General features: G+C 51.7%; 1 protein-coding gene across 2 annotated transcripts; it reads left to right on the top strand.

Annotated features, from left to right (window-relative positions):
* Positions 1-36,057: 36,057 nt before the first annotated feature.
* MGAT5B (alpha-1,6-mannosylglycoprotein 6-beta-N-acetylglucosaminyltransferase B) lies at positions 36,058-102,605 on the top strand. Of its 2 annotated transcripts, XM_059907431.1 has the most exons (18): positions 36,058-36,125; positions 39,955-40,067; positions 48,894-49,041; positions 60,416-60,531; positions 61,064-61,137; positions 62,154-62,324; positions 63,187-63,351; positions 64,061-64,230; positions 80,315-80,446; positions 81,838-81,971; positions 86,308-86,438; positions 86,907-86,912; positions 94,403-94,558; positions 95,610-95,756; positions 95,944-96,060; positions 101,159-101,233; positions 101,622-101,878; positions 102,407-102,605. In XM_059907431.1, the coding sequence occupies exons 1-18, from the start codon at positions 36,058-36,060 to the stop codon at positions 102,603-102,605; spliced, it is 2,379 nt and encodes a 792-aa protein (XP_059763414.1). The 2 variants fall into 2 exon arrangements, with proteins under 2 accessions (XP_059763414.1, XP_059763415.1); XM_059907432.1 differs by lacking the exon at positions 86,907-86,912.
* Positions 102,606-142,095: the final 39,490 nt, after the last annotated feature.

Consider the following 142,095-nt stretch of genomic DNA (forward strand, 5'->3'; position numbering starts at 1 on the left):
TTAAAAAAAAAGAAAAGATTTAGTTATGTAAGCATGGTTGATCAAATCACTGGCATTAGTGATTGATTCAATTTCCAGTTCCTCACCCCTCCCGGAGCGGGGGCTGAAGTTCTAACTGTCTAATTACATGCTTGGTTCCTCTGGCAACCAGCCCCCATCCTGAAGCTATTTAGGGGCCCCAAGAATCACCTCATTAGCATAAACTCAGGTAGGGTCCAAAGGGACTCATTAAGAATAAAGACACTCCTAGCACTCAGGAAATTCCAAGGATTTTAGGAGCTCTGTGCCAGGAATCCAGGACAAAGACCAGGTGTGTGTATATATATTATTATACCGCAGTAATGCATCATATTAATAGAATAAAGGACAAAGCTATATGATCACTCACGTCGCAGAAAAGGCCCCTGACAAAATCCAACACCATTCATGATTGTAAAGAAACAGAATTCCCTGGTGGCCCAGTGGTTAGGACTCTGTACTTTCACTGCAGGGGCCTTGGGTTCGGTCCCTGGTGGGGGAACTAAGATCCCGCAAGCCGAGTGGTAAGGCCAAAAAAAAAAAAGAAAACAAACAAACAAAAATATAAACACCTCTCATTAAAGTAGGAACAGAGAACTTCTTCAACGTAACAGGAGCATCTATGGAAAAGCCCACAGCTAACGTGCTTAGTGGTGAAAAAATGAATGTTCTTTCCCTCAGATCAGGAGCAAAAGAAAGGCAAAACGTACACTTCAGCCACTTCTGTAGTAAGACAAAAAAAAAAGTCATCCAGATTGATAAAAAATAAAACTGTCAATCACAGATGACATGATCTTGGATGTAAATAATCCCAAGAATACACACACAAACCTACTAGAACTAACAGGTTAAGCAAAGTGGCAAGACACAAGCTCAACATACAGAAATCAGTTGTATTTCTATATACTAGTACTGAGCAATCTGCAAATAAAATTAATACAATTCCATTCACAATAGCACCAAAAGGAATAAAATATTTAGTAATAGATTTAACCAAAAAATGCAATTTTTGTTTGCTGGAAACTTTATAAAGCGTTGCTGAGAGAAATTAAAGTTCTAAATAAATGGAGGGAAGTTCCATGGTCATGGGTTGGAAGACTCAGTATTGTCAAGATGGCAATTCTCACCTCACTGATTATAAAATCAATGCAATCTCTATCAAAATCCCAGCTGGATTTTTTTGTGTATGGGGAAATCGACAAGTTGACTTTAAAATCTATAGGGAAATACAAAGGACCTGGAATTGGCAAAACAATTTTGAAAAAGAAAAAGCTGGAGGTACTTTCACTTTTTTATTTCAAACTTACTGTGATGAAACAGTCATCAAGACGGAGACTGTTGGCATGAGGCTAGATCAATGGAAAGTAATTGAGAGTCCAGAAATCCTTACATTTTTATGGTCATCAGATTTTTGACAAAGGTACCAAGACAGTTCAATAGTCTTTTCAACAAGTGGTGCTGGGACAATTGGATATCCATGTGCAAAAGAAATGAACTTAGATACTTTAAGATACTTCTCACGATTGCCTCGGATAGATTGCTCTGCACAAGTACTCATCTGTCCTTTTGGTTAGAATATTTATGGGAAATGGGATTCAGGGCACCAAGAGAAGATCTGTTTCAAAGAGCACAGTGGGGAGTGAATGAACACGGGTATCTATTGATGCAATTCGTGCTGGGCCATTAAGTATTTATCTCAGTATGCAGATCGGATTTGTTTTCAAGATCTTGGGTCTCTCCTGCCTTTGTTGATATCTTCAGGCTTATTTTCCTTTCTTCGGCCAGGCCTGTAAGCATGCATCAATTCCTGATCTAAACCAAGAGTAACCTGGGGAAAACTTGGGCGTCAAGTCTGACTCAGGTCGACACTGGCAATGAAGGGATACTTAGGCAGTGCTCACATTTACAGAGCGAGCATCACACACCCACAGGACGGGGTCAAGCAGGACTTGGTTTTAACTAGGTCAGATCTGAGGGATGTACATTGACACAGTGTTTCATCCTTGCTGAAGCTCAAGGTGCCTCACCCCAACTGCAAGGAGCAAATCTTATTCCTGTTACCATGTGTGGATGCAAATACTCAACCGTCAAGAGCCAGTCAGCAAAATTGCAGTTAGGACTCAGGCCAGCTCTGTCAAGTTCAGGTGTGGGCTATATCCTTTCCCTCGAATTCTCTGTGGGTAGGCCCTGAAGCCGTTTCTGTTGCCTGTGCTTTTTTGTGTGTTTGTTTTTGTTTTTTTGGCCGCGCCTCAAGGCTTGTGGGGTCTTAGTTCTCCAGCCAGGGATTGAACCCGGGCCCGCTACAGTGGAATTGTGGAGTTTTAACCCCTGGACCGCCAGGGAGTTCCCACTGCCTGTGCTTTTGAATGAAAATAATTCTCCTGCAGCCTTACCTCTAGAATAAGACTTCACATTTATATAACCTGATTTTGCAGAGCCCTTGCAAGGACTTCTTTTATTTATTTAGCTATTAAAATTTTTTTAAAAATTGAGGTATACTTGATTCACAATGTTGTGTTAGTTTCTGCTGTATAGCAAAGTGATTCAGTTATACATATGTATACATTCTTTTTTATATTCTTCTCCATTTTTTATCACAGGATATTGAATATAGTTCCCTGTGCTATACAGCAGGAACTTGTTGTTTATTCATCCTATGTATAATAGTTTGCATCTGCTAATCCTAAAGTCCCAATCCATCCCTCCCCCACCCCACCCTCCTTGGCAACCACAAGTCTGTTCTTTATGTCTGTGAGTCTGTTTCTCTTTTGATGATAAGTTCATTTATATCATTTTTTTAGATTCCACCTATAAGTGATATATTTGTCTTTCTCCGTCTGACTTCACTTAGTATGATAATCTCTAAGTCCATCAAGTACTTCTTAATGGAGACTCCCAAGAACTCAGTACAGAAGTTAGGAGAGAGGGGTCAACATCCCCATATTGTGGCTTACAACTGAGCTCAGAACTGGCCTCCCAGGAGGGCAGGGAGGTGGCATGGCCAGCTCAGAACAGGCTTCTTACAACTGCACTTGACCCCACTGCCTCTCAACAGAGCCTTTGCCCAGTTGCTCACTAAATTCTAGTTGTGTTAGGGGAACCATTGCCCTGGCCAGGTACCATAGTAACCACTTGCATGAGTTATCTTTAAAAGGAGGTCCTGGTAAGGAACACGGAACTAACAAGCTACCACCAACCAGAAGAATTCAGGAAAGGTCAGAAGGAGAGAGGAGACTCCAGTCCATATGTCCTACCAACCTCCCAGAATCCTTCTCGCTAGAATCCATCTTGGCTGAGAGATGCACGTGCCACCAGGAAGGACCTTGAGTCAGACTATGGGCCAAGCAGGATGATTGGCCAGAGACAACCCGGAAACTAACCCCATTACCATAAAACCCGAGACTGCGAGCCACGTGGCAGAGCAGTTCTCCTGGGTTCCCTTACCCTCCTGCTCTTCGCCTGGGCGCCCCTTCCCAATAAAGTCTCTTGCTTTGTCAGCACGTGTGTCTCCTCGCACAATTCATTTCCGAGCGTTAGACAAGAACCCACTCTCGGTCCCTGGAAGGGGTCCCTCTTCCTGCAACAGTTGGATTAACTAGAATTCTACAAACTGAATTAAGAGCATATGGCATCTTTTTTCTTTGATCCAGTCTAAGAGAATTTAGTTAGTGCATCGGAGCAGCTTGTGGAAGCATTGCTTAATCAGGACATGGGGAATAATATGTCCCATTGTGCAGCCTGGGTTTATTGAAGTTCCAGTAGTGTTTGGGATATTTATTACCAGGTCAGGAGAGTGGGTTAGGAAGATCTCAGAAGCCTCTAGGAGGGAGTAAATTGTTTAAATATCCCATGTGCCTCTGAAATTGAAGCACAGGGCTGAGATGCTAAGTGGGTAAAGTGGGCCTGCGGGTCCCAGCTCTTGCTGACTGTCTCCTTTGTCTCTCTCTCCAATATTATGCTCCTCCGTGCAGATTTCTCACCACTTGTCTCTCTGTGTTATTGGAAACGGCAAGGTATCCACAGTAAAGCCAATTTAAACCCAGTAGAGTCTGCAAGCATTAACACTTATGCTCGAAAATGGGGAAAATGATAGAGCCTGCTGCAGGAAGGTCTCATCGCACTGTTTACCAGTGTCACTGGGGGTGAAGAGATGAAAAATGGCCTGGGGGGGGTGGCAGAGTGAATTTCATTCCATGCAAAGAAAAATGAGATTAAAAATATTTCAAGGCAATAAAGTACCTTCAAGTGCCTGCACTGGGCAAATAAACCAGAGTCACAGGTATTGGGAAAAATCACAGAATGGAATAGGGTCTGTGCAATGTGGAGGACTTCAGTGACCGGCCATTTGTGAGGTGGGAGTCATAGGGATTCACTGTCTTCCAGGTGGGGGAGGGGGGAGTGCCTCCGAGTCCCCGGGGGCCTCAGCCCTGTCGCCATGGTTTCCAGTCTCCTGGGTGATCTGAAAGCATGTCTCTTTTATTCTGCCTATTTCCCTCTTTTGCGGCCCAGCTTGCTCTCGACCTTACCCTTTTTTAGATTTCTAGAGTGGGTTTCTTAGCCCTGACCCCTTTGACATTTGGGCCCAGTCATTTCTCTCGTGGGGTGTCCTGTGCATGACACAATGTTGAGCTTCCGTGGCCTCTATCCCCAGGGTGCCCGCAGCACTCCCCTCCTCCAGTTCTGCCAACCAAAAATATCTCCAGGACTTCCCTGGCGGTCCAGTGGTTAAGACCCCCGAGCTTCCACTGCAGGGGGTGAAGGTTCGATCCCTGGTCAGGGAACTAAGATACCCCATGCCATCCCGTGCGGCGCAGCCAAAACAAACAAACAAAACAAACAACAAAACAAATCTCCAGACATTGCCAAATGTCCCCGAGGGGGCAAAATCATCCCCACCCACTCCTGTAGAGAATCTCTATCCTAGGAGGTGGCAAAAATTAGCTGAGTCTGAAGACTTCTGAGGCATTGAAAGGGACTGCCTTGCTCAGAATGGGTCAAATTGACCTCTTGGAGTAAAATCATCTCCATATAAATGACCACTTAATGGTGTGGTTGTTGCGGTAGACAGAAGAATGGCCACTCAAAGATGTCCCCATCCTAATCCCCCGAATTTGTGAAAATGTGACCTCGCACAGCAAAAGGGATTCTGCAGCTGTAATGAAGTTAAGGGTCTTGAGATGGGAGATTTTACCCCATGCTCTGTGTGGCTTCCGTGTAATCACAGGGTCCTTGCGAGCGGGAGGCAGGAGGGTCAGAGACAGGGAAGGAGAGGTGATGTCAGAAGCAGAGGTGGGAGAGAGATTGAAGACGCTGGCCTTGAAGGTGCAGGAAGGGGCCACGAGCCAAGACATGCCTCTAGAAACTGGAAAAGGCAAGGAAATGGACTCTCCCCAGAGCCTCCAGAAGGAACGCAGCCCTGTTACTGACTCGGGTCCTTGGACTCTTTAATGAATAGAAACTGATAAGAAACCTGACAAGGAATTCAGGCAAAGCTTTACGGGGGGACTTGTGCTGCAGCACGAGGGAGTGAAAACAAGTAACAGGTGCCCTTGCGTGCTCCTGAGGGTGGGTGAGCTGGTCCCTTAAATGGGGTGAGGGCAGGGGTGGATCGGTGGGTGGGCTGGAGGGGGGCTCAGGTGGCCTGTCCGTCCCCTTGGTGGTGCCGTGTGCAGGGATCACGCACAGGAGCCTGCTTTTGCACCCGGCACCTCAGAAATGGCAGTGGGTTTGTGGCCTTTTTGTATCTTATTGTTCCTAATTGCCCCAACTGCACATGCACTGCAGTTGTTTTTAGCCCCTTGTAGTTTCTTTGTATTCTGTTGTTGCGGAGACGTTTGTTCAGGTGTAAGCAATGCAGCCAAGGGTCTCGGGGTCCCAGCCTGTCTCAGCCCTGTTGACACGCGGTGAGACCTGTTTTGGACTTCTGACCTCCAGAGCTGTAAAATAATAAATGTATGGTGTTTGAAGGGACTAAGAAACGAACGCAGTGGGCATTGGTTGTTTTTCCTCAGCTAGACAAGTCTCCAGAGAAAGGGAGCAGCGCCCTGTTTCCTGCACTCCCACAGCACAGTGCTTTTTGCTGGTGAGGGGAGTTGGAAGCAGTGTCTTCCATAAACTTTGAGATGAGGTTAAGTCCTCCTCTTTCCTGCAGGGGCTCACGAGAGCTGATGGCCTGGGCATCGAGGCAACCCCTAACCCATCAGCGGGGATGATCGCCTGCTGGAAGTCAAGCTGGGAAGTAGTGCAGACCCGGCCTGGACCCGGGAAGTCCGTCTTGAACCCTCATCTCTCCGTGGCACCTCAGTCACGCACATCCATCAGCCAGCGTCCCACTGGGAGCCCTGCGGACTTTTCTTCTGGAGAGTTGGCACCCGGGGTGTGTCTGTGAAATGCAGGTTGAACAGTGCAAATTTGGGGGTCTTTTTCCCATTTACCGTGGGGAGTCGGGTTGTGCAAAAACTGACTGATTTCATAAATTCATTGTTTCACTTAGAAATTTTTTTTTAAAGATTTTTTAATAGACCTAATTTTGTAGAACAGTTTTAGTTGAGAGCAAAATTGAGTGCAAAGTACAGAGATTTCCCGTATACCCTCTGCCTCTTCACACGTACAACCTTCCTCACCATCAGCATCCCCACCAGAGTGGGACATTTGTTACAATTAATGAACCGACGCTGATACATCATTATCCCCCAAAGTCCACGGTTTACATCAGGGTTCACTCTTGGTGGTGTACCTTCTATGGATTCGGACAAATGTACAGTGGCGTGTGTCCACCACTATAGTAACACACAGAGCAGTTTTGCGGTTTTCCTTTTAATGCAGATTGCAGACCATGGGAAATACTTTGCATGTCAGGATCAGCTTGCTCAGTAGATGCTCGGTGTAATTCCTATGTAGCTTCACTGGGCACTTATAACTTTGGCCAGTTATCTGTTAAACGTATATTGTTTGTTATGAGGAAGAGCAGGTGAGAGAGTGCTGCCAGGTCAGTGTAAACTCCTCCCAACTGCATGGAAAATGTTTAAGTCATGCTTGCTTACTGAGATACATTCAGCAAATACCAAGCCCCCACTACCATACATTAGGGAGCAAAAGCCACAGAGCTTGGTCCTCCTACAGTTTCCAGCCTACACAGGGTTGTTTAGGGAGCTTGGCAAATCTGTTAACTACAGATGAGGAATAAGACAGGATTTGCCCAGATAATACAACAGAACTTTCTTAGGAAGGGATGGAGTTGGCTTATAGGTCCTAGCAGGCCCTACAACAAGCCAGTCCAGGCAAAGCTTCAGATGCCAGACCACGGGGTAAATGACCCCTCCCAAGCTTCCTTCTGTCCCTCCTGGGATTTTTGCTCACTCCTGTGGGTGGGTGAGGAAGTTGACAAATGAGAAACCCAGGCTCTGGTCCCTGCTGTGGGTCTTTCGGTTGGCCATGGGCTCTCTCAAATTGAGTTTGCTCATCTGAAAAGAAAGGTTTGGACACGATGGCCTCTGGGATTTCTATTAGCCAGGACAGACTGATTCTCACGTGGATGGGGGCCCTGCTAGACCAGGTCCACCTCTGTTTGTTTCCATGTCCTGGTCAGTCAGATACCACCAATCCTTAGCTAGAGCTTCAGATGAATTCCAAATGCTTGGGCAGAAGTTTCAGCCACGGCCCTGTGGTCCTCTAGTCCTGCACTGCTTGCCAGATCAGCAAGTTCCAGGTGGAATGCATCTCTTTCTAGCTAGGGGGTGAGTAGGAATTACTGTGCTGGTTTTGGAGTCTTGCAGGAAAGAAACGTCCAGGAAATCGGGCTGTGTCCTCTTGTGCCCTGCAGAGGGCGTCCTGCTCTTGCAGTTGGCCTGCGTGCATCCTGTAGGTAGTTGCCTCCTTTTCGTGTGGCTGAGGCCCAGGGCTGGGGTGGAAGAGGAATGGAACTGACATAGTAACTTCCGATGCAATTTAAACTTGGACTCGGGCCCTCAAACGAAGCTTCTGCTGCACTGTTCTGACTTCCACACTTGTGCCTTTCTCCTCTGGCTGATGTGGAGACATCTGTCCTTGTCCCGTGGCCTGTGGCCTACATCCTGATGTTCCTATTTAAACCCCCGAGTTCATAAATTGTCCCTATCTTTCATTTCCTCTTTGAAAGGCACTGAGAACTCAATTTGTGGAAAATGAGGTCCACTCCTCCTGGACCTTGTATGTTACGTTTTTAGGCAAAACCACTTTACAGATATTACTCTTTTGAAAGCAGTTTTGCCTAAAAACATAACATACAAGGTCCAGGAGGAGTGATTCATTTGGTTCCTGTTGCCCTCGGCCTAAGAAGAAAACACAAACAGGAAAACTGTGAAGTAACAGTTAAAACCCGTGTATAAATTCATTTCTAACCAAGCTCTAGAATTCCTAGAAAGTACAGTAGAGGGACTTCCCTGGCGGTCCAGTGGTTAAGACTCTGCGCTTCCACTGCAGGGGGCATGGGTTCGATCCCTGGTGGGGGAACTAAGATCCCGCATGCCATGTGGCATGGCCAAAAAAAAAAGAAAAAAAAAGAAAGTACAGTAGAATATATATATATATATATAATATATATATATGTATAGCCTTAGAGCTATTTAATACCACTGCAGGTTGCCATGACGAGGGTAGGGGCCGAATGGTGGCACAGAGGAGGGGCCCTAACCTGTTGTCATGGGACTTCCTTACTGTGGAGCAGTTACAGCTGTGGGGGAGAGGAGGGCGGACACAGTGCTGTTTTCCCAGCCCTCTGTGCTCTCTGTGGTCCCCTGTGCCTTCCTCCGTGAGCACAGTATGGAACTCTTAGGCTGGCTCCAGGGGTCATTTGTCCCTCCCTCCCACATCCAGGGGACAACTGTCATAGCATCCCTCAACACTTGCTGTCAGAAACACACAGCTGCTGTCTAACATCCGCTGCCCTTACCGGGACTTAGATGAATTTCCCTGTTTATTTTTCCGGATGAGCTAGTTACCCTCCTGTAGTGGGTTAAATAGTGTCCCCACCAAAAGATATGCCTGTCCATATCCTAACCCCTGGGGGCTGTGAATGTGATCTTACCTGGAAATAGAGTCTTTGCAGATGTGATTAAGGTGAGGATCTCGAGATCATCCTGGATTTGGGATAGGCCCTGAATCCGCTGGCTGGTGTCCTGATAAGAGAAAGGAGAGGGGGAATGGAGACCCACAGAAGGAAAGGTGATGGGAAGACGGAGGCGGAGACTGGAGTGATACAGCTGCAAACCAAGGACACCAAGGAGCGCAAGAAACTCCCAGAAACTAGGAGGCAGGCCTGGGAGAGCTCCTCCCTCAGAGGCTCCGAAGGAACCAACTCTGCCGATACCTTGGTTTCAGACTTCCAGCCTCCAGAACTGGGAGAGAAGAAATTTCTGTCGTTTTAGACCCCGTGGTTTGGGGTAACTCGTTATGGCGGCCCCAGGAGATTAATACACCTCCTCCCCAAGCCCTGACCATTTCAACAAGGGTGTATGATGGCTGCCTCTTATTTTTAAAATAATTAATTAATTAATTAATTAGGTTGTGCTGGGTCTTTAGTTGTGGCAGGCGGGCTCCTTAGTTGCGGCTGCCTCTCATTTTTGATTCTCAGTTAAACCATCCCGTGTTTTTGAATAATTTACATTTCAGGACTTCTCTCTTCTGGGCCCCTCTGCCTTGGGCCATGGTAAACCTCATGGGTACAAAGTCTCCTCCCTGACTTCAGCCGGCTTTCCCATCAGGTTCGCTCTGCTGACCACCAGTGGGGCCGACTGGGTGCCTTTTCTCTCACCTTCACCTGGGCGGGCTGCTTATGTTCTGAGGCCCAGTGGCGTATGTCATTAGCTGAAAAGAGTCTCAGAAGGCTAATGATGTTTTCTCCTGCTTTGTCCTCTCTTCTCTGTTGATTTCCTGAAAATAGACTACCTTTTTTTTTTTAAATTTATTTATTTTATTTATTTTTATTTTTGGCTGCGTTGGGTCTTCGTTGCTGCACGTGGGCTTTTCTCTAGTTGCGGCGAGTGGGGGCTACTCTTCATTGCAGTGCACGGGCTTCTCATTGCGGTGGCTTCTCTTGTTGAGGAGCACGGGCTCTAGGTGCACGGGCTTCAGTAGTTGTGGCATGCGGGTTCAGTAGTTGTGGCTCGCGGGCTCTAGAGCGCAGGCTCAGTAGTTGTGGTGCACGGGCTTAGTTGCTCCGCGGCATGTGGGATCTTCCCGGACCAGGGCTCGAACCCGTGTGCCCTGCATTGGCAGGTGGATTCTTAACCACTGCACCACCAGGGAAGTCCCTGTGAGTCTGTCTCTTTTTTGTTATATTCACTAGTTTGTTGTATTTTTAGATTCCATATATAAGTGAGATCATACAGTATTTGTCTTTCTCTGTCTGACTTATTTCATTTACCATAATACCCTCCAAGTCCATCCACGTTGTTGCAAATGGCAAAATTTCTTTCCCCTTTGTGGCTGCGTCGTATTCCATTGTGTGTAGGTATAAAACGACAGATGTTTATCTGCTCACTGCTCTGGAAGGCAGACATCAAAACCGAGGTGTCAGCAGAGCGTGCGCCCTCCGAAGACTCTAGGGAAAGGTCCTTCCTCACCTCCCCCAGCTTCTGGGGGCTCCAGGTGTTTCTTGGCTTGTGGCCACATCACTCAATCTCTGCCTCCCAAATCTCCCTCTGCCTTTCTCTCTCTCTTTCTCTTTTTTTTTTTTTTTTTTGGCTGCACTGCAGGCTGGCGGGATCTTAGTTCCCTGACCAGGGATTGAACCCACACCCTTGGCAGTGAAAGCACGGAGTCCTAACCACTGCACCGCCAGGGAGTCCCCCTGCCTTTCCCTTATAAGCCCAGTTGTCATTGGATTTAAGCCCAACCTGATAATTCAGGATAATCTTATCATGAGACCCTTGATTTAATGACATCTGTAGAGAGTCTTTTTCCAAATAAGGTCACTCGCACAGGTTCCGGGAAGTGGACAAATATTTTGGGGGGCCACCGTTTGGAGAGTGAGTGTGCTTTGGGGTGCAGCTGCAGCTGTGTTTCTGAGCCGTCTTTCCCCCCCAGGACTCTCTGAAAGGTGGACTGTCTGACGGCCTCTCTCTCACATCTGCAGGCTCTCCCTCCACCCCCAGCATATTTTCCTCACCTTGTAAACCGCTCCCAGTCTTGAACACAAAACAAACTGAAGACCCTTTTTCTCAAGACCACCGTCCCTGGAACTCCATTCATCCCATTTTCCTCAGCTCCCAGACGGCCCATAAAGACAGTCCATGTTCCAGGTCTCACACTGTGGGCCTCCCGCCAGGCTCTGCACGTTCTGAATCTGGGCCTGTCTCCGGAGGGGCTCCTGTGACCATGACCGTGGCTGCTGGATGGAGCCCCTGGAATCCTCCATCTCTTTACCACGTTTCCTGGGTTGGAGCCTTACCCTCCCACTGGCTCTGTAACAGCTCCCAACTGGAGACACGTGGGCCAACCAGGGGTCTGTGCCAGTGGAGAGTGGGTCTCAGCTCGACCCCTCACTAGCTGCCTGTTGATTTTGAGCAAGGCACCTCTGCTCTGGGCCTCGGGGGCTTAGCTGGCCGTGGAGGCCATCGGATGGTGGAGGTTGAACAGGACCAATCGGCAGGCGCGCGGTGACTTCCATGGCTAGGGGCTCCTCCAGGGGAAGGTGAGCAGGACTTCCCTTCTCCCCCAACTCTGCTCTGAGGGTGAGACAGCGGGGTGGGGAATGAGGCCCAGGGTTTCTGAAGCCCCGGGACCTCTTGCTCAGCACAGCCTTGTCCTTTCAGTATGGCTGAGGTTTCTTCCTGGGAATCTCCGTCAGCAACCTGGAAGGGCCCGGCTGGCAAGCGCTGGGGAACGAGGCCCCACACCTGCTGTTTCCTGGCTGGAGGGAGGGCGCAGCTCTGCTGATGAAATTCTACGTGGGTTAATTAAAACGGGGGAAAGCATTTCATTGTTGGATCTTGTTACGGAGGTACCAGAGCCTCTTTTTTGGTGGTGGTGGGGGAACATGCTCCAAACCTAGGTTTTTTTTTTTTCTTTTGGCCAGACTGCGCGGCTTTCGGGATCTTAGTTCCCTGCCAGGGATCGAACCCGGGCCCCGGACATTGGAAGCTCAGAGTCCTAACCACTGGACCACCAGGGAAGTCCCAGCCTGGGAGTTTATGGTGGGGGAGAAGCCAGTTGCCTCAAAGGCTTTGATTGGCTTCATCTCAGGAAGACTCTGGGATACTCCCTATCTCACCAGAGGTGTGGTGTTAATCCTTAACGCCAGAAGGGAAGTGCCTTCATGGGGGAAGTCTGCAGGGGGACGCTTTAGAAAGATCCCCCCGTGCACCGTGGACAGCCTCACATTCCTTTCTTTTTTTTTTTTCCAAAGACGAGGGTCGTCCTCCAGGGCAGCTTCCGCCAGAGAGAGCAAGAAAGGAGCAGGCAAGACAGAAGCCACAGAATTCGTGTAACCTAATCTTGGACATCCCATCACTTTTGTGTTTTCTACTTGTTAGAAGCAGGTCCTTCGGTCCAGCCCACACTCCAGCAAAGAAGATTCCACAGGGACACAGAGGTGAGGCTCATGGGGCCATCGTGGAGTCTGCCTACCAGTTCACTGCCTGTGGGAACGAATATGTGTCAGGCGAGTGTGATTTTGGTTCCGTGGGAGCTACGAACACCCACAGATTTATAGGTCAGGAGCATCCTCTTTCTGGCTATCTGGAAGAGACAGGCCCACTCGGTGGCCCATTAATTTATTTGACTTTATCATATTGTACACTTTGCAAACCACTTTGCTTCTGTCTGTGATAGAGCATCCAGTTAAAATCCACAAATTACAGATCTGTGTAAGAGCAGGTAGCTGCATGTATAAGAAAATGCCAGGGACTTCCCTGGTGGTCCAGTGGTTAAGACTCTGAGCTCACAATGCAAGGGGCCCGGGTTCAATCCCTATTCGGGGAAGTAGATCCCACATGCTGCAACTAAGACCCGGTGCAGACAAATAAATAAGTAAATAAATATTAAAGAAAAGAAAAAGAAAATGCCAGCTCTCAAATGTCAGCGTGAAAAGTTGTTTGTCAACAGTTGTAGGTTTGCAGATTGGGGCTCTGCCTGAAAAATGGGCAGGGTGAGACTTCATCCTCTAGGGGAGCTTGGCCAGACCCACGTTAATGCAGCCACAGGATCGTGCTTACCCTGGAGAAATCAAGGTCCTAGACAGCGGTTTCTCTCCATTGCCACTTCTGGTAGAAATGACTCGGCAAGGCTCAGCTCTGGCTAGAGGGGACCACCCCACCGAATGGGCCAGGCCAGCTCCTTAGGCCACTAGGCAGAGAACGGGGGGAGGATGAGCAGGAATCAGGACACTCTCTTCCCTTTCCTGAACAAGGACATATTTTAAAGCAGCTTAGAATCCTAGGAAATTACAGGGCATGTGGTCCCATTCCATTCAACTAAAGGGGGCCCTGGAATGACTACTTTTGATCGGGACCTTCGGCCAGGTCCTACTTCTGCTTCTTTATCTCTTCCTCCTCCCATGATCTACTGCCCTTTGTGGGGAGCCCCACTCCACCTGGCTCTTCCGGGCGTGTGATGTATTAGAAAGTGCATGGATGTGGGACAGGACAGACCCTTCAGGATCCTGGCCTCACGACTTCCCAGCTGTCAGACCTCAGTTTTCCCGTCTATAAAATGGGGATAATACCACCTACTTCGTACGGCGGGATGAGGATTAAATCATCTATGCGAGAGGTTGGCAGAATTACAGACATATCACAGTCACGTGAAGTACTGGGCTCCTCCTCTCTCCTCCCATCCCCCACGACAGAACAAGAAAACCAGAGCTTGTCTTCTGATATAGAATGCTGACTGTTTATGTGGGCTTGCTGTGGAGGGGCGTTCCTTCTGTGCGGCAAGTGTGGGGAGTGGAAGAATGTGTGTGTGTTGGCGAGGTTGGGAGGGTAGCTCACGGGGATGGAAAGGACAGAGTGCTGCTCTGGTTCGCGTTTCATCCCAGGAGTGTCTCCTTGCGAGTGATGACGGTAGGGATACAGGGCATTGATGGAGCCCCCTCCCTGGTGGCGACCCCAAGCAGCCGCCCTGGTCCCTTGCGGGGGGACAGTGGCGAAGGAGCCTTACGAGTGTTACGGACTGAACATCCCTGTCCCCAAACTCACAGGTTGAAGCCCCAGCCCCCAGTGTGATGATAATGGGAGAGGGGACCTTTGGGAGGTAATTAGCGTTAGATGAAGTCACGTAGATGGAGTCCCCATGACGGGGTTGGTGCTCTTACAGGCAGAGACATCAGAGCTCGCTCTCTCTCTCCACCATGTGAAGACACAGCAAGAAGGCGGCTGTCTACAAGCCAGGAAGGGAGCTCTCACCAGACCCCGACCATGCTGGCACCCTGATCTTGGACTTCCAGCCTCCAGGTCTGCGAGAATATAAATTTCTGCTGTTGAAGCCCCCAAGTCTATGGCGTTTTGTTATGGCAGCTGAAGAGAGAGCCTTCCAAACTGCCCTTCTGGAAGCTTCTGCCTTGCCCGGTGGCAACTCAGTGTAGTTACAAGATGTCATCTGTTGGAGGCTGGGACCCTTGGATGGATGAGAATGCATCCTTCTTAGCAAGAGGTTGCTTGTCGTTCAGCAGAGGTCGGGGGTGAAGGACAGTATCTGATTGGGTCTCGTTCAGCAGAGGTCGGGGGTGAAGGACAGTATCTGATTGGGTCATAGTCCTTGACATTTGGTGGCCTCCCATGATTGAGAGAAGGGCACAAAGGTCGATTCTGAGCCAGGGCGAGGCTAAATAGGAGTCTTTGGGCAGCGACTGGATTATGTTCTTCCAACAGCCAGCTGCAAGTTCTGTTCCTGCAGAGAACTTGAGAGCCTCTTGGGGGCTCAGTCAGGGAGGACAGCCACCCATCTTGGATCGAAGAGAAGTCCTCCCCAGCCTGGGGGGCTGCCCTCATCACTGATCCCTGTGGCTTCAGCAAGGACCCCGAGAGAGTGGTCTCTCTGCCCAGCCCCTGTCATCCCAGGGCCTCAGCCTGCTGAGCCCTGGGGGACATCGCTCCCCACTCCCACACGGCCACATCAGCTCTGCACCTCCCCCAGAGATGTTCCCTTTGTTGCTAAATTTATTTTTGCCTTGTCTGTGCCCAATTATGCTTATTTTCTTCCATCGCTTGCCTCTGAGCAGGGGCGGAGAAGGGAACAAAAAAGGGAAACTGATTTGCTCTCATTGTGTCCATGGAATGCACATTTTCTTTGTGAGATTTAAACATCTGGGGGGTCTGAGCTTTGAAAGTTTGTCTTAAATGGTCTAATTGCTTGATCTCAATCCTGGCTTGGCGTCTTGAATTTGGCATTTCCTGGATTTGAATCTGGAGAGACAGTGGGGGGGGGGCGGGGCGGAGGGGGGGGTTGCCTAACTGATGGATATTTTTAGCACATCAAAGTTTGCTTTTCTGGGTCAATTCTGTCCTGGCTCATCACCACCTTCCAACCTGTGGTATCCAATCTTGTCACTTCCCATTGCCTCTAGGACCTGGTACGAGGCCACTCCAGTGCTGCTGAATTAACTACAGGATCAATGGGGCAAGCCTGACAGTGTCCCCAGGGAACCCAGGGGCGCCGCCCAGCCCTGTGCCCAGGGAAGGGGATGCACGTTTATCGAGCTCCTGTTTGTACCAGAGACTAGGGACCAGGGGCTTCATTTAAGTCACCCGTTCTCAAAGTGGGGTCCTCACAAAGCTCCAGGAATTTTTCTTTACACAAGCTGACCAAATGCAGAAACAGACATGAGACTCCAGCTGGCTTCGGTTAAGCCAGACCTTAAAGAGATCTGCACTATTGTAAAACGATGCCTTTCTTTGCACAGAAATTGTGTTGTTTTGGAAACTGGAGTTTTTTTCATTAAAAAATGTTGTTTATGCTAACATGTCATTGCTTTTTTTTTCTTGGACACACTGCATGGTTTGCAGGATCCTAGTTCCCTGACCAGGGATTGAACGCGAGTCCTCTGCAGTGAAAACACAGAGTCCCAACCACTGGACCACCAGGGAATTCCCTATTATTGCTTTTTTTTTTTTTTTTTTTTTTTGTTGCGCCTCCCCACATGCGGGGATCTTAGTTCCCTGACCAGGGATCGAACTTGCAGCCCCTGCACTGGAAACATGGAGTCTCTTTTTTTTTAATAAATTTATTTATTTTATTTATTTATTTTTTGGCTGTGTTGGGTCTTTGTTGCTGTGCGTGGGCTTTCTCTAATTGAGGTGAGCGGGGCTACTCTTCGTTGTGGTGTGCGGGCTTCTCATTGCGGTGACTTCTCTTGTTGCAGAGCACGGGCTCTAGGCGCGCAGGCTTCAGTAGTTGTGGCACGTGGGCTCAGTAGTTGCGGCTCGTGGGCTGTAGAGCACAGGCTCAGTAGTTGTGGTGCATGGGCTTAGTTACTCCACGGCATGTGAGATCTTCCTGGACCAGGGCTCGAACCTGTGTGCCGTGCCATGGCAGGCGGATTCTTAACCACTGAGCCACCAGGGAAGCCCCTGGAAGCACAGAGTCTTAACCACTGGACTGCCAGGAAAGTCCCCACCCTATTGCTATCTTTTAAGTGAGTTAATAGATTAAAATTGAGATTTCTCAGTTTTAATTTCTAATATTATAAATATTGATCAACCATGCATGTAAACAAAAGTTCTCTGGGATCTTCAGTAATTTTTAAGAGGGTAAAGGAATTCTGGGAAAAAAAAATTGGGAACTGCTGACGTAAGTAACATCATTTAATTCTCCAACCACTCTTAAGGGAAGCAGTATTATCCCCATTTCACAGATGGAGAAGTTAAGCCTCTGACAAGTTATTTACCCAAGGTTTCACAGTAAAGTGGCTGAATTAGGATTGCAAAAAAATACTTCATTAAAAACAATAGTTAATACATACTAACTGAAAAAAAAAAACTGGAAGATAAAAAAATTTAACCCATCATAAGTCTGCCGTTCAATATTTTGGAATATTTCCTTTGTCCCCAAACTTTTTTTATAAATAAATTTATTTATTTTTTTAAATTTATTTTTGGTTGTGTTGGGTCTTCATTGTGGTGTGCGGGCTTTCTCTAGTTGTGGCGAGTGGGGGGGCTACTTTTTGTTGATGTGTGCAGGCTTCTCATTGCAGTGGCTTCTCTTGTTGCGGAGCACGGGCTCTAGGTGCGCGGGCTTCAGTAGTTGTGGCACACAGGCTCTGTAGTTGTGGGTTGCAGGCTCTAGAGCGCAGGCTCAGTAGTTGTGGTACACCGGCTTAGTTGCTCCGCGACATGTGAGATCTTCCCGGACCAGGGATCGAACCCGTGTTCCCTGCATTGGCAGGCGAATTCTTAATCACTGCGCCACCGGGGAAGTCCCTGTCCCCAAACTTAATTTACATAATTTGGATCATTACCGTCTGTGTAGGATTTGAACCCAGAGGTGGGTCATAGCGACAAGCTGAGGTTGTGTCTCTTGGAGGCAGTGGTGGGCAGCTGCGGTGAGGAGGTGGCTTCTGCCTTTGTCTCCTCCTGTTTTGAGAGTGTTCAGGGAAATCCCTGGAAGTCCAGTGGTTAGGACTCAGTGCTTTCACTGTTGAGGGCCTGGGTTCAATCCCTGGTCGGGGAACTAAGATTCCCACAAGCCATGCAGCAAGGCCAAAACAAATTTAAAAATTAAAAATTAAAAATAAATAAATAAATAAATAAATAGATGACAGATAGATAGATAGATAGAGTGTCCAGGAATAGGTCCTATAGACTGTGTGTTACAGGCTGAATTGTGTCCCTTCAACCCCAGGGCCTCAGGCTGTGACTATGTTTGGAGACAGGGCCTTTAGGAGGTGATTAAGTTAAAACGAGGCCATTAGGATGGGCCCAGACCAGTGTGACTGTGCCCTCACAGGAAGGGGAAGTGTGGACACAGAGAGACGCCAGGGGTGCGTGTGCTCGGAGGAGACCCTGTGAGGACCCAGCAAGAAGGCAGCATGTGCAGCCAAGGAGAGAGGCCTCAGGAGAGACCAGACCCCCAACACCTTGACTTTGGACTTTCAGCCTTCAGAACTGTGAGGAAACCCATTTCTGTTGTTTAAGCCCACCGTCTGCGGTACTTTGTTGTGGCAGCCTGAGCAAACTAGCACACTGTGTCTTATCCTCTCTTTGGAAACAGGAGCACGAGTGGGGTGGGACCTTCAGACGACCCAGGCTGTTTCCCACAAGGGGGATCTGCAGGGTGAGGGGCACGAACCCACGAGAAGCAGCAGAGACTGGGCCTGTGAGCCCCTCCCAGGCCCGGCATCCTGGGGCTCCACTTGGCCTGCCTCAGGCTGGGGCTGCCACCTTCACCCCGAGCTCACGGGGTGGGGAAGCAGCTCAGACCCTTCCAGGCACAGACGTCTGCTTCCGTGGATCTGACCTGGCAGAAAGGACCCCGCTGGCCCGGACCCACCGAAGAAGAGCTCAGGCCTGGCCTTGGAGGTGGGCCAGCGCCAGTGAAACCTGTACCGAGAAGAAGAAGCAAGACAGCAAAGTGCCGCTCAGCACGCCATCCAGGGAGTGAGCCCAGAGGTGGCACAGGGTGCCCCCTCCCCTTGCTGACTCTGGGCCTGTGCTCCGTCCTCTGGGCTCCACGTCTCAGGGATACCCTGGAGAAGGCGCAGTCAGGCAGCTCCGTGAGTGGCCGCCGAGCATTACCAGTGGTGCCCAGGCCTGAAGGCCCTGCCCCTCCGCCTTAATGAGGACATGGACCTCAGCATCCTTCCCGCCTCCTGGTATCACCCTTGAGCTTGCTGCCAAATCTGGCTCCCTGTGCACCTGTGCCGAATAACAATACGGAGACGGAGAATTGGAAGAGAAGAAATAGAGAGGCTTTTTATTTCCTTTGCCAGGCAAAGGGAAGACACAGTAGGCTAACACCTCAAGAACTGTGCCCCCGCTCCTTGGGGAAATGGAGAAGATTTTATATGTGGGGCTCACAGTCTGGGGCATGTGATAAAGGATCAAAAGTAGTGAAGGTCTTGCATTTCTTTTCTTCTGTAGATTCATGGCCAAAGCTGGCATCAGGTGGCTCATCAGCCGGGTCTGGTGTTCCTGAAGTTATTGGCCCGTGACCTTCTTTCTGAATGATGAGTGCTACAAGGGATTGTAGGGGGAGAAGAAATGCCAGGTGCAAAGGGTAATTTGTATGGGGACAGAGAGTCATCAGCTTTGTGAAGGACACGTCTAGCTACAAGTGTTTGTTAGTAGTAACAACTAAAGAATAACCAAGATTGCTTAACTCTTTCAGGCCTGTTTATGTTGTTTCCTCAGCCTATTCATTGTTTCCTTACTTCTCCTGGCTATCAGGAGAGGAAAAAAACTCATTTCTATTTTTTTTTTTTTGGCTGCGTTGGGTCTTTGTTGCTGCGCAAGGTCTTTCTCTAGTTGCAGTGAGCGGGGGCTACTCTTCGTTGCCGTGCGCGGGCTTCTCATTGCGGTAGCTTCTCGTTGCGGAGCACGGGCTCTAGGCATGCGGGCTTCAGTAGCTGTGGCATACGGGCTTAGTTGCTCCGTGGCATGTGGGATCTTCCCGGACCAGGGCTGGAACCCATGTCCTCTGCATTGGCAGGCGGATTCTTAACCACTGCGCCACCAGGGAAGTCCGCCTATATTTTTTCTTTATCCTTCATCTGTCGATAGACACTTAGGTTGTTTCCATACCTTGGCTATTGCAAATAAGGCTGCAAGGGACGTGGAAGTACAGATAATTCCTCAAGATAGTGATTTCGTTTCCTTCATGTATATATCCAAAAGTGGGATTGCTGGATCATATGGTAATCACATGGAAATTTTTAATTTTTTAAGGAACCTCCATACTGTTTCCCATAGTGGCTGCACCTGCTTACATTCCCACCAACAGTGCACAAAATCTCTCTTTCTCCACATCCTCACCAACGCTATCTCTTGCCTTTTTGATGCTAGACATTCTAACAGGTATGAGGTGATATCTCATTGTGGGTTTGTTTTTCATTTCCCTGATGATTAGTGATGTTGAGCTTCTTTTCATGTACCTGTTGGCCATTTGTATGTCTTCTTTGGGAAAATGTCTATTTAGGTCCTTTGCCCATTTTTTTTTCCTTTGCCCATTTTTTTTTTAAATTAATAAATTAATTAATTTATTTTTGGCTGTGTTGGGTCTTTGTTTCTGTGCGAGGGCTTTCTCTAGTTGTGGCAAGCAGGGGCCACTCTTCATCGTGGTGTGCGGGCCTCTCACTATCGTGGCCTCTCTTGTTGTGGAGCACAGGCTCCAGACACACAGGCTCAGTAGTTGTGGCTCACGGGCCTAGTTGCTCCGCGGCATGTGGGATCTTCCCAGACCAGGGCTCGAACCCGTGTTCCCTGCATTGGCAGGCAGATTCTCAACCATTGAGCCACCAGGGAAGCCCTGCCCATTTTAAAATTGGGTTATTTGGGGGTTTTTTGCTATTTTAAAAAATATTTATTTATTTATTTAAGCTGTGCCGGGTCTTAGTTGCAGCACACAGGATCTTAGTTGCAGCACGTTGGATCTAGTTCCCTGACAAGGGACCAAACCCTGGCCCCCTGCATTGCGAGTGCAGAGTTTTAGCCACTGGACCACCAGGGAAGTCCCTTTTTTAGCTATTAAGTTGTATGCATTTCTTGTTATTTTTGGTTATTAACTCCTTATTGGATACAGGGTTTGCAAATATGTTCTCCCATCTCATAGGTTGCCTTTTCATGCTATTTTAAAAAATATTTATTTATTTATTTGATGGTTGATGGTTTCCTTTGCTGCGTAGAAGCTTTCTTTTTTCTTTACGTAGAAGCTTTTTAGATTAATGTCACCCCACTTTATTTTCTCTTTCGTCCCCTTGCAGCATGCCGTTTCTACGAGGTTGTCAGAATATCAATCAGTGTCCGGTCAGGGCAGGAGCAGCCAAGCTTGGCTCCTGTTCCCTTGAGCGTGGCTGTCCTGGATCATCTGTTCTGCGATGAGAGAAACAGGAGCAGCGCTGGTGTGGAGCTGATGGATGGCTTCCAACACCCTCAGGCCAAGGCGCTCGCTGGGACTCTGAGTCATGCTGTTGCCACCGCTCTGCTCTCTGTGTCCCAGTCATGCCTGCCGGCTGCTCTCATTGTTGGAGAACTTCTGAAGGTCACTGCCAAATCCTGATGCCCTAACTGCATTGTGGGTCAAGGTGAGAAGCAAGGTGAGTCTTCCCCTTGGACAGTGTACGGCCCAGTAGACACCCTCAGGAGGGATCGTGGGTGCCTAAATGTATTACAGGGAGGAAGGATGGGGGATGGATGTGGAGACAAGTCACCAGGAAGACCTCCTTTGGGACAGATTGGTATCTACAGCCCTGGAAAAGGGTGTGACATGAGCTGGGAAGGCCTGGAGAGGGTGGGTGTGGTCAGGGCCCCAGGGCCTGGAGCTGTCCAGTTTACTACGGGTGGGGAGCAGGATTTCTGCCCTGGGGCACCCCTATCCTAACCATTCTGGGTGGCCCATCACCAGCAGACTGTGTAGGCCGTGCCTGTCTCCTGGGATGTTGGGCAGTTCTCTGAGGGTTTGACTCCCTACAGCGCCTCTCCGGGATCCCATTCAGCACTGCAACCCTCACCCAGGCCAGCCCCTTCCCGTCTTCTGTGACTGTTATGCTGAAGGAGTTCTGAGTTTTCAGATTATTTGTAGCCAAGGTAACCCGTCAATATAGCACACACTGATTCCTGTTTTGAATGGAGACAGTTTTTATTGGATTTCCACTTAGTCCTCATGTTTCTCTTTGGTTCCCCTGTGTCTGGGGCTCCTGAGGCTGCCGCCACATTTGGTGATTCACTAGGACTCACAGGTCTCAGCACAGAGTTGTACCTACGACTAAGGTTTATTACAGCGAAAGGACACACAGTAGGATCACCAAGGGAAAAAGATGCAGGCGGAGTCAGGAGAAATCTGTGCACAGGCTTCTGAAGCCCATCCCCACTGCCTCCCATGAGGGGGCACGGAGCGTGCTCCTTCCTCAACAACGGAAATGCACTTACACATGTACTGTGTGTCTGCCCTGGGACGCCCATTGCAGACTCAGCTCCCAGGGTTTTCACTGGGCGCTTCTCACGGGGACATCTATGCTGAGCAACCTTCAGAGTTCCAGAGTCCTCTCAGCACGGCAGACCCTCATCATAAACCACATCGTTTGGACAAGCAGTGCAGGCACGGCCAACCTGCCTGATTAGCAAGGGAAGGGAGGGACGGTTCAAGCGCCACATGACCAGATGCCAGCTCTGAACCAACTTTTTTTTTAGAGTAAAATAAATGGGGTTTTTATTCACTCAAAGTTTTCTTTTTTTTAATTGAAGTATAGTTGATTTACAATGTTGTGTTAGTTTCAATCTATTCTTTTTCAGATTCTTTTCCATTATAGGTTGTCACAAGATACTGAATATAGTTCCTTGTGCTATACAGTAGGCCCTTGTTGGCTATGTATTTTAAAATTTTATTTATTTTATTTTTTGGCTGCACCGCACCACATGTGGGATCTTTTTTTTTTTTTAATTAATTAATTAATTAATTTTTGGCTGTGTTGGATCTTCGTTGCTGCACGCGGGCTTTCTCTAGTTGCGACGAGGGGGGTCTACTCTTCTTTGCAGTGCATGGGCTTCTCACTGCAGTGGCTTCTCCTGTTGCAGAGCACGGGCTCTAGGCGCGTGGGCTTCAGTAATTGTGGCTCGTGGGCTCCAGAGTGCAGGCTCAGTAGTTGTGGCCCACGGGCTTGGTTGCTCCGCGGCATGTGGGATCTTCCTGGACCAGGGCTCGAACCCGTGTCCCCTGCATTGGCAGGCGGATTCTTAACCACTGTGCCACCAAGGAAGCCCCCACATGTGGGATATTAGTACCCCTACCAGGGATTGAACCCATGCCCCCTGCACTGAAGGCTTGGAGTCTTAACCATTGGACTTCCAGGGAAGTAGCCAGTTATCTATTTTGTATATAGTAGTGTGTATATCTTCCTAAGCTCCTAATTTATCCCCGCCCCACCGCCCCACACCAGCACCAATTCCCCTTTGGTAACCATAAGTTTGTTTACTATGTCTGTGGATCTATTTCTATTTTTTATGTAAGTTCATTTGTATCATTTTTTTTAGGTTCTACATATATGTGATATCATATGATATTTGTTTTTCTCTGACTTACTTCACTTAGTATGATAATCTCTAGGTCCACCCATGTTTCCTCAAATGGCATTATTTTGTTCCTTTTTATGGCTGAGTAATATTGCATTGTATATATATACCACATCTTCTTTATCCATTCATCTGTTGATGGATACTTAGGTTGCTTCCATGTCTTGGCTATTGTAAATAGTGCCGCTGTGAACATTGGGGTGCATGTATCAGAACCAACTTTGCAAGCAAGCTGTTCTAGAGACAGTGGCCAGGACCTAGTCAGGCCCTCTCAGGTGGCTAACTTCTCCCTATGAACAAACAACTGTACCTCGGAATGGCTGTACTCTCAGCTCCTCTCCTCTGCCATCAGCTGTGACCCCAGTTTCCTGGCTCCCTGCCGTGGAATCTCCATTGTACATCAGATGTTGAATGGGCATTGCAGCTTCTGCTTTGAAAAGCACCCCCCCAACCCAATACACACTAGTTATTCTTCCATCTTCACTGCCGACTGTTAATTTAGAGCCATATTCAAACCATTTCTACCACACTGGATAGATTTTTCTAACTCATACCTCCATGAGGGGGTCTCAACTTTGATGGTTTGGCATCTTTCTTGAGGGAGGTTCTAACCTGTGAGAGAATGATCCCCTTCTGGCTGAATACCTCTTCCAGATGCTTTCCACGAACCTTCAGTGGACAGAGCCGGAAGTGCCTGTAGAGTTATCTATGACTGTGTGTTACAAACAGTGCACAAGATGGAAGGAGATGCAAGAAATTGGTACCCTAGATTGTCTCCATTGGAGTGGACAGGGTAGCTGGGGTGAGGGGAAGGGGGGAAGGGAAACAAGGCACTTTATATCCTTGGAGATCCTTTACAATTTTGTACCATATGCAAGGATTACTTTTTCATGCAAAATTTAACTGCAACGAAAAAGAGAAGGAGGAGAAGGAGAAGGAGAAGAAGGGGAAGGAGAAGGAGAAGAAAGACCACAGCAGCACTATTCACAAGAGCTGAAAGGTGGAAACAACCCAAATGTCCATCGACAGGTGAATGGATAAACACAGTGTGGTCCCTCCATATAGTGGGATATTATTCAGACATAAAAAGGAAGGAAATTCTGATACTATATGCTACAATATGGATGAACCTTGAAAACGTTATACTAAGTGAAAGAAGCCAGACACGAAAGACCACACAGATATTGTATGATTCCACTTGTATAAAATATCCAGACAAGGCAAATCCATAAAGACAGAAAGCAGATCAGTGATTCCCAAGGATGGGAGGGAGGGAAGAATAGGGAATAAGGCTTAGTGGATGTGGGGTTTCTTTTGGGGAGATAAAATGTTTTGGAGCAAGACAGAGATGGTGATTGCACAATGAACTGAATGTACGAAATGCCACTGAATTGTGTATTTGAAAATGGTTAATTTTGTATTATGTGAATTTCACTTTGATTAAAAAAAATAGAATATATGCCAGAAAGATTCTGCTCAGCAGGAAGGGCTCTGTCCATATACTGTGGGTTCTGGAGGGACAGGGTCCTGGGGCCCGGCTGAGTGCACGCTGTGTCCCGTGCCTCTCATTGCCTGTTCTGCATCTGGCTTTCCCGGGTGCCACAGGCGAAGTGGGAGTACGTGAACAGTACATCTCTACTGTGCAGGTTAAGCGTAATGATGCACCACATACAGACCCAGCTAGCAATCAACAAAAATGGCACTTAGGGGCAAACTCCGACCAGTACCCTGCAAATAACTGTGTTTTCAAAATGCACAAGGAAATGACAAAATCTGCTGTTAACCTCAGGCCTGCAGCATCTCCAGGCTGGGCAGCTGGCAGATGGAAAGCGCTAACGGAGGAGTCTGGTGAGTCCAGTCTACCACGAGCCCCTGGCTCTGCGCCTGCGTCCTTAGGAGACAGGAAGAAAGATCATGTTCATCTGCATCCGTGAGGCTGGAGGACCACACCGGGCCTGGTAGAGAAACCAACCATATTAGGACAGGGGCATCAGCACCCGGGGACAGAGCCTGCCAGCTGGGGTAAGGTTTCCTGCCATCAGGGTTTGGGTCCTAGCTGTTTGGGGAGAGACGGCACCAGGGCCTTGGGGCCTCCCTGGGAGATGGTAACACTCATCCCCTGAGGACTGACCAGAGGTGCCAGGCCCCGCACTGAGCCCCTGACCCGCATTGACTCTCGCCCCCTCTCCCCCAACCCCCCCGCGCCGGCCTCTCAGGACACCCTCTCACGTCGTGGAGGGGACCAGAGCTCAGCTGGGTGGGGGGCGTGCTCTGGTCCTCACAGCCGGCAAGTGGCAGCGCCAGGATCTGGACCCAGGGTTTGTTGACTCAGAATCTCAGCTTTACAAACGACATGATGCTGGGAGTTCAGGGTTAGGTCACGTGAGGATGGTGACCCCTCCCCCAACCATGTGCAGGTGGAATTTCCATACATTTCAAACATCCCACGTGAATCATCAAAAAGCCAGTGAAGGCCTTTTGGAAGAGAATGGTTCTGGGCCAGCAAGGGGTCTTGGGGAGCCAGATGTCAGAGGCTGTCAGAGGCCTGGGTAGCTCAGAATGGGGAGTTCGGGGTCAGCTCCGCTGTGTCTGGGTGGTAGCTACCTGTGTCAGCTCCATTCTTTCTTCAAGTCAAGAGCTGTCTTGAAGGACAAAACCGAAAAATTTCACCATCTGGGTTCGTTGAGCTCCCCCCTTTCCACCTGAGGGCAAGTCTAAGATTGGGCTGACCACACCTGTGGGACAGGTGCCGACAGGTGGGACTGAGTACAGCTCAGGAGCAGGGCAGGATTCTCTGAGACATCTGAGACATCTCATCGTGTTCCTGGAAAGTCACACAAAATACCTCTGACTTCCATGAAGTGAGAGAGTGGGACCAGGAGGGGGCGCACTTCTAGCCCCCCATCTCCCCACACCCCTCCACCCTCACCCTCTACACCCCACCCCACCCCGGGCCCCAGCCGCCCTGGGCAGAAGCAAGAAGGAATGGGCTGCGGGGATGGGGCCCCATGGAGAGGTGGCGGCCTGGCCTCACAGGGGGTGGGAAGGGGTGTGTGCCCTCTGGGGTCCTGTGAGAGATTTCATGCAGGGGTGACAAGTCCCTTTTCCCCAGTGTCACCTCACTGGGCCACAGCTTTCTCGGATACTCCAAACAAGACTCAATTCATTATCATCTTAAAAATGGATTTATTAAAAAAAAACCCTCAGCTCAGAGAACTGCTGGGATTTGGGATGACTGATGGCTTTATTAGCTTGCTTCAATTTTATATTTATGGAATTAAACCAGCAGCCAAGGGGCACTTAATTAAGATTCTTTCTCATCAGTTGGAGAAGAGAAGATGGCGGGGGACAGGGCTTGTGACCCATATTCTAGGAGGAAAGTTTTAAGTACTTGCAATAACATGCTGGAGACCCTCGGTGGGGGGGCTTGGTGGGTCACAGGCCGGGAACAAGGGTTGTCTTCACGCTGGGAATCCTGGGGCCTGGTCCCCGTCCTTCACTTCTTAAGCATTTGCCAGTCAGAGCAGCATTTATTTGGTGTCTGGTCCACAGCGCCCTCTGTGCTGTGTCTGCAGATACACAAGAGCACAGAGCAACCAGGGAGCTCGGGCTTGGAGACGGAATCTGGGTTCAAATCTCGGTTCTCCCCCTTACTAACTGTGTACTTGTGGGCAAGTTATTTCATTTATTAAAAATTGAGATATAATTCACATAAAATTCACCCATTTTTGAGTGTACAATTCAGTGGTTTAGTATATTCGTAAGACTGTGCAAATATCACCACTATCCAGTCATATATTTTCATCACCTCAGAAAGAAACCCCCTGCCCATAAGCAGCCACTCCCATTCCCCTCCCCCAAGCCCATAGTAATCATTAATCTACTTTCCGTCTCTATAGATTTGCCTGTTCTGTACTTTTCTTATAAATGGGATAATACAATATGTGACTGGCTTATTTTACTTAGCATAATGTTCTCAAGGTCCATCCATGTTGTAGTGTGTGAGAACTTCCTTCCTTTTCAAGGCTGAATAACGTTCCATTGTATGGATGGGCCACATTTTATTTTTTCCTTCTTCTGTTAGTGGACATTTGGGATGCTTCCACCTTTTGGCAGTTGTGAATAACACTGCTCTTGAGATCCTGCTTTCAATTCTTTGGGGTATATACCCAGAGGTGGAATTGCTGGATCATATGGTGATTCTATTTTAATTTTTTGAGGATCATTCCTTCTTAAGGCTGAATAAATAGCATTCCATCATAAGGACACACCACAGTTTATGCATTCATCCATCAATGAGCAACTTGGGGTTTTTACACTCCTTGGCTATTCTGAATCATGCTGGCAGTACACAAGCCATGTGTACTGGCTTGTGTCTGGCTGTGTGCTCTTGTTTCTCTTGGGAACAGACCTAGGAATGAAATTACTTCATCCTTTGAGTCTCAGTGTTTGTTCGTGAAATAGTAATTGTGACCTTGCAGGCTTAGTGTAAATTGATGAGACACGTACCTGGTGCAAGGTGGGTGCTCAAGAAATGGGAGCTAAAAATAACAATGATTTTATCTTTCTCTGTGCCTGAATCTAGTCCTTGAGGAGCTTATAATTTAGTAGGAAAATAAGACAGACAAAAATCAGCACTTACTATGTATCAGGCCCCGTGAGAAGTCCTTAGGTGCAATCCTCACTCTTTATTTATTTATTTAACCATTTAAAAAATTGAAGTATAGATAACTTACAGTGTTGTGTTAATTTCAAGTTTATAGCAAAGTGATTCAGTTATACATACACACATATTGGGTTGGCCAAAAGTTCATTCAGGTTTTCAGTAGGATTATATATATATATATATATTCTTTTTCAGATTCTTTTCCGTTATAGGTTATTACAAGATATTTGGTATATTTCCCTGTGCTATACAGTAGGTGCAATCCTTACTTTAGGGATGAGGAAACTGAGGGTCTGAGAGTAATTTGCCCGATTAAGGCAGGGATGGGGCGTTAGGATTGGAGCACAGGCCCCTCTAACTCCAGACTCCTGCAGTGAGTGAGGCAGTGGCTTGTAGGATCTTAGCTCCCCAACCAGGGATTGAACCCGGGCCATGGCAGGGAAAGAGCTGAGTCCTAACCACTGGACCACCAGGGAATTCCCAGAATGAGGCAGCTTCGATCTGGGGCTGAGAAGACCACCACCCCCTACCCTGCAGACATTGCTGCCCTTCAGGTGCACAGGTGAGCATGCAGGGTAGGGGCCAGGCCATGCCCTGGGAGCTATGTGTATATACACCCCAAAAAGCCAGGAATAGCTCGGGGAGGCTGACCTTGGCGGTGATACTCAGAGTGAATGGGGATTTGCACAAAGGAACCAGATTTGGTGACAGTGGAAAGTAGGGAAGGTTTGGGGCAAGAATTCTTTGGATGGTGTGGGAGTGAATACTTCATGAGAGGAGGGGGCCTGCGAAGTAGAAGTAGGGTGCAGAAGGCAAAGTGAGAAATGGCCCCAGCTGACCACCTGTCAGGCTGGGCTTGGAAACTGGGGTCCTTAGAACCAGCCCTTCTACTTTTCCCTGCCCAAACTTCTCTACTGGATGTAGCTTGTGTCAGATACTGTCCAGGACATTTGGGGCACATCGGTAAACAAGAGATAAAAATCCTTCTCCTAGCTGGGGGAGTGCATCTTCACCCTCCATCATCTGCCTCCTCCTCAAACCTCTCAAGGGACCTAGAAGGGATCATGGCTCTCCCACCACAAGCTGGGGCATGGGAGGCAGAGGCAGAGTGGGACTGATGAAGTGGGGAGGGACCGCTTTCCACACCTGCCGGGTGTTGGGAGGTCCTTGCCTCTCAGTAGGGGACGGTCCCACATGGGGTTGGATGCCAGGAGATCTTGCTAAAAAGGGACAGATTCCAAAGTGGTCTGAGACACAACCCAGCGAAACTTGAAATCCTGCATCACCCTTGCCTGAATGGAAACCAGAGAGGGGAGCCTTTGGGCAGTTGCTCTTTTGAGATGATCCAGGAGTATTTGGGGAGAAGAAGGGGGAAATCGAGGCAGCTGGGTGGCTTCCCATGTCCCCCAGCAGCTCTTGGAGGGAGGGAGCTTTCTTCCTGGGGGCTGAACTCTTTGGAGGACAGCTGCTCATGCCTGTCCCCCAGGACCCCTGGACCAGGGTTTTGAACACAATGTGTGACATAGGTTCTGAGGTCTGCTGGGCTTGAGATTGGAGGCTGGGTCTGCAGTGATCCCTTGAGCAAGATACTTCACCTCTATGAACCTCTGTTTCCTCATCTGTGAAGTGGAGATATGAGCTTCTGTGCGGGGAGCATCAACCTTTGCAGTGCCTGGCAGTGGTGGCTCTAAAAAACGGTTTGTCAGTTTTCTATTGCTGCTATAACAAATAACCACACACACGTAGTGACTTAAAACCACACAAATGTATCAATCATTTTGCTGTTCTGGAGACCAGGAGTCCAAAATGCATCTCATGGGGCTAAAGTCAAGGTGACAGCAGGGCTGTGTTCTTCCTGGAGGCTCTGGGGAGAATCAGCTTCCGGAGGCCACCTGCATTCCTTGGCTTGTGGCCTCTTTCTCCATCTTCAAAGTCAGAGGTGGCCGGTTGAGTCTTTTTCACGCTGCTTCCCTCTTCCATATTTAAGCACCCTTGTGATTACATTAGGCCAACCCAGATAATCCAGGATGATCTCCCTATTTTAAGGTCAGCCGATTTACAACCTTAATTCCACTTGCAGCCTTAATCTCCTTTTGCAATGTTACATAACATATTCGCAGATTATGGGGATTGGGACATGGTCATCTCTGGGAGACCATGATTCTGCTCACCCCAGATGGCTGCTCCCGTACTCCTGCAGTGACCTGTGATGCAACTGGAGAAACTGTCCAGAAAGAAAGGGGGTCTTTTAAAAAAATTTTTATTATTTATTAGTTCCCCGACCAGGGATCGAACCCGTGCCCCCTGCGACCAGGGAAGTCCTGGGGGTCATTTTTTTCAAGTTGCCCTGCTAAAGAAAATTTAAATAAAATAGCCATATAGCTGTGGTGACATATTTAGAATCCCTGAGTCATTTCTGGGCACCTGGTAAGTGCTCAATAAATGGAGTCTCAAGGTCATGTTAAATGAAGAGCTTGCCTTTGTCTCCAGCGCTGGGATGGGGTCCACTTGGGAGGGTCCCCTGTCTAGTCTGTCCTGGGCTTCCCTGCCCATCCACACACATGCACAGACACAGACACAGACATAGCAGCTAACTTCCCTGTAGAACAGGGAAGTACAATGGCTGTGTTCCCTGCTCTCACAAGCTGTGCGGCAGAATGGCCTTCTGTCATAAATAAAAATAAACCCCAGACGCTGCTTTTCAATCGGAGGATTAGCCTAACTGTGAAACAGAAAGCATGAAAGATGAATTGGAGCAATAGCTCTCCCCACTTCTCAGCTGCCCTGCCCGGCTCTAGGCTGCGTGCGGCTGCTTGTTCCCGCCCAGCGAGGTTGCTGATGATTTGTGCACAGTGTCAGTAAACGCTGTTATGACATTATTAATGCTCCGCTCTCCGACAAAGGACAATGGCCTATTGCCTCTTAATGTGCTGTCTGCTGCGGCAGTCGGAGCACATTAAATGGGGATTTCAAACACCGTAAACCACGTTTCTTCCTCTCCTCTTCCCACCCCAGGCCGCTGTGAGCTCCAGAAGCAACCTTGAAGCCTTGGGCAGGTGGGTGTGTACTCAAAGCTGTGATGCCCCAGGAGACTCCAGGGGGGCCCTCGAGGGGGCAGGGAGGTCCCCAGGGAGCCCCTAGAACCACTAGGAGTCTTGACCTTCCTGGGGGCAGCACTGTGTCTTTGCTGCGGGGAGGGGGACCTGGCCTCAGGGAAGCTGGACTTGCTGCGTGGGCAGGGCTGGTGGGCTCCCTGCTCTGCCCTTGGGTGGCATCTGCAGGAGGGCCCAGATGGCAGACCTCCAACGGATTTTATCGGTCTTGCAGTGTTCTAAAAATATTGAGTCTGCATTTTAAAATTCTGTGGCCACACGTGAGAAGCCCAGTTTTCTGACTCCCTTGAAATAACTGGGCCCAGAGTCACACAAAGCAATGGCGGCACGTCCCCTCAGGGACCTCCAGTCTTTGGCATTCTCTGATCACTCCAGCCCCTTTCTACCGGTCCCTGAAGTAGGTTGAACAGTGCCTGACCCCCCCAATTCATGTCCATCTGGAACCTGAGAACATAACCTTATTTGGAAACAAAGTCTTTGCAGATGTAATTAGTTAAGATGAGGTCATTCGGGATTAGTGTGAACCCGAATCCAATGACTGGGGTCCTTATAAGAAGAGGAGAGGACACAGAGAGACACACACAGAGAAGGTCACACGGAGACGGGGGCAGAGACTGGAGAGATGCAGTTACAGGCCGAGGATGCCAAGGAGTGCTGGGCCCCGCCCGAAGCCAGCAGAGGAGCATGTGACAGTCTCCCTCAGGGCTTCTAGAAGGAACTGACTCTACCAGCACCTTGATTTAGGACTTCTGGCTTCCAGACCTGTGAGAGAATAAATTTCTTTTTCTTTTTTTGCCACATTGCACGGCATGCCGAATCTTAGCTCCCCAACCAGTGATCGAACCCAGGCCCCCTGCAGTGGAAGCGCCACGTCCTAAACACTGGACCACCAGGGAAGTCCCGATAATACATTTCTATGGTTTGAAGTCCCCCCAGTCTGTGGTCGCTTGTGACAGCATCCCTAGGAGACTACTATAGCTCCCCTCCCTTCTTTGTATGGCCCACCAGCTAGGTATTTTGAGTACGACGCCCCTGAGCAGTAGTACATCACCCACTTTCCCCAAATTCCTTCCCTGGGGCCCTGCTCCCCTTTCGGACAGAGGCCCTCCCCTGCCTGGCCAGGGCCTCCTGCTGGTGCTGAGCTTCTCCTGACCCCTCTAGCCAGACCATCAGGTCATGCAGAGGGCAGTGGGAGAGAGCCAGGAAGTGCCCCATTTAGAGCACCCAGGCTGATGCAGGGTCTTCACCCGACCCCCACGTTGGGCTAGCTTGTGGTTCTGTTTATAGCCTCAAAAGAGAAAAACAGTAGAAAGGGGAGGGTTTGGGAATCTGGTGTGACCCGGCATCCTGGGTCCTTGAAAGTGCCCCCCAGCAGAAGTGGCCCCTATTCTCCTCTCATTTGTTTAGGGTCACTCTGCTTCTTATCTGAAGGCTGTGGGTACGTATCTAGAACGTCGGTGTTTCTCCAGTGGTTCTCCACCCTGGCCAGCTATGTGGGCATAACCTGTGGCATTAAAAAACAAATGTGACATTGTAAAGCAATTATACTCCAATAAAGATGTTAAAAAACAAAACAAAACAACCCCAAAAAACCCCCCAAATGTGCCAGGAATTCCCTGGCGGTCCAGTGGTTAGGACTCTGTGCTTTCACTGCCGAGGGCCCGGGTTCAATCCCTGGTCGGGGAACTAAGATTCTATAAGCCGCACAACATGGCCAAAAAAAAAATGCCCAGGGCCCATCTTAGGTACCGAATCAAAGTAAGGACTGCATTCTGCAGGTGATTCTGCTGTGAGTCAGGGCTGAGAACCACTGGCCTATAGGCCAGGGTCTTGGTTTGGGTTCCCCAGAAATAGATTCTGAGACAAGGGTCCAAGTGCCAGTAGTTTATTTGGGAGGTGGCCTCAGGAACATGGATGGAGGAGTGGGGGATGAGGCAGGGAAGGAAGGAAGCCAACATGGGGTACATGACAGAGCTCAGGGAACTCTGGGAACCGAGTATCCCACCTGAGGGAGAGGGAGCCCTTGAGGGCTGCTTCCAGGGCATGAACTCCCTGATACTTCTATCTTGCCCCTGCATGTTCGAGCATATTCTCACAGCCAGGAAAAAAGCCTCAGGCAGTGTTGCATGTATTCTCAGTGGCCTGCCTTCTGGCATGTAGAGGTGAATGCCCGGGGAGTAGGACGAGGCACCAGCAGCGGCTGCTACAGGTGGACGATAGCAAGAAAAATCATAACCACCTGCTGGGAGGGCTCCAAGGTGCCAGGCAATTCATGACCGGCAATTCACAAGTTCTCTCCTAATGTCTGCAGCACAGCGGAGAGCAAGCAGGGCCACATGCACTGAATTTCGCCCCAGACAAGAGGCTGACAAAGGGGAAATGGACTCTGAAAGGAAGAGGCAGCAGGGTGGTCTGGTTCAGTGTCTTCCACTGTCTGCCCCAAGCCTCCCTGCCTGGCTCGAGCCTGCAATGGGGTACCCTCTCCCACCTTCTGAAATCTGGCTTCCAGCCGAGAGAAGGCCGCCACACCAGACATGGCTGTGCCTTTGGGGAGGCTCCCATCTTCTCCCTTCCCTTTTGGCCTAAATGCCAACCAGGAGCAAATGTGACCCCCTGAACTTACGGGAGAGGTGCACACAACGGGAAGGGGCATTTCATGCCCGAGTGTAGATGTGGCTTTTGCCCTGACATCCAAGGCTTCAGTTACTGCCTGAGTGTGTAGCAGATGTAGGTGCCCAGGGACAAGTGGGACCCCAGCAGAGACCCCCCTGCCCTCAGAGATCTCCTTGGCCAGCCTGCCGTGATGCCCAAATTACCCATCACCATTTGTCACTCTTCGGCACGAAGGCCTGGTCAGCGTGTCCTTGTTCAATGTAAATTGGCTACTTAGCTGGAGTTAACATATTAATCCGCCAACACCCATTCACCATCGGTTTTCATATCAGCGGAGAGCAAGGCGATGAGGTAATGGAACATGGGGCAGGTGAATTTTGATGAGGAACGAGCAGGAAAAGCCGAACAAGAGTCACAGCTGGTGAGAAATGGCTCAGAAGGGGCTGGGAGGTGGGCTAGGCGGGCAGCAAAGGGGCTGGGGACCAGGGGCCTAGTTGGACCAGGCAAGGACCAGATGGACCAGAAGAAAGGTTTTGTCTTGTGGAAGGACCCTCAGCGTCATCCATGTCATTTTAATTAATTAATTAATTAATTAATTAATTAATTATTTTTGGCTCTGTTGGGTCTTCGTTTCTGTGCGAGGGTCTTCGCTAGTTGCAGTGAGCGGGGGGCCACTCTTCATCACGGTACGCGGGCCTCTCACTGTCGCGGCCTCTCTCGTTGCGGAGCACGGGCTCCAGACGCGCAGGCTCAGTAGTTGTGGCTCACAGGCTCAGTAGTTGTGGCTCACGGGCCCAGTTGCTCCGCGGCATGTGGGATCTTCCCAGACCAGGGCTCGAACCTATGTCCCCTGCATTGGCAGGCAGATTGTCAACCACTGCGCCACCAGGGAAGCCCCATCCATGTCATTTTACACGTGGCCTGAGGCCTTGGGCTCTTCCCAGCCTGGCCTTTCTGTCTGTGCCTGGCCAAGCTGGTCTGGCAAGTGCTCTTCCTGAATGAGCAGCACCCTCAGATCCAGGCCTGGCTCTGGGAGCTGCCCTGCCTCGGGGGCTCACAGGGGCCGCTGACCCCTCTCTGCAGTGGCAAACACCTCTCCAGAGTCAAGAAGTGGAGGGAGGGTGGGGTGGGGGTGAAGGGGGGATGTGCATGCTTTATAGAGTTGGAAGGAGCATTAGTGAACCTCGGGTCACTCTCATTTCATAGCAGAGAGACCGAGGCCCGGGAGTCCCCCTGACTCTCAGGCATCACCCACTGGTCAATGGAGGGTCTGAAACTAGAACCCAGACCCACAGAGCGCGTCACTGCTTCTGGGATCAGTGGAAGAGCCTCAGTGTCACAGGCCGAGTTTGAAATCAGAAAGCAAAGGGGAGCTGCTGCAGTTTCTGTTCAGAGAGGGCCAGAGGATGGGCGAAGGTTGCAAAGCGAAATCACTGTGGGTGTGAAGGGGCCATTGCAGAAGCCCACTGCGGCGGCAGAGGCAGCGGCGGCGACCGGAGGGAGGGCCCTGGCACCGGGCGGAAGGGGGGCTCTCCTCCCAGGGCCGACCTCCTCTGTGCTCTGCAGGAGCCGAAGCAGCCCTCGGCCCTCAGAGCTGGTGGCACCCGGGATGCTTCCGAAATCCAGCCCGGGGAAGTTGCACAGCTGGAGGGAGGCTCAAGGACCCCCGCTCTCCGCGCCGCCCGCCCACCGCTCCCGGCGCCCCGCCCCGGGCCGGGAGAGCGCGCTGCTGGGCCGCAGCCACGAGGTGGCGCCTGCGCGCCGAGGAAGCGCGGCGGCCGCTCCTGGGCCGCCCCAGCCGCTGCTTGGCCGCCTCCTCCGAGGAAACAATGCGGCGCCTCCGGGCGTAACGCGGCGCGGGGCCGGACGCCGGACACCCGAGCGCGGGCAGACGAGCGAGCGGGAGGCAGGGCGGGCGCGGGGCGCCCTTGCCCGGAGCCATGGGCGCGGCGCGGCGCGGGGCCCGGGAGCGGCGCGGCCCGGAGGCGCGGGGGGCCGGGGCGCGGGCCCGGGTCCGCCTCTAGCCGGCACCGAGGGCGCGGGCCGGGGGATGAGGGCGACCGCGGCGGGGAGCCCGTCTGCGCGCCGCGGCGCCGTCCCGCCCAGAGAGCGAGCCCGAGCAGGCAGACGCGCGGCCGGCGGTCTGGGGGCGCGCCGCCTCCCGGCCCCCAGAATGTGAAGCGGGGAGGGCGGAGACGCAGAGACTGCCCGGCCGGGCGCCCTCGCCGCCCTCCGGCAGCCGCGCCGCGCTCCCCTTCCCCTGCCCGCTGAGGCCGCGCCGACCCCGCGGGCCGCGGCCAGGGCAGCGAAGCCGCCGAGCCCCCGCGTCCCCCGCGTCGCTCGGACCCGGCTTCGGCCCGCAGCGGGTTCGTGGCCCGGACGTGGTAGGAGCAGGGCCCGGGACGGTGCGTCCGGCCTCGCCCGCGGCTCCTCGCCCAGACAAGTTTGAACAATGATCACAGTCAACCCCGATGGGAAGATAATGGTCAGAAGATGCCTGGTCACCCTGAGACCCTTTCGGTAAAGTTGTTTCCCAGTTGGCGCGGGGAGGTCTTTTTCTCCAAGGGGGCGTGGGTTGGGGTGGGCGAGGTCAGCCCCGGCGAGAGTGTCTGTCCCAAGGCTGCCTGTCCCGTTAGGAGAGGGGGCGGTTTGTGCTTCAACCCTTGGTGGTGGCTAGTGGGGCTGGGAGAGGGATGGAGTTGGGGTTCCGGTTCGGGTGGGGAGGGTGTGTAATTCTGGGACGGGTACCGAGTTTGGTCTAGGTTGGAGAGGACTCGGGGTGCGAAGGTGGGAATGGGGGCAGAAGTCACCTATGTTGTGGTCCTGGGCCCTGGAAGTCGCCCCAGCCAGGGTGCCCCTTCCCTGCCCCTCCGGTCCTTCCCCACCTCGCGGACGGCCCAACCCCCGCGGCAAAGTTAGCGCTCTGTGCGGGGCGGTACCCCCACCTGGCTGGCCAGTGGAGCCCTGAGTCGGCCCGCCCACCCCCTCTGCCTGTCCCACCCCCTCTGACCCCGCCTTCTGCGCGCACTCCTCTCCGCGGGGTGCGGGCCTCTGTCCAACGGGAGGGTCCCCGAGATTGCGGCAAGGACCCCCTCTGATGGGAATTCGATCCCCGATCGCGGGCCTCGGAGAGGCTGGGGCAGGGGCGGCGCTGTGGGGCGGAAGGGCGACGAGAGCGTGGAGGCGGGATGGAAGCGAAGACCGACCCCGCCACCCCAACCTCGGCGGTCAAGGCCAGGCAGGGCTACGGCCGTCGGGGTCTGCCTGAGCTCTGCTAGTCCCACCCCAGGGGCCTCCAGAGCCCGGCGGTTCCGGGGCAGCTCCCGCTCCTCCCAAGCGCCGTCGGAGCCGGGCCTGCAGCCGGGGTTGGGGAGGGGCGCTAAGCGATGGGTGCCCAGCGGAGTCAGGATGCCATCTCGCCCAGGGGCTGAGCGGCGGAGGGCGCCGAGGGGGCGGCGGGGCCCGGGGCGGGGGACGGGGGTGGGCCGCACTCGGGATGCGGCGACAGGTGGGGTCCGGGCTCGGGAGGGAGCCCGCGAAGGCAGGAGCTGTACAGGCAGAGGTGCCCGAAGTTTGGGGGGCGGGGGGAGCCAGATTTAAGGCCCTCCCCTCCAGACCTGAGGCGGAGACCCGGCCCCTCCCATGCCCCCCGCTGGTTTTCCTTCTGATGGAAAGACCGTGGCTCTCGTGGCTGCCGCCCCGCCATTGCCTCCAGCTATTGGATCCTCCTGCGCAGGGTGCAGAGTTGAGGAGACAACCTTTAGGACGGCAGGGGTCAAGCTGGACCACCAATGTCCAGAGGATTCGGGACGACCGTAGAGCTGGGGGTCCCCAGAATAGAGCCTTGGGCAGGTGATTGGGGGTGTCAGGAGCCCCCACGCCCTAAAGTTCCCATGGGAAGCAGGTGGGAAGCTAGCATCTCTGGAAAGGGCCTTGTTCCTCAGGGGAAATCCTCAAATCCCTAGCCAACCGAGACCGTCGTCAGCCCTGTCTCTCCCACCCAGTGTTGACCCCTCCCTCCAGGCGGTGGGAAGCCCAGCCTCTGACCCCAGCTTGGCTGGACATTTCCCGGCACAATTGGAGGTAGTGGCTGGCGCCAGCACCATGGACAGCACCAGCTCCCTAGCGCTCCTTCCTTTTGGGTCCTGCCCCTGTGGCTCTTTCACGCTCTTTTCAGAAAGCAGGATGTAGAGGTGGGGTTGCATAGGTTCCCCTCCCCACCCCCAGGTTATGTAACTTCCTCTCAGGGTATCCCTAGGCTTCCCAGAGACCCACAGCCACCAGTGAAGTCTTCAAGTCCCCTTCAGATTGGAGGGGGGGGTGTTTACGACCTCCAACCATATCAGCCCTACTCCCAGCTGCCGTTGTTAATCCTCAAGGGCAGCTGGGAGCCCTATTCCCGATGGTTTTCCCAGAGCCTCTGGCAGGGTCCTTATTCCATAATTGCTTCTGGAATGTTGCTTGAATGGATGCATGGGTGGATGAAACCATTTTAACTTGAATCTACTGTAAATGGCCCCAGGATTGGGTCTGGCAGACAGAGACGCAGATGAGGTGTTTGGGGCTTCAGGTTCTGGGCTAAAGGCCTAGATATCTTTCTCACAGCAGGTTTTTGGACCCTGGCAGCTCAGGTCCCCAGCTCTAAATACAAGTACCCCATAGCTGGGGAAGGGGAGAGGGAGTGGGGACGAGAAACTTGGAGAGACCCATCCTTGTCCTCAGGCTGGGGGGACAAACTGCTGATTTCCCCCAGGATCTTCCTGGATGTGTGACCACTCTCCCCCTACACTGTCCTTCTGGCTGCTAGCCTGAGACCAGCCTGACTTCATCTTGGGGATCCCAGGGCTAGAGTCCCACCCCCAGGCTTGGTGGAATTCAGTGAGGGGTCCCTGGGAGGTGAGGGAGCAGTGTTCCTTGTGCCATCTCCTGGGAGAAGCTCCCAGTGCCATCTCTGCTTTTGGGTTCTGCCCCCCTCTCTGATTTAATCTCTAACAGCTTCCTTTAAATATGGGTTGGGAATTTTGTTGTGCTTTTATTTTCTTCTACAATTATGTGTTTTCTTTAATGAATCAAATTTTAATTAAATACTGCTCTGCCAGTTTCAAATAATGAAGATTAAAATGCATAAACAAGTCTTGCATAGATACAAACAAATGTGGGGTTTGAGGATGGAGGTGGAGGTGGGAAGGCTGGAGGTCTCTGGCGTGATTTGGGGGGGCCCCCATGGTGAGCCTGGCTCCACCAGGGATGGGGTTCCTCACCCTGACCTGGGGGGGGCTCCCCTTTCAGCTCTGCCAGTTCATCAAGTCCTCGGGTAGATTCAGAATCCCAGAACAGCCGCCACCTCTGCTGCCCTAAGGCTATGCTGGCCCAGAATCTAGTACGGAAGCAGCAGGAGCCTGGGGCCAGACTTGAGGGTGGGTTCCCTGCTGTCCCCCTGGGGATACCTTAGTTCTTGGCACTTGGGATGTAATCAAAAACTAGGTGTTGAAGTATAAACAGTCGTGTTTTGGCCAACTCCCCTGACCACTGTGACGGCACACACTTGTATGACACCCCATGCACAGGTGTTGGCTCGCTCTGAGCCGTGGTGTAATCTACCGTGTGCCTGCCTGGTGAAGATGTGGATAGGGGGAGTCTGGACACAGAAGGCAGCCACAGGACCCTGCCCTTCTAGATCTTACCATCTGGTAGTGATGGGAGCCCTTCCCCCCCCCCCCCCCGCCCTGAACATGACAAGGATGTGTTCAAGCTGGTTGCTGCAGCAAGGCCTGTGTACACAAGTGCTGATCAGGGCCCAGGTGATTGATGGGCTCCAGGTGGGTTTTGTCTAGACCAATTACTTGCCCTCTGGCTGGCATCAGGTCCTGCTGTTTCCATCTATACCAGTTGTTCTCAAACTTGAGCGTGTATCAGGGTTACCTGGAGAGCTTGTTAAAATGCACTGCTTATCCCACCATCAGAGTGTGTGATTTCATAAACCTGGGACTAGGGCCCAAGAATGAGCATTTCTGATATGTCCAAGGTGATGCTGATGCCTCTGGTCTGGGGACCACACGCTGAGGACCTCTGCTGTCAATGAGCCAGCTTCCGTCTGGAGGCTAGAACTTGCCCAACCTTGTACCTTAAGGATGCCTCACTGTCCTGCATGGTTTTGCGTGTGGCCACTTCCTTGTAGTCCAGCTCTCTTTATCCTGTGTGATGGGAGACCTACTGGTCTGGGAGCTCAACCCCCTGGTCTTTTATTCCTCCATCCATCCATCCCTTCCTCATTCATTCGTAAGGAGCCCTTACAGGATAGGGGTGCATGTGCTGACCTAACCCTGACCTGCCCTATTGCTCTCCACAGGCTTTTTGTCCTGGGCATCGGCTTCTTCTCACTCTGCTTCCTGATGACGTCTCTGGGGGGCCAGTTCTCAGCCCGGCGCCCGGGGGACTCCCCCTTCACTGTCCGCACAGAAGGTATGTTGGTGGGGAAAGGGGAGTCAGAAAGGGGTGCAGGGGTTTGGGGGTCAGAGGAGAGGGAAGCCTTTGAACCTAACCCTGCAAGAGGCTTTCTGGGGCTGTGTCTTGGGCATCTGGCCACCTCGTTGATGGATGTGTGAATGGTGGGGGCCTTGCACACTGCTTTGGCTCTTGTCCTGGCTGTGGTAATCAGGCCTCTCAGGCAGGAAGGGCCTTTGAGCCAGGGTCTCCCAGGCATCAGAAGAGGCTGCCTGTGTTGCTTCTCTAGTGGGGTGGTTTGAGGTTTCTGGATATGACACCTGTCTCTCTGAGATACACATATTCTGTACCTTTGGCCCAGGCACAAGGGAGAGGGCAGGCCTGCCGTGGGCTCATGTGTCTTATCTCCAAGCTCTCTGGTCCTTCATTCTTGCCCACGTGATACTTACAAGGCAGTGGAATGGAGGTTCAGAGCATGGGCTGTGGGGACCAGATGGACCTGGTTTGTACCCTGGTTCATCATTTACTAGCTGTGTGCCATTGGCCACATCACTTAACTCACCTTCAGAGAAGGAAAGCAGTGACCATTTTCAGGGGTTGGATTAAATGGGCTCACGTGGCATGGGGTGTGATGGGGTGGTGGCCTGGGAGACCTCCTCCTGAAGGTGGGTCCCGCTCCCCCCTCATCCTACTCAAGGAAGAATGGAGAACAGTTCAGAACTGCTCAGTGTGTCATGGGGGTCTCCCAGTAACCGTGGGAAGGAGACACATAGTGGGGAAACTGGGGCAAAGGGGGTTTCTGGAACTGTTCAGGGGGCTGCTCTGTGGGCTTTCCCCTGCCCCTCTGGGGAAGTCTCCATTTGAAGTCCACCTTCTCAAACCCCCAGGCCTCATCCGGCTCCCCTCTTCCCAGCAACGGATAAACCCTCCAGTAGGATGTCTTGTCATCTAGGGTCGGTGCTCCGAGGGGCACTTACTCTGCCATCTGGTGTCTCCTTAGATTCATGCCTTTGGTTTAACACGCACTTCTTTAAATTTGCAACAGCTCCCAGCAGGAATTTCACATTTATTAGACGTTCTAGCCTGAACGTAAACGAATCTATCCCCTCTCTGACTCACAGAGATCCCTCGGTCTCTCGGAGCCTCCGTTTTCTCCTCTGGTAAACGGGGCTAACAACACCCTCTTCCCCAGGATTGTCATGAGGGGGTGTGAAGATAACGTATATGAAGGGTCTCGAGCAGCTTCTGGCAAATACTGTGAGCTCTGTAAACATTTACTGGATGTGGTGAGTCTGAGATGGGGGCATTGCCGGAAAGGATGTTTAGGGAAAAGAGGACCAAGGAGGTACCGGCGTCTCTACGTGGAAGACTCCTGAGGATGGGGTGGGGGGGGTGCGGCTGTGAAGGTGCACTTGAGGGGAAGCTTGGGGAGGTGCGGAGGGAGGTGGAGAGTGGGGGAGGGGGTATAGGGAGCGATACTCAGGCTACCTGGGTGCTACCCCTGGCAAGGGGGCGTGTCTGTCTGGGTGGGCTGCTGCAGGGGGCTTGGGCAAGCTGACCCTCCGCAAGGTCAGGGCCCCAGGAGGTGGGAATCAGGGACTGGGGGAGGAGGGGGGTATGGCTGGGCTCTGTTTCTTCTGCTCATCTGCCTGGGGGGGCGATGGGGGGGCCCATCCTGGCAGGGGGTGGTCCCAGTGCCCAGAGGACCGGGGGCTTGTGGGGGTCCTGCCATGCTCTGCGCTGTGCAATTTTGCCTGGCAGAGGGAGAAAGGGTCCAACTCCAATCTAGAGGTTGTGTCTAAGGGGTGGGCAGAGCCACAGAGGGCAGAGGACTTGCCCAGGGTCATGCAGTTAGACTAGAGGTGTGTGTGTGTGTGTGTGTGTGTGTGTGCACGCGCGCACGCGTGCACGTGGCTAAGCTTCCTGTCGGAGTATAGTATCCAGAAACTGAACCCATCCATGCACCAGCAACCTGGATCAAGAAACAGAGCGTGATCCATCCCCAGAAGTGCCCTCAGGCCTCCTTCCACTCACTACTTCCCCAAGGACTCCGGGACCCTGACTTCTAATAGCACAGAGGAATGTTGCCTGGTTCTCTGAATTTATGAGAATGGAATCCTATGGCAGGTGTTCCATTGCGTGCCCCCCTTTCTCTCGAGAGTACATTTGTGAGATTCATCCGTCTCGTGGTGTGTGGTTGCAGACGTTTGTTTTCACTGCTGCGCAGCATTCATTGTGCAGATACGTCACAATATATTTATCCACTCTGCCCCGGGGCGGACATTGGGCTGTTTCCAGTTTGGGGCGTTTGTGAATTGTGCTGCTGTGAACATTCCAGCACATGTCTGTGGTGGACACATGTGGGCGTTTCTGTTGGGTGCACCTTGGGGTGGAGTTGCCGGGTCTCCTGTGTGTTGTGACATTAGTTCTCAGACCAAGTGTTTTCAAGTCTTTTCACACCTCCCAGGCCCCTGTGCTGGAAGCTTCGTGCCCGGAATATGGAAGTCAAGGCCAGGAGGAGGAGCTAGACAAGGAGGGAGCCCTCTGAGAGCCCCTGGGAACTGACCCCAATTCGGTTCACATCCCAGGTCCCACTGTCCCCTCAATTTTTTCATGCCCTTAGATTAAGTTGATTTGCTTGGACAGACCCAAAGCAGAGACTTGGAAAAGCCCTAAGTTGACTCTGTGGGTTTAGAATCCTGATCCTGTAAGAGATGACCCCTCAAATGAGAACCCCACCCCGGACCTGGGGTGGCCCTGCAGACAACCTAGGAGGTGCCAGCATTTCTATCTCGGAGCCGCCCAGGGAAGGATGGGGTTGGAAGTGGGGGGCGGTTGTGAAGGGGTCTGGGGAGCGATACTGGAGGTCACAGTGGGGGTTGGATGTTGGATAATGTTTATTCTGGGGGGTCTGTGAAGCCCCAAGGCAGAACCAGGAGAAGGAAACCCACTAAGGGTTAGAAAAAAGATTTAGAAAGAAAAATCCTCCATTGGTCTATAAAACTGTCTGAGTACAAATAGGGAAATAACCTCTCCTCTCCTTGCCTGTCAAGCCTGTGAGGACGTGAAGGACATGGCTTGGAGGGGAGGGGCAGGGTGAAGGGTTTTCTCTAAAGAGCGGAGAGCCTTCCACAGCCTCTTTCGGACTGTGGTCTCCCTGGGGAGGCTCTGGTTTCCCCTGTGGGCCGGTTCCTATTTTGTGATAAAGTTCTCTAGTTTGGGGATAAAAATGTGACAGACATCTCATTGTATATTCTGCACACTCATCTTAAGATTCAGGAGAGCAGGAGACTGAGCAGAGAATCATAAGTGGGAGGACGGCTAACCTAAGTCCCTCTTGCTGCAGTTGGGCCCAGCTTGGGCCTTGGGGGAGGATTTTTTTTTTTTATATGCTCCCTCTCCAGTCCTCCCTCCCCACCCCAGTCCCTCCTCCTTGCCTCCTGCCTCTGCTTTCCTGCTCTTGTCCTAAGAGGAACTTGCTTCCCTCCTAATGAGAGGGGACTTGAACTTACGTCTGAGGCCTCTTTCCTGGGGTCCCCGCAGATCCCCCAGAGCCTGTATGGCTGTTCCTGGCTCTCTGTCTTGTCTTGAAGTAGAGGTCAGAGGCTGTCTCCGGGGAGAGGGCTGCAGGCCACAGGTCCTCGCTTCAGCGGCTTGTGTCTGCCCTGAGGCTCCCCCGTGCACTGGCCCTGCCGGGCGTCCCAGACCCTGGCCAGCCTTGGAACCTGGGGAAAATCAGAGACGTAGTTCCTTGCTCTGTGGTTGGCTCTGGCCCTGGATCTCGGTGCTCAGGGGGGCTTTTCTTCTCAGAGGCTGGCAGGGGATGGGTGAGCCAGGGCCTGGCCTTGTCTTCCACGCTGCCCAGAGCTCCCGTGGCCTCAGCTGGTTCCCGCGTTGGCCGTGTGCAGAGACAAGTGTGCGCTCCTCCAGCTGTGCAAACACCGAGTCCCAGCCCCCTCTCAAGTGCCGGGGAGGTCTCTTCTGTCTGGCAAGGTGGGGGCTCCTTCAGTTTCCAGGAACCAGTGGGAACGGGTGGCGGGTGGGGACAAGAAAGGGGACAAGGGCAGACGGGAGAGAGAAACAGAGAGCACGTCTGGGGATGGATTGGGGCCTCGGTGGGTGATAAAGCACCCCTGTCGATATATGTGAGGACCATTTGTATCTCTCAGCATCCCAGCTTTCCTTATTTATATGGAAATATGGAGGGAACCTGTGTGACTTCTGCGATGTGTCACTGGGGCCTCACGTTAAATACATTTCAGTTTAGCCGCCGCTGAGAGCGGTGCGGTGACTCAGGGCAAAAGCCACGTCAGGAGGCTGCTCTGCTGATGGTCCTGGCCGGCCGTGGCATCCGGAGAGCCATCATGCGGCTGAGCGGCTGGACTGGCTGTGTGTGGCCTGCTTCCCTCCCGGGACCCACGCCCTGCCTCGTCCAGGGCAGAAGATGTGCCTAGTGTCCTGGAGCTCCTCAGGAAGTGATGGGGGCGGGGGGTTGGTGGGGGGCCGTCTCCTGAGGTCTCAGGAGCTCCTGGAGTCCTGCACCATCTGCAGACAATGGGAGTGGCCCCCGAGCCCCAGGTGCTGGGAGGGTATCTTGTGGTCTTCGTCCAGTCTGATGGAGGTGGCCTTACAGACCCATCTGAGATCTGTCACCTTAGCCCCAGTCTATAAGCCCTCTGGTCTTCTGGGGTCCCTCTTTCTGTTGACTTTTTTTTTTTCTTTTTGGCCGCACCATGTGGCATGCAGGATCTTAATTCCCCGACCAGTGATCAAACCCGTGCCCCCTGCAGTGGAAGCTCGGAGTCCTAACCACTAGACTGCCAGGGAAGTCCCTCTGTTGACATTCTTAAAGAATTGGCTTCATCCCTTGTATGAAGGGCAATCCAGAACCCCCAGATATCTCCAAATACTCTAGGGGGCTTATGCTTCCCTGGTCACCTCTTGCTCTGATCCCCTGCTTCTATTGAATTATCCTACTGGATGTCTCCCCTCCTGCCTCCTCTGTGTCCCCTACATTGACCTAGTGGGAAGGACACCCCTTCCTTCCTAAACCGTCCACAGGGATGGGGGGATTTGGGGTGGGGGTTGGACCACTGCTCAGCAGAGCAAACAGATGACAATTCTCTCTTTTACCCCTGCCTTTCACAGCCCCCCCCCCCCCCACCGACGCGTCCCCACGGGTCATCCCTATGGCAGCGTAGCTTCCCCCATCCTGCTTAGCCCCTCTGGGTCGTTGTCCTGCCCCCTGCCCATGTCCGCAGGCCTTGTCCTCTCTCCTGGTCTCCCTAGACTGGGCTGGGAAACTCCAGTCTTCCTACCTGAATATGCAGCGTCATTTAGGTTTCTCTCTGTCTCATTGCTCCGGGCTTCTAGATGACGCTCTGGCCCACCCAGGGGTTTAGCAAAGCAAAACAGAGCTCTCTCCCTAAGGAGATTCTGACGGCTTTTATAGGAACACTTCTTTCCTTTTCTATTACCCTGATCTCTGGGGGCAATTAGGGGAAGAGCAGAAACCGGGGAGTCCCGGGCTGTAGACCCTTGGGGCTCAGTAAGTCAAACCCTCGCATTCTACCGGAGGGGACAGGGACGCTGAGGCCCAGAGAAGGAAAGTGACATGCCCCTTCCCCCATCTAGTGGGGGCAGAGCAGGTCTGGAGTCGAGGCTTCCTGACTCCCACTCCGGCCTCTCCTGGGCCACAGTGCTGCCCCCAGGCTCTGTCTGGCTCTTGGGGCCGATGTAGCTCTAGGCCAGATCTTGCAGTTACTGGCTCCATCAGCTATTTTGCAATTTTTGAAATAGGATGGGGGTGGGAGTGGGGGTGGGGTATGGTTGTCAGTGAGATCTTGGGAGGGGCATGGGCAGTGAGCTCAGAGGGGAAGAAGGGAGCTTGGGATGAGCCCGGAGAGAGCGCAGCCGTGTGTCAGGGCAGGTGCCAGGCCTGAGGCATCGTGGGAACGCAGCGCCGCCCCAGGAGCAGTGATGTGGCTCAGCACTGCTGGAGTGCTGTGTCTCAAGTTCCAGCTGCCGCCCAGGCTCTGTGGTCCAGCTGGGCCTGAGCGCATGGCTGGGGGGCCTCTCAGGCTCTGGCCTGAGGATGTTCCCAGCCATGGCCTCACTCTCCTTTTTTTCATCCTACTCCTTTGGGGAAGGGGCCACCCCAGCCTGAGCTACGAGCGATCAGGGCAGCCCAGTGAGGCTGGCCAGGCTGTGCACTGCACAACTCCAGGACATCCATCAGGTGACCCACAACACGAGCGGCTCCCCTGGGGCTGTGCAAAGTGCTGCCAGGCCAAATCATCTGATGGGCTCCTATTTTTCTAGCTGAAATGAAGGGAACTCCCCTCTTGTTTTACTCTGTGCTCCAAGCACTGGTTGAAAGCAAGGTATTGCGTTTGGATGACGGGCTTTGGGGGGTGTCCTCAGGATGAGAGTGATTTGAAAGAGTCAACTGTTGTCCCCAGCTCTGTGGAGTTGAAAGAGAGAAGGAGCTATTTATATCTTGCTTTTTGATTGACTAACGGATTGAGGCCATGAGTGAGTCGGGAGGGGCCGAGTGGTGGGAGAGACCTCAGTTTTGCTTCATTTAACACTATGGTGAAATTTCCTGATCCCAACTGAAAAATCCATCCAGTTTTCTGAGGGGAAAGTGGGAAGACCATTAGCTCTTTCAGCTACTCGGTTGGGAGGGGTTGGAGACAGTTTCTTTCCTTCCTTCCTTCTGATGCCCAGTTTCTCCAGTACCCAACCCCACCCTGTGTCTCTCCTCCGCTTCCTCTGCTCTCCCCACCCTTGGTCCCTACCCACCCCCCCACCCCCCATTCATGCCCATTCTTTTCTTCGGAGTCAGGGATCCAGGCTCTTTGAGGAACCTGCAACTCCTCCCTGCTCTGGATTCGATGCCTGGCTGGGTCCCCCGCCCGCTCCCCATGGCCTCCCATCTGACCTCAGGTGGGCTCAGCTGGCAGGGGAACCCAACCAGGAGGTGACTTGGTGTGAGAAAGCGGTGGCAGTCACTGGAACGGGCCTGGTGCCAGGGGATATGGGGGACAAGCAAAGCAGAAATGTCACAAGCAGCCCTGGTGACGTGCAGCCTCTCTAGGCCCCCCTCCTTGGCTCAGTCCCAAGCATAGAGCAGAGGAGACCGGCCCCCTCCTGCCCCCCTCCCCACTTCTCTCCCCCCCATCTCTGCCTCTGGCTCACAGTGGCCAGCCGTGGTCTCTCCTGCCCCGCTCCTGGCACCTTGACATTGGGTTGCAGACAGGGCCTGGTGTTATTGCCTTGGGTTTGGGACACTGAGGCTGAGAGCAGTATGGCGACTCCCTTGGCCATGTGGCCATGCAGGGGGTGCTGGCGGAGGCAGGTGGGAGGCCAGGTGTCCACTGTAGCCCCTCTCAGTCCGCTGGGCCCTGACCCTTTCCTTCCTGAGAAGCAGATGCTGTTGGTGTTCACGTCCTCAGCCCTCACGATTCCTGTCATGTGCTGGAGACGGCTCTGCCACCCCACGGCAGGTGGAAAGTACCAGAATATGGCCGTCCTTGGGAGCAGCCCTTAAGCAGTGACTGGCGGGAGGTGGTGTGCACATGCCTGGCCCCCTCGCCCCCCTGCGGAGAACTCTGAAGCCGGATCTACACCTGCTGGTTTCCCCAGGTTGATGACATGCCCTCTCTGGGCGGCCTCCCCGTCCCTGGGTCACCTCCCCACTTCCCTTCACCTCCCAAATAACGACTTGCCCTCAAACCCTTGTCTCAGGGTCTGATTCTGGGGAGCCCCACCCAAGGCACCCCCTGACACCCCCGCCCCTCCAGCAGGCTGGGGAGCCCCTGGGAGCATCTGTGTCCCCATGGATTCAGCTCATTTATTAAGAGTGGCTCAGAGCTTGGCCCCTGGGGTTTGCAGGCAGCCTGGTTGGGAATTGCAGTGCCTGGAACCGAGCACCTGTGGATGGTTTGGAGTAGCTGCTTAAAACTGTCACAAAATTTAATTAAAAAGGAAGGCAAGGGCTGCTCTCCCACACTGGCACGTGCGGTGCTAATGATCGGGAGTGATTAGAAAGGAAATTGTGGAAAATCTCGGGCTGGTTAATGGGATCTTGGTTGAAGCACCTCGTTTTCATTTAATTTTATTCTTCACAAGGTCTCCCGGCCCCTCAACCCTGGAGTTGATCTCTGGGAACCCAAAGACCCGGTTGAGAGTCAGGACAAATTCACAGTGGGTTTTCTAGAGTGGTGGCTGGGGGAGTGGGTGGGGACGGGAGGTGGCTGGGGCCCCGAACCCCTTGAACACAGGCTCACAGCCTGTGCATCCGAGCCACGTGAAGAGCAAGCAGAATGCAGGGTCCTGGGCCCCATGCCCGAGAGATCTGAATTGGCAGATCTAGACAGCGAGGGCCCAGGAGTCTGGACTTTATCAGCCTGGCCAGGAGATTCAGGTGCAGGTGGATGGTTGACCACACTTTTAGAAACCCTGTTTTACAGGTTCTGTCTGGAAGTTGCTGTTGGGGGGTTTTGGGGTTCCTGTCCCACTACTGGGCCTTCCCTGTCTTCTCACAGACCTGAGATTATGTCTAAAGCCAGATTTTGCTGGTGACAAAAACTGAGGCCCAGAGAGGTTAAAAGTTCATCCCAATGTCACACAGCTGGTAGGGAGCAGGGTGGGCCCAGGCCTCTCTGGATTCCTGTCCTGCAGGGGGGAGGGGTGGGGGGGGCTCACTATCCTGACCCCTCCCCTTCCCGAGAAGATGGGGGTGGGGCTGGGGTCTGAGCCACCCCGCCAGACACCAGGTGGTCTCAGATGGCCTCCGGACTGCTTGGGCCTTGCCTGACTGCACCCACACTCTTCCTGCAGTGATGGGTGGGCCGGAGTCCCGTGGTGTCCTCCGCAAGATGAGTGACCTGTTGGAGCTGATGGTGAAACGCATGGACACGCTGGCCAGACTGGAGAACAGCAGTGAGCTGCACCGGGCTGCCGGCGACAGGCACTTCCCTGTGGACAGGTGAGGGGGCCCCGGGAGGGAGAGGGGCACCCCACTGTGTGCTGGGCTGGGGATTTGGCCTCAAAATGCATTTTATACACACACACACCCAAAATGCATACTGTGTGGTTTTTATAAATCTTCCCTAAGTGGCTTCCCATTGTACATATGTTGCCCTTGCTTTTTTCACTCATGGTGGTGATTTTGAGCTCTGTCCATGTCGATGGGCATGTGTGGATATGCACTTGGTTGTGATGGCCATAGTGATCATCTGTCCTCCTCCCGTGGACATCGGCTGTCTTTTTTAAAATCTGTTTATTAATTTTTGACTGCATTGGGTCTTTGTTGCTGCGCGCAGGCTTTTTCTCTAGTTGCAGCGAGCAGGGGCTACTCTTTGTTGTGGTGCGAGGGCTTCTCATTGCAGTGGCTTCTCTTGTTGTGGAGCACGGGCTCTAGGCGTGTGGTCTCAGTAGTTGTGGCTCGTGGGCTCTAGAGCTCAGGCTCAGTAGTTATGGCGCACGGGCTTAGTTGCTCCGCGGCATGTGGGATCTTCCCGGACCAGGGCTCGAACCCATGTCCCCTGCATTGGCAGGCAGATTCTTAACCACTGCACCACCAGGGAAGCCCCGACATGGGCCATCTTTGCAAGAAGAATTTCCTGGTTTATTCATTCTAAATATTCCCCCACTGAGGCCAGAATGTGCAAAATTCCCCAAGGTTTTGTGCTGCAGCCCCACGTGCCTCTGTGCAGCCCCAGGAACCCAGGTGGTGCATCTTAAGTGTCGGGTTCTCCTGAATCCCAGAGAATGAGGGGGCGTGAAGTCAGGGCCGTCCCAGCTGGGAGTCCTGGCCCCCAGACTTGGATGTGGAGGGAGGAGGCTTGGACCCCACCCATCCCAGGGAGGCACTCTGCACCTGACCTTTTATATGTTGAGGTTCTTGATGAGATGGAATTACTCAGTGTGTTCTAACTGCTGAAAAATGAGTTTGAAACCCACACTTCTACACAATTTGGGAAAAGCTATACCTCGGCCAGTGTGATTTGCTAAAAGTGTTCTATTGCTGAAAAATATGTTTGAAATCCACACTTTTAGACAATTTATGGGAAAGCTATACCTCAGCCAGTGTGTGTGATGGAAAAGCCAAAGTTCCAGGTATTTCTGAAGTTCGGTGTTGGGCAAAATCAAAGAAAGTGATGGTGGTGAGTCCTGGTCATTGAGGGGCCCTGGCTGGGTGGATCCTGAAGCACAGCCCACCTCTTTGGTCTAGTGGGGGATCCTTTGCCCCATAGGCTGCCTGGGCTGGACTACTGGCCGTGGGTCCCAACTCAAACAGGCCTTGCTGATCGAATGTTCTGGATGCCCAGTCAGGTCAGCCGATGTCAGCCTCCCTGTCCTCATAATGGGCACCATTTACTGAAAGCTCACCTTACTGAGTTACCTCCGTGATCCTGTCAATCCCACAGCCACCTTAGGGGGGGCTTTAATCCCCGTTGCGTAGAGGAGGAAACTGAGGCACAGAGATGTTCATGAACCTGCTCAAAGTTGCACAGCTGCTGAGGAGCTGGGGCCCAGGTCAGATGGCCCCAGAGCCCCACCTTTCTAACCAGTGTGCTCTTAATGGCCTTTCATTAAATATGCGGCTACGTTGGGGTTCATTTTTATCCCTTTGCAAGACTTTTCATATCAATTAATTCACAGCTCAGGGGAAACAAATCCTTTGTTAGACCTTTGCTCTGACTTTTTTGTTTTGGAAAATGTAGGCACTAAAATTACAGTCCTGGAGCCTGGGATTAAATGCAGTTGTGGGTGTGAGGAGCCCACCTCAGTGCCTGGCTCCAGGTGGGAGCTCTTCACCCGCGGGAAGTCGGGGCCCCTGGGTGGGCTGTGCTGCTGTGTGCTGGGTCCCCGGTTAAATGCTCTCACCCTCCAGGGACTGAGCATCTGACAGAAGAAACTAAAGGGATCTGTCTGCTCATGAAATACGTCTTGGCACCTACTAAGCACCAGGCACTGCTCCCGGTGCTGGGGACACCGTGATGAGCCTTGTCCTCATTCCTGCGGGGAAGACAGACAGTAACTGAGAAGAAGAAAGAAATGAGATAAAGTCAGATACTGAGCCATGTTCTAAGGATGAGGCAGTGGGTGACTGGGAAAGGGGCTATTCAAACAGGGCGGTCTGGCAAGGCCCTTGGGGGTTGGTGATATTTGAGCTCAATTCTGCACGATGGGAAGGAGCCAGCCACGTGAGGAGCTGGGGGGCAGAGAATTTGAGGTAGAGAGAGCAGCAAGTGCAAAGGCCCTGGGGTAGGAGCAAGCTCGGTGTGTTGGAGGAAAGGAACCAGTGTGAAGGCCAACCTGGCGGAGCGTGGTGGGGTCTGGGAGGGGTCAGCTGTGGTAAGTAGCATTGGGACACTAGTCTTAGAGCTGCGGGGAGTCTCTGGATTAGCGGGGTGGGAAGAGGGGAAGCAGAGGGGTCAGTGGCAGAGACAGGAGACGGAGGCAAAGCTGCTGGGCTCCCCTGGACGCCCCCCCGCCCCCGGAGGCGTGAGACTGCTTCTTCTCCACGTGCACAGGGCGATTCTCTCCCATGCTGCTGTGTCCCCTCTGATTCAGCCCCTCGCCTCCCTCTCATCCTTTCCACTTTCCCGGCTGCCCCCAGCTGTGCTCCCACCTGTCTGGGCTGCGGATCCAGCCTCTGTCCACAGGTCTGTTCATCAGCATGAGGGCAGAGGTCGGGGCCTGCCTCCTTGGGCTGAGAGTGCTCCTGCCAGCATATTCAGTGTCTCTGGTTTCTTCCAGTCCTGGCCTTCCCTCCCTCCCATGCTCTGCCCTTCATCTCCACCCCCTCCAGCTCCATCCCAGGAAATAGCAACAATCTATCATGACCAGCAGAGCCCATCAAACCCCAAGGGCAGAGCCATAAATTTCAGGGACACTGTTGCTTCTGGTTTCAGGGCGAGAAGCAGTGGGTGTGTCCAGGGCACGCTGAGGCTGCTTGCTCCCACTTCCCATGTGCACAAACACCGGAGCCCCCTCCCCACCTTATCCCCCTCCGGGCTGTCAACATGGAGCTGGCAGGCGAGAATCCTGCAGACACGCACCCTGCTGTGTTTCTAGCAAACTCTTCAGTGACCTGCACTTGGATTTCTCACTTTACAATTATCTGTGGCTTAAAAAAGAACAACCTCCACTGCCCTCCTTCTGCCCTTTGGAAGCTTCTGGGCTGTGCCTCCCACTCATGGCTGGTTTATCCTCAGGGAAAACAAATTTGCCATTTTTAGCCTAGGAAAACAAAATTTGGGATTATTTGCAGATTTGTTGCAAATGGCATCATATTATGTATCCTAAAACCAAATAGTAGTGATCTCTGAATTTTCCATAAGGCTTCTCTGCAGCGGCAAATACGGCCAGGATTTGAGGCTGTCTGCATTCAAGCCAGTCCGTATTTGTTGAGTGCCTACTGTGTGCGGGGTCTGGGCTGGAGCGTCAGGAATGAGTGGAGAAGACCCAGGAGACAGAAGTCAGAGAGCTCTGTCCTCAAAGAGTGTCCGAGCCTCTTAGGGAGAGAGAGCCAGCACCCTGTCCCTGTGCAGAGGAGACGGCAGGAAGGAAGATACATCAGAATTCCTGTCTGTGGGTAAGGAGTTGAGGTTCTTTTCCCAATTTTTTTATAGCTTTATTTAAAAACTCAAAAACGCTTCTAGACATTCCTGACCATCTCTGTGCTGGCGGGGCCAGGTGCCGGGGAACGTAGCTTCCCTGGGGTTCTATGTGTGAGGGTGGGGAGACGTTACCGGTTAAGATGACTTTGGGCTCAGTTTTGAAAGATATGCCTCACTTCTCTCAGGCCCTGTGCTGGGCCCAGCCTCTGGATTTGCCCCTTCCTAACAGGACAGATCTGGGAGCGTGTCTGGCTCCTGGGTTGGGGAGAGGCCAGACTGGTGGGGGTGGGGGGTGGTTGTCGGCTGAGTGAGAAGGTCACTCCAGGGCAGACACCTATTAAATGTGACATAAGTGTGAAGGGTTAAACATCCCTAACAAAGACAGAGGTTCTCAACATCCAATTATATGCCATTTGTAAGACAGGCCTAAAAACAAATGACTCAGAAACTAAGAATAAAAGGAAATGTATCCAGGACACACAAACGGAAAGAAAGTTTAGATGGCAATGTTTATAGCAAACAAAGCAGAATTTGAGGCAGAGGAACATTCAACAGGACAAAGAATTCAGCCTCACTAATAATAAAAATCCCACCCTTAAGAAATGGTTTAACTTATCAAACTGACAAGTATGTTTTAATTATAAGACTTTTATCTTTGAGGGTGCAGCCAAATAGACACATGTACTTTGAAGAGACTTAAAAGTACTACTATTAAGAAGACAATAGGAAAAGGGCCAGTACAGTAGGGATATCAATGATGGAATAAAATGTAACCACTAAAAAATATGTTTTAAAAAATATTTACTGACTGGCAGTGTATTTATTCATACAGTCTAAGTAAAAGAGGCAAGATACAAGGCGTATGTAGCAGGATCTCAATGTGTCTTAAATAGAATAAACATATGAGATGTTGAAAAGGAAAATCCTCCAGGGGAAGTCTGGGCCCTGGGGTGTGAGTGGGGGCTCCGTCCCCCATAGTCCGGATTTGCCCCGCCCATAGGGTACCACTCCCTTCCCCAAGTGATGAAACCACATGCAGTCCAACTCCAGCTCTCTTCCTATCAATAGTGGGAAGACATCTATCTATCTATCTACATCTATCTATCTAATATAAATATATATGTGTACACGTGCGTGTATATATATTTCTTGGTGCAGGAGAGAAGGAGTCCTCCCTGCTCTTAACTTGGGGAGGGGCAGGCAGGTCCTTAGTCATCTCTTGGGAGCAGTCACAGCATCAGGACCTCTGATGGGAATGAGGAAGGGGCTGAAGCAGAGGAGGAGAGCAGTAAAAATGCAGGGAAGGCTGGACACCAGGCTGGGGGTTTCCTGTGTCCTGTGTGGTGTGCGTGAGAGGTAGACAGATAGACAGACAGACAGACAAACCCAGAAAGCACACATGTCCTGTCTGTGGTGCTTGTGTTTCTGGCTGTAGTGTTTGTGTCTTGGTACGTGTGTCTGCGGGCACCTGTGAGCGCGAGTCTCTGTGTTTTAAAAGGAAAGCGATCAGTTTCATAATAAAATAACAACTCCCAGCAAGCATGCTGGCTGGGTGCGCAGAAATCAATATCTCATTAATTGAATGCAACCCTCATAAATCACGGGAGGAACTCGAAATTAAACCTCCTTCCCGCGGCTTCCTGGAGAGTTCGCGCTCAGGGCCAGGGGACTGAGGGCTGGAATCAGCGATGGCCTCGTGGGGCTGGGAGGAGGGGGCCGAGCCTCAAGGGGGCCTTCTGGGGGCCTGGCCTGATGGGAGGTGATGCCTGGAGCTGGTGTCCTGGGGGGAGGTGGCCACTGGCTGCCAGCTGGAGCCAGAGCTCCCGGCTTGGCTCTGGCCCCTGGCACCTGGCCCTGGGTGGTGGAGGGAGCAGAGTCTCCTGAGGCCACTGGGTGGCCTGTGGTGTTGGTTGCTTCTTCAGGGGACCCTGGGCCAGTGCTCTGAGGCTGGCTGCACCTTGGAGGCCGGCTGGCTCCAGGAAGCCACTTACGCCCGAGCGGAGGGGCTGGTGGCCAGTCTGTCAGTGTGAGTGAGGGATGCTCAGGCAGGTGTTTGAGGCTTTAGAGAACCATGAATGCTTCGAATACCCCAGCGGGGCTCCCTGGGGCTGAGGAGTGGGGTGCGCGGGTGACCAGGGGCCTGTCTTGGCCTTCTTTTACCTTCCGAGTAAGAATTGATCATTTTGGTGGAATGCCTGGTACTTAGTATGTGTGCACAGAGGCCCAGGGCTCACAGTCTGAGCATGTTTAGTTACTTTGCAAATACAGTGGGAGGGAGCAGGGCTGGCACAGAGCACTGGTGTCTGAGTCTCCGCCCCGTCCCCAGCCTGCAGTGCAACCCTGGGAAATCATCTTACCTTCTCTGGGCCAGTTTCAGAGCTGACTGAAGTAGCAGTAATAATGATTAATGATGAGAATAATAAAAGCGGCTACCCCCTACTGGGTACATATTATGAACTTTGACCTTGGCCAGCGACCCAATGAGGAAGATCCTATTCAGGTCTGCATTAGACAGATCTGAGGGAACTGGGCTCAGACAGGAAAAGGACTGGCCCAGGTCTTAGGGCTGGAGGGGGCTGAGCCTGCCTGCCTTGTCTGCATTGCCCCCTGGTGCTGAGAGCAGGGCAACCACGTGGCTATCACATTGGTGGGGGAGGGGTGCGAGGTGGAATCTTCGCCCGGCTGAGAGGATGGCGGGACCCTTAGGGCTGGCGTGATAATGCAGAATGTCCCCAGCTTTTCTGCCCCTGCCTGGCACCTACAGATTACAGGTTGGGGCCAGAGAACCTCACTTCTCTTGCTGGGGTGCTCGTGGGGCCCCTCCCACAGTGGCTCAGGAAGAACCTTTTGCTATGGGAGGAAGTGCAAGGCCTGGGCCAAACCTGCCTCAGCCTGGAGCCCAGGTACCTACAGAGTCCCGGGCCTGGCGGGGGACAGCGCAAGGCTGATCCCCTGGGCAAACTTGGGTGGGACCGGGGGGGACACAGTTTAACCAATAGCAAAATAATATTTTATGACTGCATTGGCATAAAGATGCATATAGTAACATTACATATTAAAACCTTTTCTTTGACCTACAATTGTTTCCCGATGTTTAAAGAAATGGAAACACTTTCGCAGACCCCTAAAAGCACTATGGGCCCTGGTACTGAACTGCCTGGGCCTGATGGAGAAGCCACCCCTGCCACCACCCTGACCCCATGGTGACAACACTGTTAGCTGCAGACAGCTGCACACCATCTCCCCAATCCATCCCCCCTTTTTCTTTTCCACAGAAGCATTTCCCAAGTCATAGATGTGCTGCGGTGAGGTCTCGCGACATCTACTTTGATTGTCATTTTAAAAAAAGCTTCCCAGGGAGAGAAGCCTAATCCTATATTATTTGAAAATAGAAAGTGCTGTGCAAATGCTAAGTCCAGTATAATAATAGTGATGCCAAGTAATTCTGTTTTGAACAAGTTGAACTTGTTAAATCAGACAGATGCCATCTGCACTGTTTTAAAGCCGGGGCTGGTGATATGTTTTATGCAAAAAGTGCTTATCAGATGAAAATTGCTGAATCTCCCCAAAAGTAAATTGCTTTGCTCCGTAGTTAGACTTATGAGACTTCCTCTCAGGGATGGGGTGACCACTATAGGTAGGGAGTGAAAGCATCTCAAGCATTTATTGAGCACTTACTGTATGCTGAGCACTTGACAGTCAGCCTCATGTTTAATCCTTGCAATTAATCACTCTGTGAGGTTGAGATTATTCAGATTTTATATGAGCTAACCCTCATATAAAGGGTTATAAATCAGAGGGGTTCAGAGAGGTTAGATAACTTGCCCAAGGTCACACAGCTCTCCAGTGGAACCAGGATTTGAATCCAGGACCTCAGACTCTGGGGCCCTTTCTTGGTCCAATAAGTCTCCGAATAATGTGGAGAGTCATGGACCTAGAAGTGTGAGGAGTCAAGGGTTCCCCCGCCCCCCATTGCTCTTCATCTCCAATGAAAGCAGCAGCAGGATGGAGGCTGGACTTCTGCAAGAGGAGGATGGGTGGGAGATAAGACGTTCCTGACAGCAGGGTGGCAGGAGGACCTGGGCTCTTTTTCTGTAATGGATTAAAAACCATTTCCCCTCAATTCTGCAGATGGTGATTGTGTTTGTTTCCTAGGGCTGCCGTAAAAACTGACCACAAACCAGGCATCTTAAAACAACAGAGATTTATTTTCTCTCCATTCTGGAGGCTGTAAGTCCACAATCTAGGTATCAGTAGGGCCTCACTCCTTCTGAAGTCTCCGGGGGAGGATCCTTCCTTGCCTCTTCCAGCTTCTGGTGGCTTCACGTGTCCCTGGCTTGTAGACACGTCACTCCAGTCTCTGCTTCCATCGTCACGTGGCCTCCTTCTCCCTGGGTGTCTCCACACGGCCTTCTTATAAGGGCACCAGTAACTGAACTTAGGGCCACCCTCCTCCAGTGTGACCTCATCTTAACTAATTACCTCTGCAGTGACCCTGTTTCCAAATAAGGTCACATCCTGAGGTTCCAGGTAGATGTGAATTTTGGGGGGACACTATTCAACCCAGCACAGTGATGGAGCTCTGGGCATGTGGCCCGTGTGGGGCAGTACCAGGCTCCACTTATGAAAGTAAATCCCTGTTCTTGAAGGCGCAGGACTCCTTTGGGGGTTTTAAACCAGCCACCCATAACCACCCCCAGGCATGGGGGTGCTCAGAGAGGTGGATGGAGCAGAGCCTGGACGGAGAGGTGCCTTCAGGAAGGCTTGAAGTGAGGTGGAGTCCCTTCCAAAGTTTCCAGGGACCTGGCAGGACCCCCACTGGTCCCAGACAGGGGTTACTTGTGCCCTAAGGTCTCTGGTTAGAAGCTGGAGGGCACGCAGTCAGTCCTTCTCCACCTGGGAGCCCCACCTGTTGGGCCTCGGCCGCCCGTGCTCTGGACCAGCCCTGACCCAGCAGCTGTCAGGTGTGGCCTTCTGCCCTGTGGCCGCCTCCCTCCATCACCAGAATGCTCCTTCCAGGCGGTGCCGTGTCCATCCTGTCCCTGGAGGTCAGTGGGGAAAGCATTCCACGACCCTCATTCAGAAATTATTTCAGAGCCCAGTGGACATCAAGGTCATCACATTCCTTCTCTGCTGCAGCCCAGGCATTGTCAATGGGTGCGTATCACCCCCTAAAGGGTGAAAATTGGCTCTTGTAATTTTAGCTACTACAATGGTTTGTGGCCCTCCACAGGCTACAGTGTGTAAACAGATCTGCAGAATATCTGTGGAGTTGACATTTCAAGGGGGGAGGCTGAGAAGGGGAAACGATGTCTAAAAAGGCTCCTTAAGGGAGTGATAATGAGAAAAGGTTGAGAAACAATGGTCCAGCCCAAATCCCTTCTGCTGCAGCTCCAACCCCACCTCCGCAATAATGATCGCTAACACAGACAGGGCTGTTTTCACGCAGGCACCGCTGTTCTGTGTGCCTTACACCTTTCCTCACTGAGTCCCCCAGTGCAATGAGGGAGGTGCCACTAGCTCCTCCATTTTACTTGATTTTTTATTTATTTTTAAATTTTTATTTATTTTTTATTTTGGCCGTGTGCACGGCTTGCAGGATCTTAGTTCCCTGACCAGAGATCGAACCCGGGCCCCCTGCAGTGAAAGTGTGGAGCCCTAACCACTGGACCACCAGAGAAGTTCCTTTCTCCTCCGTTTTAAAAGATGAGAGCTGGAGGCACAGAGAGGCTGAGTGACTTGCCCAGGGTCACACAGCTCATAAGAGGCAGAGCTTCAGCTCACTTCCTTGTGTGTTACTGTAAATTGGAGATGAGCTGATTGTCCTCTTCCCTACAGCATTCCTTGACAATCTGAAGACCAAGGAGAAATATTGCTACTTCCTGCCTGAGGACTTTTTTGAGCAAAGGAAACATCATCTTATATGTCTTTGCTCATTCTTATTTGTAATTTCATAGAAGGTTGTTGAAGGTTGAATTGTGTCTTCCAAAGGGATATGCTGACCTTCTAACCCCCGGTACCTATGAATACGATCTTATTTGGAAATAGGGTCTTGGCAGATGGAATCAAATTAAGAGGAGGTCATACTGGATCAGGGTAAGCCCTGCTCCAATGGCTGGTGTCCCTATAAGAAGAGGAAATCCGGATACACACAGAGGAAGGCCAAGTGAAGACAGTGAGGACAGAGGCGGAGACTGGAGTAATGCATCTACTAGCCCAGGAACGCGGAGGACCGCTGGTCCCAGCCAGAAGCTGGGACAGATGCTCCCTCAGAGCCTCCAGGAGGAACCAACCCTGTTGACACCTTGATTTCAGACTTCTGGCATCCAGAAGTGTGAGAGAAGACATTTGTGTTGCTTTAAGCCCCCCAGTATGTGGTCATTTGTTACAGCAGGAAGTGAATAAAAGGCAAGGCCATTTTCCATTAGAGTTTGGAGAGGGTGGACTGGACTGTGTGTGCACATGCGTGTGCAATGTGTGTATGTGTGCACATGCGTGTGCACGTGTGTATGTGTGTCCACATGTGTATATGTGTGTGCACATGTGTGTATATGTGTGTGGAGGGCTCGTCTGTCACCCCCTTCCTGTCACCTCTGCCTTCTGTCCCCACCCCTATCTCCATGTCTCCCATACCAGTTGCCTTTCTCTGGATGGGGCCACGCCCTTCCTCTCCTTACAGAAAGTAGAGGTGGGGGGGTGGGGGGCGGCCCGAGGGGCCAGGTGGCCAAGGAGGGGCACCACTGTGCCTCCTCTGGTGAGAGGTGGGGTTTACAGACCCCAGAGGAGCCCAGGTTGGAAAAATCCTCCTTCGTATAATTCTCATTATGTGCGGCAATAAAGACCTTACAATAAAGTCCTTGTAAAGGGATAAATGGAGCTTAAATGGGGCCTGCGAAGCCAGAGGAGGTGGTGAAAATCAAAGGAAATGGAATTATTGTCTTCAGAAAAAGTAAGCAGCTTCCCCGAGAAGGGCCTCCAGAGCCTTCCTTGCTCTGAGACCCACGTGCCAGCCGAGTGGGATCTGTCTCAATAGAAGTTTTTGCAATGAGATAAATACTGCATCTGATGTCTAATAAACTTCTCTGAGAGGGGAGTAGTAATCAACACCAGGAAATAAATTCTCCAAAAATAAAGGCAGCACGAGTATTGATGATGGGGTGGAGGGCTGTGAAGTTTATGGCACTAAACTCATTTAAGATCCTGGGAAGAATTCATTCTTGGGAACCCAACAATAATTTACTAGAGGTTTAATAGTTGGCAAGTCCCCAGGCTGCTCTGGGTGGAATTTACTTTGGCAAGATACAACTCCTCTGGGAGAAAATAGAGAAACAGACTCAGGGCAGCCGGCTGTGCTCAGGAAAAGGGCCTCCATCACCTGGAGATCCCTAGACAGATCTTGACCAGGCTCTTGAATGGAATTCCTCTGCCCATGTCAGCCTCAGGCACTGCCCTTCACACGTGTGCAGACATGCCTGGCACCTGCAGATGTGGGCTTTCCCAGATGCATGCCACGTGGGTGCGTTGATGGTTAGCGAGCCCCTCCAGCCCGGGCTGGGGCAGCAGCGGCTCCTTTTCCTGGCCTGACTTTACCCATCGCTACCTTTCCGTTTGGTGCGGGGCGGTGTCTGGGGCCCGGGGGCCCTGCAGTCCCGCTGCCTTTGCTGGCAGGCTGAGGCCTGCTCTGCCCGGGAAGGAGACCGTGGTAGGCTCACCTTGGCTTCTCGCACTTAGGCTACCCCCCGGGGCCGGCCTCATGGAGCGGATCCAGGCCATAGCCCAGAACGTCTCGGACATCGCCGTGAAGGTGGACCAGATCCTGCGCCACAGCCTGCTCCTGCACAGCAAGGGTGGGGGCCGGGGGCACCCTTCTACTCCCAGGAGGCCAGAGTACAGGGTGGGACGTCCAGGGTGGGGCCCTGATTTCTCCCCACGGCAGCTGCCCTAGCTCCCGGGGGGCCCTGCGTCGGGCTCTCAGTGGGGTACCTCAGGGTTCCCCCCACCGTCCCTGGGTGGCCCCTTCCATTCCTCTTGATATGGGGGCATCAGGCTGGGAGGCCCTACCTCTGCGCCCGTCAAAAAGTCAGGAGTACATTTGGGTGGATGCCCGAGGTCTGCCCGTCCAGAGAGCTGGTTCATAGCCGTTCAGACCAGCTCCGCACTGGTTCTGCACCCCCTAAGGAGGGTGGGAGTGTTGGAAGAGGGGACACCCCAGGCACAGGGACCCCCTGGTGGTGGCCTTTCAGGGGAGAAAACTCAGGCCAAGGGCAGAGTGGGCTCCTGCACTGCCCCACCCCAGACCAGCCCACCTGCCTCACGCTTTCTTTACCGGGCTCCTCCTTGGACCCAGGTCCTCAGCAAGGTGACCTTCTCTCCCTGCAGTGTCTGAAGGCCGGCGGGACCAGTGTGAGGCACCCAGTGACCCCAAGTTCCCTGACTGCTCAGGGAAGGTAGAGGTGAGGCCTGGGCCTGAGGGTGGGGATGACCAGGGGCCCCTCCTCCACGGAGACCATACCCCAGATTAGCTCTGGGATTCTGCTCCTGGCAGGGATATCCACCATCAGGGGCCTCTCTGCCTGACCTCTGGACCCTGAACCTGGCACTAGCTGGCAGAGGCCCACCTCAGGGAAACCACTTCTCTGCTTGGGCCATCTGCCTGGGGCACCAACCCAAATGTCCCAGGATGGGTCATGTTGCAGGGTTTTCAGTACTTTCTTACAGCAGACGAACTATTAAGTATACGTATGGCACCACCAGCAGCCTGATTCCCAACAAATTCAGACAAGGTGTGGACCTCATTCTCTCTCCCGCTCCCTCCCGGCCCAGCTGACCAGCTGGATGGAGAGAGCCCCTCCCTGTCCCCACCTCCAGGGTCCCACCTCTGGCTGCCTGACGTCTGTCCATCCGGGAAGCCAGTCCACAGGCATAAAAGCCAGCCCCCTCACTGGTGCTGAAATCCCTAAGAGCGTGGGGTGTTGGCATTGCAGACCCCTTCCTTGGGGACCAGGTGGGGGTCACTGTGGATGAGTCCTGCCCTGGCTGCAGCCCTGGCCCCCCTCAGAGGCTGCTCCCTGACCTTGGCTTCAGCTGAACCCTGCTCTTGGTTACGGGTGGAGGACAAAGGAAGAGTGACCAGCCAGGCCCTGAGCTGCTGCACCTCCACTGTTGCCCCTGGAACCTTGGCCGCATGTGTCCTGGACTGGCCTCATTCCCCCAGGGTCCTTCTCTTTCTGGGCCTGGGGGATGGTGGTCCTGTCTGGCCTTCCCTGAGGTTCTCAGCAGCCAGGACACAGGGCTGGGTCCTAGGACCCTGGTCCAGTCTCTCTTCTCTGCTTCTAGCCTTGCTGCATCATTAGGGTGGGCCCCAGAGACCCTGTCCTGGGGGACCTCAGGGACATGCATGCAGGGGGCTCACCGAGGGTGCACATGGGGCTGGCGCTGGCTCCTTGGCCCAGGCTGGCCCTCTCCACAGTGGATGCGTGCCCGCTGGACCTCTGACCCCTGCTACGCCTTCTTCGGGGTGGACGGCACCGAGTGCTCCTTCCTCATCTACCTCAGTGAGGTCGAGTGGTTCTGCCCCCCGCTGCCCTGGAGGAACCAGACGGCCACCCAGAGAGCCCGCAAGCCCCTCCCCAAAGTCCAGGTAGGTGTGGGAGGTGAGTGGGCCGGCACGGGGCTGCCAGCCAGCTCTGCCAGGTGGGTGGGCTGGTCCCAGCCCGCCAGCCTGTGGGTGCCCGTGCCAAATTCTGCAGGATGCTGCAAAGCTGAGACTGCTTAAGGGGCAGGCTGGGGCCCTGGAGGTGCCCCCTTAATGCACTGGAATAATGGTAATAATAGCTGTCACTCATTGAGGGCTTCCTGTGTGCCAGACACTTTATTTGTACTTAAATCTCCCAGCAGTCCTTATGCAATCGCATTTAATAGATGATGGATCTGAGGTCTGGAGAGCTGAGTTAACTTCTTCAAGGCATATAGTTACTCTGGCTCCACTGAAAGGCGGCCTGGCTTCCCTGCCCTTGGAGCCCCGGCTCCGACCACTACCTACTGCTTCCTTGTCGCAGCTGGGATCCTGGGAACTGTCATAGCTGACCCCCTCACGAAGGGCTTGGGACAGGTGGCTGATTGGAGCTGGGCTGGGACAGACCAGTGTGGCTGGGGAGTGAGTGTTGGGGGGAGGAGACCTGGGCTCCCTGACTGTGGGAACTGGTGGGCCTCTTAGAAAAAGTGGGAGGGGCTTCCCTGGTGGTCCAGTGGTTAAGACTCCACACTTCCAATGCAGGGGGTGCGGGTTCGATCCCTGGTCAGGGAACTAAGATCCCACATGCCAGGCGGTCGCAGCCAAAAAATAAAAACAAAAAACAAGAAAACAGAAAAAGTTGGAGAAGCTAGAACAGGCCCAGCCTCACGGGGAAGGTGCCAGCCCCTGTGCCCAGGGCAGTGGGTGATGGCGGTGTCGTGGCTGCTGGGTGGAGGATTAGAGAACTGAGGTCTGGACCCTCCTGCAGGCAGTTTTCCGGAGCAATCTGTCCCACCTCCTGGAGCTGATGGGCAGCGGGAAGGAGTCTCTAATCTTCATGAAGAAACGTACCAAGCGGCTCACGGCCCAGTGGGCACTGGCGGCCCAGCGCCTGGCGCAGAAGCTGGGGGGCGTCCGGAGGGACCAGAAGCAGGTACCTTATCCTCTACGTGCATTGAAGCAGCTGAGCTCAGAGAGCTTAGGAAGGGAGCTCAGGGCCTCAGGCTGCCAAGTGGACACGGGGTCTACCCTTACAAAAGTTTTATTGCATTTATTTGAATTTGAGCCGCGGGCAGGGGGAGGCAGAGTCTGGATAGATGCATGTGGTAGCCCTGGCCCTTTTCACGTCTGGGGCAGAGTGACACCCCCTCCACCTTAGGAGTCCTGCAGTCTGTAGACATCTTGTTCTTGTCAGGCAGAAGAGTCATGGCATTTGCCTGGAATGTTGGGAATAATGTAGCCTGTTTGGGGGAAGTTCCTTGGTTCATTGGTTCGTCCATCTGTCTGTCCATCCATCCGTCCATGCAATAAATATTTACCTGACTCTCTCATCACCCTGTTTATTTCTTTCAGAGTCCTTATCATTTCATGAAATTATCTCTTGTCTGTGTTTACTGTTGTCTACCTCTTCCATCTGGAACCTAAGCGCCTAGAGGGCAGGATGTGACCGTCTTGTTCACCTGTGTCTCCAGCGAGGTCACTCTGCCTCTTGGTCCCTCTGCTGTGCTCTGGTGCCAGAAAGCGCCCTTCCAGGCACAGCCTGGAGACAGTGTCTTCTGCTGGCCGGGTCTCCCTGGGGGTGGCAGGGCTGAGGGCTGCTGCTCCTCTGTGCCAACCCTCTGTGTCCCCCACCCCACCCCCAGATCCTTGTCCACATCGGCTTCCTGACAGAGGAGTCTGGGGACGTGTTCAGCCCGCGGGTGCTGAAGGGCGGGCCTCTGGGGGAGATGGTGCAGTGGGCAGACATCCTGGCTGCTCTCTACGTCCTGGGCCACGGCCTCCGGATCACAGTGTCCCTGAAGGAGCTGCAGAGGTGAGTGCCGGGGGAAGGGAGGGGAGGAAGGGGAGTCCCTCATCACCCAGGAGCTCTGGGCTCCTGCTGTTGTCGGATGGTGACATTCCTAATTCCCTCCTCCAGCTGCTCAGTCTGCCTCCTGCCCTTCTGTCCTCAACGCTGATGCCTAGTCATTTTGGGGGATGCACCAAGGGCGTGTATTTGCATAGTGCTGTTCAAACAGGGTCCTGTTCCCCATCTCGGGGCTGACAGGGGTCCTAGTGTCTGTGCTCAGGGACTGACCAATACTGGCTCGTGGAGTTGAGCCACGTCATGCAGATGGGGTCCCCTCTGCCTGCTGTCCTGGTGGACTTGCTGCAGCCTCAGGGGTCCTCTTCTGGAACGGGGCTCCTTCCTGGGCCTGTTCTGGGGGTTGGGGGCCAGGAAGACCTGGAGGGTGGTGAGGTGGGCCAGCGATGCCTACCCCTTCCAGTGCTTGCTTTCCAGGGTCCCTCTGATATTGTTGGAGGTGGGAGACTAGTGATTAGACTGGGTAGGATTTTGTGTGTGTGTGTGTGTGTGTGTGTGTGTGTGTGTGTGTGTGTGTGTATGATGGGGTTTATTTTAACCACTGTATCTGTGGGATGTAGAAATATGTAAGATTTTTCTTCTTTTATTTATTAATACTTATTCTATGATATTTGATACATACAAAAATATATGTACCGTATGTCATGAAGTACAAGAATGGAGTGATCGCCCAAAATTCTGCCATCTACCTTTACAATGAGAATATTACCAGGGCTCTCATGTTCGCCTGGGGACTCCTCTTGCCCATCCCTCTGTCCTGCCCGCCGCCCCCCACCCCACCGCCCCGGCACTGGAGGAAACCTGGAACTTGGATTTTGTGTTTATCATTCTTTTGCTTTTTATTATTTATTTATTTATTTATTTTGGCTGGCCGTGAGGCATGTGGGATCTCAGTTCCCTGACCAGGGATCAAACCCCTGCCCCTCGCAGTGGAAGCTCGGAGTCCTAACCACTGGACAGCCAGGGAAGTCCCTCTTTTGCTTTTTTAAAAAAAAATTAGTTTTTTTTTTAACAAATTCATGTATCAATAAACAATATATTGTTTAGTTTTATTTTCATTTGCTTTGAGCTCTGTAAAAATGACATCTGCTGTCTGTAGCCTCCAAGACTTGTTTTCTCCACCCATTATTAGGTTTTAAAGATTTCTCCACATTGCTGCCTGTAGCTCTATTTCATTCATGTTCAGTGCTGTATGATATTCCATTGTGCGAATGTACCGTAATTATTTATCACTTTTTCCTGTGTGGACATTTTCCCCTGTTTTTACAAGTTATTATTTTTTTAAATTTTATTTATTTTTTTGGCTGCATTGGGTCTTTCGTTGTGTGGTCTTTCTGTAGTTGTGGCGAGCGGGGGCTACTGTTCATTGTGGTGCGCGGACTTCTCACTACGGTGGCTTCTCTTGTTGCGGAGCACAGGCTCTAGGCATGTGGGCTTCAGTAGCTGCAGCACACGGGCTCAGTAGTTGCAGCACGCGGTCTCTAGAGCGCAGGCTCAGTAGTTGTGGCGCACGGCCTTAGTTGCTCCGCTTCATGTGGGATCTTCCCAGACCAGGGATCGAACCCGTGTCCCCTGCATTGGCAGGCGAATTCTTAACCGCTGCACCACCAGGGGAGTCCTTTACAAGTTATTTTGAATGATGCTGTGGTGGACATTTTGTACATGTCACCTGGTGTCCCTGGGTCAGAGTTTCTCTTGGGTATAGACTGAGTTTTTTCTTTGGTATAGACTTTGGTACACAGTTGCTGGGACTTAGGGTGTCTGAAAATTCAGCTTGACAAGAAAATGCCAACTGTTTTCCTAAGTGACTGTACCAGTCCAGTCCTACCGTGTGTAGGTTCCCAGTGGGATACATTCTTACCCGCATTTAGTGTTATCGGACTTTCTCATTAGGGGTGTGGAGTGGTATTGTAATATCTTGTTATGGTCTTAACTTGTATTCCCTGACAACTGATGAGGCTGAGCAGTTTGTTATATTTTTGGCCCTCCTTCTTTCCTCTTGATGAAATGCCACTTCATGTCATTTGCTCACTTTTCAGCCGTGTTGTTTATCTTTTCCATATTGAGTTGGAGGAGTTCTTTATATATGATGGGTATAAATCCTGTGTATATTATATGTGTTTTAAAATCTTCTAAGGCTAATTTGTGGCTTGTCTTTGTAATTTCTTTATGGTCTTTTGTTTTAAGGAACAGAAGGTCTTAATTTTAATGTAATTAAAGTTATCAAGTATTTTCTTCACGGCTTGCGATTTTGTGCTTGGTGAATTCCTATTCCTTTCACTGGCATCGGGATAAGATTGTCTTAACTTTGTGCCAGGGCATAACTAAGGAAGGCCTCTGAGTTGTTTGCCTGCAAATGAACTTTTCTCCATCAGCGCATTAACTTACTCTCAGGTGGTTTTCAAGCTAGAATGTGATTCTTCTCCAGAGCCCTCCCACCAGCCGGATGGTCTGTTTGTTCTAGAAGTCTTTCTCTTTTTCTGATTGGCATTTTGTCCCCACCACGAGTGCTGATGCTGTGTAGCGTGGACGTGTTGGAGAGAGGAGGATGCCGATGGGGACAGAGCCATCGACAATCCTAGGTCGACAGGGCCCAGGGAGCACTGGCCTCGGGCAGCTAATCAGCCTCTGCAGTTTTCCCCTGCGGCTTAAAGTCTGCCAGTGACTCACGTAGAACTTCTTGTGACCTCAGTCGGAGAGAGAGTAGGGGGAGAAGGAGGCTGAGACTGGGGTGTGCTTTGAAGGTTTACATCCCCATGGCTTGAAATTCACCCCTCTGGAGTCATCCTTTTAAGTTGATGTGCTTGTCTCCAGTAGGCCTAGTAAAGACGGAAAGTGTCTTCAGAGGGGAACGGAACATGTAAGTGTGGATGTGGAAGAGGGTCCGCTTTGAAGGGGGAGAAGCCGACAGGGACTGACGAAGGGGCTGCATGATTGTGGCAGCGTTGCGAAGCCCATCCCAGCTGGGGGGGCGGCAGGTTCTGGGGGAGGAGGTGCCACCTTGAAATAGCACCTCTGCCCCATCTGTTTGAATGTCACCAGAGTGGGAAGGAACTAGGCTGGGAGCTGTCCCCGTATGCCGGTGCTGAACCGTCAAACTAGCTACCCGGTGCTGAACCGTCAAACTAGCTACCCGGTGCTGGGAGAGGGAACCGGCACGTCCCTCACGCTGGCTCTCACCCTGTGGCATTTTATTGTCAGACAAGCTGTTCCCATTGTGCGGGCCACTGCAGAGCGGTGTGCCCTCTCGCTGCCCACCAGCACGCACTGCTGCTCGCTGAGCTGTGCCCGCCCCTGCTCCCTCCGAACAGAGAGCTCAGGAGATGTGTCCACACTGTGTGTGGAGCAGAACACTGCAGAGGCAGCTAACATTCGCAAATAATGAAAAGAGGTGTCTCGCCCTGGCCTCAAAGCTTCCTACAGGAAACTCAGATGGGGTTGGGGGGGGGGGGAGGAGGGAGGAGAAAAGGGACCCGAGGTGTGGGAAGCCAAAGAAGTCTTAAGCAACTTAGGATGGCACAGCCAGTGCTGTGAGAAGCCAGACCTGCCTCAGGCAGAACAGCAGGCAAGGGTCGGGGGACCCTTGTCCCTGGGTCACCAGAGACCCCAAGATGCAGTGGGAAGAATCCTGGGGGTGGGGACTGTCCAGAGCCCTCATCCCAGGCTCTGCCACATACAAGTCCTCTGTCAGTGTGAAGCATCCTTCTGTCAACACCACGGACCTAGCTCCACCTCAAGGGTTAGATGAATTCACGTTTATCAAACAGCGCTGAGCTGGATTCCTCCCTTCTGACCGTGCATCTTCTGGGGCCAGAGAGGTGAGAACTTCCTTCCTTTACTGCTCCCTCAGGGAATGGGAAGGATCCCATGCATTTGCGACAGCCCAACATCACACTTAGAGAACCGTCCTTCCGTGAGAGAGCAGGTTATGACAAGTCTCCCTAAGAGGCAGGAATTTAACTCAGTTGTTCTGCTTCTCAGCCCGTGCTGGGGCGTCTCCTCTTCCAACCTGGACCCTGAGTCCTTACCTGCCCAGAGTACTTCCTCTTCCTCTGGCCAGTCTGGGCCCGGCTGGAGCTGAGCCTGTGGTCAGTGAGGTTGCTTTTGCCCATCGCAGAGCCAGAGCAGTGAAGATGGGGGTCACTGCACTTGGGAGGCCCTGGTGAAAAGTGCCAGAATCTCAAATATGCCCCTGCTGCCATTTCTTTCACTCCACACATGCACCCACATGCGTGCATGCACGCCCCTGTGCACAACCACACATGCACACCCTTGTATATGCACACCCCATGCATGCACACACATGCACACCCCTGCACACAGGTGCACGCCTCCACACACACGCAAACACACACCCTTGCAATGGACATGCACATACCCCTGTGCATGACATGCAGCCCATGGCACACTCATGCACACACATGCACACAGGCACACCCCCAATGCACACACGCACACACACACCCCACAGAGAATCCATATCTTTCCACCAGTGTGTCACTTCCTGCCAAGCCTGTACGGATCTGAAATTCCCAGAAGCAGGGGCTCTAGGGAGAGGTCGCCCCACCTCCGCTTTGCAGTGTGTTAAAGGGGCAGGCCCAAGGCTGTGCCCAGACAGCTCTGCCCTTGGCTCCCTGTGGGGTGTAGGTGCAAGCAAAGACTCTTGCTCAGACAGGGCAGAACTGTGTAAACAACTCAGCCACCTCAGGAAACAGTCTCAGGAAGGCTCTTTCTAAATCTGTTAGCAGGTACAATTTAAAACAACTAAACGAATAAAAATTTAAAAAAAAGAAAACCACCTTCCCCAGGAGACATAGCACACTTATATCTATAAAATTAACAGCACCCGCTGTGTTGAAATTCGTTTCAGGTGGGAATTCTTAACCCTGGCTGTAGCCAAACCGCCTTAGAAATATACCGACCTTTGGGCCCCATTCTTGGCGTCTCTGATTTAATTGATCTGGGGTGGCGCCTGGTATCAAGTCTTCAAAGCTCCCCCAGGCAATCTATGATCTAATGAGCAGTGACCGTTGGGAAGTAGAAAAGTTGAGGCTGTGGCTTTTCAATGCACACTACCCCCCCCAGTCTGGGTAGCAGAATAGCTGTGGGGTTAGGACATTGCAGAATGTGTGCACGGGTCCCGAGGAGCAGGATTAGGGGCTGGGGTGAGGGCTCAGCGCCTTAAAGATGTGTGGATTCCTCCCGAGCCTGCATTTGCACACTCAGAAGCGCCAATGTTACCCTTGGTTGCAGGGTCGGGGTCAAGTGGAGGGACAGGCCAGGCAGGCACTCCTTGGAGGTGGCCCAGGTAGCGAGGCCTCTCGCAGCCCACCAAGGACATCCGTGCGAACCTCTGCCCTGGAATGTACTTCATGCCACGCCCTTTCCTGGATGTACTTTTTCCTGGTGACAGCTGTCGGCTGGGGCTATGAGCTGCTCAAACTGATTCTTTGCTGGGACCACCCGGATGCTGCATAAATGCAGGCCTTTCCTTGAGTGGAGATTAAAACACAGATGTGATTTAGTTTGCTAAAGTCGCCATAACAAAGTACCACAGACTGGGGGGGGCGGGGTTTAAACAACAGAAGCATATTGTCTCCTAGTTCTGGAGGCCGAGATCAAGGTGTTGGCAGGGTTGGTTGGTTCCGAGGGTGTGAAGGAGGATCTGTCTCAGGCCTCTCCCGTAGCTTCTGGCGGTTGTTGGTGATCTTTGGCGTTGGTTGGCTTGTGGAAGCATCACCTCTATCTTTGCCTTTATCTGCACATGGCATTCTCTCTGTGTATGTGTCTGGGTCCAATTTTCCCCTTCTTATAAGGACACCAGTCATATCAGATCAGGACCTACACTAATGACCTTATTTCAACTTGGTCACCTTTGTAAAAGCTCTACCTCCAAATAAGGTCACATTCTGAGGTTTTGGGGGTTAGGACTCCAAAATATGATGGGCGGGGGGTGCACAATGCAACCCATAACAAGATGGTGACCATTTGAGCCTAGAAAGGGGTTGTGGGCAGAGATGCCATTGAATACAGGCATGGCACTGCCATGGGTTCTGCGGGAGGTGGGATCATCCGGGGGCCCCCTCTCCCAGCCTTGTGAAGCTGTTCCATGCAGGTGGCACCAGGGTAACGTGAAAACAGGTCAACGGGATGTGAAGATAATCCGAATTCTGAGAGTCGCAGCTTGGCTCCTGCCATAGAACGTCTCCCTGGGCTGGCAAAATGCCCCGCGTGGGGAAGACAGCAGGACAAAGACGCCGCCTGTACATTTGTTGTAGTTCATTCACAGATGTTCACGGCAGATGTCTTGGCCACTGACTCAACAACGAGGCTGGACGGATGAGCCTCTTTTCTCTGCTCCTCGTGTTTTGGTGTTTTAATTAACCGACTCACTGGAGTGATGTTTGGGGCAATGCACAGAATCTACATCTGGCTTTGCTGCTGCAAGTTGTTTCCGGGGTGAGAGCGGTGGCGTGCAGGGACAATGGGCCCTGATCAGACTGCAGCTCGGGCATGTCAGACAGTCTCGCCCGTGCCCTGCGCGTGAGATGGGAGGAGAGATGAAGCCAGAGCTCCCGTCAGCTGCATCTGAGACATCCTCATGGATGCCCGGATCCACGGTGGGCATTCTAAAGTGAAGCCTTTCCCTTCCTGCCTGCCCAGAATCGGCTGTGCTCATCTATTTTATTTGCATAATTTCAAGCATCATTAATAGTACATTGGCATGAGGAGAAATTCCCAAGCTCTTCCTCCCTCCATGAGTGAAATTGGGTTTAGGAGAAAATTAGTTGACTTAACTGGGAAATAATGAAAGTTTGAGAAGAGAATGTTTAAATAAGGAGGACGAGGAGGGGAAGCTCGGCCCCGGCCACTGTGGAAATCGGTCTCCTGGCCTTTTTGTCTGTTCAGTGTTTGTTCAAGGGAAATACTGGGGAGGGTCCCCGGAGAATGACCAAGGCAGGGACCACATCCTGTCCCTCGTGCTCAGCCCAGCTTGACCAAGCTTCAGCCAGTAAACCCTCTGAAGAGCCAGTCCAGGAAGGCCTCAGGGTTTGAACCCATTCAGATCTGTCTGTGACTGGCTCAAACTGGCCTGAACTAGCCAGCTTAAGGCAGCCACTGGGGGGATGGTGCTGCCATTCTCTGGAGTGGCGGGAGGGGAGAGAAGAGAAAAGCACTGATTTGGGGGGACACACGGGGAAGACCTTGAATTTGGGTTTAGACACGTTGAATTAGAGATGCCCACGTGGAGGCAGCTGAGTGATGGGCCACGGGGGCTCAGAATGGAGACAGCGTCTCGGCAGCCGCTGGTAACTGAACACAAGCATGAATAAAACTGCCAAGTGATAGGGGAAAAGGCCTGAGAGCAAAGCCTTAAGAAACAGCAACACTGAAAGGCTTCTTGGGAAGAGAGGTGCTGGCAGAGGGGACTGAGAAGGAGTGGGCACCCATGGAGAAGATGCTTCTAGAAGGAGGGTGTGGCCAATGATGTCACATGCTCACAAAAACTAAGAAGGAGACTGAAAAATGTCCGAAGCATTTGGTCACATGGGCGTCACTGTTGACCCTAGAAAGAGCCATTTTAGTTGATTTGTGGGGACAGAAGCCAGAAATCTGTGGGTTGTGGAATGAGGGGGCTGCTGAGGAAACCAGCAGCGAGTTAGGTTCTTCTCCAAGGAGTTCAGCTGTGAGCGGGAGGAGAGAGAAAGAGAAGTGGGGGGACAGTGGAGCCGTAGATGGTGTGTGAGTTTCTTGGGGCTGCTGAAACAAAGCACCACAAACTGGGGGATTATTGTCTTCCAGTTCTGGAGGCCAGAAGTCTGAAATCAAGGTGTCGGCAGGGTTGGTTCCTCCTGAGGCTGGTGGAAGACTGTTCCATGCCTCTTCTAGATGCTGGGAGCCTCTGGCTTTCCTCGGCTTGTAGATGTCTGTCTTCTCCCAGGGTCTTCTATTGTGTCTGTCTCTGTGTGCAATTTCCCCTTCTTGTGAGGGCACTAATGACCTCACCTTAACTTGACCATCTGCAAAGACCATTTCCAAATGAGTCACATCCCAGATACCGGGGTTAGGACTTCAACATCTTTTGGGGAGAATACAATTCAACCCATAACAGAGGTTTGCATGTTTATTTTTCAAGATGGGAGAGTTGTAAGCGTGTTTAAATGCTGGTGTGAAGGAACCAGAAAAAGGAGGAGTTGAAGCCCACAGGAGGGAAGATAGTATCATGCATGGTGGCCCGAGAGGATGGCCCCCAGGAGGAAGGAGAAGAGGGCAGGATGTGGTGGGGGTACCGATGGGGCTACAGGGATGGAGGCAGGGGTTGGAGCATGCCCACTGATGCTTTTTATTTTATCTTCGATGTAGGAGGGATGAACATCTGCTGGGAGTGAGGTGGAGGGGGCGGGAGGTGTGAGGAAGAGTGGACGAGACCAGAACACCCTGTAGGCCGCCCTGGATTTGTGATGTGTTAGCCCTTAGCAAAGAGGTTTGAACCAAATATGGCAAAATCTTATGACTTGACAAGGCTGGGAAGTGGGAGCACAGGTATTCATTATATCATTGTATTATTTTCTGTAACTTTCTGGATGCTCGAAATACTTTATTGTTCAATTAGAACAGGGGAGGAAGAGCTGCATCCAGCATCTGCTTGGCACTTAGCAGACCCTGTACACAGTGGTTCTTTCTCCCCCACCTATTCCCAGAGGAGGCATGAGAGGCAAATGACTAATTAACACTAAAACACTGCATCCCCTCTCCCTTCTGGTTTGTTTGTTTGTTTGGCTGTGCCATGTGGCTTGCAGGATCTTAGTTCCCCAACCAGGGATCGAACCCGTGCCTCCTGCAATGGAAGCGTGAAGTCCTAACCACTGGACCGCCAGGGAGTTCCCGCCTCTCCCTTCTTTTGCCTTCTTCCTCCTTGGGTTCCAAGGAGGCATTTAAATCCGCGTAGCAGGATCATGTTCGGTGTAGCTGAACACCAAGGAAGATGAGGGCCTCTGCTGCTGGGGGCCCAGAGCCTCGCTGGTCCCTGCCCTTCATCCTTCCCCAGGATCCAGGAGGGATGATTCCCTGCACCTCCCACTCCATGCTGCTCTGAGCCACAAAGAGTGGGAGTCTGTCTCTTGCAAATCAAGGCCCCTAAGCCTTGACCTTGGCCCGTAAGTGTGACCTCACGGATGTAGTGGCCTAGGCGCCTTTTCCAGCTCTGGCCTGGTCCACATTGGGGCTGGGAGGTTGCAAAGGAAGAGCGATTTAAAAGAAATCACAGGCCCTCAGGAAAGGTCCGTGCAACCCAAGTGGGGTGGGGAGAACTTGGGAGGAGTCAGAGAAGAAATGAAGAGGAGGGCTGGCTTCTGAAGGCTTTTGAAGGAAGGGTAAGGAGGTGGGATTCCTTCCGGGGGGCGGCGGGAGGAATGCGTCAGTACATCTTCAAATCTCAGGAGCCATGGGTTCTTGTAAACAGAGGTGGGGTCCTGAGCAAGGGGAGGTCTTGTCCCATGGCGGCTGGAGAGGAGGAAGGCAGACAGTGGGATGAACTTCCTGGAGACTGAAGTGCCCCCCACAGGAGGGATAAAACTCCATTGCTCTGGGCTCAGAGCAGGGGCAGGGCCGGCCTGGGACTCCTTTTATTCCTAGTGAAGCTGGCAGAAGCATAGGATGGTACAAATAACCCCTAGCACTCCTTCTGACTTCCCTGAAATCATAAAAGGGCTCTGGTCAAGAGAGGAATTATCTTGGGAACCAGACTCTTCTTTCCTCGGCTGTTCTGGAATGGACCCAGATTACCCTACGGTTCGTGGCGGCACTCCAGGGCTGTGTGTTTCCTTTAACCCAAGTCCCCCACAGGGCTTGTTCCAGTGGGATTGAGAGCAGAGTCTCACCCATCTTTGTTTCCTCCACGGGTTGGTTCCTCACAAAGGTTTGTGGAACTGGATAGAACAGCGAGAGCCCCTAGGACCTGAGAATCCCCGGAAAAACTGAAAACCAACATCCCAGTGGCAGGCCCCACCCCAGAGTGAAGAGGTGGCACCTCTGGGACCGACCTGGCCATCAAGAGCCAACACGGGCTTCGGTGACCCTAACCTGCACCCGGGCCTGAGATGCACCTTCACTGAAGTCCTGGCTTGGATGAGAGAAGCCTTGGTTCGTGCTCAGCGTTCACGTGCATTGTTACATAAAAGGGGGAAGGAGGCAGGGGACAGCCAGAGGGATGTGTTCCCTGCCCCGGCGGCCCCCAGCGAGCTGGAAGAATGAGTCTGTCGTTTCATCCAGCTCTCCTGGGAGCAGCAGCCATAATTTTAGCTCTGAGTTTGCTTACTAGGAGGGAACGCTGGGGAAGAAAGTATCGGCTTTGGACCACAGACCCGATGCAGGCCGCCCAGTTCCATGTCCGAATCCTCCTGCCTGTGTTTGCTTTGGGCTTTGGCTAAGCAGTGGCTTTTCCTTTGAACTCCCTTTTCCTCTGAGCCCTGACTCCACTGGGGACCTGACCGTTCTCTTTAGCTGTGATCCCTGACCCTCCGAGGGCACTGGGACACCTGCCTTTTCGGGAGACGGAAGCTGCGGGTGAGCCCATCGTGAGGGCTTCGTAAGGCTGCTTTCGTTGGCTCAGGAAGGTCAGCTCACGCTGGGCAAGAGAAGGAAACCCTGCAGGAGAATTTAATTCCTTCCTTGTTAGTGATCCTAACCTACCTGCTAAAGCAGCTCGTTAGAAGCCCAGTTAACTTTCTGGGTTTATTTCTCTGTGGTCCTCACGCTCTGGGTAAGGGGTGGCAGCCACTCTAACAATGGCCGTGAGAGAGAGAGACGGGGGCAGTGCCTTAGTGCTCAGGGGGTGGGCACCGGACGGGGTCAGAGGGCTAGCAGGCCCCAGAGGAGACAAAGGTCCTGGGCTGCCCAGGCGGGGTGCTCCCAGTAATGAGATGGATCCGGGGAAGGTGAAGTTCCCCATGGGCACTTAGCGCCTGGAGGCAAAGATCTTTGAGCGCTTGGTAAGGATTCTTTTTAATTAGGTCCATCCCACACAGAGAAGACAGAGAGGGAGAGAGAATAGTTTGTTCCAGAATTTGAGCACTACCTGGAGAGATTATTTCTAGCCACAGACCAAAGGCACAGGGAGAAATAAAACCGGAGAATTTTTAGCCTAGAACCGTGGAGATTTGTCCATGTATCATGGAATGGGAGTGGAGGTGGACACCAGAGCGATTCTGTGTCTGTGCAAGGTCACCCAGCAAGTTTGTGCTGGAGCTGACGCCCAGGGATGCTCTTCACCGTGTAGAACTCAGCATTTTGATTCCTAGCTGAGGTTTTTTTTTTTTTTCTTTTGGGCGTAGATTATATTTTTTCCCTGCCTTGTCCCATTTACCCATTCACCTTTTGATCTTTTAGCAAAGAGTAACAGCCATCCTGCTCTGGCTATTTGTTGAGCCCCTATATTGTGGGGGGCCCTGGAGAAGATGGGAACATGGGTGCCTTTGGGAGACAGAGTGCTGGGCGTGCACTTGTGCGTCTGGGCACAGACACCATGAGTGTGGACAGTTTGGTTTTGACTCTTTAAAAAAAATTGTAGTAAAGTACATACAATGTAAAATATACCATCTTAACCGTGTGCGGTTCAGTGACGTTAGGTACATTCACATGGTTGTACAACCATCCCCCGCCCCCCATCCATCTCCAGAGCCTTTTCCTCTTCCCAGACTGAAACGGTCCCCATCCCCCACTGCCCCTGACAGGTTGGCTTTCAAGGGTGGATTAATCTGGGTTGGGCACCAGGACCAGATGACCAGGTGACCTGTAGAAAGGCTCTTTTTCCCTAGATCACCCCTTCCCACACCCCCTTCATCTGTATTTAGACTCCCACTCAGGTGGCCTGGGGACATTTGGAAATTCATTCCAACCACCCAATTTGGCAATTGCACGGAAACTTCCCAAGCGTTGGGGGTGGTAGTGGGCGGGCAGGGGAGGCTAAGTGGGTGCATCTGAAGTCCCCTCATGCTGAGAGGCTGCTTGTGCCCCTCTCACCAGGGCCAGGGGGGTGGGGAGGCTCTGTGAGCCCCTCCCGACACAGCCCTGGGCTAAGAGTCGGAAGAGAAGTGAACTTGACATTGGAATTAGGAAGATGTCTGGACAGGGGCCTTTTGAGGAGTCAGCACGGAAGGTGGAATTGTACAGCTGAGCCTCCCTGGGCACCTTTGTCTGAAGGTTGTCAGGAGACAGCGTTTTTCAATTCATGTCACTGCTCCAACCAACCACTTAGAGTAAAATTGCCCATAAAAGTGAACTTAAATTACAAGTGATAAAACCACAACCCCCTCTCCCCTCGGCTGACCCTCTCTGCTTTCCTCGGGAGGAGCTCAGATTCCTTGTGACAAGAGTAATGAGGAAGCTTCAGATACATTTCCAGTGCAGTCATCGTAAATTGAAAATCTTTGTTTTCTAGGGCTGGGGGGACCGTGGGCCTCCTTGTTAACTCCTCCTGGGAAGGGGACCTGCCGTCTCTGGACCAATTTGTCTCTCCTCCTCTTCTTCCTGCTGTGATGTCCTTTTGGGACCCGTGGGGCCACTTGTGTCCAGTCCAGACCAGGAGGCTACTCAGCTAATAACCCTTGGCGACGCCCATCAGCCCTGGGCCCCTCTCACTCACCCACCCCCTCTCTCCTAACATGCTTTTCTTGACCATATTTTCAACCTTTAAACCAGTTCTTCTGGGGGGAGGGGGAGGGCAGGTACACCTGGTTCATTACCTTGTTAATTCGTTCATGAACACAATACTTATTGGGTCAGATCCTGTCCCAGCTCTGGGCTTTCAAAGATAACCTGGCCGTGCCCTGGAGGGGCCCCGGTTGTGAGGAGGTGACTCAGGGCAGTGCAGAGGGATGGTAGGGAGGGGAGTGGGATGCTGGGGCAGGGGGATCGAGGGAGAAGGGCGTCTCACTCTGCCCAGAGGTCCAAGGAGGACTTCCTGGAGGAGGAGGCAAGGTTTGAGTCCAGGAGCAGGAGGTGAGAAGTCTCTGGAGAGGATCAGATGGAGCCAGGGATGACTGACCAGGTGGACATTGTGGAAAGATCTCTCTAGAAAAGAGTCAGGCAAGACAGGAGGGAGGCAGAATGGAGAGGAAATTATCTCAAGATTCTAGCTGAAAAATGACCGCGACCTTAAGTGAGGGGTGTGCGTGTTGGGGGTGGGGGGATGGGGTAAGGAGTTGCCAGACTCGGAAATTCAGAAGGTGAACCTTATGACTAAAGTAATAATAATCAACGGAACTTTCACTCTCCTTGCCCCACTTGATCCTACCAGGAACCCCGTGAGGCAGGCATTTTTATTTGTCTTTTGCTGATAAGAAAAATGAAATCCCTAGAGGCTTATGGCCCCTCCAAAGTTAGCAACGAAACTGGGACTGGGGCCCAATCTCTGCTGGCAGCCTGGGGCTCCAATTTCAGGATGTCACTGTGGTCCAGTGACCCACCATTGTGCTGTCTGATGCCCGGTGGCCCTGGGAGGAAGGAGAGCTCAGTGGGTGGGGGTGTGGGCGCTGGAGCCCACTGCCTGGGTTCCAATCCCAGCTCCACACCTTCCTGGCTGTATGATCCTGGGTAAATGACTAAACCTCTCTGTTTCCTAATCTGTAAAGAGGGGAGCAGGATGGGAATGGGTCTGATCTCATAGGGTAGTTGCCCAGATGAAAGGAATTGAAGAATTGATGAGTTGAAAGCATGTAGAATGGTGCCTGTGTTCAAAATGGTAGCCATGAAGGTAAGGAAGACGACACAGGCTCTAGGAAGTCAGTGTGGGGTCATTTTCCCAGGAGAGGGCTGTGACTTGCTCATCTGGCCTCTCAGTGGCCCTGGTGTCTGGGGCTGGGGCCAGGGGTGGGGTCAGGGTTGAGGCAACCGAAGGAAGCCCCCATGACTTTGTTGGCACCACCCATGGCCACAGAGGGACAACATGTTGCCTGGTAACCAGCCGGAAAGGCAGTGTGGGAAAATCAAGCATGTGACTGGTGCAGGTAGCAGCAACTAGACCCACCTACGGTTTATATTTTCAGAATCGTCTTAATTTTCCCAGACCCAGATTCCATGAGGGAAGAGCAGCCACCCCCTTCCTCACTTCTGCAAGAGGAATCATCACTTTGTCTTTCTATTTGTGGTTCTCAGTTGAGTGGAGGAAGTGGGGAGGGGGACCAGGGTCTGTCCTAAACCCGGAGCTTCTATAGCCCAGGACAAAAACGATACTCCATCTGACTGGAGGACTTTGGGGTCCAGCCACACTGGAAAGAAAACAGGGATCCTACAGAGGAGAATGTAAAACCTGCTCGACACTTAAAAATACCACCAAATATTTCATGAAGTCTCCAGGTTGTGGGAACTGTTTCCTGTGATGGCTCCAGACCCCTGGGGTCCTGGGCTTATTCCCCTTTGCTTTCTGAGTAATTCAGCAAAAAAGCTGAAGAAGCACGCCCTGCCTTAGAAGCCCTGGGTTTGAGAATCCTGTGTGGCCGTCTGGTTGGAAAGAGGGACTCATTGGAGGGTTGGACGGGTGGAGACGGGGGTGGGGGGGGGTGCTTGGCCATTTTTAAGTTTATAGATAAGAAATGGGGAGAAAATGGTTATAAGATTTTTGCACTCCTCTCTCCCCACTTAGCAGCAAAGGTTCTACCACTGGGGGAGCCAGCATGGGGAAGATGAGTGAGGCTGGTTGCACTGGCTGGGGGAGGGCATGCCCTTCTCTGCCGGCCACAGGCCAACCCCTGATGCCTTGATCCCCGTCGCCCGAAGCTCCCCTTGACATCTTTCCATCATGTCCTTGTCATCAGGTTATCATAAACATCGCTGAAAAGGCCGCGTTAGGGCAGTTTGCTCAGGGGACAGTGTTTACCGAGCCTCTGTGGGTGTCTTGCTGAATGTGAGCAAGATAGTGCAGAGGCGTCCAGGTGCTACTTTTCCACGTGGCTTGAATTGTCTCAAGGAGCCGGAGATGCGACCCAGGGAACTGATGATAACCGTGGCCTTTTGCCATGTGGATCCCTGAAGGGGCTCCCTGGGAGGTCTCGTGGATGCCTTCCAGCATCTGGACCACGAATCCAAGGGAGGCGGGAATGGGGGAGGTGGGCAGCTGCTGGGGGGGCTTCCCTGGGGGCCGACACTACTCCCTGCCTGGCTCAGCCGCTCAGTACAGACTTAACTGAGTCATCGATCTAAAAGCCTCATCACCTCCGCAGGGGGTGTGTAGTCAGGCTTAGCAAAGGCTCCTGGATGGTGGGCGGGGGTATCCAGGACAAAGTTCACGCTGGCACTGTGGGGGCCAGGCAGGGGGCTTTGAACCTCTCTCCAGGGAGGTGGACTGGGCAGATGGGAGGCCGCGTCCTTCAGGCTCCAGTGAGATGATCCAAAGTCTCCACCCTGGGTCACCAGTGGCAGCCCTGTTCCCATATGAAAGCCTGTGAGTAAGTGACCCAGCAGGCAGGGTCTGCCAGTGGGGCAGGGCTAGGCATCTCCGTGGGCCAGGAGCCAGTCAGCAGAGCGGGATTATATCTTCTGGGGCACAGGTTTGGGGACCCTTCAGCTCCTAACAAATGCTGAAGCTGTGCTGAGGACCTCGGCGGGTGTTTATGGCACTTTGTGAACATTGGGTAAAGGTGCCCCCTCTGGGTGGACACAGCCCTGCAGGGATCAAGTTTGTGCAAATTAACAGAAGGTGCTCCTTCCTTCTGGTAGGTAACCCAGGCCAGGTACAGTCTTGGCAAGCTAGCTGGGGCTGGATCTCAGTCCCATTTGCCCCTCGTTGGAGTCTCTTGTGCAGTGAAAAACCTATACAACCGTACATGGCTGCCCTGTTTGCTTCCTCTCCAAGAGTTCGCCAGGATTCATGCACTGACCTCACTTTCCTTTACAGTGTTCTCCCCGCCACTTATTCTGGGCTATAGGAACCAGGGTGGGCTCCAGGTCCCCCCAACGCAAGCCTTTTTGGGAAGAGGGGTTTTTGCTGTCTGTGGGTCCCTCTCAGGGCTCAGACTCTGAAGGGTTCTTCTCTCAGTAACTTAGGGGTGCCGCCAGGCCGGGGGAACTGCCCGCTCACCATGCCCCTGCCTTTCGACCTCATCTACACCGACTACCACGGCCTGCAGCAGATGAAGCAGCACATGGGACTCTCCTTCAAGAAGTACCGGTGAGAGGGCAGCGGGACGGTGGTGATGGCCCATGGCAGCCCCCGGGGTCTGGCTGCCGGCTGGTCCCCAGGGTGGGGGATTGCACTTTCCCAGGTTCCGCGGTGGAGAGAAGTCTCCCCCTCCGCCACTGCCTGCCTTCTCTGACAGCTCTGCCTCCTGACTAAGGCTGACTCAGATGACGATTAATAAACCACAGCCAGGCGATCCAGGCCCCTCTGCTGCTGGACAGGCTGGGGGGCAGGGTCAGAGCTGACCCAGATGGAGGGGGCAGAGGAATTGCAGGGAGTGGTGGAGGGGAACAAGGCAGGTAACGGGGCGTGACCTCTGTGTGTGGGGACCCAGCAGCCCCCTCCCCACTCCCTCCTCCACCCCACCCCCTCCAGGGCAGGAGGAAAGACAATGCCATAGCTCTGTCTCTCTGCAGCCAGCTGGGTACGGGGTTTAATTTAGCACAGAGAGCCCTGCTATTTATTACGTTTGCTCTAGTCTCATTGACTATCCCACATGATTTTATTAGGAAAAAAAAAGTGACAGGCAGCGTTATTACTTTTATTATTAATGCATGTTCTCCATGCACTGGGGTTCTCTTCCTGCCATCCCCGGCTCTTCCGGGGGAGGAGTGCCGACCTCAGCAGTCTGGACAATTCTGGGTCACCGGCAAGGACTCTGGGTGAGGGAAGTCCTTGTAGGGGCTTCAGAGTCTCACCGGTTTTCTTCAGGTGCCCACTCCGGGGTGGCCCAGATGGAGGGAGAGGTTCTGGGCTTTGGCCCATTGACAGCAGCCTCAATGGGCCAAAGGGTGGGACAGAGCCTCCACCGGCTGGGAGGCCCACCTGAAGTGGCCACACTTGCAGGAGACTTTGAGGCACGATGGGCACGATGGGCACGATGGGCCCGTGGCAGTGGCTGGTCCCCCTGGGGCCCTGCTTTTCTGCGTCTCAGCCCAGATAACCCAGGCACATCCTGCGGGTGTCAGGCTCCTGGGCAGAGGGACTGTGGACTCCCTGCCCAGGAAAGTAGAAATCGTACAAGTGACCCCTGGGGCAGTGGGGAGGGAATCCCATTCCAGGCTGGGCCTCCCCTTCTAGGCTCCCTTGGGGCAGCTGTAAAAACTAACAGTCTCTGAGTTAGTGGTCCCTGGTTCAGGTGTATCACTAAGACCCTGAGACAGTTATCCCCATTTGACTGATGGGGAAGCTGACCCAGAGAGGTTAAGGCACTTGCCCATGGTCACACAGCCAGCTAGTGTCGGAGCCCAAGCCCTGACCACACATCGCACGACCCTGACCAGCCACCTTCGGGTTACAGAGCCCACGGCTGGCACAATCCCAGCCCAGGGAGACACAGGGAGGTTGGTGACCCTGGTTCCTGATCCCGGGGGGGTGGACAGGTGCCGCATCCGGGTCATCGACACCTTCGGGACAGAACCTGCGTACAACCACGAGGAGTACGCCACGCTGCACGGCTACCGGACAAACTGGGGCTACTGGAACCTCAACCCTAAGCAGTTCATGACCATGTTCCGTGAGTGTCCGGCCGCTGGGCGGCGGTGGGGGCCTCTCCGAGGTGGCCCGGGAGGAGGCAGGTCCCATTCCTTCCTCTCCTCCCTTTTGGGGCCTGTGCGGGGAGGGGAACACACCCCCTTGGCGTGTCCCCTCGGACGGGAAAGCCTCGATCCCCTCTCTGCAAATGTGTGAGCCACAGAGGAAGCCTCTGGTGGCGTGTAGGGAGGGGGCAGCCTGGGTGCGGGAGGAAGCGTGGTGACCTTTCCAACACCCGGAGGACGCAGCCTTTGTCCTCCTGGAGCACACGTTGCTCTCTTGCCCTCGAGAGCGGCTCAGCACAGGGTTCCAGAACAAAGAGGGTTCCGTGGCCTTTGAGAAAGAGAGACATTCCAACGTGGAGGGAGACTTAAGTGAGTGGTGAGGCGGCAGCATAGGGAGGCTTTCTAAGCAGAGGGAACAGACGTAGTGAAGATGGATATGGAAAGAACGGAAGGTTCTGGAAATGCAAATGCTCCGGGAGCCTCCAGCGTTGGGGATAATGGGAAGTAAGGCTGCGGGGTGGGGTGGCTGGGGCCCCTGTGGGTGACGGGCTTCGGGCAAGGGATGCCATTTGAGCTAAGCTTTTGCGATTTAAAAAAAAATTTATTTAATTTATTTATTTTTGGCTGCTTTGGGTCTTCGTTGCTGCGTGTGGGCTTTCTCTAGTTGCGGTGAGCGGGGGCTACTCTCGTGTGCGGGCTTCTCATTGCGGTGGCTTCTCTTGTTGCGGAGCACGGGCTCTAGGCGAGCAGGCTTCAGTAGTTGTGGCACATGGGCTCAGTAGTTGTGGCTCGCGGGCTCTAGAGTGCAGGCTCAGTAGTTGTGGCGCACGGGCTTAGTTGCTCCACGGCATGTGGGATCTTCCCGGACCAGGGCTTGAACCCGTGTGCCCTGCATTGGCAGGCAAATTCTTAACCACTGGGCCACCAGGGAAGCCCGCTTTCGCGATTTTTAATGAGACTTTAAAATATATACACACTGACCTCCCCTCTTACATGCAGTGTGCTGAAAATAATTTAACCTTTTCTTGACAACTCAGGGTCAATGCTCTATCTCTCTGGTGTGGGGCCTGCCCTGCGGGGCCGGCAGAGGTGTGCAGAGCCGCGTCCCCTGCTGAGTGGCCCCTTCTCCTGTCGCTGTTTGGTGTGGCACCTTTTCTCCTACTTGGGAGACTGTCAGCTGTCACTTTTAATCGTCGTCAGGCTATCTGCATCCAGCAGCATCTTGGATGTCTAACTGGCGGCTCTTTGAAGGCTGTGGGTCAGAAAGCCGGATAAGCGCCCTCGTTAGGATTGTCTCTAAATTAAGAGTGAGCTTGGTTCCAAGCAGGGTCCCGAGGAACTTGCTCGTAAGTAAAGTAGCTGATCTCTGCTGAGCCTGTCAAATGAATGCATCCCTTTTGGGTGCTTAGGGACTGCTTTTTTATTACTCTTCAGGCTCTAGGCTGTATTAGAGGCAGACAAGATTTCTGAATAATACATGAGTAACGGCTTGATTGGATCCCAGAAGGTTGGGAAGGTGGGAAGTTTCCTTGGAGCCCAGATGAGGAAACTGAGGCCCAGAAAGGTGGAATGTCCTGTCTGAGGCCACATGGCTCTGTGGGGACCAGACTCCCTCCCCATAGCCCGTTGCAAGGTTGTATGAGGCTTCTCCAAGAGAAGAGTGACTGTCCTAACGGGTCATCTGGTGGCGTTGTGCTCCCAGCAGAGTGATTGGCGTGGGGTGGGTCCTGAGGAGATTTCTGGAGGGAAAGGAAGCGGGGGTGGGGAGTGGTGGTGATGCTCTAGGCTGTGGAAACAGCATATGTGATAGCAGAGCAGAAAAAATACCATCGAGGATCTGGGAGCAGAGGGGTGGGGTCTTTTAGCAAAGATTCCTGAGTTTACATTGGATATGGTAATTCGAGGTTCACTGTAGGTTCTTGAGCTAGGGAATATCATGGAGAAATTTTTTTTTTTTTTTTCGTCACGCCGGGCGGCTTGTGGGATCTTAGTTCCCTGACCAGGGATTGAACCCAGGCCCTCGGCAGTGAAAGCACGGAGTCCTAACCACTGGACCTCCAGGGAATTCCCCCCCCCCCCCCCAGTTTTTTGAGATACATTATTCTGGCAGACTGCAGATGCCAAAGGGACAGTGGTAGAGGACAGGGAAGCAGGAGATGGGTTAAGAGCCCTCTGCGATAATCTACACTGAGAAAATGAGGAGTTGCCCTGGGGTAAAACCCACTGGATCTAGAGTTCCAAACCCGGCAAACTCCTACTCATCCTCCAAAACCCCATGTCAAATGTCTCTTCTTTTTACTGTCACTTTCACTGATCCCCTTATCTATTCCAGGCAGAATGTTTTTACAACTCTTAAACCTAATTCTGTTAAAGCATATATTGAAATAGAGTTATTTGCTTATACATTTATTTCCACTGATAGATTATGTATGAATCACTCAAAAAGGAGCCACTGACTGATTTATCTTTATTTCCCTGGAGCCTATCGAGGTCCTCAGAAAAATGTTAATTGACTGAATCAATTAAAGAAAGAGAGAACAAGAAACAGACTTGCCTGTCTTAATGATATACCAAGTCCAGGAAGGAATTCATGAGCAGACCTCTTTCCCCAGCTATTGATAGCTGGTTGATTTCCCCAAAGAGCTAACTGGGAGGCTGGCTGCCTCGCCCTGCCCCCAGGAGCTCTTTGCTTAATGGTCCCTGTTATTTCAGTTGGTTGCAATACTTCGCTGTCCCACGCCCACTAGTTGAGCAAATTGTTCTAAACCTGTCCCTTCTGGTGGAGTTGGTGGAATGAGATTTTCTTCATCTCTGAGAATAGGGAGGAAATGGCGAATGGGAGAGAGACCTGGGTGCAGCCCCAGCTAGAGCCAGAGGGTAGGGACAGAGGCCAGGGTGGGGCTGGGCAGGCAAACTGGGTCAGGGAGGGTCTGGTCTGCCCTCCTAGGGCCTCTCCCTGGCCTGGCAGAGCCTCCTGAGACAGGAGAGCTGCCTGAGCTCTGACCATCACAGAAACAACTCCAGGCCTCCAGAGCCCCCCCCCCCGCCCCCCACCTTATGCCTCTGAAGCCCTAGAGGAGAGATCATTTTGTTCTGCAGCCCGTCCTTATAGTGGTCGGATTTTCAGACTCAAGAATCCGTGAGCTTTCTGGGGCACTTCGACAGAAAACCACCACCTGTTCTAAGGTGCACCAGACATTGATTATAAGTTTTGTGGGTGTTGAGAGGGATGGGTAGACATATTGTGTTAAATCTACACATTTGATTAAAGTATGCATCCCAATTTCAGACATGCTAAAATGTGAAAAAACGTGCATCTGAAACGAAGAAATAGGGTGTTTGGCATCAGGACTGTTCTGGGAATTCAAGGGTGTATGGCTGTAACCAACCTACTCCCCGCAGCCTCTCCCACCTGGGAAGGTAGAGTAGGTTTAATTGGGTTCCATAAGCATTCTGTTCAAGGTTCTCTACGTGGAAGGGAGGGATCATGTGACTTGCAAATGGATGGCACTTGTGCCTACACCTCTACCCTGCGCCACGGCAGACAGAGCTAATCAGTGACACTCCTGCAGCTGGCCGAGGAATTGGAGCCCCAGCTGAAAGGCATTCCTTGCCCCTGGTGTGCTCGGTTCTGGGAGGTGAGGCAGGGTGCGATCCGCGCTTTGCCGGAGACCTAACCGCAGTGGATGGGGTCACAAGGGGGGGGCACGTGGGCCCCAGAGAAGGCTTCTGGGAGGAGAGGAGGTGACGTGTGAGTGGGACCCTGGAGCGGAATAGGATTTTCTCATCCTAGAAAAGGGTGGTGGGCGCTCCAGGCAGAGGGAAGGGCAGGGCAGAAGCTGGCAGGTGTGAAAGGGAAGATGTTCCATGCATTTGTGAGCCAGCCGGCCGGGCGCTCCCGTGTGCCGGGGACACAGACAGAGCTTTTGCTCTCATGGGGCTTAGATTCTGATGATGATACACAACCAAATCAATATATACTATCGCATCTGGTCAGTGAGTGCTGGGACAAAAAATAACGCAGGGAAAGGAGACAGAGTGGGATTGGGGTCAGGAAAGACCTCTCAGCAGGGCCTTGTGAGCAAAGAGCTGCGTGGAGAGAGGGCTGGGGAGGTGGTAAGAGATGCCGTGGGAGGGGGCCAGGGCACTGATGGGTGGATGCTCTCCCCGCCCCAAACCGGACCCCTTACCTCCCAGCCCCCTTCCCCATCCGTGCCAAACAGGGAGCCCTCCGATGGGACTGGGCCGGGTGGACCCAGGGCGTGCCCTTGGCTGTCTGGTAACCCTCTTCCTGACCCCGTGGTCTGGCTGCAGCTCACACCCCGGACAACTCCTTCATGGGCTTCGTGTCCGAGGAGCTCAACGAGACGGAGAAGCGGCTCATCAAAGGCGGCAAGGCCAGCAACATGGCCGTGGTGTACGGCAAGGAGGCGAGTATCTGGAAGGTGAGCCCCGCTGACCGCAGGCACCAGCCCTCGGCCCCCAGGGGCTCCCAGCCCCAGGATTCGGCTCCCATCCACCGCCCCCAGCACTGGGCGACAGTGGAAAACAGCCCCCACTAATGGGTCAGAAAAGAGCCCTCTAACTGCCTTTGGAAATACCAGCCCGGGGGGCTCATGCCTCACCCCTCTCCCTGCTCCCACGCTTTGCAACAAATTCAAATGGCTTAACCTTCCACCCTCCCTCGGGTGGATCAACAGACACTCTAACCCCGCAAAGGGGGTTTAGGCTAGACGCTGGGATTCTGTGGGATGGGAGGCAGTGGAGAAGCAGGAGAGGACTAGGAGCTGGAACCCCATCTTCAGGGCGGGGGTCCCACGAGAAGCACCACCAGCATGGGAGGGTACCCACTCACCCGGCCACTGACTTGTTCTCTCTCCTCTTTTCTCTCTGCCCCCCTGGCAACGAGGCAGCTCCAGGTATGCCGCGTGTTCCCTTCGCCTCCTGCCCCCCTCTGCTCTCTATAGGGTCTCCCCTGGGGGTGCTCCCGAGGCGGGCTTTCCGGGGTTTGTGGCTCCTGTGGATGGACCAGACCAAGGTGGGAGGAGGGTGATGGGGACAGCGGGGTCTCAGGCTCTTCCCGGGGCCCTCTGAGGGGAGGCAGGCCCTGGAGGTCAGGGTCCAGCTCCGCGTGGCGCAGGGCAGCTCCTAAGATGGGCTATTGACCTAAGGCAGGCGGCATGAGGCTAAAGGTTAATAATAAAGATGCCGATCGTGGGGAACATTGAGCAGCCCCTGTACCCCATGTCAAGCCTGTCACATGACCATCTTAGTTAATGATTCTCATGCTGTGTTGATTAGGATTAAGTCCAGCTGTCACAGAAAAACCCTGAATAATAGTGATTGAGGCAAGATGGAAGTATGTCTTCTTTTCTGTTTTCAAACTCTGGAGGTGTCAGTCCTGGCCTGACACCTGGGGCTCTTCTCCCCCGGTTGACCCGCCCTGTTTAGTTCCCACCCTGGTCTTGCCTCATCGTTTAAGATGACCACAAACAGTGCACAGTCATTACATCTGCCCTCCAGCTGGGAGGGGGTGGGGGAGGAGGAGGAGGAGGGGGAAGAAGAAGGGGCAGGGGAAGGTCAGGTTTAGGGACATCTCCTGACCATTATGCGCATCTCTTCCCCATATGGCCCTGTGGCTGGGTCTCGGTCCCATGGCCATGCCCAGTCTCAGGGGATGCTGGAAGTGGCTGTGCCCCTGGCAACCAGGTGCCCAGCTCAGCCCTGGAGTTCTGTGACTGAGGAAGGGGGAGGAAAGCGATATTATGGGACACCTCATGGTCTGTGCCACAACAACCCTATGAGGTCATAGCCATGGCTAACACTGGTCCATCCAGAGCTTACTATTGCCAGGTGCTCGCATATATTTTCTCACTTGACCATCAACTACGAGGTTAGAGTGACAAGCTAGTTAAGTGGTGCGGCTGGGATTCGAACCCACATCTAACTCTAAGAGCCAGAACACTTAACTCCGACTCTGCATAGCTTCCTCGGTTATGACGCCTTGGATAGAGGCAGAGAGAAGCTCTGGATTAAGCTGGACTACGGGTCCAAGCCCTGGCTGAGACATCAGTGCCCACTGCCAGGTGTGGGGAGAGGGGCGAGGGGTCATCCTCATTTGATGCCAAACGAGCTGGCTGCCAGGGTACCCGGGGTGCCGGGCAAGGGAGCGAGCACAGACGGTGTCTGCTTGTACCAGAAGATACCGTTAAGAAACTGCCCCAAGAGAATGAGAGGTTATGAGGACCGGGAAGAGAACAGTTGTATCTCTAGCTCAGGAGCTTCTGGGATAGCCAGGAGCAACGCTGTACAGCAAGAGACCTCAAAGCAGCTGCTTCCAAAAAAAGACATCTTTGCTCTGGTCTTTGTGACCCAAGGAAGGCACAGGTGGCCGGATGAAGAAAGGAATGACAGCAGCATCCTGGGACAAATGCCATCTAGAGTTCAGGGGACCAGGTGGCGAGAAGCGGAGGAGGGAGGAGGGTGTGAGGTCGTCACATCCTCAGGGGAGCGGCAGCCGGGATCAGGGAGAGGGTTTTGGTGAATGCTGTGCCGAGGAGGCTTGTCTTATCCTGGGTCCCCAGAGCCGGAGGCTAGGGCTTAGATGCCGCTGTTTTAGGAGAGCCTGTCCCAGGGAGCGGGAGTGAGGGATGCGAGAGAGGCTGCTTGTCCGGATGCAGCAAACCCAGCCTCGCTGTTGGAGGAAACGTTCCAGACATCAGACGTGCTTCTGGGGGAGCTAAGGTGGACTTTTCAAACTGCAACTTGGCTCTGGTTGTTTTTCTTTTTTTTTTTTTTCTCCTCAGGTTTACTGAGGTATAATTGACAAAGAGAAATTGTATGTATTTAAGGTGTACAGCATGATGGCTTGATAAACATTTATATTGTGAAACGAGTGCCACAGTCAAGCTAATGAACACATCCACCGCCTCAGTTATCATGCGTGTGTGGTGAGAACATTTAAGATTGACTCTCTTAGCAAATTTCAAGTATACAATATAGGTTTATTAACTATAATCACCATGCTGGACATTAAATCCCTGAATTTATTTATCTTAAAACTGAAAGTTTGTCCCCTTTGACCCATATGTCCCACCCCACCCCCCTGCCCAGCTCTTGACACACACCATTCTACTGTTTCTATGAGTTTGACTCTTTTCAATTCTGCATACGAGTGAGATCATGCAGTATTTGTCTTTTTTTAACTCAGAGAGTCTTGATTAGCCTTTTAAATGAAGCAGAATAACATAGAAACAATAGAATAAAAGGATATCAGAGGACTTTATATGTATTAAGAGTAATTATTGTTTTGTAAAACTAAGTTTTCATACATAAATACGCACATGTGTATGATTAGGTGAAAAAAAGTTGCTCAACAGTGCATGTAACGTGAACCCATTTGTGCACGTATGTGTGTGTTTTAAAGAAAATGTACATCTGCTTATAATGCGTAAAAGATCTGAGGAAGGCACGCAAGAAACTGTTAATAATAGCTGCTCTGGTCATGGGATCAGGAAGTTGAATGGGGGCTTTGGAGACATTTTCTTTTTTTTTTTTTTTTAACATCTTTATTGGAGTATAATTGCTTTACAATGGTGTGTTAGTTTCTGCTTTATAACAAAGTGAATCAGTTATACATATACATATGTTCCCATATCTCTTCCCTCTTGCATCTCCCTGGAGACATTTTCTAAACACTTTACGTCCTTGATTTGATTTTTTTCTAGGGCCGTAATTCAGTTTTATAATAAGTAGTCCTTTAAAAATTTTGGTGTGATTACTGATATTATTTGGCTTTGAATCTACCATTTTATTAGTTGGTTTCTTTTTTTTTTTTTTTTACCTGTTCCATGTCCTTTTTCCACTCATTTCTTATCTTTTTACATTGATATATTTTTAAAAATCCACCTTCCTTTAGCTAATTTTACTCTCATATTCTTTTGGTTCTGACCTTCTTAATATTTTTATACTCTTTAGGCTACCCTAAAGGTTATAACATGCACCTTTGACTTATCAAAGTCTAAGCCAATACTTTTACGTTTCATTGGGTTATAAAAGAACTTTAAAATGTTTTATTTCTATCCGGCCCCAACTTATATGTTTTATGGTATTTTAATACTCTCCAAATATTTTATACCCCACGATATATTATTACTATTATTGTTGTTGTTTCTACTGTTGTTTTGCGAAGTCAATATTCATTTACATTTACCCTTTGTATTGTTCTGTGTTCCTTCTTACATCTCTGAGATTCCATTTGGAATCATTGTCTGTCTCCAGAAGAAACCAACTTAGTCTGGGACTGCTGTTTTTGATTTTCTAAAAGTGTCTCAGAGGATATATTCATTACGTACAAATTCTAGCTTGTCCTCTGCCTTCTGTCATTTCTGTTGAGAAGTCAGTGTAGGTCTGATTGTTCCTTTAAAGGTAATTTCTTTTTTGTGTTTTCCTTTGCCTGCTTTTAAGGCTTCCGTTTGGTTTTCAGAAGTTTTACTATGATAAGCCTCAGTGTGGTTTTTTGCTTGTTTGTTTTGTTTTGTTTTGTTTTTATCCTGAGTGGAGTTTGTAGATCTCTTTGGATCTGTGGTTTGATCTTTCACTAATTTTAGAAAACTCTCAGCTACTCTCTCTTTAAATGTTGCTTCTGCCCCAATCTCTCTCCTGTACTTCTGGGACGCCATTTACACAGACATTAAATCTTCATTATATCCCCTTGTCTCCAACATTCTCTTCTGCAGTTTCCATCCTTTAGTTTCTCTATGCTTCATTCTGGATGTTTTCTTTTGTTCTTTCAGTAAGTGAAGTTTCTCTTCAGCTGTGTTTAATTTGCTGTTAAATCCATCCATTTAGTCTTTAGTTTCTGCCACTGTGGGTTTTTTTTTCCATTTGATTTCAAATTTTATCTTCCATCTCCTAGACTATATTCAGCATGTTTATCTTAAAGTCTGTGCCTGGTAGCTCCAGCATATAGATCTCGTATGAATCTGTTTTTATTGTCGTGTCTCTTGGGTGTTGATCATATAGTCTTGTCTCTTTATGTACGCAATTTTTTTTAAAAAAAAAAAGGTATTTAAATTTTTAAATTTAAAAATCTATTTTAATAGCTCTATTGGGGAAAATTGACATGCAATACACTAAACTTGTTTAAGGTGTATAATTTTATGGCTTTTGACTTATGTGAAACCATCACCACACTCATGAGAGAGAATAGATCCACCACCCCTGAAATTTCCTCCTTCCCTTTGGCATCTCTTCCTCCTATCTCTCCTCTCCTCCTCATCTCCAGGCAACCAGTGATCTGCTTTCTGTCACTATGGATTAGTTTTCATTTTCTATTAATATAATTTTATATAAATGGAATCATATGGTATATACTCATTTTTGTCCGGATTTTCTCACTGAGTATAATTATTTTGAGATTCCTTCATCCTGTTGCATGTAATGATAGTTCATTCCTTTTTATTGCTGAGTAGTATTCCATTGCATGGATGGACTACACTTTATTTATCCATTCACCTGTTAGTGGACATTTGGGTTGTTTCCAGTATTTGGCTATTACAAATAAAGCTGTTATGAACATTCACGTACAAATCTTTGTACACACATATGCTTTCATTCCTTGTGGGTAAATACCTAGGAGTGGATGGCTGGGTCATATTGTAGAACTATGTTTAACGTTTTAAGAAAAGTGGTTTTGCCATTTTACAATCCTGCCAGCAATGTATGAGAGTTCCAATTCCTTTACAAATTCATCAATACTTTGCATGGTCAGTCTTTCTAATTTTAGCCGTTTTAACAGGTGTGTGGTAGTATCTTATTGTGGGTTTAATTTGTAATTCTCTAATGACTAAGGATGTTGAAGATGTTTTTGTGTGCTTATTTGTCTTCCATTTATCTTTTTTGGTGAAATACCTTCAAAAATGTTGCCCATTTAAAAGATTGGGTTGTTTATTTTCTTATTATTGAGTGGTTAGAGTTCTTTACATATTCTGGATATAGGTTCTTTAACAAATAGATGCTTTGCAAAACTTTTCTCCCAGGCTGTGGCTTGTCTTTCTCTTAACAGCATCTTTCAAAGAGCAAAAGTTTTTAATTTTAATGAAGTCCAGTGTTTTCTTTTATGGATTGTGCTTTTGGTGTATCCAAGAAATCTTTGTCTAACCCCAGGTCACAAAGATTTTTCTCCTATGAGTTTTATAGTTTTAGGTTCACATTTAAGTCTGTGATCCATTTTGAATTAACTTTTATATATGATATGAAGTATGGATTGAAGTCCTTTTTTCCCTTCCCTTTCCTTTCCTTTTTTTTTTTTTTGCATATAGAGTGATCCATGACTGTTTGTTGAAAAGACTATCCTTCCTCTACTGAAATGTCTTTGCATCTTTGTCAGGATTCAATTGACCCTACATGTGTAGGTCTATTTCTGGACTGTCTGTTCTGTTCTGTTGATCTGTCTCTCTCGATGCCAGTATCACACTGTCTTGATTACTGTAGCTTTATAATAAGTCTTGAAATCAGGTAATATAAGTCTGTCCAATTTCTTCTTCTTTTTCAAAGTTATTTTGTCTCTTCTAGGTCCTTGCATTTCCAAATGAATTTTAGAATTAGCTTGTCAATTCCTATTTTAAAAAGCCTGCTGGGATTTTGATTGGGATTTTATTGGTTCCTTTTTCTTTTCTTTTCTTTTTTTTTCTTTTTGAGAAAAACTACCTCTAGGTAGTTCTGGAAAGTGAATAAGAAAAACTGTAGAAATAATTTGAGGTCAAGCATGATGCTCTCTTCTTCCAGAGAGGATTTACTTTTTTTTTTTTTTTTTAATAAGTGGGCTGCAACCCCTAAAGACCTTTGCATAGAGCTTTTTTTTTTTTTTTTTAAATTATTTATTTTATTTATGGCTGTGTTGAGTCTTCGTTTCTGTGCGAGGGCTTTCTCTAGTTGTGGCAAGTGGGGGCCACTCTTCATCATGGTGCGCGGGCCTCTCACTATCGCGGCCTCTCTTGTTGCGGAGCACAGGCTCCAGACGCGCAGGCTCAGTAATTGTGGCTCATGGGCCTAGTCGCTCCGCGGCATGTGGGATCCTCCCAGACCAGGGCTCGAACCCGTGTCCCCTGCATTGGCAGCCATATTCCCAACCACTGCGCCGCCAGGGAAGCCCCAGGATTTACTTTTATTCTTAGGTTACAGCTGGGGCCCTAGCAATCCCAGATCACCTCAACCAATGATAGTGATTGAGACAATTTTAAAAGGATTCAGCCCCTGCAAGAGCTGCTCTAGTTCTGGGCCGCCCTTTCTTCCAAGATGTAACTCCTCAGAGTTCCAACCCAAAGTGTGGATTTCCGTCAGGGCTCCCCATCTTAGGCGGGCCCCGAACTCTGACTCTTGTCTCCCAGGTCTGCTTAGCTGCCTAGATGCTGCCCTTGGAATCAGCAGGTGCCCCCAGGAGGAAAACCAACCCCAACACTGGCCTCAGCAATCACTTTTCCTCCTTCTCCCAGGTCTTGGCCTTGTAATTCTTCATTCTTTGTTAGATTTTTCAGGGCCTTCATAGATGTTTTTTACATTTTCCCATTTTTCCTGGTCATTCTCAGAGGCAGGGCTGATCTGCATTACCCAAAGTGGAAGGCCTCCTTGTGAAAAATGTATACAGTTTGAGTTTCAAAATGTGAATTGTTAACAATTATTCTGATGTCCATTGATAATATTCTTCAAGAGCTGTGGTTTGTAAAGTAAACCTGGGCTGGAGCTCCTGGTGGTCTGATCTCATGCTGGCCGGCGGGACGTGGGGAACCATGAGTTCTTTTCCTCTGACCCATTGGCCTGTTGGGAACTAATCCTTCCTGAAGAGAGCCCCACGCCCCACCCTTCTCCGTGATCTCGAAGCTACTTTCCCCTCCCTCTCTTCTGCAAGCCTCAGAAAAGCTCTAAAAAATAGAACCCAGCAGCCGATCCCATGCTTATTCCTGTCGAGGTCCTACACTGACCACAGCTCCCAGCTCAGGGCCCTGGCCGTAGGGTCAGATGGGTGCCCAGACGCTGAGGTGTTATCTATTCACCTATGCTCCATGCCTCCTCAGAGGTCCTTGGAGGTCATCAGGGATTCAGGGGAGGCCAAGTAGCTCCAGCTGGATACAATTAAATGTTGGTCTCTATAGGAGACCTTTGGAAAGAAAACAGGTCCATGGCTAAAAATAGTCCGGAGGCCTCTGGTCTAATCCAACCTCTGTAACTCATAGATAAAGAAATTGAGGACCAGAGAGGGCAGGGGCCTCCTCAGGGTCACACAGCTGGTTAGGGGCCGACCTGAGACTGGCCCCATGTTTTCCGACTTCCTGACCAGGGGTGTCTCTTCAGCTGGCTCTGCCGTCTGAGGTTGGAGCAAGGCTCCCATCCCCTCCTCCTCCTCTTCCAGGGGAAGGAGAAGTTCCTGAGCATCCTGAACAAGTACATGGAGATCCACGGCACCGTGTACTATGAGAGCCAGCGGCCCCCCGAAGTCCCGGCCTTCGTGAAGAACCACGGCCTCTTGCCGCAGCCTGAGTTCCAGCAGCTGCTGCGCAAGGCCAAAGTGAGCCCCACCCCGTCCTCCATCCTCACCCCAGCCCGGCCATAGATGTCCAGGAGGTGCCCATACGTGCCTGCCATGACTGCCACCATCACTTGTGGCCCCCTCTACGTGTGGACATGCCCAGCACATTCTGCTGCCCTGAGCCTCGTGTCCGGGCCTCTTAGGGGCTGGTCAGAGCTGGGGGCGGAGATGGGGATGCCCATCAGGCACGGGAGGCCCCACAGTGAAAGGGACCTGAGTGGGGCTCAGTGATGGTGAAGACGAGTTGGGCTGCCCACCTGCCCCCACCCCACCCTTAACAGCAGTCCAGCCCAGCTGACTCCTGGACCTGGCTTTCAGAGCCACTGAGAGGGTGGAAGGGCAGGCTGGGGGCAAATGGCTGGAGTTCCCTCGGGCCACTAGTTCTGATGAACTGCTTCTGGAATTCCCTGAGCTGTGTCCCTGGAGCGTGATCCTGCTGTTGGGCCCTGAAGCATCAGCTAAGGCTGGAGGGTCTTTAGCCAGCTGCCAGGTCCTCTCCTGTTCTCACCATAACTTATTTCTTCAGGCCTCTTGGATGTGTGTGTGTGTGTGTGTGTGTGTGTGTGTGTGTGTGTGTGTGAGGGTGGAGAGAGGGTATCTTTGTGCAGTGAGCAACCTGAACAACCCTACATGGCAACCTCAGATTCAGAAGCACTTATTGATCACCTTTCAGGGGCCAACCCTATGAGCACTCCTAGTACAAGTCAGGTACTGAATGAATGTTTTTTGGGTGAATGAGTAAAGGTCCTTTGAGGTCAGCTGTAGGAGTGGCCTGAAGCCTTCTAAGCTTGGGAACCCTTGTTCTTTTCTCCTCCAGAATCATAGCCTTTAGAGCAGGAGGAGGCCATTGATATGACCTAACTAGACGTCCTGATTTCACAATGGCTGAGGCACACAGCTGCTCTGGGCTCTCTGCTGCCCCAGCTGCCTCCTGTAAATGTCCCAACCCCAGCCTCGCTCCCAGCTTCCTGGGGCTCCTGGGCTGTGATACCCAACCTTCCCTGACCATCGTGCCGCCTCGGTTCTGCAGCTCTTCATAGGCTTTGGCTTCCCCTATGAGGGCCCTGCCCCGCTGGAGGCCATCGCCAACGGCTGCGTCTTCCTGCAGTCTCGCTTCAGCCCGCCCCACAGCTCGCTCAACCATGAGTTCTTCCGGGGCAAACCCACCTCCAGAGAGGTGAGTGGGAAGGGCCTGGTCCCACATTGGGAGGGTCCGAGATGGGACCCCTGCAGTTCCTGGAAGGGGGAGACTGAGACATGGGGTGAAGGGAGAGATGGGACAGGTGGGTGGGGGGCTCCTGCTCTTCACGCAGCCCAGCTTGGCAGGCAGAGGGAGAAGCGTCCCGTCTCTGTGCCCTGGCTAGGTGTTCTCCCAGCATCCCTACGCAGAGAAGTTCATTGGCAAGCCCCACGTGTGGACCGTCAACTACAACAACTCAGAGGAGCTTGAAGCGGCCATCAAGGCCATCATGAGAACCCAGGTGAGACTCGGATCCAGTTGGGACCACCAATATCCTAGACTTTGGGTCTTTGCTATAATTAGAAAAAAGATGCTCCTCTTGGTGAATTCAAACTTGCAGGCCTGGGTTGGCAACTTGGATGCGTGTGTGTTTGTTGAGGGAGTGGGGGGAAAACCTGCCTCTGTGCCGTGAGCAACCTGCACAACCTTACACGGCAGCCCTGGATCCAGAATCATTTATCGCGTGTCTCTGGGGGCCGGGTCCTGTGAGCACTCCCACCACAGGTTAAGTGCTGAGTAAATGTTTTCAAGATGAATGCGTGAAGATTCTTCGAACTCCGCTGTCTCTGTGGTCTTTGAGCAGCACCTCTCAGACGATAATGTGCACACAGATCACCTGGGGATCTTGTTAAAGCTCAGGTTCAGAGTCAGCAAGTTGGGTGGGGCTGAAGCCCTGCATTTCAAACCAGGTCTGGGTGGTGCCGCCTTTGCATAGCAAGTGGATAGAGCGTTCTGCGTTTCCTCCAGCAAGTGTGTAAGTGTTGGTGGGTGTGGGCGGAGGGCAAGGAGGGGTTTGTGCAGCTCCTCTCCTCGGTGGGCACCTCCGTGGCTTCTGATGGCTCCCTGTGCGTGTGCGCTCTCGTGGGGCCTTCATTTTGAGAAGCGGTCGGACTGTGAGAGCACGGGGAGGGGCGGCTCTGCTTGCCGTGATCCCTCTGGACCCATTTCTTGCTGTAGCTCGGACACCAGGCTGAGCAAAAAATCCCACTCCTGTCAGGTCCCCTTCTCTGCCCATCACCAAGGTCACCGAGCGTGCCCTCCCTGGCGGGGGGCTGGGGGTGGTTGTGCTGCTCTGGGCGGACTTGTGGCAGAATCAGAGAGCATTAGGCTGCTGGGGCAGGGGCCACCACAAGGGAGAGCCCTGCCCAGGAGGACACACAGCTGTCTGGGGAGCTGGGGACACTGCCGGGCTCGGGGCAGAGGCCAGCGCGCATCGATGCCCCATACAGTCCGAAGGGCTTAGCTTTGAGTCCAGAGCCCTGCTGGTTGTCCTGACCGTGAGGCAGGGTTGCATATTTTTTTAAATTTGTTTTTGGCCGTGCCATGCAACTTGCAGGATCTCAGTTTCCTGATTGGGGATTGAATCCAGGCCCCGGCAGTGAAAGTGCCAAGTCCTAACCACTGGACCGCCAGTTGTTTTTTTTTTTTTAATTATTTATTTATTTGGTTGCACCAGGTCTTAGTTGCGGCAGGCGGGCTCCTTAGTTGCGGCTCCCCGACTCCTTAGTTGTGGCATGCGAACTCTTAGTTGCGGCATGTGGGATCTAGTTCCCTGACCAGGGACTGAGCCCGGGGCCCCCTGCACTGGGAGCTCAGAGTCTTAACCACTGCGCCACCAGGGAAGTCCCTGCATTTTTTTTTCTTTTTAACACCCTCCTGCATCCTGTGGATCAGTCCCTCCCATTCAGCACTCCCAGCCTTAGCCCACCCCCTCAGCAAATGACCCCAGAAAATCCCTGCCCACCCTGCCCACTCCCTTCCTCTACCCACCCCACCCTCGTCCTTCCCTCCTGTCTGGGTGTGAGTGTTTCTCTAGTGAAAGTACCAAGGAAACTGCTGTGTCACAGCCTAGGTGCATCTCTGGTTGTGGCAGATGTGGCCAGGTTGACCCACGAAGCGGCTGAACCCGTGAACCTCCACCAGTGGTGCAGGGAGAGCCCTCCACCCCCTCTTAAGCATCCGCTTAAACAAATCCTCCTCTGCTGGAAGTTCCTCCGGGTCCCGGACTGAGATTGGGTTCTTCCCGGAGCTGACCCCAGGCAGGGATTTGAGCACAAGTAGTTTATTTGGGGGGTGAGCCCAGGAAGGAAGGTCCTGGGGTGCCAGTGAGTCAGGGTGTGTTATCAAGAAGGTTACCCCTGCCTTCAGGCACCTGGTGCTCAATGCCGGCGGGGACCTCCGAGAGGTGGGGTACTCGCATCCCGGATTGTCCTGAGAAATGAGGAAACCGGGGTGGTTTTCCCCCAACTCCATCCATCGCTGGCTGAGGCTGAACCGGGGGGGCCAGGTGTCAGCTCTCAACACTGAGCTGAGCAAGCTAGAGAAAGACCCCAGCCCCGGACAGACGGTACGGGGGAGGGCGCTGTGGGAAGCTGCCCTGGGGGACCCCCATCCTGCTCCCTCTCCCCACCCTCCCTCTCCCCACCCGTTGCAAAAGCAGCCCTCTGGGGCTTCCACCCCAGGGGGGCAGGGGCGGCGTGGGAAGGGGACCAGGACGGCTTTTGTCCACCCCCAGGCCTCAGGTCTGGCTCCACCTTCAAGATCCCTTGTGAGGCTGAGTGAGCGAGATCCCAGCCCTGTGGAGGGCCACGTTCCCCGCTGCAGACCTAAACAGGGGTGTATGTTGGGGGGCGTCTGTGCATGTGAGCATGATCATCTGTTCACGCGTTATTTCTGGTTGGACACACGAGAAATTGACAACAGTGCCTGCCCTGGGGAAGGGGCTGGGCATCTGGGGTCAGAGGAGAACTTACTTTGCCTTGTTTTCTCTTGATTTTTTAAAACGTGAACATCTGTTTAATTGTTAGTTAATTAAAAATCAATAACAAAAGGGTCCAGGAACCAAGGTATTGCAAATTCGTCAGGCTGACTTGCAGCTGGACCCCAAACCAGCCCGTGGTCCCCCCTGCCTTTAGCCATCCCCCGCCCCCCCGACCCTGACTCTTGGGCAGTTAGCCCTTTACCCAAGAATTGCCTGGGAGGTGTTTAAAATGCAGATTCCTGGGCCTATCCCCAGCGTCTGATTTAAAAGGACCGGTGTGGCCTTGGAGTTTGCGTTTTAAACAAGCACCGTGGGTAACTCTGATCATCCTGTTTTAGAAAACTGACTTAGAAACAGCTGGCAGGAACTGAGAGAGCGAATGAGGGCCAGCATCAGGGGACGCAGCTGCTGCAAGTCATGGGGCCTTTTGCAGGGTGAGGGAGGAGGAGGGGGTGAGAGAGACCTGAGGCGCCAGCCCAGCTGTCCCCCACCCAGCAAGCAGCGAGGAGGCTCCAGGTGGGGGTGGGTTTGCCCTCCGTCTAGGGTGAGGCCATTCGAGGTGAGAGGAAGGAGGTGGGGGGGAGGGATGCCAGCACCTGCTCCCGCCCCCTTCCGCTCTCATTATCACAGGCCAGCAATCCCGGCAGGACCAGCAGCTGCCATTCTGCCGAGACGGATCACCGTGCACACCTGTAATTAGACCTAATGGGGGTGATTTCCAGGCAGGCTGGCTCCTCCGGTGCGAGAGCCACGGCAGGTGGCTGCTGCGAATGGTCCCCTCCCTCGCACGGGTGGAGGGGGGCTTAGAATCACCACGTGACGGGCTTCAGACCACGCGGGGATAACTCGCTGGTTGCCGCCAGGAGCAGGCAGAGTGATATTTGGAGGGGAAGTCTCTTCTCTGGGGGGTTTATTTATAACCAGGACTTGAAGTCTTGGACCCGAGGCGACTGGGGATCCCCTGGGGCAGCAGCCGGCGGCCGGGGCCTCAGTGGCCATCCACTGGGGTTGGGATTGGCTGTGTGGAGCTCAGGGCTGGAAAGGCTGTGCTGGTTGATGGGCTGTGAAGTGGTGGCTGGATGTGGACCTGGGGATTCTCTGGGACCCCGGAACTGCCCCAGGATTAAGGACACCTGCTCACAGTGTAGGTGAAGTCAGAACCGGGGCAAGGTCAGATGGGTGGGGCCTTGTCCCGAGAATCGGTCCTGGTGGCAGCTGCTGCTTCCCTGAGACCCTCCTCAGCTTGAAGTCGGGGATGTCCCCTTGGCCAGAGGGCCCAGGGTGGGCCTCCAGCCCTTCGAGCTGGGGTCTACAGGAGGCAGGACCCAGCGCAGCCTGATTGGGTTCTGACACACCCATCTCTGATGAGGAGAAAGGACTTGGGCAGGCCCGCAAGATTTCACTACCTGGGCTGAAACTGCCTGATTTCTGGAGCTGCTGGCAGGGAAACGGCATTAACAGGAGGCGGCTGGGCTGGGTATGGTGCCAACACACATGTTGGGGAGTGGGAGGTGGGGTCAAAGGCTAAAACAGACCTTCCTCTGAGTCTGAGATGGACCATCTCCCATGTCACCGCGATCTCACCTCCCGCCCACCTGGCCGACAGTTTCCTCCAAAGAGGCTGTGTGCTGGGCCACCGAGGGTTGCTGTAAACAGGGAGGGGGTGGCCAGGTAAGAGGAGTGGAGAGGAGGTGGGGGGTCCCCGCGCTGGGGAGGCGGCCTCCTCATCACCTCTTCTGTCCCCCTTGCTCCTTGTGCCCCAGCTACCAAATCCATATGCTCCCGTCGGCCCCGGCGTGCGCTGTCCTATAACTCTGATATTTAGACTGACGGTATGTAGCCTCCATTTGGGGGCACCTAGTTCATGTAGCTCCTGGGTGCCTGGTCTGGGCAGGAAGCTTTACAAATGTCATCTCGTTCCATCAGGCTGGGAGATGCCCTGTGTTGCTTTGCATGAAACTTCCACATCTTGGGCAGAACACAGGCAGAGCTGGGGATGCTTTTTCATTCCATGACTAGTTCCTCAGTGACCGCTGTGTACCAGGCATTGTGCCAGGCACCAGGGATTCAATGGTGAACAAGTCGTGGTCCCACAGCCCATGGGCCTTATGACCTGAGAGAGACAAGGGATAAATCAGAAATGATGACACAGGCACTAATTCTCTACTGGGGAAGTCTGGGGTGGGTGCAAAGGAAAGTGGTCCTTTAACAGGAGTGGGGGTGGAGCTCTGGGTCTGCTTCCTGGAGGAGGTGACGTCTAAGAGGGGATGGTGCGTCCAGTGGTTGGCTGGGGAAGAGCAGGCATCACAGCCGAGGAGGGGATGGAATGCTGAGCTTTACGGAAAGAGGAGAAGCTCCGTGGAACTGGGAGGGGGCCAGGGAGGGATGAGCTATCGTGAGCCCCCCCGAGGGCCACTGAAGGGCGCACCGGGGAGCGGGCATCTGCGTGGATAGGATGGTCGGCTCCCTGGGTGCAGGCCGTGAGAGCCCCCAGATCTCTGCTCCCAGGGCCGAGCAGCCAGGTCTGGGGAGGCCCAGGGCTTCTCCTGCCCCATGTGTCTGCCTGTCTCTCACACAGGTGGACCCCTACCTGCCCTACGAGTACACGTGTGAGGGGATGCTGGAGCGGGTCCATGCCTACATCCAGCACCAGGTAGGTGGGTCCCCCGCTCTCTGTCTCCAGGGGCCGAGCTGGCTCCAGTGTCTGAGGGCCCACCTCTGCCCAGGGTGCAGCGTGCTTTAACCTCCAGGTCCTTCTCCAGTCTGTTTCCTTCCCCGTGGGGTTGGAGATGGGCGGGGCCAAGCAGTACTGCTCAGAGACCAGGCCTGGGGCGCCCCTGTCCTGGGCCCCCAGCTTGAGTCCCAACCCCCATATCACAGCACAGAAACGCAAAGACTCATTTTTCATTTTTATTACAAAGTTGTTTAGAAGTTTAGTAGTGGGGAGTAGGGAAGACCCTCCCCCTGCAACCCCTACCCACAGGATGAGTTGGGAGTGAGGTATTCCATTTCCCCTCTTGACACTGCTTTCCTCTGGGCAGGACTTCTGTGCAGCCCCAGGCCCTGCCCCCCCAGGGGCCCGAGCCCCGGAGAGCCCCTTCATCCTGGCCCCCAACGCCACTCACCTCAAGTGGGCCCGCAACGCCAGCTTGGCCCCCGGGGCCTGGCCCCCAGCACACTCCCTCCGGGCCTGGCTGGCCGCCGCTGGGAGGGCCTGCACGGACGCCTGCCTGGACCACGGGCTGATCTGCGAGCCCTCCTTCTTCCCCTTCCTCAACAGCCAGGACGCCTTCCAGACGTGAGTGAGCCCCGGCCCGACCCGGCCCAGCTGACCTCACCTGTAGCTCCTTTGCTCCCGTGGCCGCCTTGCCCCCGGCCCTGCCAGCAGTGGGGGCATGCAGTGCTTTCCAGTGAGTCAGGAAGGATCCAGAAGGGACCTTCCAGGCAGGTATCCACAGCACAGCTGCCCACTCTTGGCAAAGCCTCTGCCCCAGACCACTAGGGGAAGCTCCCTGCCCAGTCCCTGACCTCCTCATCCCTCCCTCAGCCCCCTGCCCAGCCTGTCTGGGCATCCTCTAGGTCCAGGCCACAGAAGCTGCCCCAGGTTCCTCCTGATGCGTGAGCCTGGGGCCCCGCCCTCCTGCCCACTCTCCTCTCTCACAGCAGCGGGGAGAAGGAGCTGCAGCCCAGCGTTTGTCCTGGCGCCTCCTAGAGACATCTCCCTGGGTCTGTAATGGGATGGGCCAGGAAGAGGGAGTGGGCAGTGCCAGGCTGGGGCGGCCCCCACCCCGCACGCTGAGTGACCACCTCGTTGGTGCCCACCCAGGCTGCAGGTGCCCTGTGATGGCACCGAGTCGGAGATGAACCACCTGTACCCGGCCTTTGCCCAGCCGGGCCAGGAGTGCTTCCTGCAGAAAGAGCCTCTGCTCTTCAGCTGCGCCGGCTCCAGCACCAAGTACCGCCGGCTCTGCCCCTGCCGAGACTTCCGCAAGGGCCAGGTGGCCTTGTGCCAGGACTGTCTGTGAGGGCGCCCACCCGGCTGGCCCTCCCCGCCGCAGGAGAAAGCACCAGCAGATTCCGAGCTCCAGCGACCCGCCCTACCCGCTCAACGCCCCCAGGCTGGAGCCTCCTTTCTTGGCCAGGATGTGGGCCGAGCTGATGATAGGTGCGCAGGTCTGGGGAGGGAGGCAACTCCGCCCGAGTGCCTGGTGCCCGCCCTAGGCAGGCTCCTTGTTCTCACCCCGAGGGCTCGTGGCAGCGTTGTGGCCAAGCAGCTGGGGGTTGGTGAGAGGGTCCCACTGGCCCGGGAGCAGGTGGTCGGAGGCCCCTTGCTTTGTGCAAGACCAGATCTGGACCAGATGGAGTGAGGGCCTTTGTCCTTCTTGGGCTCAAGGATGGGGCCTCTGGGCGTACGATAGAGGAAGCAGGGTGATGCTTGCCCAGTGGCCCACTGGAGGGTCCACAGAGTGGGGAGTGATGCGTGAGGGGCCAGCCTTGTCCCTGTGGAGTTGTTTGGGGTGTGGACAGAAAGGGCTGGGGACTGGGGGAAGGCCAGGCTGGGGGACCCTGTTCATGCCTCCTCCTTAGCCCCACCCCTCCTGCTTTCCCAAATTCCCCCTCCTTTCCACACTTGGGCACCACAGTGAGGGTTGCAGGGACCACTTAGACCCTGGGTTGAATTGTTTCCCTCTTGCTTATTCCAACTTTCTTCACTTTGGGCATTTCCTGAAACCTATCCCAGCATGACTGCGATTCCAGACCGTGGATTTGTTTCCAAAGCCTCAGTCCCCACCCCAGCCTCTGAGAACAGGCTCTAGAATCTACCCTGCCCCCACCTCCTAAGCATCTTTTGTAGGCTTGGGATGAAGCTTCAGCCCCATGGCACACGTGGCCCAGTTCCTGGATGCCCAGGCCTGCTACCCCCACGTAGCCACCCCTGCCCCATCAATGCTGCGTCCGTGTCCCTGACCTCCAGCTTCCTCCAGCCTCAAACCGCCTCTGGATCCAGCCGTCCATCCGTGTGGCATGCCTTCCCCTTCACCCTGAGCGCTGCCTGAGGAAACAGATCGGGCCGTCAGAAACACTGCCCCCCCCCACCCACCTAGGCCTGCCCCTCCTCCCTTCCAGGGAGGCAGCCGCAGGGCCCTGAGTCCAGAGGGTGGGGCCTGAAGGTGGATACCTCCCATCAGAGAGCCCTCCCGGCCTGGGCAGCTCCTGTGGCCACAGAAACTCAACAGTCACCAAGGACCTGACCTGTCGGGGGAAAGCAATAGAGATACTCTTTTCTCTCTCTTTTTTTTAAAGATTTCTTGAAATAATAAATATTTTATTGGGACGTGAGGTGCAGAGGAGGAGCTATGCTATTTCTCGTCTTTTCCTGGGATGCCCAGGCCTGGAGGAGTGAGGGGGTGTGAACACCCTGGGTGGGGAGGGTGTATATCTGGGGCCCCGGGGCCCCTCCTCCTCCTCCTCCTCCTCCTCCACATTGTCATTCCATCTACAAAGTTGGTGCTGTGTCAGCCTGCCTAAAGGAAGTCACTGCGGGTGCCAGAAGTCCATGGCCCCTCCTGCCACTCTGGCACTGTGACTCCAGGGACCCTGCTTGACCAGCAGGGCTGGATCCAGTTCTGTTCGCCTGGGGCTGGCCTCTGCTGGCTGTGGTTGCTGTGAGGTCAGAGAACATAAACGCATTTTGATGAGAGCCTGAGCCAGGTCGTCATAAGAAGACTGACTAGGGGAGGGAGATCAAGATGGCAGAGTAGGGGCTTCCCTGATGGCACAGTGGTTAAGAATCCGCCTGCCAAGGCAGGGGACACGGGTTTGAGCCCTGGTCTGGGAAGATCCCACATGCCACGGAGCAACTAAGCCCGTGCGCCACAACTACTGAGCTTGCGCTCTAGAGCCCATGAGCCACGACTACTAAGCCCGTGCGCCACAACTACTGAAGCCTGCAGCCTAGAGCCCATGCTCCGCAGCAAGAGAAGTCACCGCAATGAGAGGCCCGCACGCCACAATGAAGAGTAGCCCCCGCTCGCCACAAGTAGAGAAAGCCCGTGCCTAGCAACGAAGACCCAATGCAGCCAAAAATTAAAAAAAAAGAAAGATGGAGTAGAAGGACACAGAGCTCACCTCCCGCCACAAACATCAAAAATACATCTATATGTGGAACAGTTCTCCCAGAAAACCAACTGAAAGCTGGCAGAAGATCTTTCACAACCAAAGCTGTAAGAAAGATCTCTTTGTAACCAGGTAGGACAGAAGAAAAAAAAAAACAAAGCAGGATGGAAACTGGGCCCCTGGGAGGAAGCTCTGAAAGAGGAAAGGGTCCTTTGTCTTGGGATCCCCCTTCGTCATTTGGGAGGCCCGCTGGGGCAGACAGGGCGCTGGAGTGGCCTGGACTTTGCTCGGGAGGTGTGTGTGGGTGCTGACTTGCTGCCAGGCAGGGTAGAGAGAGACCAGCACCGACAGCTGCCACGTCTCCACACTTCTCAGCCCGAAACATGCTCCTGCTAATATGCACAGTGGCTGGGGCTTCAGCGGACAGACCCAGGGAGAAGACTTGATTTAGCTGTGTGGAAGCAGCCCAAAGGGCCTGGAATGTGGTCTGGGCACCACTGTTAACACGTGCAAGACGGGGCGCGAGTCTGCCATATAAGACCCCTGCTGTCAGCGTGCTCAGGTGGGGCGTGACTACAGTGGCCATGGGCTCTGTGAGCGCATGCACTGCGGGGCAGGGCTGACATCTGAGCCTATTATCAGCACTCCCTCAGCAGGGGCAGGTCCAGGGGCAGGTCCAGCAGCAGCCGACTTTGTTGGTAGGCACACTGGGTGGCGGGCAGCATCACAGAATTGCATGTCCCCTGTGGGTAACCCCTGGGGAGGAATTCACAAGGGTTCTTTTCCCAGCGGGAGTGCTCCAGTCCCACCTACCTGCCCCCAACATAGCTGTGACAACCACAGAGCGAAGAGGAGGACCCACCCAACATCCAGTGCAGGCTCTGGTCACCACAACACCAAACACACCCCCTATCAAAGGGACAGCAGCCAGCACACCCTGAGGAAAGATGTGGCAGACATCCGTACCAAAAACAGCCCTCACGCCAAAAATATTGGACTCACACAGTCTATACCGGGTCACTCCCACGTAAAAACAGCCCTTAGAGACCACAGTAGAAAACTGTTTCTCCTAAATTCAGAGACAGAGAATTTAAGTCAAATGAAAAAGTGGAGGAGCTACTCCCAATTAAAAGAACAAGAGAAATCCCCTGAAAAAACAAACAGTGAAACAGACCTCTTCAGTTGACCAGACCCCAAATTCAAAAAGGAGGTAATAAAAATGTTAAAGGAATGAAGAAAGATTATTGATAGAAATATAGATCACTGTAACGAGGGACTAGAAACTATAAAGAGGAACCAGTCAAAATTAGACAACTCAATTGCCAAGATAAAAACTGAGCTAAAGGCAATGAATAGCAGAGTAAATAATGCAGAAGAACAAATAAGTGATCTGGAAGACAGAATAATGGAAATCACCCAATCAGAACAGCAGACGGAAAGACAAATTTTTTTAAAAAATGAAGGCAATATACGAGATCTATGGAATAATATAAAATGTGCCAACCTACACATAATAGGGGTTCCAGAAGGAGAAGAAAAGGGGATTTAAAATGTATTTGAAGAACTTATGGCTGAAAACTTCCCAAACCTAGAGAAGGAAACAGTTATCCAGGTACAGGAAACACAGAGGGTCCCAAACAGATGAACCCAAACAGACCCACACCAAGACATGTCATAATTAAAATGGTAAAAGTTAAAGATAGAGGATTCTAAAGGCAGCAAGAGAAAAAGTGTCAGTTACAGGCGAACCCTCATACGGCTATCAGCTGATTTCTCTACAGAAACCTTGCAGGCCAGCAGGGATAATATATTCAAAGTTCTGAAAAGGAAAAATCTGCAACCTAGGATACTCTACCCAGCAAGATTATCATTTAGAATAGAAGGAGACACTAAGAATTTCTCAGACAAGCAAAAACTAAAAGAATACAGCAATACTTAACCTAACCTAAAAGAAATATTGAAAGACCTTCTCTAAATAGAAAAGAAGGATCAATAGGAAAGGGAAAAACACAATAGGAAAAGCAAATATATCAAAGGACTGAAGATCACTTAAATAAGCCAGTACATAGATTAAAAGACAATCAAAATATTTTTGTAAAAGTGATTATAACTATAATTAACAGCAAAGGATAAACATGTGGATGTAAAATAGGACGTCAAAATCACAAAATGTGGGGGAGAGGAGTAAAAAAATGTAGATCTTGTAGAATGTATTTGAACTTATACGACTATAAGTCTACAGCAAGCATATATAGTTATGGGTTAACATACTTGAAAACCACGGTAACCACAGATCAAAAACATACAATAGAATCACAAAAAAACAAAAAGAAAGGAACTCAAGCACAGTACAAAAGAAAACCATCAGAACACTAAAGGAAAAACAAAAGAAGAAAACAACAAAGAAGAACTGCAAAATCAACTGGAAAACAAGGTTTAAAATGGCAATAAATACATACTTGTCAATAATTAAATATCAATGGACTAAATGCTCTGATCAAAAGACATGGAGTGGCAGATTGAATAAAAAACAAGAACCTACAATATGCTGCCTACAAGAGATTCACTTTAGGGTGAAAGACACATAGACAGAAAGTGAGGGGATGGAATAAGATATTTCATGCAAATGGAAATGACAAGAAAGCAGGGGTAACAATAATCATATCAGATAAAATAGACTTTAAAATGAAGTCCATAAAGAAAGACAAAGAAGGACACTATTTAACGATAAAGGGATCAATACAAGAAGAGGATATTGCACTCATTAACATAGGCACCCAATATAGGAGCATCTAAATATATGAAACAAATACTAACAGACATAAAGGGAGAAATTTACAGGAATACAACAATATTAGGAGACCTTAATAACCCACTGACATTAATGGACAGATCTTCCAGACAGAAAATCAATAAGGCAACAGAGGTCCTAAATGACACAATACAACAGTTGGACTTAATTGATATCTACAGGACACTATATATTAAAAAAAAATACACATATTTTTCAAGTGCACATGGAACATTCTCTAGGATAGACCACAAAGTAGGATAAAAAATAAGCCTCAACAAATTTAAGAGGATAGAAATTATTTCAAGCATCTTTTCTGACCACAGCCCTATGATTATAGGCCAATATCTTTGATGAATATAGATGCAAAACTCAACAAAATATTAGCAAACCAATCCAACAGTATATAAAAAGGATCATACACCATGATCAAGTTGGATTCATTCCAGAGTCACCAGGATGATTCAACATATGCAAATCAATGTGATACGCCACATCAACAAAATACACAAACCACATTATCTCAATAGAGGCAGAAAAAGCGTTTGATAAAATTCAACATCCATTCATGATAAAAACACTTATCAAAGTGGGTATAGAGGGAACATATCTCAACATAATAAAAGCCATTTATGACAAACCCACAGCCAACATAATACTCAACAGTGAAAAGCTGAAAACCTTCCCACTAAATTCTGGAACAAGACAAGGATGCCTACACTCACCACTTTTATTCAACATAATATCCAAAGTCCTAGCCACAGCAATCAGACAAGAAATAAAACATACCCAGATTGGAAGGGAAGAGGTAAAATTGTCATTATATGCAGATGGCATGATATACTCTATATAGAAAACCCTAAAGACTCTACACAAAAACTATTAGACCTAATAAATGAATTCAGCAAGGTAGGAGGATACAAGATTAACATACAGAAATCTGTTGCATTTCTTTTGTCTTAAACATTTATTTATTTATTTATTTATTTGGCTGCATTGGGTCTTTGTTGCGGCATGCGGGATCTTCATTGCAGCATGCGGGATCTTCATTGTGGCACTTGTTGCAGTGCACAGGCTCTTTGCTGTGGTGCACAGGCTTCTCTCTAGTTGTCGTGTGCAGGTTTTCTCTTCTCTAGTTGTGGCGCGGGCTCCAGAGCACATAGGCTCTGTAGTTTGTGGCACGTGGGCTCTCTAGTTGAGGCACGTGAGCTCAGTAGTCATGGCACATGGGCTTAGTTGCCCTGTGGCACGTGGGATCTTAGTTCTCTGACCATGGATCGAATCCACATCCCCTGCATTGGAAGGCAGATTATTTTTTTTAATTAATTAATTTATTTTATATTTCGGCTGCGCCATTAGTTGCGGCACGTGGGATCTTCGTTGTGGCATGCAGGATCTCTCGTTGCAGTGCATGGGCTCTTCTTTGCAACATGCCGGCTTCTCTCTAGTTGTGGCGCGTGGGCTCCAGGGCACATGGGCTCTGTAGTCGTGGTTTGCAGGCTCCAGAGTGCATGGGCTCTGTAGTTTGCAGCATGTGGGCTCTCTAGTTGAGGCACGTGAGCCCAGTAGTCGTGGCCTGCGGGCTTAGTTGCCCCGCAGCATGTGGGATCTTATTTCCCTGACTAGGGATCGAACCCACATCCCCTGCGTTGGAAGGTGGATTCTTTACCACTGGACCACCAGGGAAGTCCCAGTTGCATTTCTTTTATTTATTTATTTATTTATGGCTGTGTTGGGTCTTCGTTTCTGTGTGAGGGCTTTCTCTAGTTGTGGCAAGCGGGGCCCACTCTTCATCGCGGTGCACGGGCCTCTCACTATCGCGGCCTCTCTTGTTGCGGAGCACAGGCTCCAGACGCGCAGGCTCAGTAATTGTGGCTCACGGGCCCAGTTGCTCTGTGGCATGTGGGATCTTCCCAGACCAGGGCTTGAACCCGTGTCCCCTGCATTGGCAGGCAGATTCTCAACCACTGCGTCACCAGGGAAGCCCCCCAGTTGCATTTCTTTACACTAAAAATGAAATAAGAGAAACTTAAAAAAAAAAAATCCCATTTAAAAATCCCCTTAAAAAAAAAAAAAGTACCCAGGAATAAACCTAACCAAGGAGGTGAAAAATCTATATGCTGAGAACTATAAAACATTGATAAAGGAAATTGAAGATGATTCAAAGAAATGGAATGATATCCCATGCTCTTGGATTGGAAGAATTAATATTGTTAAAATGGCCTTACTACCCAAAGCAATCTACAGATTTAATGTGATCCCTATCAAATCACCCATGACATTTTTCAAAGAACTAGAATAAATAATCCTAAAATTTGTATGGAACCACAAAAGACCCAAAACTGCCAGAGCAATCCTGAGGAAAAAGAACAAAGCTGGAGACATAACCCTCCCAGATTTCAGACAATACTACAAAGCTACAGTAATCAAAACAGCATGGTATTGGCATAAAGACATACGGATCAATGGAACAGAATAGAGAGCCCAGAAATTAACTCACACACCTACAGTCAATTAATCTTCGACAAAGGAGGAAAAACTATACAATGGAGAAAAGACAGTCTCTTCGGCAAATGGTGTTGGGAAAGCTGACAGCCTCACGTAAATCAATGAAGTTAGAAGACTCCCTTCACACCATACACAAACTGAAAATGGTTTGACCTAAATATAATACATGATACCATAAAAGTCCTAGAAGAGAACATAGCAAAACATTCTGACATAAATCGTAGCAATATTTCTTAGATCAGTTTCCCAAGGCAAAATAAATAAAAGCAAAAATAAACAAATGGGACCTAATCAAACTTAAAAGATTTTGCACAGCAAAGGAAACCATAAACAAAATGAAAAAACCTATGGACTGGGAGAAAAAAATTGCAAACAATGCAACCGACAGGGGGTTAATTTCCAAAATATACAAACAGCTCATACAACTCTATATCAAAGAAACAACCTAGTCAAAAAATGGGTGGTAGACCTACATAGACATTTCTGCAAAGAAGACATACAGATGGCCAACAGGCACATGAAAAGATGCTCAACATTGCTAATTATTAGAGAAATGCAAATTAAAACTACAATGAGGTACCAGCTCATACCAGTCAGAATGGCCATCATCAAAAAGTCTACAAATAATAAATGCTGGAGAGGGTGTGGAGAAAAGGGAACCCTCCTACACTGCTGGTGAGAATGTAAATTGGTGCAGCCACTATGGAAAACAGTATGGAGGTTCCTTAAAAAAGTAAAAATAGAGTAGCCATATGATCCAGCAATCCCACTCTGGGCATATATCCAGAAAAGATGAAAACTCTAATTCGAAATGATACATGCACCGCAATGTTCATAGCAGCATTATTTACAATAGCCAAGACACGGAAACAACCCAAGTACCCATCAATAGACAACTGGCTTAAGAAGAGGTATACTGGAATAATACCTTGCCATTTGGAGCAACATGGATGGACGTAGAAATTGTCATACTAAGTGAAGTAAGTCAGACAAAGAAAGACAAATATTATATCACTTATATGTGGAATCTAAAAAATAACAAGTGAATTTATTTACAAAACAGAAACAGACTCACAGATAGAAAACGAACTTATGGTTACCAAGGGGAAAGGCAGAGGAGGGAAAATTAGGAGTATGGGATTAACAGATACACACTACTATACATAAAATAGATAAGCAATAAGGATTTACTGTGTAGCACAGAGAATTATATTTAATATCTGTAATAACCTATAATGGAAAAGAATCTGAAAAATATGTATACATATATATAACTGAATCACTTTTCTGTACACTTGAAACTAATACAATATTGTAAATCAACTATACTTCAATTAAAAAAAAAAGACATATTTCCTGAGCATTTACTGTACTTCAGACACCGTGCTGAGAGTTTGATACACCACGATTTGTCAGTTTATGTGCTTAGCCATCCTATCAGGTAGGTACTAATCTATCCCCATTTTACAGTTGAGAAAACTGAGGCACAAAGTTTAAGTAACTTGCCCAAGGTCACACAGCTTATATGCAGTGAGATGGGATTTGCTATAAAGCGAGGATCAAAGGACCCAACAGAGGGACAGCCCAGCGTGGCGCCCAAGCCACAGGATGTGTTCATGGTTTTACATAATCCTGTGTGTGAGACGCTCCCCGAGCCAGGGGTTCTCCACGGGGGCAGTTAGCTCCCCAGAGGACACCTGGCACTATCTGGAGGTGTTTGACTGTCACGACAGGGGCAGTGGAGTAGCCTACTCCTGGCAATCAGTGGGTAGAGGCCAGGGATGTGGGTCAACCTCCCACAGTGCACAGGACGGCCCCCACCAGCATGAACGATCCGGCCCAAAGCATAAGCAGTGCCGAGGGGGAGACACCCCGTTCTAGGCCAGCGGTTCTCAAACTTTGGAGGGCATCAGAATCACCTGACTCTGAGCTTATTAAAACCCAGGCTGCTCTCACCCCACCCCGAGTTTCTGATTCAGTCGGTCTGGGGTGGGCGCTGGGAATTTGAGTTCTTACCAAGGCAACGCTCCTGCTGCAGGCCCAAGGCCCACACGTTGCACACCACTGGTCTAGATCAAGTGGGTACCAGTAGCTATTCTACTTATTTTTAATAGAATTTTAGTTTGCAATTCCCTGGCGACATGGGATGTGGAGCATCTTTTCATATGCCCACTGGACAGCTGTATATCTTCCCTGTGAGGTGTCTGTTCAGGTCTTTTGCCCATTTTTTAATCGAGTTGTTTGCTTTCTTATTGTTGAGTTTTGAGGCTTCTTTGTATAGGAAACTACATTTGAATTCTCTTAAAATGTTAATGAGGTGGATGGGTGGGCTGGGGGGGGCAGGTGAAGCTGGGGGGGGCAGGTGAAGCTGGAGGGGCAGGTGAAGCCGGAGGGGCAGGCAAGAGAAAGAAGTCAGGCCCTGGGAAGAAACTGCAGCCCGGACACAAGACCAGATGCTGGTGCCAGGAGGCCCTTCCTCCCTAAAACCGAAGCTGGCTACCCCCTGCTTCACCCCTACCACTGCTGAAATAGGCACGGACCGGCCTCATCACCACCCTGCAAGGCGACTCCATTCTCCCCACTCACTTGGTGAGGAAGCAGGTGTGATGAGGCCCCGCCCTAGCCTTTGCAGTCACCTGGGGAGCGTTAGCCATCCCCATGTCCAAGGCTAATTAAACTGAAATCTCTGGGGGGGGGGGGGCCAGGCATCAGAATTAAAAAAACAAAACAACCAAAAAACACTCCGGTGTTTCTAATGTGCGTCCAGCGTGAACCACCGGTTTCCCCATCATGCCTGGATGGCTCCTCCCTGCTCCCTCACCTCCCAGCTTTGTTCCCATAGACTGTGATCAGGTCGAGGGCGCTGGAGGAGGCCTCCTTTGAAGGCTTGGACCCCCCCAGTCCCCACCTGCAGCCCTCAGGCCAAACGCAGCTCCTCCCTCCAGCCCAGGGCTCGGGAGGCGGCCAAGCCTGGGAATGAAGAGGGAAGAGGCTGGGTCCGGCCTGGGTCTGGAGCCAAGAGCGCACACAGGCTCCAAGACAGAATCCTGAGATCAAGGGCAGGAGAGAGAGTGCAGGGAGGCTGTTGACCGGCTTGCTTGCCCAGAACCAGGGAGGTGGGAGGGCTGCCGAGGGGCAGGGTCTCCTCTAGTCTCTGCAGAGCGCTGAAAGGCATTCCCAACTCCAGTTTCTTCTCCCGGTCACCAAGGACCCTCTTAGCTGGGGCTGGGCCTGGCAGATATGCCTCCCCCATGTCCTGGCACCGCAGCTGCAGCCCCTCCCTTTAGCTAACTCAAAGTCCCCTGAAACCCCATGTGTTCCTCCTGCCATGTCTGGGGGAATGAGCCCAGGGCAGGGGTGAGGTCTCAAGAAAAAAGGCCCACCCACACCCCCTGCACCGGGAGCACAGAGTCTTAACCACTGGACCGCCAGGGAAGTCCCGGTGGCCCACGGGGGTCACGCTGGTTCCTCCAGTATCTTATCCTAGTAACCTTTAAAGTGGTCACAACATTTCCTTAATTGGGGGGGGGGCTCTTTTCAGGATGGCGCTCGGGAGAGGCTCCCCCTGCCCCCAGCTCGGAAGGGCAGACAGGCGTGGAAGCCCCTGTTCCAGCTCTTACAAGAGCTGAGTCAGGCCCGGGCTGGCATCTGGGCACCCAACCTGCTGCCGTGGGGCTCACCTTATTTTGTCCTTTTTTTTCTCCTGCGTGAAATGAGGAAAATGATCCCAGCACACACGGGGGTTGAAGATGAAACGAGGTCAGGCAGGTACAAGCCGGGTTGCGATGTGTGCGATGAGGCGGGTGTTAAGTAAGTGGGCTGTGAAGGCTCAGGGCCGCCTCCAGGTGCCTCCAGGTAGGAGGGGCTGACCGCCCCTTCCTGGCAGGTGAGACCAGTAAGGCTTGCGGGAAATGCTGCTCCCAGCCTGCTGCTGCACCAGGTATTCTGAACCCCCAACCTGGAGGGCCTTCTCCTAGCCACAGCTGCTGGGGGTGGGGGATGGCTGTCCTTGGGTAGAACGAGATGGAAGGTGTCGTGATTGAGTTGAGCACCGCTCTCCATCCCCCCGCCAAAGCTGTGTTGAAGTCCTAACCCCCAGTGCCTGTGAAAGTGACTTATTTGGAGAGAGTCTTCATAAGCCTAGTTAAGACGAGGTCGTACTGGATTAGGATGGGCCCTGAGTCCTTATAACAGAGGGAAATTTGGACACATACATACACAGGGGAGAAGGCGATTTGGAGACGGAGCAGAGATTAGAGCGATGTAGCTACAAACCAAGGAACGCCAAGGACTGCCTCCAACTCCGGAAGCTGGAAGAGGCCAGGGAAGATTCTTCCCTCGAGGCTTCAGAGCGAATGCGGCCCTGCCAACACCTTGATCTCAGACTACTAACCTCCAGGACTATGAGAGAATACATTGTTGTTGTTAAAGCCATTGCAGTTTGTGATCACTGATTACAGCAGCCATAGGAAACTAATACAGACGGGGTCAGATTTCTGCTGCTTTTAAAGATAATAGCAGGAGAGAGGTAACCAGACTGAGTGCCCTCCGTCGTGAGCCCAATGGCCCCCTGGCCAGGCTGTCGGCCCCAGCGCACAGCTCAGTCCATCTTTTCTCATAAAAGCGTGGTGCTGGCTCAATAAAAGCCCCCAAAGGAAAAACAACGCTTGTGCCCAGGGATATAGGCAGGCTGTAGATCATGCCCGTTCTCCTCCCCGCCAGAACCCCCAAATACAGGCCCTCAGGGCACCTGGGAGCAGCATCCGGGCACTTCCACCAGGAGGGGGGCGGTCCCTCCAGCCTGACTTCCCAGGTTGGCTCTGCTCAATTCAGCCTTAGATCATCTCCCCCTGACTCTGCTAAATATAGCCCAGCCTCGACTTCTGCATATATTTGAATACTGGGCTCAAGAGACGCGTGATTCTGGAGAAACGGTGCAGCTGAGTCCCCTGAGTTGGGTGTGAAACGAATGGAATAGAGACTCTGTTCTTCCAATTCAACTCTCAGCTACCTCCTCTGTCCCTGGCTTCCCAGGCTTGACCATCGGCCACCTCTTCCTATCAAGACCCTTTCGGGGGCGTCTTCTCCAGCGGGGATCCCCAGGGCTTGGGTGGAGTTGGGCATTTGGCTTTTGGAGTTTCAGGCTGGGGGCTAGGTCATGGGAGGGCGCCTTGGACCCATGTGAGATATCCCTGGACGATTGATACCCTTTCCCTAGGCCCTCCTCGGTCCCCCAGAACCCCTCTCTCTCCACCCCATTCTGGGATCCTAAGAAGGTGGGGATGGAGGGGTGGGTAGAGATTGTGAATTCCCAGGCTTGTCCTCATTTCCCATCACTCATTCATCCAGCAAACACTGGCCCAGCACAAGTGCTTGTTTCAGCGTTTGGCCTGGAAGATACAAAGTCTCCCATCTAGTGCCTGTGTTTTGGGCACCAGCATCCAGGGCCTGGGGTAATGGGACTCACCGGGCTTCCGGGATCTGATGACGCTTGGTTTTCATCCATTCTGGAAAGTGCCCAGCCAGCATCTCCTTGTATTTCACCTCTTCCACGAAAAAAGACCAGCCTCCTCATCTCCCTGCCCTGGGACAGGTGTTTTCTTCTCTACCCTTTCACCGAAGCTGTGGTCCTTAAGAGGTTGCTTTTCCCCACCTCAATCCCCAGGCCACGCCTCCCGCCTCCAAGGAGGGGTTGACATCCAAGCCCCTTGGTGCAGGGTTTGGAAACGCCTCTCAGCCTCATAGGCTTAAAGGCCAGGCTCATACACTGACCACCTGGTAGTTTTCATCTCCAGCTTCATTTGGGCCACACCTACCCCGCGGAGGGGGCGGGTTCCCTCCTTCCAGCAAGCTCAGCTGTGTCTTCACCTGGACGTTGCTCTTTGTGGTGGTTTATTTTCTGGTGTTTGGTAAAGAAAACTTTCCAGTTACCTAGGCTGAAATAGGACTAAGTTGGTAACCTTCCTAAGGGCGTTTACATTTAAAGAATGGCTTTTCTCATGAGACAGAACAAAGAACTTGGCCCTTGGAATCAGACGGCCCTAGGCTCAAACCCCATTGACGTTCATCACTATGGCAACCTGGGCAGCCTGCTTCTCTGAGTTTTAGGCTTGTCACCTAGCTAACTGCGGACAATACATATTGGTATTAGTTTCCTATGGCTGCTGTAACAGATGACCACAAACTTAGTGGCATAAAACAATACAAATTTATTAGTTTACAGTTCTGGAGGTCAAAGTCCGAGATGGGTCTCATAGCTAAAATCAAGGTGTCAGCAAGGCTGTGTTCCTTCTAGAGACTCTGGGGAAGAATCTGTGTCCTTGCCTTTTCCTCCTTCTAGAGGCTGCCCACATTCCTTGCTTTGTGGCCCCATTACATGGCTGGCCAGGTCTGTCACATCTCATCACTTGGACACTGACCCTCCTGCCCGCTCCTGTGATTCTACAGTGCCCTTGTGGATTATCCAGGACAATCTCCCTATTTCAAAGTCAGCTGATTTACAACCTTAATTCTATCTGCAACCTTAATTCTCCCGTTTTCTCCTTTGCCATGTGTATTAGTCAGGGTTCTCCACAGAAACAAATGTGTATGTATGTGTATATACAGGATATGTACATATATAGGAAGAGATTTATTTTAAGAAATTGGCTCATGTGATTATGGAGCTGGGATAGTACAAAATCTGAAGAGTGGACCATCTGACTGGAGACCCAGGGAAGAGCTGATTCTGCAGTTCAAGTCGGAAGACAGAATTTTCTCTTAGGGGAGCTCAGTCTTTTGTTCCATTCAGGCCTTCAACTGATTGGATAAGGCCTACCCACCTTAGGGAGGGCAATCTGCTTTACTCAAAGTCCACTTATTTATTTATTTTATTTTATTTTATTTTTATTTTTGTGGGCGTTGGGTCTTCATTGCTGCGCATGGGCTTTTCTCTAGTTGCGGGGGGCTACTCTTCATTGTGGTGCGTGGGCTTCTCATTGCGGTGGCTTCTCTTGTTGCGGAGCACAGGCCCTAGGCGCATGGGCTTCAGTAGTTGCAGCATGTGGGCTCAGTAGTTGTGGCTCACGGGCTCTAGAGCGCAGGCTCAGTAGTTGTGGTGCACGGGCTTAGTTGCTCCGCGGCATGTGGGATCTTCCTGGACCAGGGTTCGAACCTGTGTCCCCTGCATTGGCAGGCAGATTCTTAACCACTGCGCCACCAGGGAAGCCCAAAGTCCACCTATTTAAATGGTAAGCTCATCCAAAAATAATGTCTGACCGCATCTGGGCACTGTGGCCCCGTGAAGTTGACACATAAAATTAATCAACACATGATGTAACGTAACATATTCATAGGTTCCGGGGATTAGAACATGGACATCTTTGGGTAGGTGGGGGGCATTATTCTGGTGACCACAATTACCCCTGTATTAGGGTTCTCCAGAGAAACAGAACCAACAGGAGATTATCTATCTATCTATCTATATGTAAAATGGAGGCTGGCAATTCTCACCATCTTCATCTGGCAAGCTGGAGACCCAGGAGGGCTAATAGTGTAATTCTAGTCTGAGTCCAAAGCCTAAGAATCTGGTGAGCCAATAGAGTATGTTCCAGTCCAAAAATCAGAGGCTCAAGACCCAGAAGAACCAGTGTTTCAGTTTGAGTCCAAAGGCAGGAAAAAAAATCAATGTCCCAGCTCAAGACAGTCAGGCCTTACTCAGGGAAGCATCAGTCTTTTTGTCCTATTCTGGTCCTCAACTGATTAGACAAGGCCCATCCACACTGGGGAGGGCAATCTGTTTTATTCAGTCTACTCACTCAAAAGTTAATCTCATCCAAAACACCCTCAAAGACACACCCAGGTTAATGTTTGACCAAGTATCTGGGTACACATGGCCTAGTCAAGCTGACACATGAAATTAACTAACCATGACACCTTCTTGCAGGGAAGTTTTGAATACCATCACACTCACTGTGGTGCTGGGGCTGGCTCCCACTAACGTGAAGAAATGGTTGTTAAATTTTCAGGAATTCTACAAGCCAAGTGTTAACTTGTTGGTATCTTGAAACTGGCCGTGGTGGGAGTGTTTACACCTTGGAAATTGGCATGTGCTACAGATCAGGGCTTTGAAGGTCTTGTTTGCATTTTGTTTTCAGAAAGTAGGTTTATCCCAGGTGTAAGGTGCCTCCGTCATTGTTCAGTAAGTGGTGATTCTCTTCTCCTTCCTGCTCTGCTGAAGACAAAAGTCCTCACTACCCCATGGAGGGGATCTCCAGAGGCGAGGTCTCTCCCGGGTTGGAAGGGGTGTTTTTGCCAGTACAGCCCTCTCCCTCTCCCCTGCCTTCTTTCCTCCCAAAGTTTGGAGTTTCCAGCTCCGGCTCCGGCGCCACTCAGGCTGCTCCCTTGCCCACCCTGGGCCCAGGCGAGCCTGATGGAGCCGACAGGGCAGCTGCTCAGAGCCCCACTCATCCGAGGGTTTGACAGCTGACATGCGGCTGTGGGCTGAGCAGGGCCCTGCCTCCCCCTTGCCACTGCTCAAGAAATTAATGAATAATAATTAACGAAGAAACTGTTTATTGAGAGCCGTTTACCACAAAAGCCTCAGGGTACGTTGCACTCAAACATAATTAAAAGTGGCATCTTTTAAACTTTGATTTGCTACGGAAAGCTTGGCTCTGTTGCCCAGCGTGAGTGCCGCCACACCTCTCTGTGATCCCAACTTTGCAGATGGGGCCTGAGAAGGTGGGAGTGAGGGGCCTGGTCATGGGGATAAAGGTGCAGCCAGAAAGCGTGGGAAGGGCCCTGGGGAGTGGGGCCCCAAAGATCAGGGTGTGCCCTCAAGTCTGTGAGGGCTGGTGCAGCTGTGGCCACCAGTGGGGAGGGAAGCAGATGGCCTAGAAGCAGGTGGCCGCCCTCCATGAAAGGGTAAGACACAGCCTGTGTGCCAAGCTTGGACCACATGGCCTCTGTGCCAGCTGAGCCCAAAGTGAAGACTTTCTCTTTTTAGACCCAACACCCTGTGCTCCTTCCCTAGCCAGCAACTGTGATTCACTCATTCAGTCAGCAAGTGTTTATTGAGAACCTACTATGTGTTAAGTACTGTTCAGGAGATCTGTGCACAAACGACGCCTGTTCTCATCAAGCATATATTGCAGCTGGTGGAAGATAGACAATAAACAAAAATGAGGGGGCTTCCCTGGTGGCGCAGTGGTTGAGAATCTGCCTGCCAATGCAGGGGACACAGGTTCAAGCCCTGGTCTGGGAAGATCCCACATGCCGCGGAGCAACTAAGCCCGTGAGCCACAATTACTGAGCCTGCGCGTCTGGAGCCTGTGCTCCACAGCAAGAGAGGCCGCGATAGTGAGAGGCCCGCGCACCGCGATGAAGAAAGGCCCCCGCTTGCCACAACTAGAGAAAGCCCTCACACAGAAACGAAGACCCAACACAGCCAAAATAAATTAATTAATTAAAAAAAAAAAAAAAAAAAAAAGAAATAACTGTTCATCCAGGGAAAAATGCAGATCTAGCCTCAGAGGGTTAGACTGGAGCCTGACAGAAATAGAACAAACTTGTCAAAGGGCAGAGCTGGGCACCAGCTAGTTCCTACTGTAGGGCTGCAGTTAATGCCTACCGTGTGGGGCTTCCTTTCTAAAAAAAAAAAAAAAAAAAAAGAGAAAATTACAGCAAGAAGGAGAGGGAGTATGGAAGGTGGGAAGGTGGCTATTGGTTTATAAGAAGACACTTGCTGAGATGGCATTTGGCCAGGAAGCTGGAGGAAGTGAGTCAAAAGGAAGAACATCCCAGGCAGAGGGAACAGCCTGTGCAAAGGCCCTGAGGCAGGTGCAAGGTGGAAAAAAGAGGCTACTGTGGGTGGAGCAAAGACAGGGATGGGGAGAGTGGTGATCAGACTTTACAGAGAGTCCTAAACTCCAGTTCTATGCCTGGCCCTGGGCTAGACCCTCGAGGTACTGTGGTTGAACCCCCAAATGGAGAGGCATTTAGATGGCAGTGAAAAATATAGCAATAGAACCCTAACCTGCCAAGGCCTGTGATGATCAGCCAGGTGGGGGACCCCACCCTAAGAGCCTGGGCATCCCAGCCTTGAATAAGGATGGGTGGAGCCTGGGAGGTAACTTCCCCTGGGGATTGCCTCCCACTCAGTTTTCCATCTCGCTCCAGCCGGGTCCTCTCCTGGCTTCCCTGGCCGCATCACCCTTATTCTTTTCCTGTTGAGACCCCCTTGGGAAAACCCCCTCCAGGAGGCCATGAGTCACTGCTGACTCTGGATGATGATTGTGTCCTTCCCCTTCTCCTGGGGAAAGAACGGAATTAACAGGACGCATCAGGGTGCCAGGGCCCCTCCCAGAGATCAGCGGTCACATGAACGTTTCTCTCTGCAGTTGCCCTGCCCGCTTGCTCTTTATGTTTCTCTAAAATCAGAGATGCTTATCCCTCTGTATCCCAAGTAAGGCTGATGGGAACTGCACTGAGGTGACACCGAGGACCCCCGATTCCTGCCAGGAGTGGGAGAAGAGTAAAAGGTATTAGAAGGGTGTCCATGCCTGCTAGAGTGGTCACCTGGCTGTCCCCAAAGGGGGCCATGCTGAGGGCTGCAGACCAAAGCTCTCTGCTCCCCCCCCTCATCAGTAAGCACACTCCAGGCCCAGGATGGTGCCAATGCTTTAAAAATCCTGCCTCTAGGAGAAGGCTAGAAGTAGGTCACATCTAGAATGTGAGGTGGGCTGGCATCGGATAGGGCAGAAAGGAAAAGCAAAATTTTTTGGCCAGGTTCTCAGCCCCTTGGTGTCCTGCAATTTCCATTTCATTTTTTAAAAAATATTTATTTATTTATTCGGCTGCACCGGGTCTTAGTTGCGGCACACAGGGTCTTTGTTGCTGCGTATGGGATTTTTAGTTGCGGCATATGGAATCTAGTTCCCTGACCAGGGATTGAACCCGGGCCCCCTGCATTGGGAGTGTGGAGTCTTAGCCACTGGACCACCAGGGGAGTCCCTCCATTTCATTTTGATAAAAGAAACAAAATTGGTTTTAGCTCAGAAAGTAAGGAGAATCATCCCTAATTTTGGAAGCTTCTATACAGCTGGCTTGATGATTGACCTTCGGGGTCCTTGTTTCCATCCATCCATCCATTAATTAAAAAGCAATGTCCAGGTGCGCTGTCTGAGCCAAGCACTGTGTTTTAAGTTCTCCAGACATAGATTTGTTCCATCCATCCCTGGAGAAGGCGGGCTCACTCAAATGCTTCAGACTGCAGTGGAATTATAATTATAAAAAGCACACACACTGCAATTCAGGTTTAGGTTGAAAGTACTAATTTTCTGGTTTCAATTATTCAATAGAAATTAATGAAAATGCAAAAGGAATCACAAAGGAGCCGCTCTCACCAGCGGTGGTGGGTGTGGGCGAGGAAAGTTGCATAAAGAGGAGTCTAGGAGAGTAGGGTGAACCCAAAGGCCAAGGACTCCAGCATCTACCCCCAACCCCATCAGCCTAGGAGCTTCCCGACGGTGGGGAGCCTCCTGCACCGACCCAACACTTGGAGCTTGCACCGTCATTTGGGGGCGGGCACGGGGAATGTGTTGCTCCATCTGTGCCAGATGCTGGAGAGACAAATAAGACAGCCCTGCCCTCAGGGACCTCACAGCCCATCAGGAAGATGGACCGGTGACTTCCCCATCCCACCACTGTGGGATCAGAGCTGCAGCCACGGTGTTATGGCAACACAGGGGGCAGGGGGGGCGGGGGGGAAGGGGTGCGGCTCAGCCGGCAAGGGATGGCTGGGAGGTGGGGAAAGGAAAGGCTTCCAGAGGCAGACTCTCCTGGCAGAATTCCAGAACTCAGAAAACCCCCCTTTGAATAAAGGCACCATTCTGGGCTCCTGGTGACCACTTGAGGCAGGATAATTTCCCATGTAGCATGTCTAATTCGTCCTTCCTGTAAAAGAATCCGACTTCAGAGAGCTTTTTTTTCTTGTCCACCCCAAAAGAACAAGATGGGGTGGGCTTTGAGTCCAGATGACTGAATTACTGGGGGCGGACAGTTCCGGGGCTTTCAGAATGGGGACACTGGCTGGGAGGCGGCTTCCCCAGGAAGAAAGAAGATCAGAGCTTTGAGGGTGGATGATTCTGAGGGTGGGGAAACCTGTGTCCCAGGCTCATGAGGATCCTTACCAGGAGACAGGTCTTCAGAAGAGATGATGCACAGATGTAGACAGGTCCCAAGAGCTCTGGCCTCGGGAGCCCTGGCAAAGGAGTCCCCAAACCCAAGTTTGCCCCAGGGATGGAGCTGCCCATCTTTGAACGGACCGCCAGCATCTTGGACAAGGAGCATCTCCACGGGAACCATGCAGGGATAAAGATGGGGGCTTCCCCATTCTTGTATGACCTTTGAGAGGGTGGGTGCGGGGCAGAAAACATGACTGACTCCAAACTTCTTGCCTCTCTCAGAAGCAGGATTTGGAGTAAGATTTAACTGGAGTTGGCCAAGTGTCATCTATTTCAAGAGAATGAGAAGACAAGCCACAGACTGGGAGAAAATATTTGCAACAGACACATCTGATAAAGGACTGTTACCCAAAATATACAAAAAATTCTTAAAACTCAACAGTAAGAAAATGAGCAACTCCAGATAGCTGGCTCACTCTCCTTTGCTCTGACGGTTCCTCTCTCAGAGACCCTTGGATTTCAAGATTTCCTTTTAAAGTTTTTTCTGTGTTTACAGACAGGTGACCTCCAGGATCTTGTCCCCCGCTGGGGAAGGAGGCCACACACACAGCAATTAGTGATGTGAATGGGCCAAAGGGTGTTGATGCAGAGAAGGACCCAAGTTCAGAGGAGGGAGAGGGCTCTGTGCACTGTGCTGGGCAGGGCAGGCGGGAGCTCAGATGTACCTGAGGGTCAGGAGACACCAAGTTCACCGCACACCAAGGCAAAGGGACACACAGGGGAAGAGCCTGGGCTTTGAAAAGAGCAGACCCTGAGACTGAATCCCACAAATGACTGACCTTCTGTGTGCCTCAGTGTCCCCAGCTGGAAACGTGGATGTTTCCATGGCACCCATGTCCTGGGGTTGTTGATTGGATGCTGGTGTTTTTCTGGTGATCCGGTAACCAAGCCTTGTTTTGTTTTTTTAATTAATTAATTAATTAATTTTTGGCTGCATTGGGTCTCCGTTGCTGCGCGCGGGCTTTCTCTAGTTGCGGCGAGCGGCGTCTACTATTTGTTGTGGTGTGTGGGCTTCTCATTGCGGTGGGCGGGCTTCTCACTGTGGTGGCTTCTCTTGTTGCGGAGCGCAGGCTCTAGGCGTGCGGGCTTCAGTAGTTGTGGCTCACGGACTCTAGAGCGCAGGTTAAGTACTTGTGGTGCACAGGCTTAGTTGCTCCGCGGCATGTGGTATCTTCCTGGACCAGGGCTCGAACCCGTGTCCCCTGCATTGGCAGGCGGATTCTTAACCACTGCGCCACCAGGGAAGTCCCCCAAGCCTCATTTGTATGGTATCAGCACCCTGGTTTTCCTTGGGGGAATAGTCACCTCTCTCCCTTGGTGGCACATGACCCAAGGCAGATCAACAGGACCCCATCCTCCCCCAGGACCTTATCTCCAAGAGTGACGCAGGGCAGAAACGGGTTGCATCAGGCATGGGGCTGGAGCCACTCCGGTTCCTGTCCTCCCTGGCCTGGCTCTCCGCAGATGTTCTGAGCTCCCAAGGCAATAAACTGATTCTGCTTAAACCAGTCAGAATTGGCTATCTTGTGCAATCAGTGAGTATCAGCTGATGTTAATTGCCACTGATGGCGGGTCCAAGGTGTCAGGCACTGGGGTTATTGAGAGTCTCAATATACAAATGGATAACGGCCAGACTGTATATAAAAATAGAACGCTGACCCACAACCTGCAGCAACCAGCCCAGGAAACAAACTCATTATCTACAGTAGCCAGTCCAGGAAGCCGGCCTGCTGGCTGTAAGTCAGACTTGGAGGAATTCAGACCACTATCTCTAGCAAACATCCTGGAAGCCTAACAACCAGCCCTGTAACAACTGGCCCCAAACAGCTAGGACTTGATTCATAACCGGCAGCATCCTTAATTTTTGTCCCCACTTCCAACTTAGGACCAACCAGAGAGTGCCAAGTATGCACCCCTAACCAGTGGGATGCCCTGCTGCTAGCAGACCCCCACCAGCTTGCCCAGGCCTCCAGCCACCAATCGGCGCACATCTGAGCTCTCCTCTTTGCACCCCTAGAAAGCCTTCCCACTCCCCTGCCTGCCTGTGAGTTTCTGCTGAAAGAAAAGGGATGGGGGCTACAGCAACCTTGAATAAATGGTCTTTGCTTATTCTCATTTGGTTGGCCTTCATTTACGTATCAATATTTCCACATTATTTTTTACAAAAACTTGTATAGCACTTACTATATACTGGGCACTGTGTGTAGTGATTCATTTCTGCTGAAAAAGACCCTGACACGGGCAAAAAACCCAAACCTCTTACTGTGGATCCTGTCTCACACACCTTTGGGGTTATCTCCACTTTTTGTTGTCTTTGAGCTACAACTCTAAGTTGTAGAAAACTGATAATAATGCACGTAATTTTTGTCCATAGGAGTGCATAGGAGCTGAGTTGATGGAATGCAATTGATTATTGTCCTGGGGCCAGGTTTGCATCGCTTCGTAAATTTATTTCAGCATTCCCAGTTACCCACATGTGTGTGTTCTTTGAATTCTCCTTTGAACCGGTTGTAACATCTTGGTTCCCTCAGGAGTTAATGAGTTCAAGAAAATCTTTGATACATGTTCCTTTTCCATTTGAGCCATGATTTTACCCACATAAAAAGTATCTCTTAGCTATGTCTCACGGTCCTTGACGTGGGTACTGTTGTCATCCCTCATGTTACAGAAGAAGACCTTGAGGCACAGAGAGGTAAAGTAGTTTGCCCAAGGTCACACAGCTAAGTGGAGCTGGGATTTGGACCCAGGAATCTGGCTCTAGAGTCTGTGTGCCTCTGAGAGTCCTCGAGCTTTTTTATCTGAGTAAATCCCTCATTAACCCCACAAAATAGGTATATTATTTGTGGAATGAGAACAGGAAAGCACAGAGTTTAAGTAACATACCCAAGCTCCCGCTCCTTCAGTGAATGGCTGATTCTATCAATACAATATGGCAGCTGTCCACAGTAGGGGTGGTCTGATGTTGGTGCTGATAGAATACTGCATTGATACAAATTGTGGCTAACATTTATGAAATGCTTTCTAAGTTCCAGACACTGTGCCAAGGGCTATACCCAGACCATCTCATTTACTCCTTACAGTGGCCATACAAGGCAGATAATCGTATTATCGCATTTTACAGATAAGGGGGACTCCAGGCACCCAGAGAATGAGCAATGAGTCTTCATCTCTTGGTTTATCTGGGACTGAGCTCTGCAAGCTGAGGTCCCTCCACCAGGGCCCCATTGTGGGTCTCCCTTAAGATCTGGTGTGTGTCCCTGGGCTCCCCGACCCCACCTCCCCACCTCCACCTCGAAGTCTAAATCCTTGGACTTCTGAGAGGCATGGTGACAGGTCCAGCCTGACCTGCGCAGCAGACCTCTCCAGCTGGGCCTGGATTTGGGGCACCAGCCTTGAAAATCCACTAATTACCACGGGAGGCGGGAGCCCCAGCTCCCTGGGCTTCAGCCAGGGCCGGGGCGGGCGGGGTGGTGGGTGGTCAGGGATCGAAGGTGCCCTGTATGCTTAATGGGGCCTCGTCAAGCTAATTGAAATGTGCCAGCTACCTGCCTGGGGACCGGTGAGCTGAGCAGCCCTGGGCTCCTGGGTCGACCGCTGAGTTGATTAGGTTTTAAAGAGGAAAAGACACGGAGCAGTGGCTTCATTTGCAAGGGAAATGACAGGGGCCCTTCATCTGCAATCTCTGCCCATAGGTTTTGATTAACTGTGGAGGAAAAGGTTCCTCCTGCTTTATGCACGAGGAGCTGCGCCTGGGGACGCCGGGAGCCCAGCGGCCAGCAGCTCCCTCACCCTTTCCTTCTCTGCCTCCCGGATGGGGAAGGAGGAGAGGGGTCAGGGCGAGGGAGGGTTCCCGGAGGGCAGGATCGATTGCCAAAGCCCAAGGCCAGCCCTTGAGGGTGAGAATGGAAATTTCCCGAGGCAAGCCTCTCCCTCCTCATCTGTGAGACCTTGTCCTGAGGCTGCGGGGTTGGTGGGGGTGGGGGAATTTAAGGAGCTCTGCATGCGGGTGCCTGGCACGAAGCAGGAGCTCCTTTCTGTCCTGCTACCCCACCTGCCAGGGGGCTCAGGGTGAGCCCTTCCCGCCCAGAAGGCTGCTGCCCCCAGGCCCCCTCCATTCCCGCCAGCCCCTCTGGTGCCTACTCTGAGCCAAGACACCAGCCCCCCACCGTGGGCCCTGGTACCTACTGCTGGGAAAGTGGAGGGGGCGGGGACTGAACCAGATGCTTTTCAAAAGTTTCTCTCCAGCTATCAACTTGGGGGACAGTTCCCCTTTAAAAGTTAGATTTCACTTCCGATTCCTTTCCTTTCCTTTCCTTTCCTTCCCATCACACCCCCTTCACTGCGTGCTTCCTTGGGTTTTTTCCACCTTCTGTAAGGGCTGCCACCTCCTGCTCTGCACAGGTGATGAAAGGCAGAATCAAGTTCTGCAAAGCTTGAAGGCTGTGGGCGGCCGAGCGGGGTCGGGTGGCCTGCTGGCCATGCAGGCGAGGGAGGACTGATCCAGAATCTTGACCAACAACAATGTGGCTGTTTCTACAGGACCATGGGGAGGGGGGCGCCCAGGATTCAGCCTCCAAAATTCCCAACCCAGTGGCTTTGGGAACACCCAGGCCACGGGCCTCTTGGGGTCAGCCTTTGGGACTTGACTGCTCCTTTGGGCCACTCCAGACTGTGGCAGAGGTGGGAATCCTGTCACCATGTATGGGGCACACGGCCGTGAGTAACTTTCAGACATCAGTTAATGTCTGTGCCACTTACCAGCTGCTGCTCTTCGACAAGTTTCTTAACCTCTGAGCCTCAGCTTCCTCATCAGAAGAATGGGGATGGTCATCCTTACCTGAAAGGGTTAGTGGAAAATTAGAGATGATGTACCTAATGCACGTGACTGTGGGAGGCCTTCAATAGATGGTAGCTATTACTCTGAAACTCCTCAGGTGGTGTTACCTGCAGACCAGGTGGGGGATGATGGGGAACAGCTCTACCTTAGGCTCAGACGCTTGAAGAAAATGAAACATTCCTCCAAGTTACAAGGAAAAATTATTTCCAACCTAGAATTCTATATCTAGCTAAACTATCCATCAGTAAACCTCAGGGAAGAATTAAAGACATTTCACACATGGAAGGACACAGTTTATCTTTAACACACCCTTTCTCTAAAAATTGCTGGAGGATATCAGAGAAGTCAGGAAATAAACAAAGAAAGAGGATGATATAGTATCCAGAAAGCTGGATTCAACCTAGGAGTCAACGGAAGTTTCAGGATCGAGTGACCAACTCATTCCGGGTTGCCAGGATGTTTTATTTTTTTAGCACTAATAGACTTATTTATGTGCTGAGAAATCAGGATGGTTGTTCACCCCAGGCCTCGAGACCAACCAGTCAAGAGTGGAGCAGGAGGAATAAAGATCCTGAGAGCAAGGTTTGCTGGGGGCAGGGGTATCCATAGAATTTACAGTATGATAGACATATGATTAAAGTCAAACTATCAATAAAGCAGACAAGACTTGGTTGTAGTTCAGAGACAGATTATAGATGTTAAGAACTCTGACGACGTAAAGATTCAAATGTGGTTGTCAGAAGGAGTGGAAAAGATTGTTAGGGAAAAGGGTGGGCGTGCATATATCCTCGTTACAAAGTTGGAGTCAGGAGATACTGTCAAAAGTTGATGGCAACATGAAATAGAGGTTCATATGTTAGAGTTAAAAGGTACTCAAGAGAACAAAATAACAATAACAACTTTCAAACTTTGAGAGGCAGAGAGGGGAAGAGAAAGAAGTGAGCTAAATCCTCAAGCTTACAGCAGGAAGCCAATAAAGTTTTTAAAAAGTCATGATACAGACTTGGAGAAAACATTTGTGAAGCACATAGCTGATAAAGAACTTGTAACCAGAATATATGTGAAGAACTCTCATAACTTAATATGAAAACAAACAATTGGCCAATAAAAAACGGGCAAAACATTTGAACAGACACTTCACCGAAGAAGAGAGGCAGATGGTCAATAAATACATGAAAAGATGTTCAACATCATAAGTCCTTACAGAAATTCAAATTAAAGCCACAACTAGATACCATTACACACCTATTAGAATGGCTAAAGCTTAGGGGAAAAAAAAAACTGACCATACCCAGTTTTGGCGAGGATACAGAGCAACAGGAACTTTTGTACACTGTTGTTAGGAATGTAAAATGGGACAGCAGCTCTGGAAAATATCTGGCAGTTTCTTGCAAAGTTAAGCAAACCCAGCATCCCACTCCTAGAGTAACCAAGCAGGACCCTATGAGGCCTTCCCAGGACAGAACACCCCTTCCTATGTCCTCTGCCTGCATTGGGCTACTCTTCATTGCAGTGCACGGGCTTCTCATTATGGTGGCTTCTCTTTGTGGAGCACGGGCTCTAGGCACGCGGGTTTCAGTAGTTGTGGTGCACGGGCTCAGTAGTTGTGGCTCCCAGGCTCTAGAGCACAGGCTCAATAGTTGTGGCGCACGGGCTTAGTTGCTCCGTGGCATGTGGGATCTTCCCGGACCAGGACTCGAACCTGTGTCCCCTGCATTGGCAGGTGGATTCTTAACCACTGCACCACCAGGGAAGCCCCTACCTTGCTATTTTTTAATTTAACATTAAATCTCAGAAATTCTTCCATATAAATACATCCACACTTGCCTCATCCTTTGTACGAGCTGTACAATATGCCTTTGTGTCTATGCACCATAATTAATTTAACCTGTTCCTTACTGATTGACATTAGTTTCCAATACTTTTCTCTTACAAGAAACAACGCCACAAATGCTTTTATTTGTATGTGTGCTAGGGGTCAAAGTTTTATTTTCAAGAAGTGAAAAGCATGATTCTTGCACCACTATGAAGTGACTGTGTGTCAAAGACCTTGAACTCATTAAGGGAGGAGCCAGCAGGATGGCAAAATTGGTTCAAAGAGAATTCAAGAGGCTGGATACATATAGGCACTGAAAGAAATCTGGAATAAGGCAGCTGTGTTACATAGAAAACTGGTTCATGTATAAACTCCAGGGCAGTAAAACTGTAACCTTTGGGATTAGTACTTCTACAGGATAGAAATTATTTGCATCTCTTCCAGACAAAATTCATTTGAATTGTTATTAGACAAGCACCATTTGCATAGCTAACAGTTTTCTACAAGCTGACATCTGCCCTTCAGCGTTGTAAAATACCCTAACGCATAGCAAAAAGTAGGTCAAACCAAGGTGCAAATGTCTATGAAATTAGATGATCCTCGTGTGGGTCTGCTAGACAATACCCTCACAGGACACTGAAAGGACAAGCAGCCACCAGTTTAGGATGATTTTTCTTAACATGGGACAGCTGTGCGATACGTTCCCAGTAGACTTGTTGGGTCCAAGGGTATACGCATTTGTAATCTCCATGGATACGGCCATGGAGGCCCCATGGAGTGGTACCAATATGGTGGCTTCCGAGTCTGCTGCTCATTGTGATAACTGCATCCATTGGGATGCTGACGGTTGGGGTTGCCACGTGGCCTCTGTTGTTTTGGGGAGGGGAGGAGGTAGAGAGTGGGGTGGGGTCCTCTTCCTCCCACTGCTCTCAGCTCTGCCCTTTGGGCAACTCTACCTCCCACCATCAGCCTGGGCTTACAGAGGAGGCACCGGTGCACTTTCTAGCGATGCTGGCGCCCTCTCCCCAGCACATTCCATACGCTTTGGTAAATGGTGTGTCCTCTGGGACTTCCCGTGGTGCCTGCTCATCTGGTGGCTTTCTGGCCTTACCTGGTAGATCTCCTTGAACCCACCCACTTCTCTGGCCTTTTGACCCCATGGAATTCGGGCATTCCTACCTCTCTTGGTGTGGGCCATCACCTTCCTATGCTGCTGGGGGCTGTCCTAACAGGGTGTTCGCATCACCTCCAGGGGTCCCTGCCCAGAAGAGTGCTCCCCCGGCCGGCCCTGTGTTCCACCTACTTGGTCAAGCACGTCTGGCACCAGTTCCGTGCGGACTCGTCTGCCTTCTGCAGGAACCAGCCGGCTGCTTCCCGAGCTCCTCTGCAGTGTGGTCTTCTTCCTCTTTCATCAGGCCCAGAGTGTCCCCAGCTGAGCCATGTTGCCAACTTGCCCTGGCCGCCAGCGGGGAGGAGGGGGCAGTTTCTGAAAAGGATGCGTGTTGTTTTGCAGGGGAGAGGCCTCCAGGTGGTCATCAAGCAGGAGGGTGCGACATGGGCCTCTCTGCAGACAACGTAAAGCTGAGACTTGGAGAAACCTTGAGATTCAAGATTTGGGGGATATCAACCCATAAGTTCCTATCCCACATATCAGGGTCCCATTCTTCCCAACCAGGACTCTGACCTTGGCGTGGCAGATCTTCCTGGATTAGGAGTTTAGCCTTCTACGGAGTTCTGCTACTCTTGGGGTCAGGTCTTGGGCCAAAACTGGGGTCTCATCCCAAGACATGAGAGCCTCTTATGTTTTTCCCAGGAAGGCCCTCCATCTTTCACACTTGGCCTTTAATTGCCCATTAATCACTCTCAGCTTTACATTATTTTTTCCCAAAGCATCGCCGTCCTCATTTGATAAGTGTTTCCTCCGTATTTATCGAATGCCAGATATACCACGCCAGCTGGTGCATTCTCCTCCCCGAAAATGCCAGGTCACCATGGGGAAAATGTTCACAATGTTTGCTACCTGTGTGAAGATCTATGCTCCCCTGACCACTGCTGGCGTCCTCGTTGCCAACCGGATAGTAGATGACCCAGCTCCAAAATCCAACTCCATGTGGGTGTTTTGGACCCTTCTGACACCTCAGGCTGGATTCTCCGGGGGGCAGACCCTGAGTCAGAGATTAGCATCACAAGGTTGATCGGGGTGCTCTTGGAATCACGCCTGTGGAAGGGAAGGGAAGGAAACAGATTGGGCCGGGGGAAAAGCTGGGATGTGATGTAGTCTCAACAGAAGCCCTGGCTGACCCCACAGGGATTTGCGAAGATGGGTGACCCCCAGAGCCATCCCAAGGTGGGAGGAGAGGCCCGGACTTTAAATCCCTGTGTTGATTAGTCCTTTGACACGGGTCACCCTGAGAAGGGGGTGTCATCCAAGCAAGGCTGCTGTCTTCAGCCGAGGCAGTCCCCAAAAGGAGCTGCCAGCTGAGGGCTGAGTGTCGGTGACTCAGGCCCCCAGTCCTTCCTTGCTGAGTAGGGATCTGGGCAGCTCCAGCACCCACCACACAGGTGCTCAATAAATACTTGTCAAGCAAGCAAAACACAGAAGAGGCCCAGAGGGAGGAGTGAGGATGGGACAGGTCATCAGGGGCAGTCACAGTGACAGCTGCCATGTATTGACACTGGACAGTCCATTTGTACCCGTTGTCTCATTGGATCCTCCGAGACACAGCAGGTTCTCTCATCTGCCCCATTTTACAGATGCAGACACAGTGGTTCAGAGAGGTTAAGTAACTTGCCTGAGGTCACCCAGCTAGGAGGCGCCCATGTGGTGACACCCCTCGTGAGCTGGGTAGCAGCCCCCCTCTAGAGGGGTCACATGCTCTCCAGTTTTCCACAGGTTGCACCATGCCCTACGGTGTTCCCTGACCATTTCTATCACCTGACTGGCACTGTAGCTGTATGAGTCTGTGAACTCAGATCTGGTGGTTTCTTCGGGCTTTTCTGGTACTGATGTTTTCTATGGCTAATCATGCCACTTGGGAGGGATTAAAAGATAGCCCTACGAGACTAGTGTCATTCACATTTATAATAATGTTCTGGCCAGCTTACTCCCAAGGTCTGTCCCCAACCTGTGCAGAGTCTGCCCCTTGGCCCGTTGGGAGCCTGGACTCCCTGACCTTAGAGCCACTCCTCAGAGCTGGGGTGAAAACACATGCTATACAGATTCCAGCCTGCTGTCCCCTGGGAAAGGCAAGAGGCCATCTAAGGATCACCCCGACAGGGACCTGGGTGCCTTGACTAATCCCCATGTGCATTTCTCCAGCTGAAAGCAGGCCCGAGAGGAACGCAACCCTGGGCAGTTTTGTCATGATGGGAGTAGAAGGAACATAAAATATCTCTGGGGAATTGGGTTGCCAGGGATGAGATTGGGACAAGAAAGGGTCGTTGAGTGAGGGCCCTACAAGCTGGGAGATTGGGACGGGATATGGAAAGAGTCAGGGTGAACTGTCCATAACCAACGTCCTTCGCACTGATTCTGAGCCCCTGACCCTGAGTGGTGCCACCCACGGCCTGCCCAGACATCCCCTCCCTGATGCCATGCCAGGGCTCTTGGTGACATCTACTGACTCCTGCTACGTGCAAGGCCCATGCTGGGCACCTCACATCTGCTGACCCAGTGGCAATTCTAAGGTTGGGGCACTGAGGGTCAGGGAAGTTAAGAAGGTGACACATTTGCAAGAAGAATCTAGGTGCATCGATGCCTCAGTGATTTCTACCTCACGATGTGGTCCCACCCCAAGGGCCCCACCCCCCCCCCCCCAATTCATACATCCCCTCACCAGGAGGGCAGGAGGCAGCCACCTTGTACCAAGTCCTGCAGCATCAAATCTCTGATCCTGTTGCCATAGAAACAGCTTTAGACCTCACCAGTGTCTCCTAGGCTGACTAGGGAGGTACTGGAGGGCATCATCTAGCATTTGCTGGCAAAGTAAGGGAACTGGGGGATCGTGCTAGGCAGAAAGGCAGTGATGGGGGGCGGGGAGGCAGCTTGGTGTAATTTCAGCCTCTCTCCCTGTTCAGGATGGGGAGATACAGCAGCCTCCCACCCCTTAGAGACCCCTCCCTGTCAGGGAGGCTGGGCATCAGGAGGGAGAGGCCCCGAGGCTGACCGCAAGGAGTTCGGCCTCCTGGGATCATCCTCACTCAACCAATAGTCATTCTGCTGCTTCTCTTCACCAGGAGTTCTTCTGGAGATGTGGGAATGGACGTGTATGACACGGATTCCTGCCCTGGAGGCGCTTACATCCTCGTGGGGGAACCAGACAAGCTACCATAGACACAGCACATGCATAATAAATAGTGCTGGCAGATGTTATGGAAAAAGAAACAGTAGCTCTGTGTACTGGCAATTGGGAGAAGCATGGGTTTGCTTTGAAGTAATAACGCAGCTCCATCTTGGAGGGGGGTATCAAGGTGCCCATAAACAGGGTCCTACTTGCCCATTTCCGGGCTGACATGGGACCCAGAAAGGTGCTTGTTTTGTGCAAAGGCAAGAATTACAGGATTCCAGATGAATCATAGGGTCCAAGAGTGGGTCAGCAGGTCCCCCACCCCACCCCGGCCCCAAATTTCACAGCCCAGAATTCCTAGGCTTGAACATTAAAGGCTTCCTGTGTTGAAACCTCTCCTGTTATCAACTGGACATGTGGGGAGGTTCTGCTCATAGAGCACGTCATGGGGTGGTTAGCGGCTCTCAGGAAGCAGGCACAGACCCTGGGTGGGGCAAAGACAAAATTGTTTGGAAATGAGCCGTCCAGCTGACCCTGGGAAGAGGCATTGCCACCCTCACCAGGCCATTGGGATGGAGGGAAGGCAGCAGGATAGAGCAGAAAAGCAGAGGTGAGTCTGATTCTGATTGGCAAGGACCTGGGATTTTGAATTTCAAAAGTCAGCTTTGAAGGACTTAGGACATAAAGTTGATGGATTGGTGTGAAAAGATGAAGAGCCAGCCACCGTGTCCCACCCACTCCCAAGACAAAATGTATAAAGTACTGTTGGCATGAGATAATAAGGCAAATACCCAATTTTTTTTAATGGACAAAAGATTTGAACACACACGTCACCGAAGAAGATATGCAGATGGCAAAGGAGCTCATGAAGAGCTGCTCACCATCGTTGGCCATCAGGGAAATGCAAGTAAATTAAAACCATCATGAGATAGCACTGCCTGCCTTTCAAAATAACTGTTGGAGAAGATGTGAAGGAACCAGAACGCTCAGATGCTGCTGGTGGGAATGAAAAATGGAACCACCACTTCGGAAAACACCTGGTTCGTTTCTTAAAAAGTGAAACGTATTCCTACCATTTGACACATCATTCCATTCCCCAATGAAAATGTGTTTACTCAAGAAAGACTTGTGGGGCTTCCCTAGTGGTGCAGTGGTTGAGAATCTGCCTGCCAATGCAGGGGACACTGGTTCGAGCCCTGGTCTGGGAGGATCCCACATGCCGCGGAGCAACTAGGCCCGTGAGCCACAACTACTGAGCCTGCGCGTCTGGAGCCTGTGCTCCGCAACAAGAGAGGCCGCGACAGTGAGAGGCCCGTGCACCGCGATGAAGAGTGGCCCCCGCTCACCGCAACTGGAGAAAGCCCTTGCACAGAAACGAAGACCCAACACAGCCAGAAGTAAATAAATAAATTTAAAAAAAAAAAATTAAATTCACAATAAAAGGCCTAAAAAAAAAAAAAAGAAAAAGAAAGACTTGCACAGAAATAGTCATAGCAGCTTCATCTGTAATAGCCCTGACACTGAGAGTAGAGATGAGGGAGTGCCAAGGGGAGCACCAGGGCTCTGCTAAACCATCACATGGGGTCACCTGGGGTCACAGGCAAAAGGCCACTTCCACAGAGTAGCCAACTTGTTCCCTTGACCTGAGGCTCAAAGTCCTTGCAGCTCCTTCCCCGCAGAAGTGCAAAAAGAGCCAAGTTCTCACTACGTCCATGCCCTGCGAACCACCTGTTGCACCTAGAATATTCAGCTGGACCATTACTGACAAGATCCTGTAGCCACCCAGCACTTTCCCTCACGGACACTCTTCCCAGATCTAAACACGGAAGTCAAAAATCAGTTTTACCAAAAAGGGATAGAATAGATAGGGCTGATGTGCCTTATAATAATTTTTCTTTTACTGTGCCTAAAGTTTCCCTTTCAATAGCAAGCACACCTGGGGCACTGGAAATAGAATTCAACTCACAAAATCCTGACCCACTCCCAGGTTTCAGGGACCCCACCTACTGGCCTGGTGAAGTGGAGCCGGACTCCAAAGATGATTTGTGGTGAGTGGGGGTGACGGCGGAAGATGTTTGCATCTTACCCATGAGACAGCACCCTGGGGCAGGGTCCCCAAGATGACAGACATCATTCTTCCCCAGTTTCCAAAAACCCTTGCAATTTCACTATATTAACGGCTATATATTTTTGCAGGATTTTCTATTTCTGCTCACGAGATTTTATTGTTTTCCATAAAAGAGAGTTGTTCAATGTATAACAGAATGTGACTTGATGTTTATGGCTGTTTTGTCGATGCTCCAGATGCACTGTGGTTACCTGGAGTCATGGGGTTATTGGAAGGAATGACGTGCAGGGGAACCAGGAATAGCTGAAGCTCCGGGCTGGGGAGAGCTGGAATGGGGCTGCCCACAGGGAACAGAACTGGCTATCGTCATCTTTTTTATGGAAATGCATTCTCGAGGTGAAGGGGGACGGGAATCCAGGCATATTTTTTGGCTCAGAAACTACAGAAGTTCTTTAGTTTATTTATTTATTTATTTATTTTTTAAAGGGACCGCTATTTATTTATTTATTTATTTTGGCTGCGTTGGGTCTTTGTTTCTGTGCGAGGGCTTTCTCTAGTTGCGGCGAGCGGGGGCCACTCTTCATCGCGGTGCGCGGGCCTCTCACTGTCGCGGCCTCTCTTGTTGCGGAGCACAAGCTCCAGACGCGCAGGCTCAGTAGTTGTGGCTCACGGGCCCAGTTGCTCCACAGCATGTGGGATCTTCCCAGACCAGGGCTCGAACCCATGTCCCCTGCATTGGCAGGCAGATTCTCAACCACTGCGCCACCAGGGAAGCCCCTTTAGTTTATTTTTCCTGCCTGTTCTCTGCCTTCCCGAGATGGACTTGCCTTCTCTTTATAGCCGCCCCAGCAGGGAACAAATCAGTCCTGACCGTCTGGGACCCAAGGTACTAATGCCCCTGAGGGCTCTGACTCTCCCTTAGTTACCCGGTCACTGCAGGACGGGCCCTCTTTCCCTGCCTCCTCAGTAAGGTCTTGGCTGTTTACGAAAGCCTGCCTGGTGCTTCTTTAACATGAGCTGTTCAAGAAAAAAACCTTTTCTGACCGCTTGGCTATGAGCACACGTCAAAGTTTACATGCATAAGGGCTGTTCCCTCCCCGACCCAAGTTGAGAATCACCCTCTGAAGGGGGTCTGGCTTCCCCGGCTGCCCTCTGAGCAGTGACCTCTCTCCCAGCTCGGGCTGGCTTCTCCCCAGTGGACACGGGTGGGTGTTTGCTCCAGCCCCTGCACCCCACCCAGCCCGTGGGTGTGACCACATTCCCTGCTCACCGGGAACACACACCCGTGTATACCATGTGACACGCGTTCTGGGGACCCAGACAGTCTGCTCAGAAGAAGTCCCGCCTGCTGTGTGCTCTCAGGCAGCCTCTGCGTGTCTGGGATTCTTTGCACAGGATGGTGGCCAAACCCTCCTCCTGGGAACTTTCTTTCCTTTCATCCCCCTTCATCCTGAGAGCGGCCCCCCTCCCACTCCTGTGGGCTGATGCCGTCTCTTAGTTCAGGCTGCTGTAACCAATTACCATAGACTGAGGGGATTATCAACAACAGACATGCATTTCTCATGGTTCTGGAGGCTGGAACTCAGAGACCAGGTGCCCATCTACTCTCCTACAAACTGTGGCTCCTTTCTTTCCTTGTCTTACTTCTCTTTCTTTGAAGGGACTGGAGCTTTGGCTGAGGTCCTCAAGAGCCTCCAGAAGTGTGCCCTGTGTCTGAGTTTCCTGCTGTCACTGTAACAAATGACCACAGACTGAGTGGGTTAACACAGCAGGTGTTTATCCTCTGACGGTTCTGTGGGTTAGAAGTCCAACATGGGTCTTACTGGACTCAGTCGGGTGTCAGCAGGGCTGAGTTCCTTCTGGAGGCTCTGGGGTGGGGGGCAGTCTGTGTCTTTCCCTTTTCCAGCTTCTAGAGGCCACTCGCATCCCTTGGCTCGCGGCTCCCCCTCCTCCACCACCAAAGCCAGCAATGGCCAGTCGAGTCCTTCTCTCTGCTTCCAATTTCAGCCTCTCTCTTCCTCATTTTAAGAGCCCTGTGGGGGACTTCCCTGGTGGCGCAGTGGTTAAGAATCCGCCTGCCAATGCAGGGGACACGGGTTCAAGCCCTGGTCCGGGAAGATCCCACATGCCGTGGAGCAACTAAGCCCGTGCGCCACAACTACTGAGCCCACGCGCCACAACTACTGAAGCCCGTGTGCCTAGAGCCCGTGCTCCGCAACAAGAGAAGCCACCGCAATGAGAAGCCCACGCACCACAATGAAGAGTAGCCCCTGCTCGCTGCAACTAGAGAAAGCCCGCGCGCAGCAACGAAGACCTAACACAGCCAAAAATAAATAAATAAAATAAATAAATTAAAAAAAAAAAAAGAAAGAAAAGAGCCCTGTGATTAGGTTAGGCCCACCTGCATAATCCACAATAATCTCCCCATCTCAAGGTCTTCAATCACATCTGCAAAGTCTTTTTTGTCATGTGAAGGGAAAACTTTTTTTCTCTTCTCTCTCAATACTTCTGATACCAGATGTGTGTGTGTGGAGCGGGCAGGTGTTTTCCACATCAAGAAATCCTCCAGTCTTCAGCAGGCACCAGCTGGCTGTCCTATAACTCAACTCAGTTCTGATGCTATCTATCTGGAGATAGCCTCCAACCCCACGGGTTAAGGGCTCAGTCCCACTGGACTCCCCGCAACACACAGATTGTCACCAGTACTTCTGACCTACTGGCTATAAATCAGGATTCCCACCACCACTCCTCAGGTTTGATCATTTGCTAGAATGGCTCACAAAGCTCAGGGAAGCATTTACTGACGTTTACCAGTTGATTATAAAGGATACAGATGAACGGCCAGATGAGGAGGTCCCCACAGGGCCAGGTCCAGAAGTGACCTGAGAGCAGGAGCTTCTGTCCCTGTGGGATGAGCCAACCTCACCAACCGGAAGCTCATCAAATCTCCTTCAAGAGTTTTCACTGAGCTGCATCTCCAGGCCCTCTCCTTCCCTGGAGGCCAGTGGGTGGGGCTAAAAGTTCCAACTCTCCAATCACTTGGTCTTTCTGGAGACCAGCCCCATCCAGAAGCCATCTTTGGGGGGGGGGCACCCGAAGTCACCTCATCAGCATAAACTCAGGTGAGATCAAAAAGTGCTTCTTGGGCTTCCCTGGTGGCGCAGTGGTTGAGAATCTGCCTGCTAATGCAGGGGACACGGGTTCGAGCCCTGGTCTGGGAAGATCCCACATGCCGCGGAGCAACTGGGCCCGTGAGCCACAGCTACTGAGCCTGCGCGTCTGGAGCCTGTGCGCCGCAACAGGAGAGGCCGCGATAGTGAAGAGGCCCGCGCACGGCGATGAAGAGTGGCCCCCGCTTGCCACAACTAGAGAAAGCCCTCGCACAGAAACGAAGACCCAACACAGCCAAAAATAAATATAAAAATAAATAAATAAATAAGACCTGGTGCAACCAAATAAATAAATAAATATTAAAAAAAAAAAAAGTGCTTCTTATGGGGGGGAGGGATAAATTAGGAATTTGGGGTTAACAGATACACACTACTATACATAAAATAGATAAACAACAGGGACCTACTGTATAGCACAGGGAACTATATTCAAGATCTTGTAATAACCTATAATGGAAAAGAATCTGAAAAAGAATATATATATATATATATCTACATACATCTGAATCTGCTGTACACCTGAAACATTATAAATCAGCTGTATGTAAATTTTAAAAAAGGGAGGGCTCCTTATGAATGACAGAGGCCACTCCTGACACTCAGGAAATTCCAAGGGTCTTAGGAGCTCTGTGCCTAGGACCTGGGACAAAAAACGAAATATATATTTTATTATTCCACACCATGTAAGGTAATATATTCACAGGCTCCCTGGATTAGGATGTGGACGACTCTGAGAGCCATTATTCTGCTGAGGACACTCTGTGACTGGCTCTCAGGCCTATCCTGAATTGGGAGTGAAATCTGATTCAAATTTTGAGTGCAGTGTTGCTGGTATAGTGGTGAGCATAGCTGCCTTCCAAATTTTGTAGGCTCTGTGGACGGAGGGCATGCCCGCGCACCCCCAGTCCTGCTGGAAGGCTGAGCCCCGAGCTCCAGGACCTAGGATGGGGAGGGCTAGAGAGGTGAAGGCCATTTGGGTACAATGACCACAGTCCTGCATCAGGACCAGCAGAGGTGGGGTCCTTCCCAGCCTTCCTCAGCAGTTTCCCTTTTTGCTTTGCCTCATCCTCAGATAAAAGGAAACTCAGCACAAGTTCTGCCTGACTGTGAAGGCAGCTCATGATACCAGGAAATCCCTCCCATCCCACCCTCCTCCCAGCCCTTGCCTTGAGAAGCTGTTTCTCCCAATTTGTTCTTTTTATCGTGCGCTTGCGCTAACCCTGTGGGTCCATTTCTCCCTCACCTGGAGATGATGGGGAAGAACTCAGGAGACAATGGTCATTTCAAGCTCAGACTTCCTGCTGAGGGTCAGTGACTTCCTCATTGTTCCTCTGCAAATTAATAGAGTGGCCCACCCCCAGTCACTATAGCAACCGCCCCCCCCACCGCACCCCCCCCCAGGGATTTTGTCACTGAGAAATGGAATTCATCGGACCTGCCATTCAGTGCACTCTTCTCCAGACAAAGAGATGGAAGAAAGAAATTACCGGAAGTCCAGCACCTCCAAATGGGTCTTTGTTTCCAGGAGAACAGTTCAATTGGCTGATGAGAGACCCAGAAACCACTGCAGAAAAGGACATCTATTAATTAAGGAGTGTTCGGGAAGTTGCCCTGGCCACCGTGGGAGAACGTGCTTTGCAGATCCCCTGGCACCGCAATTAACCCAAAGCCCTCCTGAAATTTCAAAGACAATGGGGTGTTATTCTTCTCCTGCTCTCCCACTATCTTGAGTTTGACTCCAATAGTCCCACTTCATATTGCTTTAACCGGGTTCCCATCTCTTTGAGGGAGGGTGTGTGCAGAACAAATGCAGCTCAAAAGCAGAAATCCAGGAGCCTCAAACCGCTGGCCGCCTTGCGGGGTTCACGGAGGCTCCTGCAGGCAGGCAAGCAGGATGGTAAGTGAGCTTTGCCAGTTTATAATAACACTCCAGGACCCGGTTGTGAAGAAAAGTTTCCTCTCCTGGCTTCTGTGGATTCCTTAAACGTTCCCTGCCTGTCTCTGGGGTACCTGTGACCCCAGGTGTGCTTGTCAAATTCTGAATGGCCCCATGTGACTCCTTCCTCTGACTGAACAGCCATCAGGAGCCCCTGCAGCATCCTGCTGGGCACCGCCCCTAACCCCATGAGACGGCCCCGTTGGACAGGCCCCCGTGTGGCCCCTGGCAGATTCTCTCTCTGGTCCACAAAGAGCATCTCATCTCCTTGCTCGCACTGAAACACCTGGGCCTGGGGGCTGTCCTTTCGTCTCCCAAGCCCTCTCCTGGCTCTGCCATCTGAACAGCCGAAGCCCATTTCCCTGCTGTGTTGTCTCTGGGGGTGCAGACCCCGCCCCTATTCATGCAAGCTTCTTCGGGCTGGGCTGGGTGTCTGTCCTTTGCATCTCTCAACTGTAGGGGACACATTTCAAGGCTCTCTTAGGGGCCGTAAGAGAGACCATGCAGCCCACAGTCTAAAATATTTACTACGGGGCCCTTTACAGAAGAAGTTTGTCAACCTCTGCGATGGAGGATTAGATCCCCCTGCTTTCTGAACTCAGGGGTGTCCAGGTGATCCGCTCCAACCAATGAAATGTCAGCAGAGTGACTGGGTCACTTTTGTGTGGAAGCTTTGAGAACCAGCTCATACTTTGTGCCTTGCTTTCTTTTGCTTCCAGGAAAACCTCCAGTGGTCTGGGTAGAAGCTGCTCGTTCAGCTTGGGTCCCGGAGTGAAGATATAACTTGTATCAGTTTCTTATGGTTGCTGTAACAAAGTACCACCAACGTGAAACAACAGAAAAAGGATTCTCTCAGGGTTCTGGAGGGCAAAGTTCAGAAATCATGGTGTCATAGGACTGTGCTCCGTCCCAAGCCTCTAGGGGAGAATTTTCCCTGGCCCCCTCCGGCTTCTGGCGGCCGCCAGTGTTCCTGGACTTGTGGCTACGTCACTCCAACCTCTGCCTCTGTCATCACTGAGAGCAGGGCCATAGATGACCCACACTATTCACAGGGAGCCCCTGAGACTCGGGGCTTGTTTGCCTTTGCACCACGGCACCACGTGGCCTGTGCTGAGTGATGCTAAACATTAGGTAACACCAGGCGAGGAGGTCATGGGCCTCGAAGCATGGACGGCAGGTGTGGCCAGTGTGACCAGGCCAATTTGGACACTGATGTGAGGCACACCCTGCCGAGTGTCAGGCTTTTAGAAAGCTTTGCTTCGTAATATCTGAAACGACTTAATTTTCTCCCATCTGTGTTCTTTTATTTTTTTCAAGTGCATCAATTACAATGTTAAGAATTGAAAGTAAGCTATCAGTTGGGGCTCTCTGGGACAAAGCAGAGAACTTTTGACATGGTTTTGGGACACGGACCTGCCTCCCCTGGTCCCTGCCCAGACAGTAACCCCTCATGCTGGCAGTTCCAGCTCTGACCAGAAACCTGCTGCCAGCCTGTTTTATCTTTGCTTGCGACCTGGCTGGAGACCAAAAGTGTTGCACCAGGAAGACTGCAGATTGTCTGAATTTACATATAGATTTCCCTGGGCAGGTAGGTTCCAGCTTTTTCCCTGGGAGAGGAGTTTGTTCTCCGTTTTCTGATTACTCAGAGGTGGGGTTGATGGTGCAGCCTTTTGTGGAAAGGTTATGGGGGTGGCGTGGGGTGGGAATTTAACAGTGGAAGTTGGTGATCTTGGAGGGGGGCTGGCCAGTCAGATGCACGGAC

Source organism: Balaenoptera ricei, chromosome 20 (assembly GCF_028023285.1).
Source record: "Balaenoptera ricei isolate mBalRic1 chromosome 20, mBalRic1.hap2, whole genome shotgun sequence".
Lineage (NCBI taxonomy): Eukaryota > Metazoa > Chordata > Mammalia > Artiodactyla > Balaenopteridae > Balaenoptera > Balaenoptera ricei.

Bases quoted from the DNA above. Each gene is read 5' to 3' on its own strand.
- MGAT5B (XM_059907431.1), top strand. From the start codon at position 36,058: ATGATCACAGTCAACCCCGATGGGAAGATAATGGTCAGAAGATGCCTG. The intron at 60,532-61,063 runs GTGGGGGCCGGG...CTCTCCCTGCAG, and splicing joins CCTGCTCCTGCACAGCAAGG to TGTCTGAAGGCCGGCGGGAC. The intron at 81,972-86,307 runs GTGAGTGTCCGG...GTCTGGCTGCAG, and splicing joins GCAGTTCATGACCATGTTCC to CTCACACCCCGGACAACTCC.